This window comes from Amblyomma maculatum, chromosome 1, assembly GCF_055883805.1.
Source record: "Amblyomma maculatum isolate TAMU_Amacu chromosome 1, ASM5588380v1, whole genome shotgun sequence".
Lineage (NCBI taxonomy): Eukaryota > Metazoa > Arthropoda > Arachnida > Ixodida > Ixodidae > Amblyomma > Amblyomma maculatum.
The window spans coordinates 41291429-41435607 of NC_139344.1; the positions used below are offsets into that span (position 1 = coordinate 41291429).

The 144179-nt window shown below is 43.9% G+C and overlaps 4 protein-coding genes and 1 pseudogene across 12 annotated transcripts in view; 3 read left to right on the forward strand and 2 right to left on the reverse strand.

Moving 5' to 3' along the window:
• The first annotated feature begins 1010 nt into the window (after positions 1-1010).
• On the forward strand, positions 1011-65574 carry PH4alphaEFB (prolyl 4-hydroxylase subunit alpha-1). 5 transcript variants are annotated; one of them, XM_084587997.1, is made up of 15 exons: positions 1011-1215; positions 5186-5392; positions 5989-6140; positions 13115-13285; positions 15742-15902; positions 17457-17508; positions 27417-27616; positions 35428-35601; positions 36342-36566; positions 37143-37208; positions 42216-42323; positions 42776-42844; positions 51141-51209; positions 56279-56375; positions 57231-65574. In XM_084587997.1, exons 2-15 carry the CDS (start codon positions 5196-5198, stop codon positions 57299-57301), a joined length of 1812 nt encoding a protein of 603 aa, XP_084444123.1. In that variant the 5' UTR covers positions 1011-1215; positions 5186-5195; the 3' UTR covers positions 57302-65574. The 5 variants fall into 5 exon arrangements, with proteins under 5 accessions (XP_084444123.1, XP_084444124.1, XP_084444125.1 ...); XM_084587998.1 differs by lacking the exon at positions 42216-42323; XM_084587999.1 differs by lacking the exons at positions 42216-42323; positions 42776-42844.
• Positions 31023-32502, reverse strand: LOC146202191 (uncharacterized; annotated as a pseudogene).
• Positions 65575-69892: 4318 nt separating the features above from the next.
• LOC146202192 (uncharacterized) lies at positions 69893-74649 on the reverse strand. The gene is made up of 2 exons (XM_084588002.1): positions 73402-74649; positions 69893-71781 (listed from the first exon to the last, which is right to left on the reverse strand). Exon 1 carries the CDS (start codon positions 74326-74328, stop codon positions 73420-73422), a length of 909 nt encoding a protein of 302 aa, XP_084444128.1. The 5' UTR covers positions 74329-74649; the 3' UTR covers positions 69893-71781; positions 73402-73419.
• An 18-nt stretch (positions 74650-74667) lies between these two features.
• Positions 74668-103420, forward strand: mad2 (mitotic arrest deficient 2). 4 transcript variants are annotated; one of them, XM_084588004.1, is made up of 7 exons: positions 75047-75306; positions 75958-76059; positions 93457-93603; positions 95375-95495; positions 98036-98139; positions 99938-100106; positions 103264-103420. In XM_084588004.1, the coding sequence occupies exons 2-7, from the start codon at positions 76038-76040 to the stop codon at positions 103403-103405; spliced, it is 705 nt and encodes a 234-aa protein (XP_084444130.1). In that variant the 5' UTR covers positions 75047-75306; positions 75958-76037; the 3' UTR covers positions 103406-103420. The 4 variants fall into 4 exon arrangements, with proteins under 4 accessions (XP_084444131.1, XP_084444130.1, XP_084444129.1 ...); XM_084588005.1 differs by lacking the exons at positions 75047-75306; positions 75958-76059 and adding an exon at positions 74668-74801; XM_084588003.1 differs by lacking the exon at positions 75958-76059 and having other exon boundaries at positions 75050-75306.
• A 33630-nt stretch (positions 103421-137050) lies between these two features.
• The window catches only part of LOC146202194 (organic cation transporter protein-like), a 101524-nt gene continuing 94395 nt past the window's right edge, over positions 137051-144179 (forward strand). For both annotated transcript variants that reach the window (XM_084588009.1, XM_084588010.1), the window contains exon 1: positions 137051-137100. The gene's annotated coding sequence lies outside the window, so the exon portion shown is untranslated. The remainder of the gene's footprint in view (positions 137101-144179) is intronic.

Sequence of the window (144179 nt, forward strand, 5' to 3'; positions counted from 1 at the left end):
ATTTCGAAGGTGAGTGCATATGAGTTGCCCCGTTGAAAAAAAAAAATAAAAAAAAATAAATAAATAAATAAATAAAATACAAAATAATAATAACAAAAAAAGATGTGGTGTCGGTCACATGATTCTCAGGACCGGAAGTGACGTCACCAGACCAGAAGTGATATCATTAAGCAACACTGCAGGGGGCATCCCCCTCTCCACGCACTTTTGAGGGAGTGGATGGTGAGGTTCGAAGGTGGCAGCAAGAACCGAGAGATTGTCTACCGTGCAGGGCGGATCGAAGTTCTGTCGGGGGCGAAAGATTGGGCGACCTGACTATGATTGCCACGGGAACAACCGTGTCGGTACCTATGGTGTCAGGTAGAAGCAAAATCAGCGATAGCCAATAAGTTTCGGCTGGTTAATGCACTATGTCTACAACGATACCCCTTTGCATGAGTTATCAGGGCGGAAAGACACAAAACTGAAGAACACATAGTTCTTTTTTCTTTTGTCGTGCCTTCCAGTGCTGTTAAAACCATGAATACAAAATGGCTCAGATTGCAGACTTAGTTAACCATGGCTGTTCAAGCAAGGAGAATGCGTTATGCTAACGTAATGACATCACAAATGACAAATTAAGTTCCCCCGTAATTTTTTAGTTTCACTGAACTCCAATGCCCTGCCACAATATTATAGCGTTCTATGAGTATATCGCTGACCGTTGCTGTCGCAAAGTGATGCTTGGAGCTGCGTACTCAAGCGTTTCAGTGAAATTTGTGTTTGCTATTGTATGTTTAATTAGGCTAGGAAAAGGCTGCTTTCAATTTTATTTTTTTACGTCATGAAATAGCTCAGAAAAAGGCTGAACCTTGAGTGATTCTTGGGCGCGGGTTTTGTGGCGATGGGTGCGTTCTAAAAACGCGCGCGCTGAAGCTCATGAAATCGCTCCCAATAAGGGAACGAGCGCCATCTCTTGAATATATGTCGGACCAGTACGCGGGAGCCGCGCGCGATAGCTACGGAATCAATCGGAGCGGCACTCCAGCGGACTCACTCAACGCAACGCCAGCCGCTGAGCTCCGCGAGCGCAGCTTCCTTAGGACGTGCGGATGATGTTTTAGCGGTTTGTTCTGCCGTCGTGAAAGTTGACCTGTGGCTGGAGGTTGCGATCAAGTAGTTCCCCGCGTTCACTCGTCTGCAAGCCAGAATCTTCAGTATTTGTAAAGTCTGCTTGTAAGTACTGATTTCCTTTTGTGCATGTGTGTGTCCGCTTATACGGCCACGTCTTAAAAAAGGAGCTCCCACTCGTGGCCTTGACAAGTGACGGAAATGTGAAGCTCAAGAGACGGAGATAATCGGCGGCGCGGAGGGGTTCCTGGTTGCTTCTTTCTGTGCAGTACTGGGTGAAGTCGGATGCGCCAGTGGATAACCGTAGCTTTTTGTCTTTTTGTGCCCACTGCTATTTGCGATGTTGGTTATCGCGATGGGAAACCTTGTATCTTGCTGGTACGCATAGGCTCGTTGGCTCCGTGTTGAAAGAGAAAGCGCAGCCATAGGCTCGGAGGCGGTTGCACGTCCGCTCCCAGCGCATCGTGCACGGGCTTCGCCCATTTGTTCACGAATGTCTTGTTCCTATCGAAATTCGATATATTCGAATGAGAAAAGAGCTGCGTGTGTTGATTAGCCGTGTGCGCGTAACTTCTTGCGGAATAACCATGAATGTTGGCACGCACACGCAAAATGACTGTTTTAGCTGCTAAAAATCTGCACTTTATTAATCGATAAAATCGAAACTGGCAGAAACCTCCATTGTGTAAGCAGCCACATATTGCATCCATAAGGAGCTGAACGCAGTATCAGTTCAGGTTATAGCGTAATTTGCATGTGCGATTTCTGTATAGCATATTCATTTCCAAGCTAAGTATTTTATTCTCACCGACCATCATATATAGAACCAGCTCCAAAATTCAACACACCTGGCATCGAAATTATGTACGAAAACCTCTTATTTACAAATGTCACCTCAAGGAAGTTTCAAGCTATGTGCATAACAAAACAGACAGCACATATTTAGAAATTAAGATGCTGTCTTTTCAGCTATACGATCCTAACTATGACAAGTATGTGTGCACAGGTTAGTGCTGTTACACAGATGCGAAGAGTCATTTTCTCATCTGAATGCATTCTTTGAGGTCGATTTTCATTTTATATGTACTTAGTGATAGCATTTACGGTAACCTGCCCTAATCTGGCAAGTGCTCTAGAATAGCTTGAAGGATTTTTGTTCATGGAGCGCTGTAGTAGTATTTAATAAGTCGGGCCTGCAGAGCTGTAACTTTTTTTGTTACAGAAATGAATTATGCTACATTCAAATGAATGTTTGGAGTATCCTCATTCCCATCAGCTCATATCTCTCAATCTTATGATTCATTTCCAGTGCTGGTGTACTAGTTTTTGCATGCCATGGTGGGAGAGATAAAAAGCCCCTGTTTACCTCTTCCTCCTTAGAGTTGGAACCTCATACACAGATCTCTCCCAAGATAAAGACACATTTGAAGGAATGCACTTTGTGGCCATATGCAGACAGACGCCAGTGTAGTCGGTTATCCTCATTCTTATGTGACGGCTTGCAAAGACTAGTGCACTGGCAGCTGAAGCTTATCTGACTGCCGGGGCTACTGCTTCAAAAAGTGATAAACTCCGAGGAAAGGAGACATTCAACACTTATTTGAACATGAACTCTTTCAACTCAATCCATCACTTCATGATGAAAGTCACAGCCCAAAGGATAAAAGTTATTGAACACCTCTGATAGCTTGATCAGTACAGTGGAGCACGTAATACACTGGGTTTACAGAAGGAATTTCTGCTGATATTGTAGAAATATCAGCAGGTTTCATATTTCTCACTGTGGCTTGTTAAGGCAAAAAACTTTATTGAGTATGAGTTGGAACACACCTCAAAGCTGTCATTTATGACACTCAGCAGTGCTCAGTCTATGGCATAGATTGCGTTTTTTGTGATAAGTACTGCAAAGAAAAAAAAAAGATATAACAAAGATCATTTGAAGAACTTGTGTGAGCATCCATAATGAACTGGAGGAACAGTATTTAACTGACCGGGCTATGAGGAAGCAGTATATAAAACCAAACTTGATTAAAAGGGCAAGGGACATGCTCAATAACGAAACATTTTTGTTAATATTAGAGCCAGGTGCCCGAAAATTTCACATTGGTAAATTTTTAGGAGCTGTTAGCAAATCGTGTTAATTCCTGCCTTTTCGTTGTATTTTTGCAAGCCATGCCTTTGAAATACAAGTGCGTTTTTGTGCACCTATTCAACGTCAGTAGAAATATTACAAAGCAGCACACAATGTGTTATTTCCTTCATTGTGACGCACTGTACACAATGAGAATAAAGTGTTCTCTCTATAAATTTTTTTTGAAGGCTTGAAAAAAAATATTGCTCTACTAGTTGCTTTTCTTTTTATTGCTGGAACTACAATGATTTTGCAAATTTACACCTGATTAACAACAAGAAATTGCAATAAAAAATAGCATAGCATAGCTGTATTTTGCAAATACTAAAGGGCATTCATACAAAATTTCATAATGATACCACATTGACAGGTGAAGTAATGTCCTGCATGAGCAGTAATAAGGTTGCTTGAAAATAGTAAACAAACAAAAGAGGATTTTAAAATTTCAGCAAAACATTTAATGAGTGAATGTGACGCTTTTTTGCAAACAAACAGGAAAATGCAGTCTAAAGAGCTGCAAAGTAACGCATGTCCTTAGAACTCTTCTGCTGTGTATGAAAGTGGTTGTGTGAGAATGGCACGAGAGTGGTGGTGCAGGCTTTGGGGTGAAAAAAAAACAAACTTAATTCCTTTATGAAAACTGCTGGAAGACTAACAAAATGCAAAAAAGCTCTTTCTACCTTCCTGCTATGCCACAAAACTAGTAGACGCCATGTTCGAAATTTGTAGCCGTCATAAAAGCAGCTCAGTCCTTCCCATTGATCCGTCACCTAGCGGGCTCACATCGCAGATTTTTGTCGCTTCTCATTCGAGGCTGGGGTTGGTGGACATTAAAGAGGAAGGGTTAAAGATAATAAAACAAGCAAAAACAAAAGAACTCAATTATTAATGAAAATTGCCGTTTTGTCATGCACATCTCCTCTTAGTCTTTTATATATATACGGTCACATTAGTAATGAAGCAATCTGTGTCTTGCTCTTACTTGAGTTGATTGTACGTATACTTTGCACACAGTTAGTCACTTGGGCACAGTGAAGAAGTCTTTTTTCATTCTTGGCCTTAATTATTGCTATATGTAGTAAACTTTTCTAGTTTTTGTGTTATGGTTTAGTTTCATAGCTTAATTGCATCTTCTTGAGACAGCGTTAACGCTGACATTCTTGCAGGTATTAAACTCTTTGCATGAGTAAAACAATCGGAGCCTGTTGTAACTACTACTTTTTATCCACATAGCTTTTAATCTCTCCAAGTTCATGTACACAGCTGTGTACATTGTGATTTCACAGCTTTTCTTGGGGATGTGCAGGATTTTGTTGGATGACGTTTCATGAATTTCTAGTGTCATGTGTATATGTGTGTGTGTGTGCGTGCACGTGTGCATGCGTATGTGTGTTTGTGTTTGCTGGTCACTGTAGGCATCGTGGCTATTGCATTCAGAAAACGAGATAAAGACACTGAAGTTTTGAAAACATAATTGCAGCCAGTTAGAATTTTCATTTCCATCTAGTTGAAAATGTGTTTTTGGACTTTATAATGGTTTGTTTTTGTTCTTTTATCGTTCCTTTCCTGGGGTTGCATCAGTTCAAAACAATGAAGACTGCACTGTGTGGGGGTTTTATTGGTCTCATGTTGCTTCCATTGGTATATTGTACCATACTGAGATGAGCCCATCTCTCGGGATGGCTGTTTCTTGCATTTCTAAGTGGACCCTTGTTTTGTTTCTTACAGCAAATAATAATGGCTATTGGACATTCATGAACGCATTAGAGCAAGGATCGATTGTATGACTGTATCAGTGTTAAACTTACATTGAAGAGTTGGTTAATCCTACTTAATTTTTATGTGTGCACCTAGCATAGAATGTATGAAGCACCTTTCATTAGCTCTGCTCTTCTCTTCAGCTGTTTAACATGTCGGGGTAAAACATATTTATTTCTTTCTCAGGTCTCCAAAAATGGCAGGTGTGAAGAAATTCTTGATGCGTGTACTCCTCGTCGTATGCATTTGCAACCTCCTGGACACACAAGTTCAAGGTGAAGTGTTCACTGCCTTGGTCGACCTTGAACATCTGCTGCGCACAGAAGGTGCCGTTGTCCAGACACTTCAGCGGTACCTAGATGCTGAGGAAGATCGGCTGGAGAAGATCAAAAAGTCAGTGACTTATCAATATGTGACTGCTTTTTACTTTTATTGTACTACTGTGTTTCTTTAACGGCCAACCAAGCATTTTAGTTAAGTAAATGTGATGGCACCGCCATTTTGGAAAACTTAGCGTAACGAGATTATTGTGCAGTTTACTGGTAATATCCTGCTGAACTCAGTCAAGTGGGTTATTTCAGCTTTGTTTTTATGCGCAACAGAAAATTCAGCATGGCAGGGGGTGGGGGTTAATACTTCTCCTCCCTTGATATGCTCTGTGCATGCGTGCAACTTTACTGGTCACAGAGGTGACTATCAGGAGATTCTGCTGAGAGATATTGTTGGCTCTTAGTTTGTGTCAGTACATCTTTGGAGCTTGTGCCATGATGTGTGGCAGGAGTGGGCTAGCTCTGTCAGGCAAGGACGTTTTTTGGGGACTGGTGGACAGTTATTTTCATCACATCTTTGCCCCAGGGAAAGTCAACAAAAATTAGAGAATTTTAATTTTAAACAGACAAAAATGATAGAAATTACAGAAAAAGTTTGCATCAGTGAGCTTGCTTGTCTCATTGTGAGCAATCCTCAGATTTTGTTTTCGTTATTTTCAGGCTGAGGCAGGAATTCAACCAGCTGCACAAAGCTGCCAGTAGAGATGGCGATGAATTCATTTCCAACCCTGTGAATGCATTCCTGCTTGTGAAAAAGCTCACAGCTGATTGGAAGGCTGTCGCAAGGTTGATGTTGGACACTGAAGGGAAAGGTGAGCAGCCTTGCACTTGTTGAATGCTTTTTTTAATGGTTTCAACTTTAGAACACATTACATGTATATGCTTCACAGTGTCAAATGTAGGTACTTGTGTATTAAGCATACTGAATTATTAAAAACTTGCAAAATAATTAGGTAACCTGAAATTTAGAATCAGCTGTAGTCCTTGTATCAAGGTAGGGTAGTGTAACAGATATAGTGGTGTCCTTATTGATGTGCACTGTGTTATGGTAACTCTCATTTAAAAAATTCCCTTTTTCCAATCACAATGGCTTAGCAACCAAGCTATGTTGAGCCTGACATTGAACATTCAAGACATGGTAGCACCACAGTTGCTCCATTATGACAGGAATGCAATACAAAGCTTTTGTGGGGTGAGGTTATGACATGAACAAAAACTGAGTTGGCTGGAATTGGCCTGAAGCCTTCTAAATAGTGGATATTGTAATTTTGGGACTTGATTGTGTCAAGTAATGTATTGCCAATGCATACACGGTGCAAGAAATGCAGCAAGAAGTTTCACAGATCATCCCTTTTATTTATTTACTGCCGTGAAAAGATATGTCTCATAACAAGGATTTTCCCACTCGCCCTCGTTTTTCGGGAGGCATGCCTTAACTCGTAATTATTATTCTTTTCTTATACGCTGATGACCGCCAAAAATGACTATTGTATTTTGATGGAGGCAAAACACAAAAGCTGTCTGTGTGCTGTATGATGTCAGTGTTTGTTAAAGGCCTTCAGGTGGTCAAAATTATTCCGTAGCCCCCTAATATGGCATCTCTTTCTACTTTCATACTTTCACTCCCACCTTCTTCCCTTCCTGTACGAGGGGGTACCCAAAAGAAACCAAACTTATTTCCTTTTGAACCTATTTATTTACATCTTAAGCCCAACCTTCAATCTCCTTCAAAGTACTCCACTTGCACTAATACACTTGTCTAATATTTCATTCCAGTTTTCAAAAAATTGTTTAAAATCATCTATTGTGATGCTTGACAGCGCCTGCGTCGTTTTTTTCTTTGCCTCCGCAACATCAGCAAAACGCTTTCCTTTCATCTATATTTTTCATTCTGGAAAACAAAAAATGTCACACGGGGCAAGGTGTGGTGAGTATGGGCGGTGAGGAGCAGGGGTCATACCATTTTGGTCAAATATTGATGATTACACGAATTTTTTCAAAATTTCCTGGTTTTGGGCCGTGGAAAGATGACCAGAACGAAGTTGGTCATCGAAACGGGATAACCACTCAAACACTTGAGTTTTCTTCATAGCATCATCCTTGTACGCCTTTCTTAACATTTCAAGAGTTTCTGTTCCATTTTTTTCGAGCAGAAAGCACAATTTCACCGCCGCACGCTGTTCATGAAAATCAGCCATTGCAAAAACGACACTCACAGAAAACAGTTGTCACTCTAAACTCTGCCGAAGCTGGTACGTCTGACCTTCAGCGACGCCACTCGGCTGATTGACTCTGGATGGATGGATGGATGGATGGATGGAATATAGGAGCGTCCCTTTTGAAACGGGGTGGTAGCAGTAGCTATCATGCTCATTTTTCTCCCTATATCTTAACTATTGATATAGATTGGTTAACTAAACCATCAATCTATTTCTTAAATTTTTTGTTTCTACATTACTAACATTATGTCACTTCTCTGCTTTTAAGCCACCAATCTTCCAGTCATTTTTTGCTAGTTTCCACCGCCGATTTATTCACCCGGCCACTGTTATCTCTAAACCCCAGAGCTTCAGGAACAGTGATTGCGCCTGCATCAACTTCCAGATGGATACCATTACATTCGAGTATAATATGGTCAATTGTTTCACTGGAGTTACCACATACAGCACATGCGTCATCTCCATTGTTAAATTTCTTTTTGTAGCTGCATGTTCTAAGGCACCCTGATCTAGCTTCAAAAAGTAGGGCACTGCCTCTTGAGTTATCAAAGAAATTTTTCTTCCTGATCTGCATTTTCCACTTTCGGTATAATTCCACACTCTGTTTCTTTTCCATCGAATTTATCCAATTTTTACCTTCTGTGTTTTTCACCTGTTGCTTAATGCTCTTTATTTCTCCGTCCTTGTGACTAGCATACTTACTAGTTAGTTTCCTAGTTCTTTTCCTCCATTAGGAGTCAACGCTTTTTAAGTACAGGTATTTAAATACTTTAGCTGCCCATCTGTTACTGTCCAATTTCCTCAGGCGTTCCTCATATAATATTTTACTGTGAGCTTCCCGTACTTCGAAAGATGCCCAGCCCATATCTCCCTGTACCGCCTCATTTGTAGTTTTGCCATGGGCACCTAGTGTTAATCGTCCAACGGATCTCTGATTTATTTCTAATGTCGACTGTACCTCTGATTTTAGGCACAAAACCTCATTTCCAAAAGTAAGTCTGGGCACCATAATTCCTTTCCAAATACCCCTCAAAACCTCATACTTATTGTATCCCCACAATGCCTTATGCTTCATTATCCCGGCATTCCTTCGCCCTTTGGCTTTAAGTGATTGCTCATGCTTTCCAATGTATGCCAATCCTTCGTTTACCCATACCACCAGATATTTATATTCTGCTACTCTAGGTATTTCATGGCCTTGTATTTTAAGACCCTGATCAGTTGAGCCGTTGAAAATCATCAGACCCGACTTAACTGCGCTGAAACTGAAGCCTAGAGCGTCCCCTTCGTCTCCGCAATACTTAACTAGAGTTTGCAATTCTTCCAGACTCTCAGCTAGCAGCACAATATCGTCTGCATACATCAAACCGGGGAGGCGCTGCTCTACCGCCTTTCCACCTAATCTATATGACAGGTTAAAACCTAGGTTACTCTCTTGTATTCTCCGTTCCTGGTTTATCATATAAAGCATGAACAGCAGCGCTGATAGAGGACAGCCTTGTCTTAATCCTTTGCATACTTTGACATCTTCCGTACTTCTTATCCCTTTCCACGTAATTTCTACTTTGTTATCCCGGAATGTTCACTCTATGTGCTCCTAGTGGCAAAACACGGTACTACAAAAGCGCTGCCCACCAAAAAATTAGTTCGGTGTCTTTTGGGTATCCCCTCGTATGGTGTGGTTCAGGGGTCCACCAGGAGTTAGGCAGATACTGTGCCTTTCCATTCCTGAAAACCAATTTTCGATTTCACTGTCCTTCAGCAACACCTTGACTGCTATTGCTGTTCGCAGTCACAATCTAACTGACTTGCATGTTTAGCGCTTTGACAAGTCAGGCATCGCCAAAAAGGGATGCAAGATGAAATGCCAGCCCTAGATTAGGCATGGAGAACATTTCTCAAACATTATTTTCCTTCAAGAATGTCTTTTCTGGGTTTCAAGGTGCCATGTGCAGTTAATGCTTACTCTCATTTTGTCCGGTCGCTTTCTTCTTTAGCTTGCACATTTAGGCAGTGGGGACCAGGCTCTACCTGGAGACTACCACCTCAGTACAGTAGTGAGCAGCCTTGTCTAGAGCGTGCTGATGGTGCTCCGCAGAGCAAGTCAGCGCCATCTAACGTTAGTCCCTGGGTTTGAGTTATACATCCAGTGCGCATGCGCGGCTAAAATAAAGCAGTGTCTGCTCGTGGGTTCTCGGCCTCATTTCCGCTCGGTGCCTACACTTCATGCTGCCTTATGATATGCAGCGGCCGGAAAACCAACGCGTTTCGCTCGAGTCACGAAGCGGGCATGCAAGGAAGTGCAATTTGATATCGGGTGATCGCGCGTTTCAAACAAGGACCAGGCTAAGAGTGCAAGAATTGGGCCTAGTTGGTTGTTTGGTGCCTGTTTTCGTCCTGTCCATATAAGGTTACGAACACGCACAACACTTTGCAGGCGTATTGTTTGATGGCAAGTTTCTGGGACGGGTTATCAGCTATATGGGACACAATATTTGGCATCCGTATAGCTCTAGGAACTTGATTTCCTCTATGATAAAGCATATGCGGCTGGTGGTGCGTATGCAGAAACGCACATTAATCCGCTATCACTCGCGCTTGCTTGCCTGGCTGTCTCGTTACACTCAAGAAACACAGCGGCATCGCGACGCTCTTGCGATTGTCGCATCCTCATAAATGCAGGCAGTACGACCCTAGCGGTACGAAAGATAATCTCAAGGCGAGGGCGGCAGAAGGAAGCGATGAGCAGGCATCCGTCAGATTTGCCGCGCATGTGCATGGGACGCATAGCTCAAACCCAGAGCCTAACGTTAGATGTCGCTGACTTGCTCCGCTGAGCGCCGTCGGCACGCTCTAGACAAGGCTGCTCACCACTGTACATGCTGTATTTGTCAACTTCTGACCAAGCAAGGACAGCTCTGACCCATTCATTCAACAAAGGGGCTGTTATCGATTACCAGTATGCCTAAGTCAGTGAGAAAAGACTTGTTTGACTGAGTCCTTTAGCACTTGACTGCATTTGGAAAATTACAAGAATTATGTTTATAGATGTAAAAAATAGCGCGAAAAACACAAGGACAGAAAGGGCGACGCAGACAAGCGCTAAAGGTTTATTGCCGATTACACGCAATATATACATGGCACATGGAAAAACACAAAACAAAACAGGTTCCCTCGGGAACTAGTCATGGGTAAAAAACCAACGCAGCAAAACCTTTCACTCATCAAGAAAAAAAACCGGGAAGAAAACATTTGTCATTAATGCTGCAAGGCGGAAGCTAAAAAATTATGCTCACAATCTGCCAAGTTTACCGACGGCTGGCTGATACACAGATCGGGACTGATACGTATGTGGTAGGCCTCCACAATTTCGCGGACCAGCTGGACATTGTGTTCGAAAAGTATACATGCGCTTTCAAAGATAGGTTTGCAACTAATCGCTAGTGTTCTACCTTTACCCGGACAATCCTCGCATGCACGCAATGCTCTGGGAGATTGCCAAACCTGTCTTTAAGCGAATTTCGATGCTCGCCAAGCCTCACACTAAGGCAGCGCCCCGTCTGTCCTATGTACACCGCTCCGCATCATGAACGTTCACCAACTCGCCCAGATTTCTGCGTTACTTATGTTTATAGAATTTCTTGTGTGTGCCTGATGGCAAAGTTATCCCAGGTAACATTGTAACCCATTTTACACTGTGTAGGCAATGCGGCTGAAAACAGTTGGTAAAGTTTAAATCTAACCAGCTGAGAGAGAAGATTTTCAAAAAAATTAGCTGTAATTGGCGGGGCTCAAGCACGGCATCTAAACTAGACTCAAATGACCACATTTGTCTTCTTTTAATTGCATTAGAATCTTAATGATACGAATCCACTTCGTATGAATTTCGCGATGATACGAGTTCGCAAAATTTCTCAGCTGGAGTCCATTGTGTGCAGTTTGCGAAATTTCGGATGTTCCAAACTCTCACCCACTCCATTATGGATGATACGAATGCGCTAACCACGACCACAGCCTTAAATACTGTATACATGTTGCCCGCATATCCTTGAGTCCGCGATCGCCAGCCGTGCTGCACGCATCGGGATCAGTTCACGGAGACGCATGACTCACACTTCGCCACTGCCTCAATTGCCTGTAGAGCTCTATACGTTGCGAGAAGTTTGTGGCTGCGTGTGTCCCAGAAATCTCGACATGGCGATAGCCAATTGTACTATTCACCATGAGCAGGTGGTAGTGCACGCAGCGCTTGTGCATGGCCACGCAAATCGCTGACTTCATGATCGCTAGTCAACGTTGTACGCACAGAGAGCAATTTGTGGTGGTGTGCATCCCACACAACATCGTCATCGCGGTCTCCTGTCATGCTGTACGCGATGCAGGAAGTTTGCAGATGCGTGCGGCCCGCACATCACCAACGTTATGATCATGTATAGCACTGCACGTGCCACGGGTGGCGTGCTATGGCCGTGCTGCCTTTAACTTTAAATAGGACTGCTTGAATGTCTTTCCTATACTTCGGCATACGGATTTTTGTTTGTTTTGATTATACGAATTTTTCCCGACCCCGTGAGATTCGTATCACCGAGGTTCTACTGTAGCCTCTTCTTTTAACTTTTAAGGCATTGCAGCATGACCTTTAAAATCCTTTAAAATTTTCTTTGAGAAACTATCCCCGGTGTCTTCAGGAACCTCATGGATGTCTGTACCTGACTTAAATATGGCAGTTTGAACCATAGGGAAATTGTTTCATGCTGAAAGCTGCCTGGGAACTCATGCAAGGCACATCACATGTTTGTCATCTTGCACAAAGCTCAGGCCTGCCATTTCCCCTCGTTTTCTATATTTTTTGACAAAATTGTGCATTGGTTGAAAAGAGAGATCATTAACCTAAATGTGAACCATTTAATGAGAGAAATATGGTACCACGTAACCCTCGTTGCTTTGATGTGTGAGTGTAAATTTAACACTATAGCGCTAAAGGTTGATGATGATGATGGATTTTAATGGCGCAAGGGCGACTCAGGCCAAAGAGCGCCAAACTCAAACTTTCGGCAGCGCTAAAGGTTGCTTTTCTCCCAAAAATCTGGCGTTGTGAGTGAAAAATTACAAATATGCCTCTGAAAGGTGACATGGCTGGGTACTACTAAATGGTTGGAAGGTTGCGTGATGTTTCGAAATCGCATGGCATGGCTGAGTTGACAGGAGCCCCACTTCGTTGAGATGGAAGAGAGGGGAACTTTCCTGGACCCTTGCATCCCCAGTCTGACACGTTACTCATAGGCCGTGCAGGCATCTTTGTATGGGTTGGCCAAGGTGCATCTCCATCTCTGTGTTGGGTGGTTTTTCACAAAATGTGGTGGCTAACGGCTTTACGTCAGTCAATATGTGCAAGATAGTAGTGGCACAAATTGATGGTTTAGTGACTAAGCAAATATTAAAGTGCATGTATGCAAACAAGTGTCCGCAAGAGGAGCTGCTATTAACACTGTCGAATCATACCCAAATTAAAGGTGGTGCTTAATTGTGTCCCAGATTTTTATGTTTCTTCCTGTCCGCATCAACAGCAATGGTGGAGAACATCACGCACTCGGGCCACTTGCGTTTCCCTGATGAGGAGGACCTGACTGGGGCAGCGGTTGCACTTCTACGGCTCCAAGACACGTATCGCCTGGACACTGCGAGTCTGGCAAAGGGCCACATCCAGGGTGTCACCAAACCTTCACCAGAGCTATCAGGTTGGAAGGACCATTCGATTCTTCCTTTTGTTCATGCTTTCTAGCTTGTTTTTATTTCTGGGGGGAGAGGTGGTAAAGAATATTTTGTACTTTTGAACGTTCACGCATTCAGCTAAAGCCTACAGAGTCCCTGTTTACTAATCACAAAAGCCATCTAAAATGCAGCTGACCTGAAGCAGAATCTGAAGACTATCTGTTTTCTTGTTTTATTTTCGTTATTATTTTAAGTAATTGGGTTTTCTGTCTATTAGTAGCTTGTAGAATATAGGCACGTCCCTCTGTTTTGGGATTTGTTTATAAGTTTATTACGAAATCGCCGAGTAAACTTCTGACCTTTTCTGAACTGATGAACTGATCAAAAGAGGTATAGCCAGCCTTTGCAGAAGAGTTGCCCACATACAAATCAATGACAGCTTTTGCCAACAAGCCGTTTGTTTAAGTGAGGCAGGCTATCCGGATCACTTGCTGCGAGCAGTTGTCGAGTTGCTGCTGCAGAAAATGAAAACCAAGAACAAGAAGGGCTCGAAAGGTACTAAGCTGGAGAAAGAAAAAGTCGAAGTGGTGCCCTATCTTCACGGCATCTCCCATAACCTAAAAAAAAGTAGCACATTGGCATGGCGTGAAAGTGGTCTTTTCGGCACCCATAAGCTTTCAGGCCTGTGTTCAAGAATTTCCAAGAGCATAAAAGGAAACCAATCTACCAATGAGTGCTCTTTCAAGCATGCCAACAAGTTCGTTAATTGTGCCACTCGTTTCATATATAATATTCCCCTCTCTTGTGTTAGGGTATATACGGGTCAAACTGGCAGATGCGTGAATAACCGTGCTTGGAGCACGTAAACTCGTTGATAACGTGTCAGACCAAAATAAGCTCCCTCGCCACTGCAGAGAATGTCAAAACTGTGTTTCTGACTTTGACAGTATTTCAGTAATCGGAAAAGGAAAGAGAAGGCAGGAAAGGGAGCTTGCGGAGGCCTATCACATTAGGATGCAGTGCACAAGTGCGTTATAGTGCACCGTCAATATTACTTACCAATAAAGGGGTTAGATTGTTAAGCAACAGTGTGCGTATGTAGGTAAGCGACATAAATGAAGGTTCGCGTGCCTATGGTTGTCATCGTCCTCGCAATACTGTGTTGAATCGTGACTTACTTGTCCTCTTGTGAGCGTTTCATACACCTATGTCATTTGGTTTCTTGGCCGGCCGTTTCTTCCAGTAAACCTCAGTTGTTAGACCAGTGCTATCCCATGTACTTCTCTTGTGTTTCTGTGCCTTTCGCTGGTTCATTATGTTAGGTTTTTTTTTAAAATATAATTTCGAGGTCAGGTGCAGAAGGATTTGTTCCTTTGAGTGATTTTTACCCGTCACAATAGTTATCTATTTGCATATATGTCAGTGTGGAATCGGGAAGTCTTTATTTCAGAAATATAGAAATGATCCATAATCAACAGGCACTGCTTGGCCAATCTATTCTTTTTTAAGTTTTTGCAGTTATTCCGCCTTACGCATTACCATTCCTATGTACAGTGTTCCTATGTCTGAAATATACATGCCTGCTTTTTTTGCACATATGCTCTAAAAGCACTTTTACTACATTATAGCTGTAATTTGAAATTCACAACACTAGTAAAGCAAGGGTTTGTTAGCATGGCTAACACTTGACTCAGGGAGAGCTGTCAGTATGTTAGCAGTGATGACAGCAGGCCGGTACCTGTGTTTTGGCAGATTGCTTCTGGCTGATACATTTCAAACTAATTCTGTGATGGACTGGTGTCACATATAACTTGCATTAAAATAGGCTCAAAATCATCAGCAAAAAAAAACCAAAAAGGGCGTTGCTCCAATATGCAGTTTGAAGATACTATATGCTAGTTTCTGTATGGCGCCCTTGGTGTTTCTGTCTTAATAAATTCCATTTCCTGGAATCTGCTTCTTTGGGCAAGAATTAGGCTTAACCTCATCATTGAAAATTATGCTCAGGGTGTAAAAATTAAAGTAAAATTGGGGTTTACCCGAGAAAACAAAAACAAAAAGCGTTGCTGCGAACTATAGCCGGTGCTGCGTACCATTTAAATTACACATGCACTAATATTCTAGGCATATATCGTTCGAACTCAGTTTGTGAGATTTGTCACTTCCGTTTGACATTTTGGAAACCTTGTCTTCAGAGTGATTTTTTATTGATTATTTTGAAGACTCTTCTTCTTTATAAAATTTCATCATCAAAGAAGAATATGTTTGGGCATTGTAAAGCATGCAGTGTAAAAGGTGGGAAATCAGGAAATCAGCTTTTTACTCCTGTTTAGCCTTTTCGGTCTACTCCATTCAGTGCATTCTTCTAGGTGCTATAGTCTCATTCAGGGCATTGCTCTGAAGCCAGTTGACTCTGTGGGCATCGCAGTGCCCTAATAGAGCTTTCTCACTTTGTGCTTTCTCCTGCGGCCCTTGCTGACAGCTGGCGATTGCTTTGAGCTGGGCCGGCAGTCGTATAACAACGAGGACCATTACCACACTGTGCTCTGGATGCAAGAGGCCCTCGATCGTGTGGATGAAGAGGTGGACAAAACAGCTGACCGATCTGAGATTCTGGAGTATCTGGCGTTTTCCACATATCAGGTATGCTCCATGTATTTCCATCTGCAAGGGCTTTGGAAGGGAAAATGGCAGCAGTGTGCTTCAAAGAGATGCGATTCCTCTCTCTTCCTGCCCTTACCTCCGAAGAAAGAAAATAAAAAAAGGCCAATGCTTAAAGCAGGCATAGATCTGAAAAAGCGGCTGCTTCTTGACAGCAGTGTTGAGGTAGAGTGCATATTTTGTCAGAGTAAAAATTAAAGACAGGACTAAAAGAGAAAGACAAGGGACAAATGCTGAACTTCAACTGATAGTTTATTGGACATAACATCAATACATATATACAAAATTGTACAACGCCATCTCTTGAGCGCATGTTCCCAAACCTTCGCCTCTGCGTTATCGTACAGATTAGAGCCTCATCACCTATGGCCACGTGTCATTCTCCTCTTTAAAAACTCCAGCTCTTTGGGTGACAGCACAACCGAGCTACTGCTAACGCAATTATCACCTTGATTGTGAATTTCAAGGGCCTCAAATATCTCCCTGCTCAACTGCTGCTTGAAGCTGCGCATCACACGTGTGTCGCTCAACGCAGGGGTGCATGATGGACTGGTAGGGCTAGGGCAGCGGCTGCAGTGCAAGGCTAAATGACTACTCTTTACAAGGGATCCTACTGCTCTTCGGTGCTCTCGCAATCTGTCGTTTATGCACTTGCCCGTCTGTCCGACGTAGGTTTTCCCACATGACAGAGGAATCTTGTATACAACCCCCATTCTACAGGGGCCGAAGCAGGTGTCATGCTTCTTCGTGCATGCATCAATGCCGCTCTTTTGCCCATTCACCTTAGGGCAAAGCCGCGACAACTTTTCAGGAGCAGAGAAGACGACAGGGACGCCGCACTTCCCTGCAACCTTCTTCAGACGGTGGCAGAATGCGATTCCTAGGTTGAAGTTCAGCGTTTGTCCCTTGTCTTTCTCCTTTAGTCCTGTCTTTAATTTTTACACTGACAAAATATGCACTCTACTTATCAAGACCAACTAGCCCGTCTTTCTACGTTAACTAGTGTTGAGGTTTTTTGGATATCTTGCTGCTAAAGCTCTTTGTTCTCAAGGGGGAAGAAAAGGCACATGTACACGCAATAATTTCAGTGCCTATCTATCAATCTGTGAGTGGTGTCCTTTGTATATAGTTCATCACTGCAGTTCTGTTGAAGAACAGTGTTACCTTTGCAACTTTCCTCTCGTTTTTTTGATGGTGTGGTCCAGATTACTTTTATGTTGCAGTGCTTTTTTTTTTTTATAGGATTTTAGGGAGAGAAAAGGGGTGAGGAAATTCTTATCAAATTAACAATTCCCATGGAAGAAGCCTGCATTCGCTTCCTTTTTTCTCTTTTTTTTTGTTTTTACCAAAGCAAGTGCAAAATGCACTATGCAAACCCTTTTTTAGCCCAGCCATACTCCAAAGAGTTGCCCATTAGTCCACCGCTGGTTACTTTATAGTTGTTCTTTTTTTGCTTTGTATTTTTTAAGCAGTTTTTTTTTTTCCTGAGTCGTTACCTGTTTGCAAATTTTGGCTTTTTTTTATTTTTTTTTTCAGCAAGGCAATGTTCATCATGCCCTGAAGCTGACGAATGACTTGCTTACTGCTGGTGAGCCTACATTTTGCTCTTCGAGTTTATGTCGGTATTGGTTTAGCTGACATGCACACTTGCCTTTTACACATATACCACAGTGTAATCCATTTATAATGATACCTGATATAACGATATATCGCTTATAAATGATCAAATTCTTGGGAATTATCAGCTGGGATTTATCAAATAAACCATATATAACGATCAGTTATCAGCGGCATATCGGATACAACGATAGCTTTCCGGCCGCCCGGAATATGTTTACCACTAAAATTTGTGTTATTGTTTGATAAAACATAAAATATACTAAGAATGGAATGTCCCACAAATTTGACATAAGTGCTGAAAACACTGGTGTGAAGAAATCCGTGAGGGGCTTTGCGTGCGGTTAGAAAATGAGCTTTATCATTATTGAAATCGTTGTCTGTCACCATGCAAAGGGCGCGGACCGTATCGTCATCACTGTTGCCTGATTGAGTGTCCGCGGAAGGTGGTACCAATCAGGACGACAGCACAATAGGTCTCGAGACGAAACAGGAGATTCATTGGGATTCACGGCAGGGTTTCAAGGTTTGATGCCTCGCGAAAAAATACGGACATTTGCGCTTTACGATTTTAACAGTCATTAAGGCTGAGGATGTCCTGCAGTTCATCCAGTCAGGGATTGGTTTCGTGTACGCAAAAAGGACTGCCCTCCAGCATACGTACTATTTGAGCGATGCAAACATTGATTGTCAAGTTTCAGCTGCTGCTCAGGCGATCATGAATTACACACTTTTTTAAGCATGCTTGTGTATTTTATGGCTGTTTATGTAACCTGTAATGAAGTGTTCAGTGCTCTTTACGCTGATTCGCGTTCAGCCTGATATTCACTCATCGTTAGTAAGTAGGCAAGCCTACATGCATGGGCATATATGTGAGTGTGTTCTTTTATTTATAGATTTTTTTTTTGCCGGTCCAGATATAACGATAATCGGTTATAATGATTGGATTTTCTGGTTTTCTCAATATCGTTATAAGTGAACTACGCTATACTAGTATACAACCCGTTCGGCTCAAAAGCCGTCGCCTTCACCGTAACTCAGGTTGAGAAAAACGGTGTCGAAGAAAATACCCACGTGATTTTGTATCCAAATTGTGACAAAATCATACTTTGCGCAACACTCAAGGTAGTGTAATACCATTTCGCATACCATCTAGCGTCCATCTTCTAAAGTTGGAGGCTTCTGGTCAAGTTGGTGACAGAAGTTTGAACTGACAACATACCTCTGACAAGTGTAGGTGTCCACTGAGAAGTGAAATACTATGCCTTCATTTCTCCGAAAACTAACTTAAACAAAAAAAAAGTATTCACAGAATGAAAATCAGTGTTAAAGACTCTTCACATCTACTCTTAAAGCGAAGCTTGAGCGTCCCCCAATTTTTTCTTTTTGTACAGATGTTGTGCAACAACGAGTGACTGAAAAATCTTTGGAAAGTTTAACTTGATTTGATGGCACGACGACACAGAACAGTTGATGTATCTGTGTACAAATGAGTTGCTTGCAGGAACAATTCAGTGCTATTGAATGTAGCTTGTGGGATGTTTTAATTTGCAAATTTGGGTGGGTGGGAAGGTACCTGACTCAAAGCCATGGCACTTCATAGGATGATCTTTAATGTGATGAACTTGGCTCTGTGATGTCTGAAATTTCTTGTAACGTTAAGTGAGGACGAGCAGTATTCTTTCTTCCTACAGTGTGTCAGCGTTTATGTCAAATGAAGGGCTTGCAAGCACTTTTTCATCGGATCAACAGTATTGCTTGGTAATGTGTCTTTAGATGTTACTCCATCTACTGGGCTCTTGGCAGTGGAAGGCAAAGCTGAGTCTTTAGCTCTGGTACGTTGAATGCCAGAACAAATGAGGCTTCATGCACCCCTTGATTTCTGGTTCAGAATCTATTCTTGAATGCGAAAGCACAGGCAAAAACATTTGTCACGTGACTCACTTCAGTTAACACAGCTGGCGATATCATCTCTTTTAGTTTTTTCTTTGCTTTTGCAGAATAATATGGTTTATAGTCGTTAGCAGAAGTTAATTTTTTTATCAGCTGAAAGAAGCCTCTCTCAAATGTGTTCGAAGGCTGCTTACTGCCTTTCGTCATTGCTTTGCCAGTTTAATTGGCTACCTTGTTAATCAATAATTGGTGATCAATACTCGTAAGGCCAGAGGTATTGTAATAGGCAGGCGTTACAGGTTAGTTTTAAATTCTTTAACTGTTTGGTGTAATTATTACAGACTATTTCAATATGGCCAAGTTCAGGTTTTGCATATATAATGCTAGTTTGTGCCAAATGAAAATGCATATTAGAAGTGCATGGTGCTGTAATGAGAACAGTGTTGCAAGACATAGGGTGGCATGTAATTCTGTTCATTTCATTTCATTTCATTTTTATTTCCTTAAAGACCCCTTTTGAGGGGCATTACATAAGGGGTGGATACAAATTTTGGATGAGGTGGTACAAAGTCATGTGCTATGAGGATAAATAGTTGTAGGCTTTTTGTGCGAAGATTATTGGACAGGTTGTTGTTGCAATCTCTTCGGGAAGGCCATTCCAGTCCGCAGCGGCGCGTGAAGAAAATGAGTTTGCGAAGGTGACGGTTCGTGTACGTGGACGGCTAATCTGGAGATGGTGGAGAGTGCGGTGAGATATGCGTGCTGGTGGGACCATATAGGGTGCAGTTTGTAGATGGCTGTAAAAAAACTTAAGAAACAGTGAAAGACTGGCTATGCGGCGGCGTATCTCGAGTGGCTGTAAACCTGAAAGGCATTTCAGATATGATACACTGGTGCTGTAATGGTATGACGAATGAATAAATCTGGCGGCGCGATTCTGCAAAAGTTCTAGTGCATTGGTGAGATAAGCTTGATGTGGGTGCTGTCGTGACGCTGGGGCTATGTCGACCCGGCCTTCACTTGGTAGCGTGCAGAGACTCCGGGTTGAAGAAGGATTGAATCTTCGAAGTTGGTGAAATATGTACAAGCAGGTTTAATGGCACTTTGAGAAAACTTATTTACAAGATTATTTACAAGAAAAAGAAGGGTATATTAACAAAATGGCAAGCGTTAAGGGTTCATAGCGAGAAGCGACTGGATGAGCCGTTTACCCAGGGCTCAGAGCGACATTTCGTGCTCTGCAGCGTCCTTAAAACCCCCTATGTCCAGCCCCTCTCTGAAGATGCTGACCAACCAAATCCAGGGCACGCCCCTCAGATATCGGCGTCCAATCGAGCACATCACTGCACTGATGGTCTGAAGCACTGACTGGCCCGGCATTGTTTCGTTGGGCCTGGTCACTTGTTGGCGGGAAAAGCTTGGGAACGGCGAGGAGGTACATTTCTATTCTTCAGCCAAGAATCGATAGGCTGGTTCCGGCAAGTGGATTTACTTCTCAGAAACCCAAGTGCACGTGCGCGCCGCATACGGCTCCCAGCATTGTCCCTTTCCAACAATTGCAAATCTTTCCTGCATTCCCAGGAAATCCTCTAATGGCCGTAATCACCTTGCTCCTTTCTTGTCCTGTACGTCAGCGGACGTGTCACTCTGTCGTCTCCTTTGGACAGTAGGCATTCCTCACTGGACGATATCACTTCTCGACGGGAAGGGTGAACAATTGAACGAAAGCACTTCCGGCTATTTCCCGCAGGGGGACATTTCTTTGTGTTTTTCTAGAGGTTCTCTTGACAGGGTCAATTTGGCATTTGCAGGGTGTCCACAAAGCAAAACAGGCTTACACAAAAGGATTCCTGGAAACAGGCTCACTTAGCGCCCTTGTACCAACAGCACATATCCACAGCACTTATCCATGCCCACAGGCGAACAATAGAGCGCGCAAGTGCGGATGATGCACGGTCGTAACAGCCTCCTGCCCCGCCAGAAGAGTCACGGAGGGCAGCAGTCGCAGCTGCTGCATGAAGAGACGACTTAATGGCCTGCACATGAACGCTTGAAGCTCGCTGTTGCTTGTCGCGTTGTCTTGATTGTCGTAGGCCAAATTGCTCGAGCTGTCTGAAACTCAACCACATGTCCAAGCAAGCACTCGGCTCCCGTCTGAAGAGACCAGGTTAAAAGAAAACTGCCATTGTTGTTCGAGAAAAGCCCACTCTCAAGACGTTCAGGACCTACATATGCCTAGAAAACCAAACGTGCTGCTTTACATAGTCACACATATACAAGCGCACGAAAAAAAAAAAAAAAAGACCTGATTATCAATTTGGATACAGGGTGAGGAACACCTCGGACCGCTTAGAAACAGCGGCTAAGCGCGTCCGCATTCCCATTTAACTTCCCCTTTTTGTATCTTATTTCAAAATTGTACTGCTGTAAAATCAAGCTCCACCTCAGAAGGCGACTGTTCTTCGATGTCGCAGTTTGCAGCCAAGCCAGGGGACAATGGTCCGTCTCTACGGTGAATTTGCCCCTCCAAGATAGCACTGCAATTTTTGAATGGCCCATACAATGCAAGCGCACTCTTTCTCTGACGCGCAATAAACCCTCTCTCTAGAACTCAGTTTTCTGCTCAGGTAGAGCACGGGGTGCTCATTACCGTCGTCATCTCTCTGGCAGAGAACAGCACCTAGCCCTCGATCACTTGCATCACACTGGACCGTGAATTCTCGGTCATAGTCTGGAGCTCGCAATACCGGACGGCTAATCAGCACAGCCTTCAGGTTTACGAAGGAGGCTTCCTTTTGTTCGTCCCAGACTACATTTGTCGGTTCTGTCTTGCAGAGAGCGTCGGTCAGAGGGCTGGCCAAAGCTGAATAGTTAGGGATGTAGTGATTGTAGTACCCAGTCAGACCCAGGAATGCTCGAATTTCCGTCTTCGTGCTCGGCCGCGGGTAGTCTGCCACTGCAGAAATCTTAATCTCGCTGGGTTTCCTGAAACCTTGACCTACATTGTGACCCAAGTAGTCCACGGTCGCCCTTGCCAGGCAACATTTCTCGGCCTTTACGGTTAGTCCAGCTTGACGCAAAAGGCTCAGTACAGCTCTTAGATGTACCATATGGTCCGCCCATGAGTCGGAAAAAACCGCAATGTCGTCTAAATAAGGCACCGCGAATGTTTCACACCCCTTTAAAACCCTATCCATGAGTCGGGAAAAACAAACTGGAGCATTTTTGAGCCCGAAACTCATCATTGTTGGCTGGTAGCTGCCCGTCGGAGTGACGAAAGCCGCGTATCTGCTGGCGCGTTCAGTGGGCGGTACTTGCCAGTATCCTCGAGTAAGGTCCAGCGTAGTCACATATGCCGCTCTACTGACCTGTTCTACTCTCTCCTCAATATTCGGAATAGGATACACTTGATCCCTGGTGAGAGAATTTAGCTTTCGGTAGTCTACCACAGGCCTAGGGTCTTTACCTGGAGCTTCTACTAAGATCATAGGCGAAGCATAATCGCTTTCCGAGGGTTTTATTACTCCCAATTCCAGCATGCGAGCTACTTCCCTATCCAGAATTTCTCTTTGCCTTGGAGAAAATCGGTAGCACCTTGATCGTACTGGCACGTCTGAAGTCAGCTCAATATCGTGCTCAGTCAAATCAGTTCTGCCTGGCTTGTCCACGAAGCAGGCCTCAAACTCTGTTATTATCTCGCCCAGATCGGACAGCTGAGATTTCTTTAGTTCTCCTATCTGCTCCGTCCTTTTGAGAAGCTCCTGTGTCTTAGGATCATTGTCTTGCTCCATAGCTAAGTCCTCTCGGGTTCCACTTAAAAGTCTCGTGAGATTACTAGACACTGGCGGCAAGAGGTTACTCTCAAGAACGTCCTCATTCCGCGTCTCATCAAGCTCACTTTCAAGTTGACTTATCTGAGATGCCTCGCTCTCAAAGTTTTCTGACCCGCTATCTTCCGCATCTACCACTGTTTTAACTGCCGTTTCCTCCGCTGTGGATTTTTCTGGAATGAGCAGTGTAGCTAGTTCTCGCGCCTTTGAACGTGTTAAGGCCTGCACATCTCTGTCTCCGAAAATCAGAAGGCAAGCCTTGACCTTCTCGTAGTTGTCCGCGTCCTCCTTGCTTAGCCGCGCGACAACCTCCGCTGCCTCGCAGGGCAGAACCGTCAATAATCTCTGAGACCGCGTGTCTCGCTGGAAGGACAGTTTTTCGCAAGTTCGCTCAAAGTTAGCCAGATACAGACCGATATCCCCTGATATCACATATGGCTGCATGTACTTTGACATCTTGAAATCTGCCTCCTTGTTGAGAAGAGGTACCGCTAGCTGGGGACGATTGCCCGACCTCTTGCTCAACTCTGCTTCTAATTTCCGGAGCTCAATTTCTAGCTCCAGCCTTTTTGCTTCTCTCTCAATTTCACGCTCCCGCCTCTTTTCCTCTTTTTCTCGCTCTTTCTGCTGTATGAGCTGCTCCTCCTTTTTTTGTTCGATGAGGTTCCATGCTTCACTGAGCTCCTCATCATCGGCTCCCAAATCAGTGATTGCCTTTAAAATCAAGGGTTTTCGTGCCAAACCACTTGTATCAATTCCCAATTCCTCACACAATAGCAACAGTTCCGGTTTCTGCAGCTTTTGTAGGTCCATGATCGCTCCGAGTGTCGGCTACTTCCAAAACAACAGTGCAAACTACCAAACCTAAAGGCGTTTCAACACTTTTTAACAGTTCTAAAATCTAACCCTGTTCTAGAACCTGGTCCACATCAGAAGAAAAGTCAAGCACTCACCCACACATGCGATCGATGTTCCGAGCTGCTCTCTTGTTAGCCGATTGTTGCTCCTGCTTGTTGCTTGGGATGCCACCTCCGATCACAAGATGTTGTGGCTTGTAGCTTCAGATCCACCTCCAATCACCAGATGTTGTGGCTTGTAGATTCAGATCCCAACGCTGGTCACCAGTTGTCGTGACGCTGGGGCTATGTCGACCCGGCCTTCACTTGGTAGCGTGCAGAGACTCCGGGTTGAAGAAGGATTGAATCTTCGAAGTTGGTGAAATATGTACAAGCAGGTTTAATGGCACTTTGAGAAAACTTATTTACAAGATTATTTACAAGAAAAAGAAGGGTATATTAACAAAATGGCAAGCGTTAAGGGTTCATAGCGAGAAGCGACTGGATGAGCCGTTTACCCAGGGCTCAGAGCGACATTTCGTGCTCTGCAGCGTCCTTAAAACCCCCTATGTCCAGCCCCTCTCTGAAGATGCTGACCAACCAAATCCAGGGCACGCCCCTCAGATATCGGCGTCCAATCGAACACATCACTGCACTGATGGTCTGAAGCACTGACTGGCCCGGCATTGTTTCGTTGGGCCTGGTCACTTGTTGGCGGGAAAAGCTTGGGAACGGCGAGGAGGTACATTTCTATTCTTCAGCCAAGAATCGATAGGCTGGTTCCGGCAAGTGGATTTACTTCTCAGAAACCCAAGTGCACGTGCGCGCCGCATACGGCTCCCAGCATTGTCCCTTTCCAACAATTGCAAATCTTTCCTGCATTCCCAGGAAATCCTCTAATGGCCGTAATCACCTTGCTCCTTTCTTGTCCTGTACGTCAGCGGACGTGTCACTCTGTCGTCTCCTTTGGACAGTAGGCATTCCTCACTGGACGATATCACTTCTCGACGGGAAGGGTGAACAATTGAACGAAAGCACTTCCGGCTATTTCCCGCAGGGGGACATTTCTTTGTGTTTTTCTAGAGGTTTTCTTGACAGGGTCAATTTGGCATTTGCAGGGTGTCCACAAAGCAAAACAGGCTTACACAAAATGATTCCTGGAAACAGGCTCACTTAGCGCCCTTGTACCAACAGCACATATCCACAGCACTTATCCATGCCCACAGGCGAACAATAGAGCGCGCAAGTGCGGATGATGCACGGTCGTAACAGTGCCAAATGGGTGATGCATATTCTAGCTTTGATTTCACAAGTGATTCGTAAGCTAGTAACTTGACGTGCACGGGAGCATCGCGAAGATGACGTCTTAGAAAACCAAGGGATTTGTTAGCTGAAGAAATGATGTTAGTTATATGAGTTTTCCAGGACAAATCAGCGCACAGAGTTACGCGTAAATATTTGTATGATAGCACTGGTAGCACGGGAACGGAGGCAATTTGGTAAAGGGATATGAGTGGGTTGCGGCGGCGATGGAAAGACAGTGCACTGCATTTGTGAGGGTTTAGTTCCATTTGCCAAATTTCACACCACTCCTGAATCTTGTTAAGGTCGTTTTGGAGGTATAATTGGTCAGAGGTGTTATTAACTGTTTGATAAAGAACACAATCATCAGCAAACATGCGGATTTTACAGGACACTTGAAAGGGTAAATCATTTATGTATATTAAAAACAGAAGGGGACCTAGTACGGAACCTTGAGGGACGCCAGATGTTACAGGAAGGGAGCTGGAATTATATTCATTTACGAAGACGGATTGAGTGCGGTTAGTTAGAAATTCGGTAATCCATATAACCACATTTGGATCAACGTTAATGTGAGATAACTTGTGTAACAGGCATTTGTGAGGAACTTTATCGAAAGCTTTTTTAAAATCAAGAAAGATAGCGTCAGTTTGTAGGTTAAGATCTAGGTTGGCATGCAGGTCATGTATAAAAAGCGCTAGTTGAGTATCACAAGAAAAGCCTTTCCTGAACCCGTGCTGCGCAGAATGAAAAAAATTGTTTGAATCCAGGAAGGCAATGATATGGGAGAATATGACGTGTTCCATGATCTTACAAGGCACACTTGTTAAAGAAATGGGCCGATAATTTAATGGAGAGTTGGTGTTACCGGATTTGAAGACTGGAATGACCTTCCCAACTTTCCAGTCAAGTGGAAGTTGGCCTGTAGCAAGTGATTGCTGGAATAGCAAGCATAAATATGCGGCACTGATGGGTTTAGTACTCTTAAGGAATTTAGCGTTGATATTATCAAAGCCGGCTGAGGATGAAAGTTTCATTTTATCAATCAGCGATAGAATCCCAGAGGTGTTAAATTCAACAGGTGACATAATATTATCAAAAAAGTTGTCTAGCACAGGAAATGGCATATCAGATTCGTTAGTGAACACTGATTGAAATGCAATATTAAACATGTGAGCACAATCTGCATGACTAAGCACTTCTCCCGCTTCATTTGTGATAGATAGTGACATCGTTTTTGTGTTTAGGGTTGATGATGTTCCAGAATTTTCGAGGATTGGTATTAAGTATTTTGGGCAAGTCCTTGTTAAAAAAAGAATGTTTAGCCTTCCGAGCGGTTGACTTATATGCCTTTTCGGCAGCGTAGTATTTATCCCAGGCTTTTTGGTTAGTTTGTGCTTTGGCGGCGCGAAAAAGACGTTTCTTTTGATTTTCCAAACGTTTTAGTGTTTTAGTGAACCATGGTTTCTGCGAATTCTCTCGAAATGTGAACTTAGGAATAAACTGATTAGTTAGTTCAGTAATTTTATTCTTAAACATTGTCCAATTTTCTTCAATAGACCGCCTATGAAAATTAGTTTGGAAAGGTGGAAAGAAAGCGTCCATTTCACGATTAATCTCTGTATAGTTGCCCTTGTCGTACAAACGGATAGATTTTTTTTTTTAAGCTTTGGGTTCGAAGCGAAGTTAGGGCTATATCGGCATGAAGTACTTCGTGATCACTTATTCCGGGAAGGATCGTAACTGATTTATCACTTTCGGGATAGCTGACAAGTAATAGGTCTAAGATGTTTGCGCTCGTTTGTGTTATTCTGGTTGGGGTCGAAATAACTTGTGTAAGGCCAAAGTTCAGACAAACTTCTATGAAATTCTTTGCTTCCAATGTGCCTGATGCTGTAACAGTGTTAGTAGTCCAGTCAATGTCCGGAAAATTAAAATCGCCAAAGAGAAGTATATGTGACTTTCTATATTTAGCAGTGAGTTCACACAGCAAGTTATTAAGCTTCTCGTTAATGCAGTTCCCGACCATCCTCGTGCTCCTGGAAATAAGCGTTACTATGAGGATACGTTGGCAAAGCGAGAGCAGTACATGAAACGTGGCGATGATGGGGACATGTCTGAAAATGAAAGTGCAACACTGAAGAAAAGGTCGCCACTTCCCGAAGCTGACTCTGAACGGGGCATCTATGAAAGACTTTGCAGGGGAGAGAAATTTCCGGTAAGTTCATGCATACGTTACGCTGTAGGCGATGAAAACACAGTACCATATTATATTGGATACTGATCTCTTCTCTTTGAATAAACTGCTGCATGCTTGAGCTTTTTGGAAGAAAAGATATTTGCAGACTAAATTTTGCTCATAGACGTAGCTTAACAGCAGCTAGTACAGCTAGTTGGAGGTGAGGGTGTTGATTTATTTTGTTTCGTCATCTTTTATGCTTACCTTAATGGCTTCTACCATCATCTAGCTGAAAATTTTGATATACATATACTCCAGTAGTTGTAAGAAGTTGTCAGGCACTCCCACAACAGTTTCTGCAGCGACTCGTCAGTAGTTGTACTTGCCAATATCGAGCATTTTAGCCACCTTTCTCTTAAGCTGTGCCCTTCTCAACACCGTTTTCTCTGCAAGAAAATTTTTCTCTCAGCTTTCCTCTAAGGCATGGCACAAAGCTGTGTTGAAATCTTTTTTGCCTGCTCTGTGACAGGTGTGCAGTTTTGCCTGTCACCTAGACAAATGCATTTGCATGCTATGCGTAATGTTGCATTGAAGTGCGGTTGTCACAGCAAAGTGATTTGTCACAGTAGCACGTGAGCAGTGGACTCGGAATGTGTCTGTACTTGCACTTACTGCGAGACTTACTGTGCATGTGCAGCTGTATAGTAAAGTTATGATGCAGAAGGGAATGATTTGCAGAATAGCAGAAATCTGGGCCAGTCGGTGCATAATGAAGAGGATAACCAACCAACCAAAAAAGGAGGACAAGAAGACACTGTATTTGTTGCTGGCGATAGATGCATTGTCTTTCTTTCTCATGTTATATTCTGAATGCGATGCTGATTGTGTTGTGCATGCCCTGTTAGCCCTGCTGGGAGGTGGCTGTATTCATTAAAGCTCAGTTGCTAGGCCAGTCGTTGTTCCTTTGCCAGTAAAGTAAGGAAGATAGGCTACGTTGAGAATTCAGCCCTGGGTGCAGTTTCATGGCATGCACGGCTGTAATGCTGTAATGTCTTGCAAAAGCACTCACATTCACTCGACCTGTACACATTTGTTCGTTATAAACCTTATCACGGGTCCTTTAAAGTTGAAGTGAAGTCTTGCTACTCTAGGCTAAAAAACTGAGCTTCGTATCAAATGGCCCAGAGAGGGTTTACTGCATGTTCTAAGGTAGGCTTCCTTCAGTCGATCTCATGCCAGGTAAAATGAGTACCATTTGTAAAATTTGTTTTCAAGCTCAAATGCCCAATGCATAATGTGCCTTGTACAGTCAGCATTAAGTGAAATGCAGCTAGAGTACAGGCGGGGATCAACCTAGATCAAAGGTCTCAAACTCATATTCCTGTGCGGGCCACACTGATAAAAATTCGTCCCCTATGGGCCAGAGCTGGAAATTAACAAAATTAACTGCAGTGAGTAAATATAAGTGCTAGGAAAATAAAAGTAGTAAGTAAAATAACATAAAAAAAAAAATTAGCCATAACGTCTCGCTCGCAACCACTCTCTCCCATTCTTTGTGGAAAACAAAAGCGCTGTGTTGTCCTTTTTACCCAAATGCCAGACGGTCATCACTTCAGGATGGCTCGAAGAGAGTCACTGAAAGAGTAAAACAGTTAATACCGCAGTTACTTATCCTCAGAAAAAAAGAATATGTACTTCAAGACTAAAGCATGGACAGACAGCTTCAAGACAGCTCCGGGGACCACATGTTTGAAATCTCTGACCTTGAGTATGGAAACCAGTGACTCTAGTATTCAATCTGATTCAGCTAAATCCTTCTTATTTTTCTGTTCGCATGTCAGTTTCCTTAAAAATTTTATAGTATACATTAATAGAATTTGACATACACTCTCCCACTTTTTTAACCTGAATGCACTAGCGTCGACCGCCGAGTCGATAAACCCTGTATGATGGAGCACAGCTTCGAAATCGTAAAGAATAAGCGCATGTGTGCAGTGAACAGTCACATGCAGCTTTTCTCTGCTCGGCTGTTACAGGAACCGGACCCAACCCCACCTGCTTTCTTGTCTGTTATCGCTTTTTCCTCCGCGTTGCTAAAAAAAAAATAATATTAAGAAAGGAAACGTGGTAGTACCACCTTCTTTCTTGTAGGGGAGGAAAGTGTGAATTGATAAGCGAAGTAATTCGACCAGATGTCGTTGCCATTGCAGTTCACATAATGAACCACCTATCATCTGCTTCCATACCAGTGCGAGCTAAGAAGTCCTTATTGAGGCTTTACTTTTCATTTGTTTTTGCTCTCGAAAAAACCAATAAGTTTATTTCTGGTCTGACACCGGGAAGGTGGAAGTTTCTGGTTGACACAACATGCAGTGACAGATTGTTTTTTTGCGGCAGGGGAGTGATTTGTGAACGGTAGGAAAAAACTAAAAAAAAAAATTCTGATACGTGCATAGCATAATCGGTGGATGTATATCGCATTCCATCCAGCTGAAGAACTACCACTTCACCCTTTACTTATAACTTATAACTTGACAGTGTTCAGAGAAGAAAAAGGATGAAGATGATAATGGGGCTTAAATGAAGGGGGTAGGGTGGGATCCGCTGCTGATAGCGCGTACACACATATTTTCACACATTTCGCCGCTGTGCTCTGTTGTTTGGTGCTTGTTGACTTGGTGATCGACACTTGCGAGTTGACGTAAAAAAAGATTGAAAGTGTGTACATAGTACACAATAATCATGGCATTGTCATGCAAGTGATTAAAACAGTGTGCAACAATGTGTGTCTCCAAGTCAGTGGTGTTCTTTCTGGGCAGAGAGGTGACAGCCAAGTTATTAGTAGTTCATTATTTTTTCATTAAAGAAAGATATGCATTAGCAGTATCACTCTTCTGGTCTGGTTCATGTCTGGTTGGTTTTGGCTGCTGCAGATGGTTTTATTTCTTAGTTCTTTTTTTTAAGGACAGTAGTTTGCCTATTTGTTTATGTTGTGTTTTGTTGCCATTACGTCAGGTTTCGCGTCATCGCGTAGCCGGTGGCCGGTAGGCACAAATGGCCTTGAACAGCCATCGCCTAGCAACCGTTCCAGCCGAGCTCCGCCAGATGGCGACGCAGTCGGCGCTGCCGCTCGTTCCCGCCAGATGTTTCGCCTTATTTGTTGCGAAAGCAACACTCTGACAGCCAAAGCGAAACCTCGAGTGGCCGCAGCTACGCCGTGCACGTGAAAAGGTGTAGCTACGGTCTCCTCATAAAAAAAAAAAAAAAAAAAAAATTGGCTCAACCAGGAATCTAACCTCCATCCCTCGGATCCCCAGCCAAACGGTTTAACCAACTGAGCCACGCCTGGGACTTTTTTTTTTTTTTTTTCAGCATGGTATTTATTACATACTATTGAATTCAGCGTAGAGCTATGTACATTATTTACAGAGTAATCAGCCTGTAGGCGAAAAGTCCAATTGAAACATACAACACAGCACCACACAACTAGAATACAACTTAGCACAACTTCACTAAAACGGTGGCAAGGAAAGACAACACATCAACAATGGCAGCCAGTCCGGTTGATAGTCACTATCTTCGTAAGTGTCTCTAAGCTGGTGTACCATCTGGCCGAAATGAGTAGCGGGGGAGACTAGAGGTTCAGCATTACAATCCAACATACGCCTTTTCCACAGGCTGTGCAGTCCAAGGAGGAAAATTATGTCAAAGGGTTCGTGGTCATGTTCGGTGGTTATCAAGTAATGCACACTGTGGGTATTCAAAATAAAGTCTTCCTTCAATGTTCTTTGCAGAACGTCCCAAAATAATATTGCATCTTTGCAGGCAATAAAACAGCGTTCAATGGTTTCAGGTGTGTCACATAACCGGCAATTAACAGAAGGAACGAAAATATTTTTTTTCTGAAGCCACACTTTAACAGGCAAAACCTCGGCATGAAGTTTAAAGAAAACCGTTTTAGCAGAAGGCGAGGTCGGCATTTTGCGCACCCTTTTTAACACATCATGCCCCGTATAATTAGAATAGAGTTAACGATATGAGGGAGGCGGGAACAACATAGATACCAATTCTTGGTATAACTTTTTTCGTGAAACAGAGAATAAGTACTCATAAGAGAAGCGAACTGCCAGAAAACGCACTGAATCGTAAACTTCTTTCATAAAACCAAATAATAAGGGCCGATCGGTAAAATTGGAAGAGACCACTTAGTTCAGAAGAAGGTTCACTAGGTTAGTTTGCAAGGATGCTCTGGTAATTGGATGGGAGCTATTACGGAAAAAGTAGAAACGAGCAACTAACTGCCTGACATAGAGATGTGTCAAACCTAGTCTGCCAGCAAAAACAGGCCTGAATAAGTTATCGATCCACATAGGCTCAAAACTGGACGACCATATGAACGTCTCAAACATTCGGTGAAAACTGTGGATGTAATTCCTCGTGCAATGGAGTACCTGTAAAACATAATAAAGTTTTGTAGCCAAAAACATGTTACATGCTTGTGCTCGGCCAAAAATTGATAGGCGGTGCGGAACAAAAGTCTGAGCATAGCTTTTGAGTGCCATGACCCGCTCTTTCCAGTAACGCCCACTAAACTTGAATGCATGAAGGGGAACTCCAAGGTATTTAAGGGGAACACGAGACCATTCTATTCCAGCATAATGAGTCTGCATTGCTCCCCATGAACTGAATCACAGATCCGAACTTTTAGATTTATTCATTTGAGCGCCAGATACAATGCCAAACTGCTCAATGGTGGTTATAATTTTGTCAATGCTGGGTTTGTCTGTGCAAAAAAACGCCAAATCGTCGGCGTACGCAAGCACTTTGACTTCATTACTGAAGGCAACATAACCACGGATACTGTGGTTTTGCAGTACACTCAAACAAAGTGGCTCTAGGTAGAGGGCAAAGAGTAGCAGTGACATAGGACAGCTTGCTTCACGGATGATCGAATTAACACAGGCTCTGAGAGGTGACCATTAACAATCAAGCGAGTGGAACAGTTGTCGTAACAAAGTTGCACCTCTTTCAGTACAGTTGATCCAACATTTCCACGCTCGAGAAGAGACAATAGACACGAATTTCTTCCAACGTGAAATGTCAGTCTGGAGTAGAGCAAGCTGATCATAAGAGCCAGAGCAAGATTCGAGAATTGCACGTGCAATATGTATGTTATATTGTATGGAGCGTCCCCTCATGCCACACGTCTGACGAGGGCCAATGAGAACCGTCATAGCATACTGTAAACGATTTGATAGTACTTTCGCAAAAATTTTGTACTCCACATTTGCCAACATGATTAGCCTGTAGCCATCCACTGAGAGCAATTTTTCTTTATCCGTACTCTTTGGAATTAAGACTGTGTGATTCCTAGTAAAGGACTGAGGAAGGACCCCCAGATCAAAACTGAAAGCAAAAATCTGCAGCAAGACAGGGCTCAGCAAAGGTTTAAAAGTTTTGTAAAACTCGCATGATATGCCATCAGGGCCAGGTGTTTTAGAGAGGGGTAATTGGTCAATTGCGTGTTCTATTTCTTCCAACGTGAAAGGACCATTGATAAGAGCACAGTCGTCATCTGATAAAGGTGTTATAAGAGCTTTGAAGTTAGCTAGTAGATCCGAATTAGAAGTAGCAGAAGCGTCATTGAACAGTGTCGTGTAGTAGCTCACAACACAGAGATGATGTCACACGTTTTCGTTACTAGGGTGCCATTGGACATCATTCTCGGTGTCAATTTGGCAGTATCATTACGGGGCTCATCAAGTAGAGATTGTCGCATAGGGCTTTGAGAGTGCAAAGCACGATTTGTACAAGATCGAACTCTGGTACCCCTGTATCTTTCAGCATCCTGTTTTTGTAGGTCACACTTTACCCTAGCAATTTCGTCTGAATATACTCCAGGTGCCTCACATTCTAATTCATAGAGGTTATACAAACTCTTATGGAATATCCTCTCTTGAAATTTCCTGTAAAATGACCCTAACAGACCCAATTTCAATAGCTATCGCTCGCACCTCCTGTTTAAGCAGCTCCCATGCAGCAAATATTGGCATGGCACCTGTCAAACACACTTGTAGCTGGGAGCGTATCCAAAAGGCAAACTCCTGATCATTTACAAGTGAAGAATTTAGCTTGTGGCCTAAATTTTGAACAGTAAGTTCTCCTGAGCCGAGCAACCACCATACAATGATCTGAAAAGGAAACCGGTACAGTTTCACACAACAAATCACGGGAAATCAGCGTGGAAGAAACATAAATCCAGTCTAGGCGCGCGTGGGACCTCCCCTGGATATGCGTGAATAGTGTAGTTGCATGACATGAGGCCCCTGTATTAATGAGTCCTGAGTCATCTATAACACGCGACAACATTTCACCACTTCTGTCTCTGTGTACACTAGACCCAGCACAATCATTTAGGTAACGTACACAATAAAGTCTCCCATTAGCACAACATTCTTATCATAATCTAGGATGTTAGCCATAGCTTCAAACATATCAACATGCTCAGCTGCACTATTAATTGCATAAATATTGATAAGTCTCCATAGCTTCCTGTGGAGCAAAAAATCACAGCTAATTAGCCGCCCTTCAGATAGTAAGATAACACAGAATAAGGGATAGCCTTTCACAGAAATGAGAAGCAACCCGCCGAAAAACCAACAGCATGCGTCACAATAACATTGTAATCAGACAAAAAGGGTCCTAGTGCCCTCTCTGTATCCTGCTCACTTTCAATCTTCGTTTCCTGGACGGTGACAAACGGAAGCCACAGAAGTTTCATTTTCGCCACTTTTGGTTCTGGGTCCACGACGACACAACGCCGGCCCTTAACAATGAGATCACCGCAAGCCACCAATTTCTCTTTCAATTGTGCCGATTTGCAGGTGACCATCCATACATGGGACGTTTGAAATTGGCCAATTGAACTAATTTCCTTGAGGTCCACAACATTCCGAAGGGAGTCTCTGAAGTCTTGTGCCCGGTACGGGCATCCGGCAAGGTCCGCATGCAAGAAAACGGAGTCAGCGACCAGCTTACCAGTTGGTAGACGGGGCAAAGCAATCCGGTATTCATTACTGCTGGCATTAGCCTGAGCAGTACCTCGGCCAGAGGCGGATTGAAGCCTTTGAGTGGAGAACATCGAGAAACGCAACCGCTTGGAACAGCGTCTTCGTCTTTCTCCGAGTCACGCCTGGGACTGTGAATAGCACATCTTAATTCTCCTTCTCTATTCTGAGGATGATAGCAGTGATGATGGTGGGCTAGTCAGCGGCGTATTTCGGGCGAGCGTGTACTCATCAAGAGCACTCACTCCGGCCTCTCCTTTCATGTGAGAGGGTGACATTAGAATCAGCTTGCCGTGACATTTTAATTCACGTTACCCCTATGCCATTGACAGAAGCTGCCAACTCGGGTTGCTCCTTTCATATGGGAGGGTGATATCAGAATCAGCCTGCCAGAACCGTTTGAATTCTTGTTGCCCCTACGACACGCAGGTACGTCCATACGGCTGGGTTGTAGCGTGACTTTATATGTGGACTGGTAGCTTACGCTTTCGCGTCATACCCTTAAAGGATGAGATTAGGGTTAGGTGTCCCCAATAATCTAGCACCTTGCACTGATAGGGCATGACAGGGGAATAATGTAGCAGGCAAAAGATGCTTCCTGCTGTTGGTTTTGCAATTCAACTAGGGTTAACCAGAACTAAACCACAGCCAACTTTTTTCTTTTTGACATATGCAGGTTTTACCCCAGCAATGTTGGTGCCAGCCATGAGATACCAACTATTTTTTTAGCAGGCTTTGCTCATGCTTTGTTTGTTCTTACCCTCATTTTTTGGGCTGCTGCAGCCATTATACCACGACCGGGAGCTGACATGCCAGTACCGCACAAACAACCGGCCATACCTGTTGCTTCAGCCTGCCAAGGAAGAAGTCATGTTCCCAAAGCCTCGGATAGTTATCTACCATGATGTGCTGTCTGAGCACGAAATGAATGTCATAAAAACACTGGCACAGCCTAGGGTATGTTGCACCCTTGCCTTTTATTTTTTCTCTGCTTATCTACGTTTTGCAGGCCAGTTGACAGGTTTAACATGTTTTTTCGATAAGTTGGCTAAGAGTAGGAAAGCTAAACTAACTTACAGTAACCTGACCTTTTTAAGCTTGATCATTATGCACTGTTGTGTGTCCTTCTTTCTTTTCTTTCTTTATGTTGCGTATGGTGCCTGAAGAGTACACAACAATTATTTGGATCTGTAGCCGAAGGCTAGTACTTGGTCCAATACAAACTAGGGAGCAGTAGCAAGGGAAGGAAATAGTAGTACTTCACAGAAGAGCTTCAAATTGCATTCGTAACAAAACAACAGCAGTTTGCACAGGCTTTCAAGCGGTCAAGCAATAATGTGCAAAGTCAACTTTAATTTTTAAATAATTAGGAATTCGGTTCTATACTTGGGCACCATTAAATTTAAAATTCAATCGTACGTGCTGTGGCATGGTGGGAGGTTAAAATTGGAGTGGGTTGCAGTACTCATGGTATGACATTATGGTGGTAATTTGTATATAGTATAGGTGAATACTTATATATATTGCAAAGACCTGCAAATATGTGTGCGGCATTCTAGCACTGCTTTGATGGTAGGCCTTTTTGTCACAACTGCGCTCGGGTGCAACAAATTTTGCACACACCACCCTTGGTGCACCATGCATATTCTGTTCACATCTTTGAATCAGATGATAAATTTCCCTTTAAATCACTGCAGCTGAGGAGAGCAACAGTGCAGAACTACAAGTCTGGGGAGCTTGAAACTGCCAACTACCGTATTAGCAAGAGCGCCTGGCTGAAGAACGAGGAGCATGATGTGATCGCCCGTGTCACTCGGAGAATCGAAGATATCACGGGGCTCACTGCAGACACAGCTGAGGAGCTTCAAGTCGTCAACTATGGCATTGGTGGCCATTATGAGCCACACTTTGACTTTGCTAGGGTATGTGGCTTGCACTTTTTTTTTTTGTTTCGAGATGTGAAAGATCACGTATTGACCAAAACTATATGAATATCTTAAGCTTTGCCACGCATCTTACTTTTCGATTGCTTCTTATGCCTGTTTGCGTACTGGCCTGCAAAAGCGAAACAATATCGGCTTGCCACTTTGAATGGTACAGCGACTGAGCATAAACAACTGTTGGTATCACAAAGCGAATGTTCCAGGAGCGCTTTCATTCGGTATTGTGTGTGTCCGCAAAAAAGTACCACCATTTAAGTGTTAAGAGCAACGCTGCCTACCATTAGGCTCTCTAATGTGCCACATGGTGCATATTTTTCATGGTGGTTGATTACTGACTGAAAACATTTATAGCTTGTGATTTCAGCAAGCCGTAATTTTTTTATGTATTTTTCACATTATCACTGGATGTTGCAATGTTATGTACTTTTGTATACATTAGGTATTTTAGCATAGTTTCTTGGTTAGAGGAATATATGTGGCATGAAAAAAAAACTAAGTTGTTTATGGGAGATTTCAGTGTTATGAATGCCACATACATTTTATTTTCTGATGCAGCGAGAAGAAAAGAATGCTTTCCAAAGCCTCGGAACTGGCAACAGGATTGCCACTTGGCTGAATTACGTAAGCAAGGCTTTGAGTTTTCCTTGTACCTGCATTAACAGAAATTTTATCTCTTCTTTTTTGTTTTTCAGCTGTCTCTAAATGAGTATATATTTTACTTTCCTCATACTTTGTTTTTCTAAAACCAAGTTCTTATGCTTATGACTTTAACAGTGCATCATTTCTCTTTGTTTCAGCATTGAATGGTTACATGCAAGTTGGCTTTTTATGTTTAATCTTGCTTGTTACAAAACTTACATTTACTCAGTATGGGCATTGCGATAGAAGGCCTGTGTTTTCCCACACATGTTGGTACAAGATCCCAAGGCTCTGGTTTTAAAGAACGGCACTGCAGTCTCTTGTTAAGTTAAATTCAAGTGATATGAACAGGGCTTCAAGTCATGCTTTGTGTGTTTACATTTGTCGAGCACATCGCACATTTTTTCTCGTTTATTACGTTTAATGCAATTTTCCCATGTTAGAACCTTGTTGTGGTTTTTTCTAAATATACAATGTTTGTCCTTGGAACCTTTTACCATGTATACAAATACAGTCGACCCGGATATATCGAACTCGAAGGGGATCGCCAAATAGTTTGATATATCGATAATTTGATATACAGAAATCGGCCGGAGAAGCCACTTGCGGTCGTGAAAAATGATACAGTATTTGTCGCGTAGTCAACCCACTCGCATAATGAACCCACTCTCCATTTTTGCCCCCGAGAATTTGAAAACAAAAACAAAAAAGCGTTTGGTGGCGCGTTCCTCCGTTTCGACCGTCGCATCCACAGCTCATTTATTGGCAGCGTGCCAGATGCTGCGCAGCGATAACGCCATGACGTGTTTATCTTTTAACTACACTTTTCGTAGATCCTGTGGCGGCAGGGAGCGAACTTGGTAGATTGCCGGCGTGGTGGCTTGATTGCACAAGCCATGGTTCGATTTATCGTGCCACGCTTGGGGTGGGGCGGACGTAGTCCACTGCTACAAAATCATTGCCAAGCGTGACAGCTGCAAATGCCGTTTGGAGCGAACAATGCTAAAAGTTGGTGGCATGACCGCAGCCAACCGCTTGCTTTCGTTGCTTCATAGATGCAAGAATAAACGACTCTAGCAAAAAAAAAAAAAAAACTGCCGCTTCTTAACGTCCGCAGCCACCATAGCTTACGCTGCGCCTCACGTTCAGCCCGACAAGAACAACTCTCGCAAAAGAAAAAAAAATTTCCGCTTCTTAACCTCCGCAGCTGCCATTACGTTCAGCCCGGCGGCAAGAATAAACGACTCTCCCCCCCAAAAAAAATAGATCTACCGTTTTTTAGCGTCTGCGGCCGCCGTAGCTTACGCGCGTTCAGCCGCGCGTAGAGCGTTCACAACACACACTGGAGAAGCGTCTGCCACGGGCTGGGCTGGCTTGTCCGCGCATGCGTAGTGTGTGCTGCTGCGAACGAGACCGGGAAAGAGAGAGGAAGGGGAGAGATAAAGCTCAGCAGAAGAGTGGGCACACCCTTGCGCTTCGCTCTATCGCCTTTTTCCCCCTCTCCCGAACACTACGGCTGCATTGGTTCCCTCTCGTTCCTTCACACACGACTTGCAAACGTCATGTGCTAGCGTGGCAGCGATCATCACAGATGCGCGCGCCTTTGGGGGAACGGCGCGGCGCTGCCCTAGATCAACCGTCGCCGAACTGTGTCCTCTCATTCCCTCCGGGCGTGGCTTGAAAATGTCACGCGGCAAACGGCCGAGGTGATGCAATCGTCTTTGGGGGAGGCGCACCGTTCAATGCATGGTACGGAGTTCGATATATCGAACGACCGGTGAAATTGAGTTTGATGTACGACGCAGCTTTCCTATAGTTTTACATGGGATTTTCAAGGGGATATTCCGCGAGTTCAGTATAACCAAAATTCGAAATATCCGGGTTCGATATATCCGGGTTCGACTGTATCTTAATGGGGAGCACTGGTTTCAGACCTACTCTTATTTTAAGTCTAATCCTAACGAACCTGCACCATCTTGCTCAGTTTCTTATAAAGCTATCAGATCTGGATTTGATTTCTTAATAGCTAGTTCCAAAAATAATTAACTTTAATTATCCATTGATTAGCACACTAGCTAGAAAAAAAACTGCAATAAAAGCTAATTTTTTAATGCAAGGTTGCATAGTGTAATGAGTAAGGAATGCGATAATCAAATCAGTTATTCGTCTTTATTCTTGCTAGCAGTTCTACAGCACTTTCAATTAAATAACATGCAAAATTGGCCTATTATGCATCAATAAACTTTGCAAAATTATAAATTGGGGTGCGATTGAAAAATTGTACCCTGATTAATGCAAACAATCTGCTTCAGGTTTTTATCAAACAAAATAACTCTTCTATCTGTTCTAGATATTGAGATAGCAACACGCTGAAACAGATGGGTGTCCAAATTTTGCATATTGTTTTATCATCTGCTTCTGTATACAATAGTACACACAGATATGCAGTCACTCTAGGTTTCAGGGAAGCTTATCTGCTGGCATATTTTATGTACTAAAATATTGAGGTATCAGACTACTGTGCAGTTTCCTTCGAGTTCGATATATATCTGGGGGGTTTGACTGTGTGCATATATGGTAATACTCATTTCTAGGAGGGAAAAAATTGTACTTATGTAGCTGAGCCAGATGTGCTATTTCTTCGCGTTGACCTCACAAGTGGACAGTGCAGTCAGTTTCTATAGCTTTTGTTGTATAGTGTACGTCCTTACTGCGTCCTAAAGTACTAGATCACACAACGTGCCTTGTTTGCTGGTTCACTGTGGTGTATTAACTTGACACACTGGGCAGAGAAGGGCAGTGCCGCACGTGAGAGTGTAGAGGTGGTTGGGGGTAAAAATATTGGGAAGAGGTAATGGTAATAACAAAGGTAAGAAAAAAAAGGGGGGGAACCAAAGTTGAAACTGGATGAGATGGTCATGATGAGTGGCACACTGCACCATACTCTTTTCACTATGCAGGTTGACAGAAAAAGGAAGGAATGAAATACTAGTATGCTTGCTATAGTTCTCCTTGTGTTTGGCACTATCAAAAAAGCTTTTGGGGTTATGTTCTTTGTTATGGTTTTTTTTTTTAAGTATTTAATTAGGTCCCGAGTAAAAATTTCACACAGAGAGTGACTTTTCCACTATTTAGTTTTCTGACAGTTTTCAGCTTTTTGCATTCATGAAAAATATAAATACTATATTGTTTTTTCGTACACTGTCATAAGACCACATTGTATGTTTTCTTTGCAGTACTATACAGTAAAACCTCAATGATTCAAACTGAGTTAATTCAAAATTCCAGATAATTTTTCTGCAATCCCACACTTTCTAATGTAAATTTCGTCGGATAATTTGAAGCGACGGCCTGCGCCAGCCCAGTTAATTCAAAGATCTGGAGTGCAATGTGGGAATTTTCTACCCCAATTTTGCTGCAAACCTATGAAGTGGCGACTCTTCGTGGCTGCGAAGTGACGCTGCATAGTGATGCCGATGCTTAAAATTCCGTAGCGCCCCTGCCCCAGAACTCCTGACACAAAAAAAACACTGTAGTATGGCTTGTGGACCACTGCAGAGGAGAAAGGGTGCTTCACTGCAGTGCGGCTGTGGATACTCTCAGATCTTCATCAAGGCACGGCCAGTCTGGAGACAGCAGTGTGCGCACCCCTCGCTCCTCTCGGGCCCGGTCGCAGTCAAGGCAGCGCCGAAGTACCTCCCACCCATAGCAGCATGTGTCTCGCGGCGTGACTGTATTCGTGCCCGTGTTGCGAGTTGACTGAACGCGACACCAGCCCGCGCCATTTCTTTGAATGGTGTGCTGTTGCTAGAAGGTTAGGATAGCGGCTTACTACTTAATTTCAGTACTGCCTCACAAAATCAACCTTGCTTTACGAAAACGACCATCCAAAATTTGGCCTACCTATACATGCAGGGTGTAAAGTAACTTTGGGTGAAGCGGTGGGCAGTATGTGCCCAGTGATAGTGCCTGTTTCCAGCAGGATGCATTGGGCTCCATGCATGAAAAAAATTTCGAGAGCACCATGGAATCTACATTGCAGAAATGTGAAAGCCTAAGCGTTGCTGGTGCACACGATGCATAAAATTTGCTCTCATTATCATTATCAACTAAATGCACTGCCATTATCACTGCTAATGTCATCATTGCCATTATCACTAATTGCTGCAGGATTGCAATGCTATCATCTTCACAGTAGACAAGGAGAATTATGAAGTGCGTTTTACGTTCCAGGCGTGGCGCAGGTGGTTAAAGTGCTCGGCTGGGGATCCAAGGGATGGAGGTTTGATTCCCTGTGGAGGAAGGATTTATTTATTTTTTTAACTACCTTCCTCACGGTAGACAAAGAGAATTATGATTAGTATAGTTAGTTTCGCTTTTGGGTGACGACGTAATGTGATTGACAGTTATAGTGTGACTGGGCAGATGTCGACACTATGAGCCATTAAAGCCTTTCGCCTTAAAATTTATTCATACACAGCTCTGCTGCATTGCAGAAAATTTGAATTGTGGGCTGTTTGGTTGGCTTCGTAGCGCTGACAGTCGCTGCCTCGGACGAGCGGTAAGCAGTGTGAGAGGAATCCGGCACTACATGGTCATGCAGATTCGCCTCAAGTTATTCGGGCCGCACCAGAGTATGGAAGGCAGGGGGGAGCAATGCCTCGCTTTTGATCTCTGCTGGTATTGCAGTGTGTTTATAATTTATTGCTTTAGACTAGACTGCTGATGCGCCACGACACCATTCCATGGGGAACTACAAAAAGTGTGGTGACGGAATATGAAGAGGGGTCATGCGCAGCGCGTTTCTGCAGTTAAATTTTTTTTTGCCTGGGCTCGATGTATGGATGCGTTTGGTTAATTTGAAAAAGCTCTTAATTCAATCATTTTTACCAGTCCTAGTGACTTCGAATTAATGAGGTTTTACTGTATTTGCCTTTTCCTTTGGAAATAATGATGAGCTTACCTCATCTGCTCATTCTATTGTTTCAGATCAACAGCTGCACAAAGACAGTGCTCACATCATTTAAAAGCTGTAAACGGCGGAAGGTTAGGTTGTTACCTGTGACCAAAAAGCATGGTATTCCTTCTGAACTTCGGGTTAGTCAATGATTTGAAGTGAATAACTTTTATTAAAATGTTCGAATCATTAAAAAGGCATTAACAACTTTTATTTGGGGGTGCTACACCAGTTTTCTGCACTGTATGCTCAGAACTTGATGACACAAAGATTGCAAACATTCATAATTTCTTACAAAAACAAAGCTGAATAGTGATGTTGTTTATAACACAAAACCTCCCTTATGCCTGTCACTGCAGCTATCATAGCATAAGTTCTGCCTTTTGTTTGCACTAGTTTTGTTTTGCATGTAGTATGCGCTATGCATTTTTCTTGTGCTATACTTGCTGTATGCGCATTGCTAGTTACCACTAATCCATATGCTGTTGCAACTGGTACTCTAACCCCCTAGAAGTAACGTGTGGTGTTATTAAGCATTGCTGTGCTCTTGTTGTCCTTTTCGCTTATTCTTTTTTTTATTCTTGTTTTGAAGAAAGAAGGCAAGCAAAAACTACCACTGCACTTGTCGAATGGCAACCGGGTTTCCACGTGGCTTAATTATGTAAGCAGATGTGAAGTCTCCCTCTCTCTGTTCATTCTCCTTGCCTTGATTGGTGGCTGTGTTGTATGCTGTACCTTGCATGTTTGTGGAATGCCTTGTTTTGCTGTGCACTACTCTCGTACGTACATCTAACACATTGTTAACATAACAAGACCACTTCAAGCTGTGACAGGTTTGTTTCTTGGTCTATTGCATTCGCTAATATGCTATTTGACTTTCACGCTTTATTTGAGGCTTGGTGATGGGCTGCAGCATCAGGCTATTTGTTTAAAGCTTCTAATAAAAATATGGCTGTGCCTCAATTTTTAAAGCTTATTAAATTCGGGCTCTAATTTGTTTCTAACCAGCCTTTGCATTCTTTAATATATATATATATATATATATATATATATATATATATATATATGAAGGAAAGAAGCCAACAGTCGGCGAGGCCAACTGTTGGCTGTTGTATATATATATATCATAAATAGCACTGTCAGCAAACGTGAGGGGAAAATGAAGGGCTTTGTTATGAGATACATAGTACAGCTGTTTCAGATGGCATTCTTAACGCTAAAAATACACACGCACACGAAAGAAAAGGAAGGACACGGGACAGGTCCTTCTTTTTCTTTCGTGTGTGTGTGTATTTTTAGTGCTAAGAATGCCGTCTGAAGCTGAAAACCATTTAGTTCGTCTACAAGTTCTTAATACAGAGCAGCACTGGCACTGGTAACTCGAATGTCCTGTGGTGTGCACCAGTTAGTAAAGTAAAAGCTCGTTAATTCGAACTTCACGGGACCGGGAAGAAAGTTCGAATTATCCGATGTTCGAATTATCGAATGGCCTCCAAAAAAACTTACCAGAATCATTTTATTACGGTAAATGTACCGTATTTAATCGCGTAACGAACTCGCTCGCATAATGAACCCACCCAGCCCCGATTTGTGCCTACCAATCCGAAAAAAAAAAATAATAATAAAGGCGTCAGTCGTTAGCGCGTCCCTCCGTTTCGTGCCAGCGCGGTCACGGTCCACAACACATTTCTTGGCAGTGCGCCAAGATGCTGCACAGCGATAACGGCGTATCTTTTGACTTTAGCTCCGGCAGGGGGGAGGGAAGCGAACTTGGAAAAGTGCCAGCACTTGTCCGGTTCGTTCGCTTTATCATGCTATGAGCGACTGGGGCGGGCGGCGCCGTCTACCGCCACTCCAATCGTCAATCGTCGGAACCAACGGTGCTAAAAGCCGGCGTCATGATCGCGGCTGACTCGCGTGCTTCCGTTGACGACTGATAAGTGGAAGGATGGATGGCTATCGCAAAAAAAAAAAAAAAAAAAAAAAAAGTTTAACCCATAGTGCCCGTCCGAGATCATAGCCTTTTATGGGCGTTGGCTGGGACCGTGCTGACAGTACTTATCCCTATTTCCAAATTAACAGGGTTGGAATTAACGAGTATTTAGTTGCGAGCTACGGAGGTTGCGCAGGAGAGAGCAGGCAGCCGCCGCCGCGCGGCCATGCACTGACCTTGCCGCGGCCGCCGTCCCCTCCCTCCAACGCCGTCGGCCGCCACGCCGCCGCCGGTCATGGCGCCGTTTAAGTTTTACCCACTCTTCCATGGTTTTACCTGGTTCCATCTTCTGTTCCCGTTTTGGACGTACGCAGCCTCTAATTACGCCTACCAATCGTGGAGGTTTTTCTTTACCTTTTTTTTTTTTTCCCAAGCCGCCCAGACGCGGCGGCGCGCAGTACGAATTATCCGTAGCGGAACCCACTCGCATTCGAATTAACGGGCTTTTTTATACACAGATCTCTATGGAGCTTGGCCGGACCAAGCAGTGCAGTTCGAATTATCCGAAAATTCGAATTATCGACGTTCGAATTAACGAGCTTTCACTGTACCAACTGCGACACTGTTGTCAGAATTGGCTTAAGGTCTCAACACAGTTCATCGGTGAAAAGAAAAGGCCACGAAATCTACCTGCCACTTTCATCTAATGGTGTTCAAGGAACAATTTATTTACTTATGTCAAAATACTTTCTCCTCACATGAGGCTATGGCAGGCACTAGGTGGTCCAAATTTCTATAATATATGCAGAATTTAATTATCTCAATGTGAGGATTAAAAGGCTATTATTATTATTTTTTTTTACCTTATTGTTTAGGGGCTCGCATAGAAAACTGTTTACTAACACTCAGCGGCTTGTACTCTCTGTACTTTTGCATGATAATCTGCAGGTACAGTGATCCAAGCTTGTCGTATATTTCCCTGCCAGTACAGTGCTTCTGTGTGGTACACCACATTTCATCGTTAGTGGTAGCGTCATTTTTATTTTCATGCTGAGGTCACAGCCGAAGGGTGCTTCAGAAAAAAAAAAGAAAAAAGATGTCTTGTGAAGCAATGTCGTGTCTTCATTTTATTATGCTAGTGAGTGTAGTGAGTGTCACTGTAGTAAATATGCCAAGCCTTTTTTTTTTTTCGGTGAGATGAAACTTGAAAAGTAACAAAAGCTCGTGGGATGCATGTGTTCAAAATGAAATTTATCAATTGCAAGACTGTCTTGCAACTTAGTCACCTGGCATCGACACCAGCAAATGGAGTACATGCTCACCCTTTATACTACTTGCAGTTAATTTAGGTGCTTGGCACTTGCAGGACTTCACCAGAGTAAATATGCTGCTGTAAAGTTTTGCTGTCAGCTGTGGGCACTCAGTAAACTGGATAACATTTCAAAAGGGGGTTGATTTAGGTCTGTTGGTATACACTGCACTGAAATACAAAATATAGCACAGGAACAATTGAATGAAAAAAGACCGGTGCTTTCTTGCAAATTTTCAGTTTTTGAATTTTTTATGGTAGCTGTAGACACGTCTTAACTGGAAGCAAAATTTTATACAAGAATTTTATTTAAAACTAGTAATGTCTTGATCTTCAGTGTAGTTCTATAAACAAAGCAGTCGTGAAGCATTGAGTTGCAGAAAATGAGTAACAAGCGCGAACTATGATATGGGGAAAAAAAAGAGAGTTGACCATCACATTTACTTCTCTAGAAAGCACCAGTACTTGATGAGTTTTTTGAATACAGTGTTTCTTGGCTTTTTCTCTTTGCATATGGCATCAATTTATTAAAGAACTGGACTGTGCATCTGAGCTTAATTAATTATAGCGAGGTACATTTAAGTAAATGTTGTTAAGCTTACACTTGCTATATTACACTGTTCGGCCTGGTGCACTTCACAGCTGTGAGGTTATTACGTGCGTTGGGTTGGATATGCTTACTTTTTATAGGGCGCGGGCTAGGATTCAGCGAGGGCCAGGCTTTTCTGCCCTTCTGGCTTTTAGTTTACATTCTTACGGTCTGTCTTAATTCAAAGCTACCATTCTCTTATTCAAAGTGATCCATCAATTGGCATATGCGCTATGTGCACTCAAGCGCATAACACAATTCTATGCAAGCCCAATAATGCTGTTTCACTTGACCACAGCTGCTTTTACACCTGGCAGAGGTTAATGCTGAAAACTTTGGCTGTGTTGTAGCAGCCACTAGAAGAAGCTTGTGACGTGGCAAAGCAGGAAATTTATTTGGAACACATCGAAAAAAATTCTCCAAGTATTGCACTCCAGCGTTCGCAGAAATGTTGCCATCAAATATGAGAAATGTTGTGGACTGTACACACTTCCTTTCATTCATTCCCATTCTCTTCATTGATTCATGTCAGAAATCTTGTTTACACAAACTTACCAGCTCAAAGGTTACAGTGCCATATTTGGGAAAAATATTTGCGTGCAATTCCTTCCCAGTATGTTCTTTGCTTTGAATGGCGTAGAACTTGGTTGGATAGAAAGTTGTAATCACCCCTGTTGAAAATCGTAACTGGTCAGAATGGTTTATGGAACAATTCCCATTGGTTCCCATTGAGTTCCAACTGAGTTCCCATTGGTTTCAATGGGAACTCAGTAGGAACTCAATGGGAACCAACTGGTAATTGTTCTTTGAACCAGTAAGACCAGTTACGATTTGGACTCGAGAGTTGTGATTAGTATATTAATTATACTTACCGAACGAAAACTTAATTATTGGTGCGCCAAAGATGGTAGGTATACATGACCTGCTTTGTACTGTCCGCTCATATGCAGTCGTGCCTCATTAATATATAGGCGCTTTGGTTACTAATCAAAACTGTCCATAAAACGAGTGCCATAATAACGAATTGCAAATAAAAATATTTAAGAACAGGCTACAATTATGGTCCACTTTTGTTGACAATGGTGAGCACTGAAGTTGAAACTATTCATAACTTGGGAAACTACAAACTCATTATCTCGGTCACCTTTATGCTTGAAATAGAGTAGCTTCACTTGATGCATCTAGTAGCAGAGTAGATATGCCTTATGACGTCCCATAATTGACAATTTCTGCTACAACTGTTGACATTCCACAAATTGTTGCCACATGATTCAGCAGTGTTTGGCTGAAAGCTGCTTAATTTGGCTTTCTAACCTGCACAAGCTGCCCATAGAATTTTCTTCATAGTCCTTCATGCAAATCGGAAAATGGTAAGGTGCACTGGCTAGCTGGGCATATTCATTCTCTAAACATGAAACCAGGAAAGAAAAGGGACATTACTTAGTGATTTGCACTTCCTAATTGCGTTCAAGTGGCATGCACTCAAATTGCAAAAATCAAACAGAGCATTGGTTCTCATTTCTGTCCATATTAACACGACAAAACTACATGGGCACCAATAGGCACTCTGCATTTTTCCCTTGTCCATTGTCCGGACAGCGAGTTTCCATATTAATGCAGCGCAAATACATTGCAGAAGTTTGGTTCCCAGAAATATTGTTCATAATAAGAGTCGTCCATAATAATGGGGTCATATTAACGAGGTGCGACTGTATACTGGTAGGTATAAGAACAAAAAATCATCAATTTTTGTTTTTCATGTGCTTGCATTTATTTGTGGTCAGCAGATGTTTTTGGTGCATCTTCTTAACTTGTGGTTGTTAGTGGATAGTGTTGTACCGTCATCACATACAGGCTTGGGGCAGACTGAATAGCCACTGATGTTGGTGGGTTGAAGAATGGGACAGGTGGCTATGATTTTCTTTAACTTCGCCTGGGCTTTGAAGAGCTAAAAAATGCGGCTGATGGGTACTCTTGGTCAGTCAAATGAAAACACGACCAGCAGAGTGCCACTTACTGTGGAGATTCTCTGGCACATCCACCTATCAGCGTACTACAGATATGTCATCTCTATATAATGTGTATCAAGTGGCTCCTTATGATATATACTAGTTAATTGACTCTTGACATAGCATTATTTATGTTGTGCAAAAAGTGTTAAATTTGATTTTGTTGTGTCAGGATTATTTCCTGCTTTGTCTTTGCAGTGAAATTAATTCCCCAGGTTCAAGATCACTCCTGGATACATCATGAAAATAGCATTAAAAATGTTCTGGCATAAATTTCTTTGGCACATTTATGACTGAAGTGTGCTCGATGCAATTTTATGTGGTTATAATAGTGAGCCCCAATACCACATGGTTTGCGTACCGACAAGCCAGCAGATTGAAACAGTGCATTTACATTGTGAGTGTATGGCCTCCAAGATGTAAACTAGGGCACAATTGCAAGCTCTGTCGTTGGCAGTAGTTCCTGTCATTAGTCCAGTGTTTTAAGGTTACCCCCTACCCCCCCAAGATAGAGTAGATTTGTAATAAGGAAGTAATTACTATTAGCATCCACTCAAATGCAACTATATGGTTACAAAGGAAAGATATTCAGCTCTAACAGAAACTTGGTAGTGAAAGAAGGTCAAGGGTTCGAACCTGAGACCACCACCTGTCTGGAGCAGTCACTCTATACCAGGTGCTGCCATGTACTAATATCATGCAAAAGGAAATGGTCAACACCATAGTCTGGCAACCGCTGCCAGCCAGCTATAGGCAGTGGGCCAACACAACAAACTCTAGCGAGGGCATCTCTTGTAGCAAGCTGCAGTGGTTACACTTGATCGCGCTGAAATTTGCCGCTGCATTCTCACTTTGTCAAGTATTCTGATTTTAAACCTAAATTGTTGCATTATTGACTGCACAGCCATGCACATGCAATGTTTGTTGACGAAGTTGGCTCGAAAGTTTCAATCGAGTGTCCCGTGGCAAGCGTTGCGTTACATGCACTGGCGTTTTTTGGCTACTGGAGAGTGAATGCTATAAATGCAGCTTACCTGCAACAACAGTGGAGATTGACTCCCTACATATCACTTGAGAATATGGAGCGAGCATTTTGTTGATGATGCGAAAGCAGATAAGGCCCACCTACTTTGCTATTGCTCGACTGTCGTAAAAGTGACAGCGTCGAAAAGTGAAGTCTTGCTGGGAAATTACTATTCCGCTTTTCCACTTTGCTGGCACTACAGGCACAGGATACTGGGAATAATTTGCTGTTTTGAGAAGAAAGCTTTAGCGCTCTTGTAATGTAAGTACACTAAGCCACATTAAAAATGCGGATAGGCATGATGCAACAGTAGCAATGGCCATGCATTACCATATTGGCCATACTATAGCCATGTGGCTATGCTATAACATGCTTTAAAAGCAACCACTGTAAGGCCACAAAATACAACCTTTTATTACGAGGAGCCCCGCCGGGGTGGCGCAGTGGTTAAGGCACTTGACTACTGTTCCCAAGGATGCGGGATCGAATCCCAGCCTCAGCAGCCGCTTTTCAATGGAGGTGAAAATCAAGGCGCCCGTGTGTTGTGCAATGTCAGTGCACATTAAAGAACCCCAGGTGTTCGAAATTTCTGGAGTTCTCCACTACGGCGCGTCTCATAGCCTGAGTTGCTTTGGAACGTTTAGCTCCACAAACCAAACCAAACCTTTTATTATGAGGAATTGCTTTGGGACGTTTAGCTCCACAAACCAAACCAAACCTTTTATTATGAGGAAGTATGGTAGCGCATTGATCGTTAGAACTGTGCATCTCACTGTGATCTCGGACATGCCTGACAACACCAGCTCTTTCATATCGCGTGCAGCCTTTGTCAAAAATATACAGTCCAAGTAATTACAGCACAACCCAAGCATTTGCAATCTTCTTGCAGGTCACGAGAAATCCTGCCCTCACCTTTCTCAAGGTTAGGTATTCTGGGAGTGCTTCCAGCAGCCTTGTTACAGTGCTTAGAAGCAAACTCCTTGGTTTGTATATTTTTGACGGAGACTGTTGATGTCCTGCTTCAAGAGAGTATAAGCTCGTTTAAAATTTCATCTGTGAACAACAACAGCAGCAACAAAAAAAACCCCCTCAGAATTCAACCGTCTAGGCAGTGCGATGCTGTCGAAACAATTATCCGCACGCTCTCTCTTGTAAGTTCCTTCAGTTTTACACTACCCTTATCCGCTATGCCATCTACACTGGAGCCGTTCAACAATATTCTCACTGATGTTTACGAGGTGTGGCAGCTAAACAATCATAGCAGCCCCCTCTAAATGCCTTTTGCTTATAGTTTGCTGTGCCATCACTGGACTGTCTTAGCTACTACCGAAGCTACAAAAGTGAATCAAAACTGCACAACCGGACATGACTTGAACTGATATGTTCCTAAGTGCTCCTTCTAGATGCAGTTTGTTCTTTGTTCATGCATGTCTCTGTCATTTGTGCATCAAATTTTGCGATCAAATAATTGCACTTGTTTTCAAAAACAAAGCTTTTCAGGGCTTTTCAGAAAGCTCTGGTCTACCGGTGTCTTATTCTGTCAAGTTACAGTATTGTTGTTTTTCTTAGGATAGTTGGTGCGTGGACGTTGCACGTTTATTGAGATGTATGGGCGTGGCCCGAGAGGTACACTGTTTTCGAGGTACTATTCAAATAAAAGGACACAGCACAGTTTTCTGCCTGTTCTAACTATGCACTGGGACTATGTGAAGAAAGTGGGTAGATGTTGAAGCAATACTGCAGCACAACATTTCTTTACTAAATTTGGCAAAAAAAACATTTGGCGTTCAGCGAGAATTAAACGAGTTCAAAATTTTTAACGTAAACAATGTTGCTATTTATTTGTTCAAGGCTGATCCACATATTCACTTGGGTGTGATAAGTCATCGTATGTGAGCCTTCTATTAGAACTTTGGCAATGATTGCACAAACATTAGCTTAATGAATAGCATATATGTTTACACCATTGACAACGTTAGAATGCAGTAAGGTTTAGTTTGGGTCCAATTTCCTCTTTGATTGCATGAGCAGCCATAGTTCATTGTCATGCTTCTTTACTATCCTTTGCATTTCTGCATTTTGTGTTACTACAGATGAGTGACGTGCCTGCCGGTGGAGCAACAGTTTTTCCACAGCTGAGACTGACCCTCTGGCCCAAAAAAGTAGGTTTCCTTGTATTTTGCCCTTTGATATTCTTTGTCACATCACTGTGCATCATAGCTGCAAGAAAAATTTTAGTCTGCAAAGGATTCCTCTCGGAGTAAAGAAACTCGGCAAGATATTGCTAACAGTCATGAATTCAAAATGGGCTTAAAAGAAACAGGGAGATGATTTCGTTGTGTGCAAACCATGAGCTTTGTGGCTGCAACTATTGGACTGATACCCAGCCGGTGCTTGGTAGGAGTCGGTCAGTATAGCATAGACAACATTAACTAGTATGGGAAAAAAAAAAGAATTGTGTTCTATTTAGGATGGCAGTATAATACTTGAAGGTTAAGCTCATCTCCAAATACTGGAGCAAATTAAGAATGTTTAAGGGGTGCCATGAATCTAGATTAGTTTTGTTATTTTGATTGCTTGAGCAACTTTGGTCATTCTGCTTTCACATATAAAGAAAAAAAAAAAATGAGCCAGAAATCGTCTGCAGTTTATAAAAAATCTCGGTTAAAGCACTCGTGGTGGCTGTGGGAGGTGCTGATCCGACCCGTTTTCAAACGCACTGTGCGTCAAACCACAGCGTCGCCCTCAAGCAGACTTGTCCAGTGGGCCTGTGCTTTTCTTCCTCAAGGCAGGGTTCTAATTCCGATTCACATTCTCGGGAAGTAGCAATAAAAAAATTTTCACTGCCAAAACTGAGTGTTTTCATCGGACCTTGTCATAAATTTCAGTCGTATTTTCCTTGACTTCTCATTTTAGGCCAAATGCGGCTTTTGCGCATAACGTTTTGTGTGCTTACTTATGTGTACTTATTGTAGTCACATCAAGACCAAATTTGGCTTGAATAATCGTTGAAGTAAGCATGCACAGCGAAACTATGGTATTTTCACGATTCTAAGCACCTCCCCGCCCCTACTTCCCAAAAATCTTTTTGGAAAGAAAAGTTTGCATATGAATCTAGCACTCCTTTCTTGCGAGGAAAAAAGTGTAGACAAGGCTGCCAGAGCACCTTCTCGCTCAGTAAAGTTGAGCCGTTGGAGCCCCGAGGTGGTGCAGTGCCCGCGACGCAATCTCCACTTCTCGTCTTGCTGCGTTCCGACACTACTCGACAGCTGGTGGCACAGGACGGCAAAAACTGGCCGAAAGCGACCCTGACTACTTTATCAGCATGCTGTCATGTGGACTTGTCGGCGGCCATACAGCGGATCTTGGCAGGTTTCACAGGCGTCGAGGGGCTTGCGTTGCTTTGTTTGGTGTCAGCTATTGTCTTCAATATACTGAAGTAGATTACGGTATCTATTTTCATGTAATCAGAAATGTTCTTAAAACTGAAAAATATTTAAATATTCAGACGCCAGCTACTGAAAGCAATGCACGCAATAAAATGTTACAAGACGAGAAAAAGCATTTTGCACTGCTCTGTCTCGTGCTTACTGTCATATCCAGCAGCTGATTAAGCTTCCACCACTCTTCATTTTCGCATAGCAGTTACAACAGGAAAGCTTCATGCTATCTTAGAACTAAAAACATATTTAGAAAGAGGAGAAGCTCTAATAAGTGTTGCATTTTTCATTCACCTAGCTAGCGATATTATGTATTAATAAAACAAAGTTTTCAGGGAGTATCTTCCTTTCTTGTTTAGTTAGCTACAAGCATGTACACACAGATTATGACTAGCAGCTTACCGGTATCGCTCAAGAGGAAAGTATACAACAGTTGCATCTTACCTGTACTCACTTATGGGGCTAAAACGTGGAGGCTAACCAAGAGAGTTCTACTTAAGTTGAGGACAACCCAGAGGGCTATGCAACGAAAAATGGTAGGGGTAACATTAAGAGATAGGAAGCGTGCAGAGTGGGTCAGAGAAATAACTCAAGTTACCGACATTCTAGTGGAAATTAAGAAGAAGAAATGGGCATGGGCAGGACATGTAGTGCGAAGAGAGGATAACCGATGGTCGCTGAGGGTAACAAACTGGATTCCAAGGGAAGGAAAGCGTAGCAGGGGCGGCAGAAAGTTAGGTGGGCGGATGAGATTAAGAAGTTCGCAGGGGTCAAGTGGATGCAGCTAGCACAGAACCGGGTTAAGTGGAGAAATATGGGAGAGGCCTTCGCCCTGCAGTGGGTGTAATCAGGCTGATGATGATGATGATGATGTACACACCTGCTTGACTCTAGAGGATTGCAGCCAATGTAGCTTGGGCATTGTCTTTTGAGCATATGATGTTCAGTGTAGTATTTCTGACTTATGTCTGAATATTTAATGTGTTAGAATGGGAACCTTGATGTTGGAAAAAACTACCCATCTGTTCATCTGAAGCCTCAGTTGGCTAATGACAATGTGCTGAAACGGGCAGTTCCACTCTTCACTTTCAGGGAAGGCAGCAACAGGTGGCAGAGGGTGGAGAGGAGGTTTGTTTGGTGGATTGGATAGGGAGAGGAGCCAGTCTGTGACTGTTCCATCCGGGGAGAGCACTTGCACTAACTGCATTGATTGTCTATGCTTTTTTGTTATCGTGCTCTTGCAAATCAGAAGCATGTAAGGCTTGTGATTTGCAAAAGCACCTTCTATTTCTCATTTTCACTAAAATATTACAAACTGTGTGGTTAAATTGATGTTCCATGGCTGTTTACAGCTTTGTAGGGGAGGTTAGAATACTTTAATTAATAAATTATTGATTAAAAGCCATAATCAGGGGCTAGTACATTGCTGGTTATGTACAGACAAGTATTGTGGAGAGATTATACTTAAAAAAATGTTCGTGATAAACAAGCTCTACAAAGGGAGTATGTGTGGGTAACTGCAAAAAGCAACCAATTGGTCAGGTTGGGAAACTGGAGTACTTGTGCTGGTACTGATGGTTTGGTTTGGTTTGTGGTGTTTTACGTCTCAAAGCATCTAAGGCTATGAAAGATTAGAATTGAACTAGATATTATAGTTTGGTTTTCTCTGATGGTCTGTACTTGCTATCTGCTTGTTAATGCTTAGTTGAAGTCCGAGGTTTGTTTAGAACCAGCTTGCCAGTGTTTGGAGGGTACTTGTAGTGAAATTGATCTCATTCCAATTTTATTCTGGGCAAAATAGGCCTGTTCCCACTTCATGCTGCGGCATCAGGCACTGTTCTACTTTTATTGTAATCCAGACATCCAAAAGACGGGCTTAATTACAGAACATTTTCTGGCTTGGAATGGCAGTCTGCATAGCCATTATTGATGGTGGAAACCGCATATTTGGACCTAAGAAGAACGCATTCAGTGCCAACCAGCTGAAACTGAGCATGCCTGCATTGACATGAACCACAATGAGACAAGAAAAACTTTTATTAACTTGTGCTGCACTATTTAAGCACTCTTCACAGCATCAGGATATCATTTTCTAGAGGATTCGAATAAAGAGTTGCACAGCTTATGACTATTGCAGCACATGTAACAGTACACAACAATGTAACCAGCCTGTATTCTTGCTTTCAAGTCATGCTGAGTAACTGAAATTTGATTTCTTTAAACCAGCTACAAAAAAACAAATCCAAAATAGAGCTGGCTTCAAGTTTTTTTTACTGCTTGGAGTTGTAATGTTATGTTTCTTCTTATAGATTATTTTTTCATTCCACAATGCAGCAAAAAACAGAAGGGCCCTATTGCGATTTCAAGAAAGTTTTAAATATTTACTGAAACATAATTTAAACTTTTCTTGTTAAAAGTATTTTTAATAGTTTCAGCCATTTAATAATTAATTAATTATTAACATTCACATAGCTCACTTTTAGTGGTTTCATGTAAATTGAGGAGGCTATCTGTTCAGTTGTAATGGGGGCATTTTTGTTGTGTGTACGTATCAGAATTTTAGGTGTACTTTAAATAATGTTTACCTTAAAAAAGAAAAACTGAATACTGTTGGTACTTTCACAGAAAGCATAGTGCAGTAAAACGGCATAGGACGAGGAGGACAGGACCAGCACTTTTGATGATGGATCAACACCGCCAACCATTTTTTCTTCTGTTAGTGCTTTCTACAGCATTTTTTTTCCCTCACTCATTTGGATTTCTAAGTTATCAGCAATAGGTTCACTTAGTTAAAACAGGAAGGCTATTGTAAGAGTTGTTTTGCCCCAAGTTGTAAGTATATTAAAATGGAAGTGAAATGGTCCTTGTTAACGCAGTTAATTGTGCTGTTTTTAGTTAGATCGATTCCACTTGAGCTGGTCTTGGTCGAAGCCACCCCCAGGTGGTTCCAACCATGCAGTCAAACCTCATCGGAGCAGGAATTGGGTCTAAAAATTGTTTTCATTTGCAGGTGATGCTTTCAGGCTTGTGTGAGCTTTGCATGACGCTTCTTCTACTTAATATCCTAACATATAGTCAGTACGCTCGTTTTTATTTTTTAACTCTTGAACTTCCTACATAGTCTCTCTCACAATACTTGTCTCAAAATGGTAGCAGTGCTGAAATTGGTGCCTGCAAACTGCACTGTTGTAGGATGAGCATCGGTGAATGTGAAAATGTAAAGTAGCATCAAGTGAACTTGTGCATGACAGCAGTGCATATGTTGCACTGCTCGTTCACGTTGTAGCTTTGCATTCAGTAGTATCTGCTTAGCCATGGGGCGTAATTCCGGAACTGTAAATAAAAGTGAATTGCGTTCAATCCTTACATGGTCGGTTTTCGTATAGTAGCCAGTCCTGCATTCTATTACAGTGAATGGTCGGCTGGTATCCACTAATACCAGTTATACAGTAATTTGAGTAGGCACTTTGGTTCCCACCCCCTTTCCTTTTTTTTTCCTTTCCTTTTTTTGTAACTGGCTTATCCTCTTAATGGCCTTAAGTAACAGTGTGCAGTAATGCTGTCTAGATTCTTCTTTAGTCATCATTCATTTGTTGCAGAATGCATTGGATTATGCTCGTCATACTTTTTTTTTTTATTCAATCATGAGTCACTTGGGACAAAACAGCTAGAACCTATAGGTGGGGTGGTTAAAGCAAAGAATATATACGTTTACTTTCTTTTACTTGTGTTGGCATCTTTCTTTTATGACGGCACGGGCGGGCTTTTCTCATGTTTTTCTCTCTTCGCAGGGTTCTGCTGCCTTTTGGTTCAACTTGCATCGTAGTGGCGAAGGTGACATGCTCACCCGGCATGCAGCTTGCCCAGTCCTTGCTGGTTCTAAGTGGGGTCAGTATTTAAGCCATTCAGCGCACTCTGCCAGTTCATTCATTACACAGCAGAATGTTCTGTAAATGCTTCTGTCATATTTCGGTGCGCATACCATCATTCACAGTGCGGATGATAATGCCTACTTAACACAAAATGGTCAGTCGCTCACGTGCTGTACAAGAGCAGTTCATACTGCTTCTGCTGAAAGACTTTTATAGTATTTTTTTTTTTGGTCTCATGCATGGCAGAATCTAACATAGCATATTACCAGTCATTTTGAACTGCCCTACGGCAACATTGTCAGTTCTGCATTTCTTTGAGAATGGATAACTACCTGAGCCCATTTTTATTTATCTATCCATCTAGCTATTCATTTCATTCTCTCTCAATGCGGAGGAGGGGGACTGCATTTCTTTTTTTTTTCTCTTTTTTTCAGTTTCAAAAGCTGTGGATATAACAGACAGATGTAACAGACAGAAATTCCTGCTGCATGCTACTCAGGCCTTTTCTCTACCTTTGTGAAGATGCTGCCTTGTTTGTTTTAATGCCAACTTGACATGCTTACTGGGTATATGATGGCATTTGTCTCATTAGCATAGCTGTTGTAAAGTCTCTCTGGTTTTATCCAGAGGCTGCCTAAAGTAAGGCTTTTTTTTTTCTTGCGCTCTTGATGTCACGAGCCTAACACAGAATCTGTCAGTGCACTGCACATTGTTTGCCGTCACTTTTTTGTATGCGAGCTTGTGAGTCTCCTCACTGATGACACACTGCACAGGTAGATGGCAGGTGTCACTGGCTGCGCATAGCGTGTTCAGCTGATTTGCTGTAACTTTTGGTTAATGCCCGTCTTCTTTTCACTGGCTTTGTTTTCAGTCTCGAACAAATGGTTCCACGAAAGAGGCCAAGAATTCCTCAGGCCGTGCGGTACCCGCATCAACCAGTGACCTGTGACAGTGACCTAAGTCACTCAAGTCTAGTAATGGCTGCGTTACTTCCTTAACCGGCTACAACTAGTCCAGCTGGGCTACATTAATCTAAGCCATGACGAGCTAAGTAAGCAGTCATACTCTGCACAAGAAACACTCCACCACTGTGTGCCTTGACTTCGTGCAGCAGCCTTTCCTGCTTTCAGAGCCCACGTATCGTCTGCATATCGCATAAATCCAGTGCATATACTGCTTCTCCTATTGAATAGAATAGTGCATGTAGTCTTAGTCTTTCCATTATTATTCCAAGACCTTCATCACTGCCTTTCATTGTGCAGGTCACAATGTTATGAACAAACACGTCACAGCTGTGCAAGCTTTTATGTTCATTTGTCTTGCTTACTCATGGAGAGCCAATGTATTGCATACACTTATATTTGTTCCATGATTTTCACTATGATGATCTACAGCCTGGATTTAAATCCATAAGGGCAATAATTCCATGTCCTGTTAGCAGGTAGGCCCTAATAATTTCTTATGTGATCCCCCCTAATAAGCCTTTACATTTGGCCAGTTATGAGCTAAATGCAGTAGGATCTTTGTGGTTTAGGGTTGGTTATTTATAGCTTTTGCATGATTGCAAACCAACGCTTTAGTGCTGCTCAAAACAGTACATTTCCTTAACACAAAACTTCTATAAGTTTAAATGCCAAAAAAAAAAATGTTTGACTTTTTTTTTTTTACATTTTTTTAACAAGCAGTACTAAAGTTAAACTTGAAAAGGTAGTGGCTATAACCCTAAGGAGGTAGGTTAAAATGGGGTTTGTGATGTAGTTGGTGAGGGCAGTAGGTTGACCTTGGACTCACTGCTCAAATCGCACATAGCATCGTCATGTTCTATTGTCAATCTGACCACCCAGCTTAATTTTCACTGGTTTGTAGTGGACACGTGTACGAATTGCAGCATAGAGGTTGTGTTTCTGTGCTGCTTTTTGGAAGGTGGCACTTATTTTTCGCACCAAATCTCACTGTATGCTCGAACCTCTCTCAATGTGTCCCAGTGTGTACAAGTGCAGAGGAGGTCTTGTGTGCAAGCAAAGCAAAATGTAGCTGTGTAATATTCTGCTCAGTTTTTTAGCAATCGATTGTATATCCTGCGTCATACTTTGTCTCAAAGTGGTCCTTTGCCTGAAGCACTTCACTGTACTCGTCAGTTGAAATTTCGTTTTATTTTTTGCCAGTTTTCATCTGCTGACGTTAAGTTACTGAGGTGAAGTTTAAATCACTGGCATTCTGCTGTGTTTACCTGCCTGACGACAAAGCACGCATTGTAGACTGTTTTGTTGCATGAAACGTTCCCAAAGGCAGTTGAGTACTGAACGGTTTGTCCTCTGCTTGTTTTTTTGGCAGCTACTCCGTTCATGTCATGAGCAGTGTATTTTGTTTGTGAACTTCTTGGCTTTTCCTTATAGCTATACTGTTTTGAGCCTTATGTGTAGCAAAGGAGCAGGCTGCTATGGAAGGTCACTGGGGGTGCGTTACCACTGGCAGAGCGCGATAGTGGTTTTCATAGATACTCACCTTATGATCTGCTGTTTTTGCAAACCTTACAAAATGTCTAGTCAGTCTTATTTTCCTTTCCGTTTCTCGCCAATGCTAAATGCTAACATGCAAGCAGCATTTCTGGAGCAGCTATTGTAAAAAAAAGCTGGGAGAGTCGTGCAGCCTTGTTTTTTGTGCATCCAAGTTTCATGTAGGTCAGCAGTATCTCAGAGGCGCATGCCAGACAGTGCTTTAGAGATTAGAAGTCATTTTAACATGTCGGTGGCACTGTGCAAGACTGACAGTGTCTGTGTAGCACTGTTTAGCTGAAAGTCTCAAATCTCACTATCTCTGAACATTTTTGCTTTTCCTGTTCATGCATTTTCTGGGTATATGTCACACATCTTGCACCGCTTCACACTTGCGTCTCTGTTAACATTTATTGGGCCTGTAGTGCAAACAGTGCTCTTCAAGCCAGGGCTGCATGGCTCAGCAAGAGAGTCCGGTAAATTTGCCAAAATGCCTCGTGGAGGATTCAGGTGCAGCCTCGTGCACTGCAACATGTCACTAACCTGGCCTTTCAAGTTCTGTGAAAACAAGCTATGTATTATTAATTACTTGTGAGTGAAATGACGTGCTAAAGCCGTGAAGTACATATGCCTTTGCTGACTAGTTATTAGCTCTTGTATGGCAGCTAGGGCATAGCGTGGCACTGTTCAACGGCATGAACACGTTTCTGGTTAGGTTTATTGAAACACTTATTTATGTTAAAATAAGTTCCCATATCAAGTTTGGCTGTTACAAATAGCATTGCGTGTGCCAGTGACATACTTTGCACTCACACCTGGCATCTCTTTTTTAGATTGTTTGTTGATTGCATTTATATGAACTGAAGCAGTCAAGATGAGTTTGTTAACTGTGCCCTTTGGCCATGTGACACATGCCATTCAAACGATTACGCATAATTTGAGCACTGTGCATGAATTAGGGGCATTATGTAAGGTCTCGGGACTGAAATCTGTCACAACAGTGGTGGGAAAGGACACTATTCAGTGAGCCTGTGATGTACTTTGGTTTTTATACTAGTATCATAATTTGGCGGCTTAGGACAGCTGCTCTTAAGTTAAACCCCTTTATGTGATAGAAAGGGGTTTTAGTGTTAATTATGAACATAAGCATGGAGAAACAATATAAGTCATTCAAATAACTTTGTAATTTCTTCACGTATACTCATTTCTTGGTATTTGTGTTCACTCTATTCTTGTTAAATTTACTGCTGCTGTATGAACTTTTGTGCACGCTTCAGCCGTAGCAACCTTTTTTTACGCAAGCTATTTTTGGTTTGGTTTGGGTTGTGGGGTTTAGCGTCCCAAAGCGACTCAGGCTATGAGAGACGCCGTAGTGGAGAACTCCGGATATTTCGACCACCCGGGGTTCTTTAACGTGCACTGACATCGCACCGCACACGGACGCCTGGCTTTTTTCCTCCATCGAAAAGCTGTCGCTGAGGTTGGGATTCGATCCCGCATCCTTAGGAACAATACTCGAGCGCCCTAACCACTGCGTCATCCCGGTGTGGCCAAGTTATTTTTTGGAATTTTGGTTTCATATGAGTGAGTTCTTCTTTGATATGGTAGTTAGAGTTAGCTAATGAGAGTCGTTCAACTCTTATTAGCTAAAGGCCAAAACTGAATTGTCATTGTCAGCGAAGTTTAGTCCACTGATGTTTCTTGTGTGGTTTTGTTTTCATAGCTTTTGTTTTAAATTTTATGAGAGAAGTAGTAGTTTCCAGGTTTATTATTATTAAAGTGGTAGAATCAATGAAATGGCCACAAAGTTTGGTGTCATTTAATGCACTTAAAGTAGCATTCTCAGAGCAGTCGGCTAAGTTTGTTGTATTTAACCGGCTGCAGTGCTCATCGGCTGACAGATCGGCCAGTGCTTAGTGACGCTACGAGCTTTTGTGCTGGAGTTTAGCGGCTCAATGATTGCCTCTGCTCTGAAGTAATAATCACAAGTTCTTGACATCATAAGATGCAGAGAAAATATGCTGACCCCAAGTAATGGTTATATTTCATTCATTGTGTCTGTCATGATTAATTGGAATGCATTTGATAGTCAGTCCGTATTTTCTTAAATGCCAGGGTGTGAGTTGGAAAGTTGTCAAATGCAGGTTCTTAAAGCACTTAACAAGGTTTTCTCTCCTGCCATTAAAAAAGATAAAAAAGAAAGGAAAGCCTACAAAGTAGCAAAAGTACTGTGTGACAGTGCCTTATCACCATGGTTAGCATCTTCATTATATTCGTCTGGCAAAAGAGGCCTGTTCCAAGATAAGTTTTTGAAGAGGGATAGAAATGTGAACTATTGTCTATTGATGATTTTCTTAGCCATCACTGACACGTAGCTCTGCCCTGTGTAGTATGCAGTAGTGAACATATAAAGCGAGCCTCAGTAGTTAAGAGCGTAATTGCATAAAAAACTTGCACACGTCACGTGCATTGGTAATAGATTGCATTGTGGGATCAAATCTAGATTGTTCGGCTGTTTTTCGATGGAGGCGAAAAGCAAGGCGCTTGTGCACCGAGCAATGTCAGTGCACAGTAAAGAACCCCTGGTGGTTTAAATTTTTCGAGTCCTCCACTACGGTGTCTCTCATAGCTTTGAAGCATTATACCCTACAGAACAAACAAAAACGGTATGCAGGCTTTCAAAACGTACCTATTTGAAAAACCTCAAATTGGGCATTTCTCGTGATTCCTAGTGGCTTTTGAATTGATGTCTTGGTGACAGCTGAATTTTTTTAATGCAAACTAACCAAGCAGGCCCAATAAAATACTACACCCTACTACATGCAGTAGGTATTGGCGCTTGCAAAATTCTGTTCCTTTTGAGCTACTTGTTACTTATCCAAAACATGGCGCTTATTCTATTATTTGCAATTCCATCTCATGTTGCTAGCAATCTCCAGTTCGTTTCTAATATGCAATTTTAATTAATAATGTCAAACTTAGCATGTCCTGATCATCATACAGATAACTTGGAGGTGAAACATGACTCAGATTTCAGTTCTCAAGCTTCAGTTAACTGTCTCCACTTTTTCTAATATTGTATTCATTGTGCACGCGTATCAAGCTAAAGTACTTTCTTAGGTGGTAGTAACAGTATGAGCATTTGGGAGAGACTGCAGATTCAACTCTAGCATCTGAGACATTTTTGTTCCATCTTAATTGTGCATAGATTTCAGTAAGTAACAAGATGAAAAAGAAGGCTATATGCATGAGTAAATGAAATGACAATTTAAAAAGAAAATTGTAGGTAATGTCTCCAAACTTTTGGTCAAGGAGCAAACCCCATACCCACTGCGGTGGTGCAGTGGTCGGGGCGCTCGACTTTGTGCCCAAGGATGCAGGATCGAATTCCGGCCGTGGCGGCCACTTTTTGGTAGATGCAAAAAGCAAGGTGCCCGTGTGCTGTGTGATATCAGTGCATGGTAAAGAACCCCAGACGGTCAAAATTTCTATAGTCCTTCTCTACGGCATCTCTCATAGCCTGAGTTGCTTTGGGACATTAAACGCCGCTAACCAAACCAAACCTTTTGAAAAGACATTCTTGGAAAGGACAACAAGAAGCAGCAAAATTTGTGCTGTTTTATCAAAGTCCGCTTGATTGATAGCTGATGATAAAAAGACCATGCTTTGGATTGTACACATCTCAATATCGAATATGTGATATGCCTTGTGTCGTTAAATATCTGTCCATTCATTGCAAAGTTTGCTAATAAGCCAAGTGAAAAAAAAAAAAAACAACCCTAGTCTTATTGCTCCTAGTCAACGATTACGTTCAAATCTTGAGATTGCTAACGCAATGCACTCTATACAATATTTTTTGTTCTGTAAGCTCTGTTATTAGCTGCCCTTTTAAAAAAAAAAATATCTGGATGAGTTGCATGTCCGTAACAGCAGTCATCATGAATCTGAACTTATGAGTAAACGCTTGTATTGTCAGAAGCATCTGAGCAAAAGTGAGTTTTTGTTGCTTCTTTTTTTTCTTCAGAGAATTGGAAAAGCACAATGTTATCTTTAGGGTTATCTCATAGCATTTTCACATTCAGTAAAGACCACACATATGTCACATCATTTTATAAGGCACACAAGCAAAAACATCATGAGGATAAAGCGAAACCTGTGTTTTAAAGACATAGTGCATTGTTATCGCCTGTGCACTTCCTTACTGCATTCAATAAGGCAAACAAAAGGTACAATTGGTTGAACGTGTTTAAGATGTATACGTTACTCAAGATACACAATACAGTACATAAAGGGACAGAATGATGTGCACAAGCACAGTTTAAAGCAAATTTGAAAGCTCAAGCTTTCTGCATTTTTTTTTTTTTTTTTCACGCACAATATCAATGTGTCAAAGCTGGTGTCAGGTTTGGAACTGGTGGGTGCAGTCATGAGGCCACCACTAAAAAGGAAGCTTGGAGCCGCAGTAATACATCCGCATGCTATCGGAAAGATTGAAAGTACACGAGCTTCAAACTTAATCGTGGTTCTTTGTATTAGGCTTGTACATCTTGGTTTTGTTGTCTGCTTGGACTGTGATGTGCAGTGTACAGAGTTGATCACACTTGTCTACAGTGCTCGAGCGGTGTGCTGTGAAGCAAATTAAGTGAAACCTTGGAACAGATTTTTTGTTTGGGGCGACGTACTTGTGTCTGTGCATATCGTACGACTTCGTGATGGTGCTACAGTGCAAATATTATCGGTGCAAGTCTGTACCTACCTTAAAACTTCGCTTCATTACTGCGCACAGCTCCGCTCGAGCGCTCTAGATAAATGTGGTCGACTCTGTACCTAGTGGAACAGGGTGCAGCAGTAACGTGCTATTCTCACAAAACAAAACAGTGCCTTTACTGCATCATTCTTATGTGCAGTGAAGGGATTCCTTTCAATTGAGAAAACTTTAACGAAGGCTTTGTGCAGTCTGCATTGCTGCTAACATGCCATTTAGTTTTTTGTACGATGCAATTTGGCCTGGGCGTTTTCAATCAGAATTGAAAGCGCCAATGCAGATGCACAGAAATCATCTTTGAAAATTGAGTGTTAAGCAGAAAGTAGTGTTTCAGGAATGTATGAATAGTGTGTGTATTTTGAAATTTGAATGCATAAATGGGGAAAAAAACTGAAAAAAGATTATGCCTATTATCTTCGTAGATTAGTTCCAATTATATTAACAACCGTCTATAGAGAGTCTGTAAGTCAACATCACATTTACATATTGTACATTTGTATCATTATTTTTCTAATTTTTGTGGTTGTTTAGCTTAATTGTTGTTTTGTAAAGCGTGTCACATTTTTTACACACTTGGGTTTTAATACAGCAACAGCTCTGTCTTAAGGGCAGTACTATTTGTGTAATGGTTAAAGTAACTGCTATTTCCTGCTACTAAAAATGAAAACAATGCAAAGGCTGTGACATGTTGCACTCCCTATAGAAAGTGCACGAGGAGCGAGCTATTCAGCCTTTATCTGTTGAAATGGGTTGCGCAAAATAATATATTTTTTTTCTCTTGGCAGACAGAGAATTAATGAACTTTGAATGTGCTGTGAGCACATTTAACAAATGTTTGCTTCTCTTTTCTCTTGCTGAGCTTTGCAGACAACTTTGTGTCTAAAAATTTGTTCTCTTGTTCTTGCCAGTTCATGCAAGCGAGATAATATACGCCCAGCCAATTTTTTTACAGCATCAATTGACTTTTTAGCAAACTGCTGTAAGAGTAGCCCGTCACAAAGCAAGGCAGTGAAACCAGTGGGAATGTGCTTGTGCGTGCTAACTGCACACCAGCCTAAGTCAGTTTATCAGTTTTTCTTTTCTTCCACTCCCGGTGATACTGTTGAAGAATTGGTTGGATGTATACCTACATGCAGTTTTTGTTGCTCTGGCTGTGCATTCTTTCTGTACATCAACTGTTCTGCAAATGATGCTCTCTTCTGCTCCAAACTCCTGATCTTAAATGATTTTTCTGTTGTTTACATATATGGCCATATAGATTGCATTTACACATGTTTGGCATCATTTTATGGTTGTACTTGGCAACAAGTATAATCTTTCTGGATCACTGCGAAGCACAAACTCTCTGTTTAAATCCTTATTAAAAAAAAAACAAAAAAAAAAGACATTATTATTGCCTGTTCTAGCTGGTAACGTACACAGCACCGAGAAATGTGAAAGTATTTCCCCTCATTTTTATTTTTGTTGATGCTTTCTGGAGTTTTTTGCATCTTGTAATGCTCACTTGTTTATGGCTGCTTTATTCTTGGTGAAGTTGTAATCCTTCGAGGGTAGTCAGCATGGTACTGTAGCTGGTGCCCGAGTGACAGGCTCTGCTTTTTCTGTTTTAGTGAGTTTTTTACCTTGTAAACCAAATCGCTCGTTGCTGCCAAAGTCGCATTTTAATGCCCTTACACTTCTGTAGTCATTTACCCACAGTATGATGAAGTGAATAGTGCCATGTTTTATTCTCTTTCCAGTGCATATGACTTGTGTGTAATATAGTGGAGCGTACCAGTGATCGTCTGCCCTTTTTCGTGTAACCTAGTGAACTGCTAGACTAAATATTGTAATAAGAGTTCCTGTCTTGCCAGAGCTTCAAGCAGCTGCTTTTGTTGCATGCAAATAAAGTGGTGCATTTTTTTTTGTATGTGTGTGGAAGGTCTTGCTTTCTGCAATAAATTTTGTTTACATTACACATTGTGTATCCATTTCTTTGCTTAGTGCTAGATTTTGAAGTTTTTGTGATTAAAAGTGCCCAAAGGACTGCAGTGCCTGCAGTTAACTTGTCTAATATTTTTCTAGCTTCCTTGCTTAAAGCACGAAACTTTATTTTATTTCATTTGTGTACTTCAAGAATATCAAGTGGCACAGGTGAAAAAGTTACTGTTGGTAGTTCACATGGACCTGCAGACTAAGTATGTGATGGTGCTTCCACAATGCGAATTGTCTGCTTTCAGCCACGATTCGGATGTCTTTCAAAAGCGATGCCTTTTACACCAGTGGCCTGAATAAGGCAAACTGGTAATAAATAAATGTTGATTCTGGGCTCCTATTAAAGCAAATATTGTACTCTGCAAAACAATATGTGCGATCACGCTGCCCTTTGAGAGCTCCATGAATTACTCTCAATTTCCACAGCACTGCTGTAGTTTATTTAGACAAGGAACGTGACAGCAATGGAGTAACACTACTGTCACACTGGTAAAGCTTGGTAAAAATCAAATTCAAAACTTCAATTAGCCCATATGTAATGCACAGACATGTATTTGAGCCATGGCATTATGAACACTTAGTTTATGTCTGTTTCTGCCGGTTTAAAGTTTGCCCTGGCCAGAGGCCTCCTGCGCTTGTATACTAGTGGATCCCTTAATAATTCGTACACTCTGCTAAAATAATAAATGGGTGCTGAAACATAAAATAATGCCATGCAGCTTCGAGTTGAGTCGCTACTGACCATTCTGAAGCCATCAAGTGCTTTATACTAAGAGTAGTGCAACTCCACTTTGTGCCAAGGACTGAATGTCCCTGGCACAAACTTAAGAGCAATGACCTTTGCAGGCGACTGGGTCTTCAGGCATATTAAAAAGATGCATCTTAGACTATAACAGGCATTAAATGACCAAAAAGAAAAATGTGCCTATAAATTCACTTTCGTAAATGTGCGCTTGCTACACATGCAATGGCAAGAAGAGTGAGGGCTTGGTGCGAATAACCGATAGCTCTACTGTTTGTGTAATATGAGTGACACACAGTTAAGCTGGCATTACACATTGAGTAGTGTCACCCGAGGACTTGGAGGATAATATAAAGAAAACGTTAAGACTAACTTTAAGAGAATGTGCCACATCTGATCATGGCAAATAGAAGCATAGAGCACGTAACAAAATTCAAAACATTCACTAAACCTTCAATGCCACTGACCAAAGGTGCAAGGCGTCACTATAGAAAAACCCCTCTATAGTAAAGCCCCTCAGACCAGCAAACATTATTACTACGTCAGTTGCTGGTGATGGCATGGCTAAGGTTGCTGTTGCTAAACATATAGTGTTGATTTATGCAAGAAGCACTCAAAAATACCTTCCATCTACAGCTTATTAAGGCGAAAGCCTTCAATGGCTCATACTGTTGGCAAATCCAGTCTCCACTAGGAATCGAACCTCCATTCCTCGGATGCCCAGCCGAGCACTTTAACCAACTACACCAACGCCCGGGATCATGAAACGCACATCATAGTTCTCCTTGTTTACCATGAGGACGATAGTTAAAAATCAATCCTGCCTCCACCAGGAATCTGACCTCCATCCCTCTTATCCCCAGCCAAGTGCCTGGCATCGCGAAACATAATTCTCCTTGTCTACCGCGAGGATGATAGTAGCGATGACAATGACGCTGCAATGAGTGATAATGACAATGACAGCAGCAATGATAATGACAGAGCAAATGTGATGCGCGTGTGTACCAGCAACACTCAGGCTTTTGCATTTCTGCAGTGTAGATTCCACGCCGCTCTTGGAATTTTTGTCTCCTTATGCAAGAATTATATCCAGTCATCACATTTTCATTGTCATATCCCATTCCGACCCTGTGACCATACAGTACAACAGACACGAATAAAGCAGTGCGAAAAAACACCAACATATTATCGGGACCACAATTATTTTTAGAGAAAATGTGTAACTTTATTTCATCATTGCGAAGTTTCACTATACCACACAGTAGGTGCAAGCACTCAATATTGTAACTTATACAAGAAATAATGTAAAATGCAATCTAGAGACCATATGCTTCTTATACATAGTACACAGCACTCTCATACTCGTAAAGGGTATTTTTCCATCCAAAACTGTCTATAAAAGGCAAACAAAGAGTCCTTTAGCGCCGCCTAAACCATTGTAGTCTTAAAAAAAGTCCATAAGAAAGCTATAAGGTGGCATCTTACAATTCAACACACTTGTAAAATGAATGCAAGACCTCACAGGGCTGTCGCAGTACACTGAGCCCATTGTATACAGTACTAGATCTAAAAACTACAGTAAAAGTTACAAAAGTAACAAAATAATAAAAGTACATAATCTTGAAGAATTAAAAAAGCAGTATTTTCTGCTAAAAATAGTAGTAAAAGCACTTTCTTTTATTAGAGCTAAAAATAACGAGCTTGTATGCTGACAGCAAGAACTCAACAAAGGTAGACCTCCGAGTGCATTCAGGGGGAATGTGGAGTTAAAACATATCTTGGAATGAAATTTTCACGATTTATTTACATTAGCATTGCTTTGCAACGGTTTGATTCTTTGTGTAGTTTTAAAAGGAGCTAAAGCCGAAATCCACGGAGCATGCTTCGGTGTTTGAAATTTCCTCGCGTGTTCCGCATGGAAGATATGATGGTTTCTTGGATTCGTATGTGAACGCATCAGTAGCATGCGGTAATGTTTGCATTGCTTTAAAGGAACCAAGATGCGCTATAAAAAGACAGCCACAGGAAAAAGCCAAGGAGACAGACAGAGCGCAAACTATCAACTGAGTTTATTTGTGTGAAAGTGCCTTATATAGTCAGAATCACAGCAAAAGAACAAGGGGAATGAGAGAGGGGGGTACAGCCAATCAACTCCTGGTCAACAACAGGTGCGCAGAAAATGGTTTTCCTTGTTATACAGTTTGACGGAAGTGTCGCTTACACATTTATCACCGTTTTCTTTTATGTGATAGGCCTCCAAAAGCTCCCGCGCTGTTTTATTTTTACTTCTTCCTAGAATCTTTATCTTTTTAAGCAAAGGCTCGCATCCACTGCAAGCAAGGCAATGAGCAGGCAAGTTTGCTCCTTCTTCATTCCGAATGGATCGGGCATGTTCCCCTGCGCGTTCATTCACGCATCGGCCTGTCTGGCCCACGTAGGCGCCTCCACACTTGAGTGGGATTTCATATACCACTCCAGTGGCACATTTTACATACTTTTCGGCATGTTTTATGTCTCATCCACTGCCTCTAGCTCCTTGGTTCCCGGTTCTCGGGCACAAGGCTGCGAGTTTCTGTGGGGCAGAAAAAACAACAGGGACGCCATGCCTTTTTTTTTCTGCCCCACGGAAACTCGCAGCCTTGTGCCCGAGAACCGGGAACCAAGGAGCTAGAGGCAGTGGATGAGACATAAAACATGCCGAAAAAAATGTAAAATGTGCCACTGGAGTGGTATATGAAATCCCACTCAAGTGTGGAGGCGCCTACGTGGGCCAGACAGGCCGATGCGTGAATGAACGCGCAGGGGAACATGCCCGATCCATTCGGAATGAAGAAGGAGCAAACTTGCCTGCTCATTGCCTTGCTTGCAGTGGATGCGAGCCTTTGCTTAAAAAGATTAAGATTCTAGGAAGAAGTAAAAATAAAACAGCGCGGGAGCTTTTGGAGGCCTATCACATAAAAGAAAACGGTGATAAATGTGTAAGCGACACTTCTGTCAAACTGTATAACAAGGAAAACCATTTTCTGCGCACCTGTTGTTGACCAGGAGTTGATTGGCTGTACCCCCCTCTCTCATTCCCCTTGTTCTTTTGCTGTGATTCTGACTATATAAGGCACTTTCACACAAATAAACTCAGTTGATAGTTTGCGCTCTGTCTGTCTCCTTGGCTTTTTCCTGTGGCTGTCTTTTTATAGCGCATCTTGGTTCTTTTAAAGCATTGCATAAGGTACTTCCAAATTTTAGTTACGCAAGTCGTGACAACAGTTTGGCAAAGTGTGCACCTAATATAACTCAAACTGTACACAGCTAGGAAAACTATCAGTGTCAAGATACCTAAGTTTATTTCTACACAATAAGCCTAGAAAAGAACCTGGTATTCAACTGTGAAAACAGGTGCCAATTTATGCCAGTGAAATAAAAAAATCCTCATGAAAGACTTACTTTGCTTCTTTGCTCTTGCATGCTGAAAGTAGTTTTAACAAGAATCCACAAAGTTCCAAAAACAAGCTCGCAGATTAATTTCTCACATGGTTTAGTTCAGAAAGTGCTCCGACACAATGCATTTGTTACCCTGTATTGGAACAACAGTTTTCTTAAGTGGGTTACATGAGGAAAACAGTCCAAAACACTTGAATAAAGAAAAACAGACTAATAGCTTCAAGCATGTGCAGTTTCACTTTAGAAGCTTAAAAACTAGCTTCAAAGTTTTGCAGCTTCCATGACAGGTTCTGAAGACAAGGAATTCATCTCATGAGCAATATAAGGGTTTTACCTTAATAATCAAAAACAGTACCATTCGTCAAATTTTGAAACTTCTGCTCCACATTCCCTCCTAAACCCCCTCGTACATACAGTCTGTGATCACTAAGTGACCACCAACAACAACCAACAAAATTTTTCCACGAGTGCCTATTCTTGCTTCTAACTAAATGTCCATGTTTGTTGGTAGCTCAGTCAATTAAACAATACAGAAAAGACACGGACAAAGAAAAGAACATGGAGATGCAAGCATTGCACATGTACCGTCTTGTTCTTGTCATGATCCATGTATTTTTTGCACTGTTTGACCACAGACTAACTGCCATCCAACTAGCCAAAATAAAGGAGTCTAGAAAGCCGCTGCTGCTACTACTGCCCCTTGCTAGCTACACACTATGTCACATATACAACCCACACACAGCGAGCGCAACATACAGCTACTGTTGCTGAACAGTTAGTGCAATATGACGCACTCAGTTTTCACAAGTAGGCCTTTGACGCAAAAATAAAACTGCATATTACAAAATGGTCTACATTAAAGAAAAATGACTAACAGAAGTGAACAGCAAGTAGAGCTGCCAGTGTCATATAGGAGCCTGCATTGCCATTTAAACATCTATCACATCCACATAAAACGTAGGAATTGTGTTTGTCTTGCTATCTGTTCATGTTTCTAGCGCTGTTTTAACGTAACAGCACACCTGTTTCAAAAGCAACTCTTCAGACCTGGCACATTTGGAAAGGAAGGAGGTACACAAATCACTTGTACATCTTTAAAGATGGCTTTGTGCTTTCTGACAAACACTGCCACAAACAGCTGTTTTAACAAGAGTGGCACTCTGCCAGATAACATCCACAAAGTGTCACAACACAAAATCCTATGTGGTATCAGAAACGCAACATCTCCATTTAACAAGGCAAGAACTTTAGAAGTCAGTGCGATCATTACCCTTAGATGATGCATGCGTCATCCTTCACAGAGACCACTTCAAGGCAACATGAGTCTGGGGCCAGAGCGCAAGCCGAACAGATAGAGTTTACATCCCCTCCACCATGGCATCTGACTTGCTATAGTGCGAGGTATTGCCTTTCCCATCAGGCCTTAAACTAAGGCTGATCAACTCAATGTAACGCACACACTACCAGTCCCACAATGACAGTGTTCATTGCATGTTGATGTTTAGCTCCTCAAATTAATGTTCTTTCAATATGTGTGTTGAGACCGCCAGAACTGCCTTCACATTGCAATGTTTCACAATGTTTCCTCTATCAGAGTGTCACCACCACTCTGTCAGAGTGCAGAGTGTCACCACAACAGCACAAACTACAAAGTGTATCCGACAGCCCTGGGCAAAGAGAAGAGGGTTAGCTCGGCTACTTTTCAAGTTCCTTGAGGACAACTGGTGACATTCAGCAATACTGGGTGCTCGGTTGGGCTGGCAGGTGGGCAGTGTAGGCAAGCAGGCTGATTAGCAGGCTGAATAGAACACAAGCTTAATTATTAACCCAAGTTGCCTCCACTGCGGTTCACTCCTGTCAATATCATCAAGCGTGCTTAAGTAATGGTACAATTCAAATGTGATCTGTGATGTCCACAATGAATGCCTGTTTGAACCAGGCAATGCCAGGAGAGAAAGGCCAGCTACTAGCAACCACCTCCTCCTCATCCTCCTGGTGTTGGCAATATCTGAAAGAAAGAAAAAACTTGCATAAAATACCTTATTAGACACTTTAAGCACAGCTTAGCCAAAACACTCAATGACTTATGTCTACAGCAAACACAAGACATGATGACTTGCATACCAGCGCAAGCTTGAGATGCAACAATAAGGCCCAGAGTGTTTTGTCCAAGGCACCCTTCAAAACCTACACGATATGGCTACCGCAAAGCATGCACAGGTTAGCAGGTTAGACCAAGATTTCATTCATAACATTCACAGCATGAAGCAAGAATGCCAAGGCTCACTGTTGCTTATTAGGGACAAGATTTGCACTGCATGCTGTGCAGTGACATTGCACAGAACTAGCCAGCCTTAGCCCACAATTTTCACAGGTCACAAAGAAATATACAACACACTGGTCACAGCTGCCACTCAACATTTTTCGCTTTCTTCTATGTCCCACTAGACCTTCTGAGCCCTTGCCCATCCCCTTAGGAGTCTGTAAGGGCTCTCACGACAGGTTTAAAAGCATAACATCTGGCCTGAAGACTTTTTTACTAATTTAGTATGTGTCCTGACAATAGGAAGTAAAGTCAAGAGCCTGATCTTAAAGACCAACTGCAATGAAATTTTTTGCAGTGTAAAAGGAGCATTTTTTAATAGTACCTCAGCTGAGAGTACTACAAACAAAATATGGCATTCATAACTGAAGAGAGTGCTTCGGGAATCGCTCGCGAAAATAATTGCTTTCGGAACTGAAACGGGAAAAAGGGCCGCCATTACTAAGAGCCAGAAATGATGTAGGAATTAAGGGGTGCAACTGGACTGTCCGACGCTGTTGAGGCATTTTTGGCTGCTTTCTGTTGCTCGTAAAAACCTCAGAAAGTGGGCAAATGTTATATTTGGTTATTGCGTGCAACGTGAACTCTGATCTAATGAATTAAAGCTCTGCGAACTAACGCCAACATGGACTACCATTTGTTTTGCCCTATGTTTTCTGTACTTCTTATCTGCATGCAACGCGTGCATTCCAGTCTGCCGTGCACATTCATTCCACCAATGGTAAAAGCATTTCGCCAAGGTAATGGTGGAAGAAATTATAACAGCTTTGCCATTCTAAAAAATAAAAGCTTTGCCATTCTAACAAACGCAAGACCTCCAAGCCGCGTTTAAGCCTGTAACTTTTTAATGCATGCCGCCCAAAGCCTGTTCCTCCAAAATAGACCAGCTTGATAACCGTTCTCGAACGCCCGTTTACACATCACATTCGGTAAACTGCCCAACTTTGCTACACAAGCTGTTATACGCTTGTAACAATCAAAATGATAACAGGCAGTGTAGCTGAAGTAAAATTTCATTGCAGTTGGCCATTATCTACTACAATACACCACCAACACTTCTGGCTAGAAAAATGTTCTAGAAATCTGTGTTGCACCTAGGGTGAACAGCAATTCTGGCAAGGCTATTTAAAAAGTTTCAATCCATACAACTCAAATCTCCTAGACTGAACTTTTACAAGCTGCATGAGGTGTCCAGGCAAGAATGGACTGGAATTAAAAATTTGTACAGAATGTACTGAAGCTTAATTCGGATAAAAAAAAAAAAAAAAAAAAAAACGAGCACTGCGTTATGTGCTCTTGCAGTACCAGCGTAAGATGCAAGGATTAATCCGGAATTCCCGTGATGAGTTCGTCTTCGTCAGCTTCGGCGTCAGCAGAGGCCATGACTGATGAGGCGACTGCAAGCAAGGGCGGCCCACTGTCCAGTAGGTCTGCCGGTGGTTCATTGCTGAAGAGCTCGGCAGGCACCGTAAGCGGCGCCTTCTCGGGGAGTAGGTCGCGCAGCGCCTGCCTTGCTTCCAAGTGCCTTTCCACCTCCTCCGACGTCATGTGGCCGTCTAGGCGGCTCACAGACAATGCGTCGACCACTTCCACCACCCTCTTCGTGACGCTGGCGGCCAACAGCGGCTTTGAGGTTTGTTGCGGCGGAGCAGATACAGTCGCTAGCGGAGGTTTCGATGTCCTGGCTACTTTCTTTTTCTTTTCGGTCGTAGGGTTCAGCGACGCACTGGAGGGCATCAGAACGGTTGACTTGGCTGCCAAAGTAGGCAGGACACTCAAGGCAGCGGAAACGTTGCTGCCCGCCAGCGGTGCAATCTCAGTCTTTATGGGTATGGAACACGACGAAGCAGCACTGGGCACAGCTGCAGCTGATACGCTGGCCACGGGAAGATGGTGCACGTTCACACTTTCAACTGGAGTTACAGTTGGCTTTTTCTTCTTCATGACAGTGAACGGAGGTGGCGGCGGTTCAACACGAAGCTCCGAGTCGCTGTCACTCGAGACGGTAGCGTCTGAGTCACTCGACGACGAGTCGATCGATTCGTACTGAAGGATTTGGTCCAGGAGAAAGCTTTTGTCGCGCGTCACTTTGAGCAGCTTTCGTTGAGCCTTGCGTAGTTCTTCCTGGAAGCATTCATTTTCGTATAGGAGGAACTTCAGCTTGCGTTTCAGGTTGCGATATTTCTGCCGGTATGACACGACAGGAACAGATGCTTCGTCGGAGATAGGCATTTTTATGGAATACAGGCAATACAGGCTGTCAGCACTGTTTTCAAAGCATGTCTACCTGCTTGCCTAACAAACGTCGGCGGCACCGCCCACATAAAATGTCCTTTCACTCTTGGCAGAGTTGGCTGCTGGTAGGCCTTTCTTCTCCTGGTCTTTCACATATTTGGCTCAGGAAACACTTTCCCGCCCTCAGGCGCTGGCGTGCTTCGAGAGCTTGCACACGTACTTCACATCTCGAACTTTTGACGCTACCAACCTACGATTATCGCCCTTGAGAGGGGTACGGACTGCCCGCTGAAGCGTACAGGTTCGCGCTGATTGGTTGAAACAATCTTCCTCCTTTCTCTTATCCGCGAGCCCAAGCGAGCCCTGCGAGCGAGCACACTGAGCAGTGTACTGAGCAGTAAGCTGTATCTGTGAGGCATTTTTTTCCATGTTGGTTAATATGCTGCTGAACGACATTATGGTTTGATAGGGTAAGTTAGTAAGTTATTGCTGTAGTACGTTATGGCACTGGTATTGTTAACGTTATCATGATGGGTTACTGGGGTTACGGTGAAGACCAACGTACCACAGACTATCAAAACACTATAAATTTGTGTATATTTGAAATTTTTTAATGTAACTTAACAAAATTTGTTTTCATAAAATCTATCTCAAAATTTACGCGCATATCGGCATCGGCATTGCCAGCATTATCAGCAGCTTTTTTAATCAGCGCTTCATTGGATGAATAGAGCCGCGTATTTTCCAGTGTAGCCCTACTATTGGTGGAGGCAGCGGTGGCCAGGGCCAAGCCAAAGAGTATTTGGCGGCTGCAGCGGTTGATGTTGATCGTTGTCGCTCGAAGCTTTTATTCTCTGTAAAACGCCAGGAGGAAGGCTGTGACACGGCTTTAATTTATGATGCAGGGGTCAGCAACTGTAACTCAGAATGCAATTACCCTGAAAGGTTCCGCCCAGATAGTCGCCGAATTTTTCAGTAAGTCCTAAATTCTTTTCTGCGCGATTTGTATTGTGCCTGTGTGAAGGCGACGCTGCGGTGTTTTGAAAGTTTGTTGTCCAGTGTGGCTTTTGCGTTTTCTTCCCGTGTTGCTCTACAGTTCTGGTCAGAATTCTAAAACCTGTGGTGCCATTAAAAGCGCTTCTGTCAGGAGTGTGTCGGATAGTCCCGTTCGCTGTAGCCTGTTATGTTTCCCGTTGGTGGCGGCCGGAGTTGACAGGGGAAATGTGACGTTGCTGAGCCAGCTGATCGTGCCACTCACTTGCATTCCTTCAATTTTTTTGCACATGAAGAGGACGCTGGCTAGAAGGGCCAATACTGCAGTAGCATATCCACTGACCAGCGCTCTTGACGCACGTTTGAACCCCCGAGCGCACAAGCGATGTGGGGATCGGGCTCTCCAACTTTTTTTGAGCCGGAGTACTCAGATGCGGTCACGGCCGGTGAAACGCAAGATTCATGTCTACTGTGCGATGTCAGTAAACCCTCCACTCGGTATCCCTCATAGCCCGAGTTATTGAGAACGTTAAACCGCAAAACTTTCAAGCTGTCGCAAAGGTTGCTTTGCTGTAATATGAAACGACGAGCATTTAATTTCTAGGCACCATTCTGTTTCTTGCATTTGTGAAGAGGGATTCAAAAGGAGGGCGAACTCGTGACACAGCAGCTTCTTGACACTTATATGCTCCCGGACTGCAGGTTGGGAGAGCATGCTCAGATTAACGTTCGAAGGTATGTGTTTTTTTGTTTTTTTTTTATGCTATTGGCGGAACAATTGCGGTATTTTATTTTGACAGCTGGTCACTAGTTCTTTATTTGCGCTGAAAGTTGTGCTATCAACAAGGATGGACTGCATTTAAACATGCCAGGGCAGCATCACTATCTAGCTGTCAATTAACATGCTCTGATAAAACATGCCATTAAATCCACTGAGGCTTGGTAACTATAACCTTGCAAAAGAGGGAAAACTGCGTTGAAATATTCAAGTTCTTGTCAGAAGTTCACCTGCTCATCGTGTGTGTACGAATTCAGTGTGGACAAGGCTGTCTCATCTTCATTACAAACAGCTGTTGAAGAGCTGCTTACTCTTATTGCACTGTGCTCAGTCACTTCAGTGTGTGCAGGAAAGAGCATCTAAAGTAGCAAGGACAGTTACCTTGTTAATTCAAGAACAAAATTAATGGCAGGCCACATCTTTGAACATTAATGAATGGGTAATACTTTTGGAGCCAGAAGACAAATTCTGTAGAATTTGCAAGAGACTGTGTGTTGCATATCGATATTTAGTCCCTTGTACATGGTGATACTGACCATAGTTCCTTGCGCATGGTATTGAGTGTGTCCCGTGTCTTCCTTTTTCTCTCTGCCTGTTGCATTTGCACCCACTTTTTATTAACTATGCTTTTTGGAGCAAGTAGTTTTGTTTGGTCATTTTAAGGGGTTCATGTGTTCATGAATGTAACAGGCAAAAAAAAAGTATGTTAACGGTATGCAGGATAGTATTGTTTTTAAGGTCCTGCAGAGGCAAATGTCCAAGCAGACGTTGGTGAGGAGCCCAGTGGCAGCCATCTTTCTGTAGATGGCTCCTTACCCAACCGGACCCCACAGGGGGCATCTGTTAAAGCAGATGTTTGTGTGTACTGTGCGACACCACGGAACCCAAGCACCCACGCTCAGCCGTGCATGGCACTGCCGTGTCTGGGGAAAAGGGGATCCTGGTGGTTGAACCGATGCCGAGTGTTAGGACCTTTAAGGCCCCTCAGCAGAGGCAACATGCCACATTGTCCTCAGCTTTCCGTAGACAGCACCTCCGAGCTGACCCGACTGGAGGGGAAATTGTTTCCTCTCCATCCACACACTATCACTCTGTCTCCTCCTCATTTCTTGGTTTTTTCTTTTTTCTTGGCAGCGAGGGTTAAACTTACGTGGAGTAACTACCACAAGTTGCCCTGTATTTGGTTGTAGCTAGGTTGTACAGCTGGTGTGGTGTGGGCTTTCTTCCAAGTTCCTGTCACATTCTTATGTTGGGATCTGTGGTGGGTGGCTGGCATCATAACCGAAGATGCACTACATTTCATGGCTTCTTCCTTCCTCACAACTGATTGCCATCTGACAAAAAGAGGGTGCACCAAGGTAACACTGCAATTCTTTGCAAAAAATGCAAACAACTTTCCTCACTTCTGTGTGATTCACTCTGAAGACAGAAAAAACTGCTCGACTGTCTCACCGTTCATAGTTTCAAAGCTCCGACAGACGCCATAGGTCAAGGTTACAAAATAAAAAAGCTGGCAAATGGCCACCTCCTCCTAGAAGTACTCTTCAAACATCAGAGTGAAAAGCTGTCAACAATTGCATCTCTTGCAGACATCTCGGTTTCTATCGGCCTACACCGATCTTTGAACACTGTTCGCGGAGTAACATCAGATGATGACCTGAGATACCTGACCAAAGAATTCCTAGCAGGACTAGAAGACAAAAATGTCACCAGTGTATACTGCATAAAAATAAGCAGAGAAAACAAGGAAATAGCAACGAAGCACACGCATTTCAGGAAAGCATTCTACTCAATTCCATGGAGGTAGTAGGGTACTAAAACTGAAACTTGAGCAATACATTCTCAGCCCACATCACTGCTGCAACTGTCAGAGGTATGGCCACAGCTCTCAGAGTTGTCGAGGTAGACAAAGTTGTGCCAGATGTGTTTACTTGAACATGCCGCCGAAACTGTGCGCACCTGTGAGGGCGATCATGCAGCCTACTCACGGTCTTGCCTAGCATGGAAGAATGAGAAGAAAATTTTAACATTGCAAGTAGCTGAAAACATAACATACAGGCAAGCACGAAAGCAGCTATTTGTGACACAAAATCTAACTTAGTTCTCCGCTGTGGTGCAAAAGGGTGCGGCACCATGAACAGTGAGCCTGGTGCAAGGACCAGGTGAAAGTAGCTAGCGCTACACCACCGGCTGCTAGGACCCTCAGGTCAGCCGACCCCAAGGCCTCTCCCCACACTGGGAAGCCGAACTAAAATGCACCCTTTCGCTCTGCACGGATGTTCAGCCTATCTGAGGATGTGATGAGCACATCTCCGCCACAACAATAGTTTCAATAGACTAAGAAAATGGCATTCCTCATACAGTGGAACTGTCATAGCCTTATTAAAAACTACTGATGTAATAGTATAAAAAAGAACTGAACAAGGGTTCAAGGGGGGCCTCACTTCACAAGCCAAGCCAACATATCGAGGGAACTTGTCTTCGTCTTGGCAGCACAATCATCACTTGCAGGGTTTATATGCACTTTTGTTTTCGAAAAAAAAAAAAAGCAAGGGAGAGGGGAGAGAGAGAGGGGAGCAGGGCAAAGGATGAAAATGTTTCCTTGGGTGGGAATTTCTTTGAACCTGGAATTCGAGGTCTAGTCTTCTGAAAAATAAGATAATATGCAGCAGCAGGGGCAACTACAATAAGAGCTAGATGAGTCAGCATCTGAAGCAGGTTTGATGCTGGTGCTTTTTGGAAGGGGATGACCTTTCCCTCCTGAGGGACCTGATAAGCTGTACAGCTGCAGGAGAATACTTGTCAAGAGCTTTCTGGAAGGGGTTAAAGACCGGCACAGACAAAAAATGTTAGACAAAAATATGAAATAAGGAGGAGGGAAGGGCAATTTAAATTCTTCTAGAATGCTCCTTATAAGCATAAGCAATACATCGGAGAGGCAGGGCAATCAATGAGCATAAGGTTAAATGGCCATCGGGCAAACACAGACAGAAACCTCCCAAAAGCAGTTTTCCTGCACTTTAATGAGAATGGCCATAATTTTAATGAAATTAAATTATTCCAGTCAGGCTTTAAATTTTCAAGGGACAGAAACGGCAGGAAAGAGTTTCTACTCAAGAAATTTAGAGCATTGCAACCAACAGGAATTATCTCGAAAGGAAAATTTGGAATCCGTGAAGTATATTCCTTCTGTGCCGTAATTAGTTGGGGAGACAGTCACATGCAGCATGAATTGTACAATTTATTCACAGCATATGTACCTCTAATAGTACAAGCTCCATGTGTTTTTCTAAACGTTTCCTTTTTTCTTAGTTTTTTTCCCCCCTGAATTCTTCTCTTCTGATAATGCCCGGCTTGGCAGGTATGGCTTACTCTGATTTGTTACTGTCCTTTTTTTTTTTTTTTCAGTTTGCCTTCCTTTCTTATTTTAATTTTTGTCTGAAATTCTTAACCTATGCTGGTATTTAACTACTTCTGGAAGGCTCTTGACAAGTATTCCCCTGCAGCCGTATTTCTTATCAGGTCCTTTTGGAATGCCTGTCCTCTTCTAAGAAACACCTTCCAGCACTGAACCTGCTTCAGATGCTGACTCACCATCTGCCTGACATTCTAGTTTTCCCTGCTCTTGCCACCTTTTTTTTTGTTTTTCAGGTGATGGGACCGCTGGTTCCAGGTTCATAGAAATTCATACCCGAGGAAACATTCTTTCATTCCTTGCCGTGCTCCTACCTCTTCTTCTTCAGAAGCAAAAGCGTATATAACCCCTGCCAGTGATGATCATGCTGTCCAGACGAAGACAAGTCCCCTTGTCAAAACGTTGATTTGGCTTGCTAACTTAGGCTCCCCCTCAGCCCTCATTTAGTCTTCTTTTATACTGTGTAGTCGCCTTCTTCCTCTCATTCTACACTAATGTAATAGACCTATTAAACTTCTTTTCCCCAGTTGCTTGCTGCTCTGGACTACAGCAACAGAAAATTTTAAGGAAATGGGTTTTTCACTGTGACCAACAGCATGCAAACAGACTCCTGTGGGGTTGCTGTTGTTGGGCAGAATGGTCTTGCAACTTGTGAAGACAGATTAAAAAGAAAATATGAAGCTATTGCAGTCAGTGTACTCCACTTTAACACTATAACAATATGTTCTTTTTACCTTAAACCCCGTTTAACAATAACATATAACGATTTAGAAAAACATTTAGTACAATTACCAGAGCCGCAACTGTGCACTCCTTTTTTTTAGTGGAGTGAACACACGGACTCTAGAGGTCGTATTTAAGCAGATATCATCCTATGCAACAATATCTTCCTACTGAATGCAGGCAAGAAAATTTACTGCTCTCCGAGCGCCTGAAAAATGAGCTTTTGAGACCTGTCTTTTAGTTTGCCATTTTTATGGATTTCAACTAGGATTTTTTGAGTCCATATGGAAGCATCATCTACCTGTTATTAATAACATATTATCACCATCAGTAACTCCGACAGAACCATGCCACTGGAAGCTCCATTTAGCCAGTTGGGAACTGTTCTGGGCTAAAGCAAGTCTTGATAAAATCTATCGACGAACTAACCAAAGTATTTATCTCCTATATTATTGCTGCTGCGCAGTTAGCCATTCCTCAAAACTTGGGAGTGTTACAACAGGGCCGCATACTTTGACACAGATAGGAATGTAGAGAGGCAAAAAATTAACAAAATAAAACCTGGAGGATTTTCAGGCAGTACCCAACCTATATAAACCTCAAAGTTAAAAAAGTGAAAGCTAATGCCAAGTAAATACACCGCACAGCTGGAAAAAAAAGTCGTGACAGAAGATTGTATCATCTGTAAACAGTTCAATCCTGTTCAAAAAATTTTGTGAGCAGATATGTAGGCTAAATGGTCACTTATCTCCTTTCACAAGTCTTTTTCTCCCAGCCCCTGGTAGACAGATTAGTAGCAGCGAACAAGTATATACATACTAGGAAAGCATTTCTCTCGGGCTTCTAGTTCCCTACACTATACAGATGTGTTTCTGAAGCGCCAATGAATGATACTTGCAATGGTTTAATTACCCTACAAAAAATCCATAGAGTACTGTCTGCTGGTAAGCAAACTGCACCTGGCCCTGATGAAATTTATTATGAGATGGCTAGCACATCTTTCAGAACCTGCAGTAGAGGCACTTTTAAAGTTTTTCAACAAAATATGGGTATCAGGAAAGCTACCCGAGGCTTGAAAGAAAGCAGTTATTATTCGCCGCGAGATCGACCTACAGGTGGCTCCACCATCACTCCGGTAGTGTGGATCGGCAGCCGGCGGCGCTCGCAGAAACGCACGCTGCGTAGGTCTGCTTCCGAGTTTACGGCGGGTTTATTGGCGACGAAAACGTGTCTTCTGCAGTATTTCTGCTATATTGCAGAACAAAATCCAAGGATTTCGCCAATGCAGCAGAAGAAGAGCGGATTTTAGGAAAACAAAGCACGCAACCACCAGTCTTCTAGATTTACTTTGCATGTTTCTTGCACTGTACCTCGCTCAGCACCTAATGCTTGGGCCTGCCTAATGACAGCTTTGTTTTTCTTATCGAGTTTTAAACAGTTTGCGCGTGTCTCATGAGAGTGAGACCGGCGAATCTAGTGTCAAGCCCACACAGATACAAGGTTCGTGCTCTGACCTGCAGTACTTTAGATTGAATCGAGAAAGCCTGGTTCATTATATCGTAATTGACTCGAGGATTAAGCAGGTTAAATGTAGCATTGGCAGCGCACTGCATGGCGAGTTGCTTTAGACTGAGAGCACACCAACTCTGGCCTAGACAACCACGCACAAGTATTCCCCAAAAATGAGATCACGCCGACACTATATACAGGAAACCTCGCCGCACAGGAAAGCTGATTGTTCACGTGTACAGCGCTGAGTGGATTGAATTTGCCGAGATGCTTTTTGCGGCCACTGTCATAGAACGTGATAGTGTATTACTGCATGCGCCACTAACTAAATGATTTCCTGAAACCGAGGAAAGTATAAGGGATTTCTGATATGTGTGATGTTAATATATAACTAAATTAGTAGTGTAATTATTTTGTTTTGCAATGCGAATAAATTTCACCGTGTGAGAGAACTTTTACACACTTGACAGAATTTACAGTAATCAGCGATTAATTTTCAGTAACGTTAAATTGCTATGAATTACTTGCTGCAAAGACATCGTTATAAACTGCGCATGGGCACTGTCATGTTCTGGGAAGCAATTTTACAGGCTGAAAATTTCTTTACCACTAATTATTTAGCAGTGACTAAATCTTATACGAAGTAAAATATTAGGGTTGCTTCCAAAACAGATGCCGGATATAAAACTATTCCGAAAGAAATGGAGGTCATCTTATCATGCGACTATAAAAATGAAGCCCGCATGAAGCTGTTTTACTCCCCTTGTCAGAAATGACTAGTTTTGTCGGAAGATAGCACTTGGACGAAAAGGGATTATAATGATTATAATAGGCCACCAGTAAAGTACATTAATCTAGGTGTATTATGTAATATTTAGGGTAACAATTAGGTTCAGGGAATATGTTTCCCAAACATTCGAGCATTTCTCTAAAGCAAAATGTGCTCACTAAAACTTTTACGGATGCACAGAAGCCTTCAACAACAAAAAGAAAAGAAATGCATATTGGCCCGTGTTTAATGCATGAAAGCAGCATCGGCTATGATGGATGATTGCAGGTGCTGGTTTTGGTGTCGTTTTTTTTTTTTCATTATTGACACCACATTTACCAAGTGGGATTGTTTATTGTGCAGTCAAATCCCACAGCAGAGGAACGCCTTTCGAAACAATTGTGATTGAATCCCCCGTTCTCGAAATCAGCAGTCGAGCGCCCTTACCATTGAGCCACCGCGACAGAAGTTTAAAAGCAAAAAAAAAAGTACTGACACAACTTTATCGTGCATAGAGATGGCATAGTAGGCATAGAGTGGTCTGTTCAAACTGCATTCTACTATATGAAGCAGTCTGCAGTGGCATATGTTTTAGTAGCTGCGGTATTCTAAACAGAAACGGGAATATGCGATTTCTGAGCGTTTGCATTAACTTTTGTTGACGGCAACGACCTGTTTTGCTTTGAAACGGCGGCAACGACAGTACCACTTCGTTTGAGACATTGCATGTCAAAGGATCTCAAGCGCCGAAGACCGTGATGGATGATGTCCTTATCCAAGCATGACATGCTCGACACGGACAAATATATATTTTTTTTATTAAAGCGTGGGGTTATAGACTGTTCATATTTATGTTGCAAGAGGCATATAGGTAAGCAAACGCTCACAGGAACCGTGAAACAAACAAAAACGCTCTTGTACACGCCGCATGTGCGCGCGTAAATCACTGCGGGCTGGCACACGACGCGAAAACGCATCCACACTGAGTAGGTTTCGCCACTGAGCCGCAAGGTTGTGACTCTGCTCGATCTCGAGGCCAATACCATTCCTGAAACTGGTAGTTATATGTCCATAGCACTCACTTGTCTTGCCAGGTCTTTCTAAAGTGGTCTGAATATTAGGTTAATGTTTGTTCTTGAACCTCATACACTTTTAATGTCTACCAGTGCATATTTAGGGAAGCATGCTGCACAGCTGACCATCTTGTTCATCTTGAAATTACAGTGCGGGAAGCTTTCGTTCCTAAAACTGCCTGGCAGTTTTCTTTGACATGGAAAAAGGTTATGACATCACATGGAGGTTGGGGATTCTTCGTGACCTAGCAGACCTAGGCATCTGCAGCATGACGCTAAACCTGTTTGAAATAATTCCTTTCAGGGTGCTCATTTCATGTCTGGTTGGGCTCAACACTCTTGAGGCACTTCATGTAAGAGAATGGGGCACCTCAGTGATGTATTCTAAATCAGACACGGTCTGTTATAAAAATTAATTTCATTGGCTAAATAATCCCAAAATCTATCATGTATTCAGTACACTTGACGATCCACAAATCGCATGTACATCCTCGAGCTTATCAGGATGCAAGAAGCAGATACAGCTGACACTAAACAAACTAGCGATTTGAGCGGACAGAAATTGATTTAGGTTTTTTCCACAGAAAGCAGCAGCTGTGCTTTTCTCACTTAGAAGATACCTGCAGATTGGCCCCACTCTATACCTAAACAGAACTCTATTATCTATATAAAAAAAAAAGCATAAAGTTTTGGGCGCAACGTTTGACAAAAAGCTCACTTTCCTTCCACACATAACCTAAAAAAAAAAAAAAAAAAAAGCCTCGCAATCTCTGAGCATATTGAAAGTGCTCTCAAGAAAACACTGGGGATCTGACAGGATATGCCTACCACACATCTACCGCTGTCTAATACGCTCTTCCTTAGACTATGGATGCATAGCGTATCGTTCAGCGAGACTGTCCATACCTGAAAAAATTAGATCCACTGCATAACTCAGGACTACATTTTTCATGCAGAGCGTACAGGGCATCCCCCATGCCAATCTTACTCGTGGAAACATTAATCCTCTCTTGAAGGTAGAAGAATCGCATTTACTTGCACGTATATCCTCAAAATCGGATCACTACCAAAACACATCTGCAATTCACTCGTAACAAAGTGTTCTTCCAGAACAATATTTACTAGCAAAGCTCGAGCCACCAAGCCGCTGCTCCTGCGGTTCGGACAGATGTGTCAAGGCCCCGCCATACTGGATCCTTTACTTGGCATTGCCCAAAGGCATAGCTTACTACCACCATTGTAGAATATCCCTTCAGTCTGTGACCTCATTCTCACACAGTTTCATAAAGCATAAACTCGGTCAAAACAAGCGTTGAGGTGCCGGCTAGTTGGTAATACATTTCAAAATCTGTCAAAACGTTTTTAATAATTCCTAGAACTCCAGGAAAGATACAACTTATTAACTTTTATACCGACAGTTCAAAAACAGCTGATCATGTTTGGAGTGCAGTGGTACGAGAAAGATTACCATAGTGCACAATCATTTTCACTGCTGAATGTTATGCCATCTCTGTCACTGTAGAAAAAAATACTAAATGAGGACATTACAAACAGTATTGTATACCAAGATTCTCTTAGCGTACCTCCAGCTCTTCATTCCAGGAATGCACTTACCCCACTACTTGGAGACATCATACGCGTTACTAGTGCCACTGCCCAGGGACTAAGCATCAAATTCTTCTGGGTCTTAAGCCGGGTCAGGATCAAAGGCAATGAGTATGTGGTGCTCAAGCCCGAGACAAGCAGACCAAGAAAGCAAATACAGTCGAAATGGATGACTCTCTTTATGGACACTTTGGTTTCCGACCAAAACTGTCCATAAAGAGAGTCATCCATAATAACGAGTCATGAATAAAAACGAAAAGGATTTTATCGAGAAAAAAGAATTGTAAATAATGACTGCTTTTGTAGATAACGGTGTGAACTGGACTCAGAATTTGACAGAACACCGGCAATTTTGAGTGCATTATTCTTATCATTGCTGTCTTCGAAAAATTGTGCAGTCTGAAGAGACTCGCGTACCATGACACGCGTGATGGTGGTCTTTGTGTTGGTCGAAGTTTCGAGCATGAACTCCTCACTGGCTGATGAATCAGCATCCGATTCTCTACTCACCGCCACTTCCGAAATGGCCTCGTCACTGAGCAAAGTAGCCGCTAAGTAGCTGCTTGAGATTCTTCTGAGGCGAGGAAACAGCCGAGCTGTCGATACTAGTCCCTCAGGGCTTGGATTGACTAAGATGGCTTTTGCCGCTTGTATTCACAGATTGCTTGCTTCACGCCTACGTTCAGCTCTATTCTTTTGCATTTAACTCCCGCCATGCGAAATTCCAGACTCAAGTCGAGGGTTACAGGCTCCTGATGCTTTGCACTTTCTTGCCTAGTTAACCTTTCGGCCTTTCCGTTCTTCTGATTCTCTCTTTTTTGCCTTGTACTGTTTCCGTAAGGAAGCGAGAGTTGGCAAGTTGGCAAGCTGCTATGCAGAGGGCTATCGAACATCCTGTCTTCTTGGCGCCGTTTCTATGTGTTTCTATAAAACAAACACTGCAAGCTAAAATACAGTTTAGAATGACGGCTAGCCGACTACAAAGCGCTCAGACATTGTCAAGGCCGCATCGCTGACTTAAAGCAAAGCCGACATGCGGACCGTCTGAGGTGCAAAACGTGGCAGTTCGGCAGCGCAACAGGGACGAAAACCAGGAGCATAAGAGGGAAGCGCATCCAGGACGGGACGCCCGGTCTCGGTTGCGTGCTCGTACATCGCCTTTCTTTTGTCACCCTACTTTGTGAGTGTCTTACTTCTCGCCGAAAAGCGTTAACGACTTCATGGAACGCATACTGTGCTTTGGGAAAGAAAACTTCAGTTCCCGCCGCCACTGTAGGCACTTGTCTTTCTTCCTGTCATTTCTTACGCTCTTATCGGCCTCTCTGTTCACGTTCAGCAGAATTTATTGCAACCACATGTTTCTGTTTTCCCGACTGCGACGGCACTGCCACTGCACCCAGAAACCTCCTGGTTGCCTCCTTTCGGGGTCTTTCTTACGCCGACCCTCGGTTTGCTGTGTACGTTCCTTTCCGCTTCAAGAAGTTTTGCGCTATGATACACACAAGAAAGCAGGAACAATGTACACAGGACAAGCACGCTTGTCCTGTGTACGTTGTTCCTGCTTTCTTGTGTATCTGTGTGTATCGTAGCGCAAAAATTCTTGAAATGGTAAACCAACTAGCCCCCATTGCTGCTTTGCTTCCTCTCCGCTGTTGCGCTCCCCCCTCCCCCCCAAAACGGCGACCCGCACGCTTTGGTTCTTTCCAACCCCACCGGACTTGTTCAGGCACCCGGCCGTATCGGCTGTCACGTACGTTCTTGGGCGGCGTGCCCTTCTTTAACTTGCATTCGAAGTCATCTGCTTTTTTTCAAGCACTGTCCATAATACCGAGACAAAATTACATGGGCCCAAGTGGGCCGTGTGCATCCTTTCCCTGTCCATTGTCCAGACAGCGAGTTTCTATATTAGCAAGGCATAAATACATTGAAAACGTTTCGTCGCTAGAAAAGCTGTCCATAATTCGGGTCTTCCATATTAACGGGGATCATATTAACGGGGTACGACTGTATACCCTTTAAAGATTACATGACTAAGTTGGCACGTTCTAAGCTGAGGGGTAAATGGCAGTCTACTTGGAATAGCGCAGTAAATAATAAATTTCACTTAGCGAAGCCTGTGTTTGGAGAAGGGAAATCAAGCACTCACCAGGGGCGGCTTACGGAAGTAATTTTACGCCTTCTTCGCATAGAAAACACACACCTTACGTGTAACTTCATGCTAACAAAAGACAACCCCTTATTTGATGCAATGACCTCGCTGTAAACCGTATTTTATACTCTTGTCGAAAATTCAAAATACAAAGAAGAAAAGAATACTTTCCGCAGTTTTGCTATGAACGCATCCCTCTTCATCGAATATATTTGATATTTGATTCGTATTCAAAATTTATATTTGCAATTTTTCAATATTCGAAAATTTCCGAATTCAGCTCAGTTTCACTGCAATGCCTGAGCGTATGGATTAGCGAAACGTGACGGGGCCATTTTGTGAAGGACATTCTCTTTTGTGAAGAGGGTCTTCCCGGCAGTGCGTGCTTAGTGAAGAACTTGATGGAGCTGGGAAAAAAGCATCGTTCTAGTTTAATTCTAGTTTAATTTTATTTGTAAATACCTTTTATTTTTTCAAATAAACAAAAGGAAAAATGTTTACTATTTTCTAATTTTCCATCATTCTTTCATTGATCAGATATTTGATTCAATATTCGAAATAATTTTTTTTTCCTTATTCATATTTGACTCGTATTAGCAAATTTTGATATTCGCACACCCTTAATTTTTGTTTTTAAAAGAAGCAAATGTCATAAACAAACTGTAGATCAAAGCAATTAAAGTCTATAAATACACTAAACAGGTACCCCGCCGGGATGGCGCAGTGGTTACGGCGTTAGACTACTGTTCCCAAGGATGCAGGATCAAATCCTAGCCTCGACGGCCGAAAGCAAGGCGCCCGTATGCTGTGCGATGTCAGTGCATGTAAAAGAACCCCAGGTTGAAATTTTCGGAGTCCTCCATTACGGCGTCTCTCATAGCCTGAGCCGCTTGGGGACGTGAAACCCACCAAACCAACCAACCAACTAAACAGGTATTAAATCTCTTGTTTGGTGCATGATAGCCTCAGTTACTTAGGCGTATTAAACACTGGAGGAAATTGGCAATTGCCTTTTCCTCTTTCTCATAACTTTGCTGTCTTCTCCTTTCTTCTTTGTTTTTTCCTTCTTCCAGGCAGTGAGGGTTAGCCTTGTGTAGCTAACCGCCCTAAGTTATGTGAGAGAGAAACAGAAAGGCAGGGATGATAACTGGGTCACGCTTTGCTTACTACCTTACAGCAGGGAGGAGGAGCATATTGGGTTATAGTTGGGTTCCTGTCTCATCTCCATGGTGCATGGCTGGCACCGTGGCCAAAGAAAATATTTATTGCATGGCTTCTTCACAACAAAGTGATTGCCTCTATAAAAAATTCCAGATAGAAAGTACTGCCCAGTTCGTGGAGAAAACGAAAGAGACATTCCCAAAGCATGATGTTCTGCGCAGTTACTTAGATGAAAAGCCAATTCGCCTCTTGTCCCCATTTCTGGTCTGCAAATCCACGACAGGTGGCCTGTGCTTAAATTACAGAGTAACTAACTGGTGAGAACGTCATTTCACTGTGTGCAGAAACTCGATATTGGAAACATTATTTTCATTGGGGATACACTAGTCTTCATCACAGCCCGCAGATTCTTTAACAAAAGCTGTGATGTAACATCCGCAAGCAATTTCCCATATCTGGCCTAGCAAGAAATTCAAGAATGGCTCACCCATCGCATAGTAAATGTTCACCGAATCAATCAATAGGAGGCTAGGTGTCAGGTCGCCCACTCTTGGGGTGAACATGCGAGCAGGCATTTGCTTTCTTTGAGGTGCCATTGCAACCCCCCGCAGCCCTGTATTGATCCAAAAGGCCACATGCTCAAAGCTGGGTCTAAAGCAATGGCGCTCCAATTAGAGTTCCTACATACGTGTGTCTTCTCCCTAACAGTGGACGACCCAGTACATAAAGATTCAATTGAGTTCGTGCATACTGATTCCCGTAGACGTTTCAAGTCAGAAATATAGTCGGGGTTCACTGTGGCTACAAAATCTGTGCTAAATATGCTTTAAAGGATCATCTTTCAGACAGCTGTGAGACTGCACCATTGTGTGCAAACTACGACTGGTACCACCTGCCATACTCCTGGGCATGTCCAGCATGGAAAAAAAAGAGGCAGACTTTATAACTGTAAATATCAAATAAAATATATTGTTTAAAGAAGTGCAAAGATGATTTGCCCTAACATAGAGCACCTTTACATTCACAGCAAAAACAAACTTCGTCGATTCGATGGGTTCGGGTGACACACTACACTGGGGTCTGGTTTCTGCCCAGTCAGGGCTGTCCACACCCCAAGTAGGGACAGTGAAAATCGCCTTATTTCCAAAGCAGGGCCTGGCGATAGACACAGCTCCTCCTTCACACCCCGCAGCATAATTCTTAAAGGTCCTTACCTGGCCACTGTCCAGGTAAGGACCTTTTAAGCAAAGGAGCCCAGTGTTTCGATCAGGTACCCGAGATAGTCTGTGCAAAATGCTGCAGTGATATGCGCGCCGCAAAGCAGCAAAAATACAAATCAAAGCTCTCTCATCCTCCCCGTCGGGAAACCAGCTTCTTCCTTTCTCTACGAGCCGCAAGGATGACGCCGTAATCGAAAATGACATCCATTGGTCCGTCTCGCTGTCTGAGGGTGAGGGATGGGTGTCTACCGCTCGCTGCGCGTTTTTCCCTCGCCACAGCCGGACTGAATCCAGCGGCGCGCGCTCCCTCATTCGTTTTTTTTTCCCGTGCACGTGGAGTGCCACGCCCCACCTCCCGCCAAACGCGGAGGAGGAAGGGGAATTTGTCTTGCGGAGGCTAGACGACCGGGCAGGAGAGTGAAAAACCTTTGCGAGGGAATAGGAGGAGAGAAACACGACAGAACCGGGTGATTGCGGTGGCTCTAACTATGTTATTAGTTACTCTTTTCAAAAACATCTTGCGGCCTTGCATTCTGGGGGCGAACTTACAGTCACCAGGGAAGAAAATATTTTCGACCGGAGGGTGGACAGTGGGCCTTTAAAGGCTCACTGTCCACCCTCCGGTCGAAAATATTTTCTTCCCCGGTGACTGTGAGACTTCGCCCCTAGAACGCAAGGCCGCAAAATGTTTTTGAAAAGAGTAACTAATAACGCAGTTACAGCCACCGCAATCACCCGATTCTGTCATGCTTCTCTCCTTCCGTTCCCTCTCAAAGGTTTTTCACTCTCCTGCCCGAGGTCGTCTAGCCTCCGCAATACAAATTCCCCTTCCTCCTCCGCGTTTGGCGGGAGGTGGGGCGTGGCTCTCCGCGAGCGCGAAAAAAAAAAAACGGTCGAGGGAGCGCGCGCCGCTGGATTCAGTCTGGCCGTGGCGAGGGAAAAGCGCGCTGCGAGCGGTAGACACCCATCCTTCTCCCGTCAGTCAGCGAGACGGACCAATGGACATCGTTCGCGGTACGTACGTCATTGCTGTGGCCCGTCGGGCCAATGCAGGAAACGGGGAAGCTGGCTTCCCGGAGGAGAGCATGAGAGAGCTTTGAATTGTATTTTCAATGCTTTGCGGCGCGCGTGTCACTGTAGCATTTTGCACAGACTATATCCGGTACGTGATCGAAACACTGGGCTCCTTTGCTTAAAAGAGCCTTCCCTGGACAGTGGCCCTTTAAGAAAGAAAGAAGAAAGTGCGAATAATGGGACTCTGCACACCAGGAACCCAAATATTTAATCACATCCTCAAAACTCTTTTAGTATGTCTTTCCTAATACATTGGAACTGTAGGGGTTTCCTTAGGTACAACACCGACATGAAAGATCCTTTAAACTTTATTTCGCGGTCACTTTATGTTTTCAGGTGACCAACATAGGATCTTAAGATCTGAATAAAGAAATATTCGAACTATGTTTTTCATTTTGACTGAGACCAAACAGGTAGGCTGTCTGGAGGCATTGCTATTGTAGCACAAAGCAGTGTTGCAACTCGCAGAATCAAGCTTAAAACCACATATGAAGCGTTTCCAATCGCTGTTTATTTTGAAATAATCACAATATTTATTGTATACCTTCAGTTGTGTCTAGCAGTAACCCTTAATGATTAATAACTTTTTGAACAGCTGCCAGAACCATATTAGTTGGAAATTTTAATGTCCATACCTTTTTTTGGGTAATAAACAGACACTGCTACGTGCCATATTTTAGATTTTATTTTCTGTAATAATGTCTCATTGCTGAATGCAGGAAAGTGCGCATACTGCTCTCCGAACACTGAATGAATGAGCTGTTAGATTTAAATTTTAGTCCAGTCTGTTTTTAACGATTTTAAATGGAATGTTTTAGGCTTGTAGTTTTCGGCCGTGGATGTGTCTGGGACCCCTGTGGACAGCTGAAGTGGTGGGGGACTCCTTGAGACGGGAGGTCCAGCGCGCCATGGCCTGCAGAGGACTTGAGGAAGAGGCAATGCGTCGATGCATGTCCCTGGAAGGAATTTGACTCTCTCAACACTGTGCCTTGCTTTTACTCCTGAAGTGCTCAAATGAAGTGTATTGGTTGCAACGCTGAAAAACAATCATGGCAGTGGTGTGTGTCATTCACCGAGAGCTCAGACACATCTAAAGAAATGTGGGAGCAGCTTCGCAAACTAAATGGCAGCTTTTCCCCTTTCGCAGTTCGCTTTCTCACAGCTCCTGATACATAAACAAGTCTTAAAGAACAGGCAAACATACTAAGGAAGCTTTTCTCTAGATTTCTAGTTTCTTACGCTACACGGACTAGTTTTTAAGGTACACAAACACAGCCGAAAAGGAGATTTCTGGCAAGTGCCAACTGTTGCGTGTTACTTGAATGCTTACTAATGAAGAGAATGTGTAATTTGTTGGTAATGAATGCATTGCTTTTAATATTGACCTCAGCTATGGTATGGGAATATTATAACTGGTAGTTCTCTAAGGTAGTAGAGTGGACTCCAAGAGAAATGTGGCTGCTTTAAGGGAGGGAATAAAGTGGTGGTGGATGGAAATCAGTGGGAAAGGCATCCTGCGGTGACCATGTGTGACTGTTATAGTTATTTGGTTTGGTTTGTGGAGTTTAACGTCCCAAAGTGACTCAGGCTATGAGAGACGCCGTAGTGGAGGACTCCGGAAATTTAAACCACCTGGGGTTCTTTAATGTGCACTGATATCGCACAGCACACAGGCACCTTGCTTTTCGCCTCCATCGCGAAGCGGCTGCCGAGGCCGGGATTCGATCCCGCACCCTTGGCAACAGTAGTCGAGTGCCTTAACCTCTGCACCGCCCTGGCGGGGCCGGTTATATAGCTGTAAAAACAACTTTGCATGGGTCACATGAAAGGGAAGTGACTGTGACCATATTTACTGCATGTATATTTCAGTGCATCTGCATTTAATAGAAAAACAAACAAAAATTGCTCTTGAGTGCATTGAACTGATGACTCTAGTATGCTTTTTCTTTCTACTCTCATTCTTTTTTTACATAGCATTTTCTCGTTTTCTGCCGAACGTTCTGTGATTTCTTTGTATTCCATCGTTACTATAGTAGGATATAAATTAAATTTTAAAAAATAGCAGTTAATTATGGACTGCGACATGCAGTGCATGTATTACTCTGCTGAACATAATATGAGGTCAGTTATTAATATTCAACCACACCAAATGAGCCAGATGCGCTGAAATTCTTGAGCTTGTAATTTGGTCTCATGGTTAGCTTTTTATTTAGGGAACAAGAAATGCTTCATCAGTGGACTACTTTCTGTCATGTCATGGAGGAATTGTGAATGGCAGTTACTGCAGACTTGGTTTGTATCCCACTATAGCTCTCGTAAACTATGACACTGTGGCGCTGTTTTTGACATTGATTCCGATCAAGGAGAGCGGCATTGACAGTGTGCATGCTGAGGGTAGTTGGAGTGGCAGCCTGTAAAAATATACTGGCTATATAATCATGCTTGCGTGTTCTTCACTTTTCGGGTTCATTAGAAGTATCAAAATTGCGTTGGGACTCATCAGTGCAGTTGGGGAAGTAAAATATAGTTTGAACAGAAAATAATAAAGTGTAAAGGGCAGTGGACAGTATATATGCTGCACAGCTGAGTGTGAAATGTATGTGTAGGACAACACTTTGCACTGTATGTATTCACTTGTTCATTTATTTCTTTGCAGATTATGGGATCAACAGTATTCTCTATCAACGGGGCGTTTACCCACCTGAAATGTTCACAACTGTGCAGAAATATGGCTTGGCCATCCTTGTCACTACTGAAAAATCTCTGCAGGACTACTTGGAGAAAGTTTTAATGCAGCTTAAAGGTTAGTACACTACTTTTGTGCTCGTTTTGATGTGCCTCTGTGCTGAAGGCATAGAACGAGAGTAAACTAGGTTAATTACAGCACACAACAGCCAGCGGATGCGGTTATAGCAACCTGTAGCAAGTGCAATGATTGTGAACACGGCAGTAATTTTCTCAGTGATCTCGGAACGTACACATTGGCTGGTTTATACCTTGCTGGAAGGGGCCATGTAGAGTAACTGTTACAGTGCAGCAAAACAATAGGTGTTCAGTAGGAAGCTAGAAAATGCTGTATAGCAAATTACTTGTGTAAGCAATGTGTGTGCCAGGGATGTGGTTGTGTGTATCCAAGGCTATCAACTGACGCAAATTTATGCCATGGGCTGTCATTGGGAGAGTACTATAGCTAAGGCCACTAGTTTCCACAAAATTCCATGCAGAATGCTAAAATTCATGTCTTCTGTGGAGAACAGCAGTGTTCTTCTGAAACTCAGATTTCGATTGAAAATCTGTTATGTCCAGTATTCATGTTAAAAGTATACACACCAATTCCTGCAAAACAAGTCTGCTAATAAACCTAAGCAAATGGCACTCGAAAATGGACTATACACAATCGAAGGTGCAAAAATGCATCATTTTTGCATTCAAAATTTGGTATAAAGATGTGAAACCTCATCATTCGTTTAGTGTCGGAAAGTAAAAATAAACACACAGATAGGGACGCTGGCCGGTGCGCAAATATGTTTAAGAACGATGCAATTTCTGTTTTGTGGCATTCAACAGTATCTGAGAGGACCAAAATTGTCATCAACATCGATGAAGACCTGAAATGTAACACTTAGAATTAGTGCCAGTTGATGTAGTGATAAGGCCTAGCATGCTTCATCATTCTTCATGGTGCCTTCAATTGTCTGCCTTGCATTCAAGATTGTCAACGGCAGGCAGGGTGCAATACAGAAGTACACACCAACATAATCTTTCTATGCCCGCTGTCGGCCCTCCTAATTTCTCACAAGGGTCAGGCATGCAAACATGCGGGTGATTCAAACACACTTCGGCTGTGGACGATTCCAACAATCGAAATATTTCGTTTCTTGAAGTTTTTTTTTTTTTTTTTTCAACTCCTTTGTGCATTTTGAGCCATGCGTATACAAAAAACTTCTTCATTATAGCCGACTGAGCGCCGATTGAGTACCACTATGATGCAGGCAATGAAAAAACTTTTCTGGCATACTGTTGGCGGAGAAATGGGTTTCGCTTCTGAAATCTAGCAAATGGAAAAAACACTGGGTGATTGCATGTGCATAGATATGTTTGAAAAATGTTGACTTTGTACTGGAATCACCAAATGGATGACATTAGTGCTCTACATTAACCTATTGAAGCACTATGGCCGTTTGAACCTACTCCAGTTTTTTCAGGGGTTATTTAATCCAGCTTTCCACCAAGTGGGGATGGGAGTCTGACATTGGGAATGTGCATTCTCTGGGGCAGGGTTAGGCCACATATGGTCATGGCAACAACGTCTACTAATATTGAAGTGTGATTTGAGCATGTTCTAAGTCCTCTTTACTTGCTCTCCTCAGAGCGTTGGTCTTCCGTTGAACGTACCTTGAACAAGGGCAGTAAACATGTTGTGTATGAACTTTTCAGAATTACTTTTCTTGTCTGTATTCTTTTTTTCATGCTATTCGGCATTGTAACTAAGCAGTGTTAAGAAAGTGTATGACTGAGTAATTAAGTTTCCTGGAGTCTTTTCTTGATCATCTCACTTTGAACTCCTTTTACAGAGTGGCTAGAGGCCAAAATTGTTCACCGGGTGGTGCTTGTAATCTCTGCTACCAATACCAAGGAAACCTTAGAAAGATGGGAGTTTCGAATTCTCTCTGAGGACGAAATTACAGATAGCAGGTAACCTTGTTTTTTTTATATTTAGGAACGATCATTTGCCAACGTGAAATAAGAAAAAAGTAATATGACATCATGGTTTTTTATGGCCTTGTTCAGTGATGTGGTTTTTCATAAATCATTGTTTTACAAAAGGGAAAGTGGATGAAATCTTTAGCAGATCATCCCGCATCTGCGTGATGCAGTTTACTGCATGAGTACTCGCTTGTGTGTGCAGCATCTCGACAAAATGGCACCACAGTTGTGGAAAATTTTATAGAAAACGCATGGGCAGCCTGCTCTGTGGGATTCTTTGTGTGTGCAAAGGACGATTTCAACTTGCTAGAAGGGGTGTGGGTCACTTGAATGTTGCTGTTGTGTAATAGTCTTGAGTTTTGTTGGCACCATGGATGTAATGGGCGGTTTTTCTTTTTGGTCATTGCTTCCGGTGGGGGAGGGGGTGCAGTGTGCCACTCACATCTATTGCTGCATCTGCCGGGTTTTGGTAACACAACGTTCTTAATTGCAATCTCAACTTCAGTACAGGCGCTGTTCCAGATGTTGCCTGTGCTGTTGAACTTGCTATTTGTAAGGCTGGCAGGACAGAGCCTACTGCTGGATCATTCATTGGAGTGCGTTTGGCACTGTAATAAGCATGGCGCTCTTACTCAGACTGTGAAAAAGAACACTGAAAGTGCTGCCAAGGATTGAGGATAAAAGATACTTCGTGGCAGCTTTTGACTGCACCCACTGAGTGGAAAGTGTGTACACGTTTCTACTGGGTGGAACGGCATGTTGCAAAGCTGGTCCACGTCCTCGCAACAAAAATGGAGGCACAACAGCAAAAACTGCTCAAAGGTGTCGGTAGATTTGCCCTCCAGACAAATACCTTTGCCGTTGGCCCCTTTGTTGTAGCAACTTGGCATCTGTAATTTAGTATGTGTCTGTTCATCCAGTTATGGGCTTTACCTGTTCCCCATTGTGCAAATCATCTGGGTGCCTTGATCGTGTACTTGCTCTCTCAGCTGGATGTCAGCTGACATACATGAAGGTGCTTTTTTTTTTAAGTATTTATACTCTGCAGTCACAGCCTTGTCATGTCAAGCTCAATGTTCACCTCTGCAGTAGCTAAGTTTGTAGTTTACTGCTGTAGAGAAGCTTTAAATGGCGGCGCCTCTCTGCTGGAGTGAAAACCCATTAAGAAGTGCATCCTCTGTTGGTCAGTAACAGTTTTGCAACATTTTATAGACAAGTTTCCCGGACTGTCGTGAGTGCTGCAGTGTTCATTATATCTGTAGACCTTTCATCTTCCAGAATCCTGCGTACCTTTTTCATAGGTGAAGTCGGAAATTTTAAAAGGTGTTTGAAAGCCCACAGCCGCATCAGTACAACGGGATTGATAACACAGCTTCTAATGCACTGTTGGTGACTAGGATCGTTCTTGTGTAATTGCAAAAAAGAAATCTATGCATCGGTTTATGGAGCTGCTGTGCATATAAGTGGCCTCGTGTTACAGATTTAATGTGAGGTAATCTACCTAAAACTACACAGGTGCTCAGTGTGTCGCAGTATGTCCTTACTTTCAACAGCTTCTGAAAACGCCATTGTTGTGAACAAGAGATTTGCACAGGTATCAAAGCGCCATTTTGCCATTTGCTTTTCTTTTTTTTTTTCACCTTTAAAGTAAATTTCTTTTGCAATATGAGAGTACATCTAGCTATGAACTAAAAGATAGGTAATTGTGTGGCCTGTGCATGCCCAAAAATTTGGTGTTGCTTAAATGTGGGAAGAAAAAAATGTGCTATAATACTTGTATACAGTGTAAGTCTGCAACCACACATGCTCACATTCAGGACCAAAAAGAAAGTTCTCTGTTGAATTTTTTTTTTTTTTTTTTTTAGTTTGAAGAAGGCAATGACGAGTTGAAATGTTAAGGTGTGATATTATTGCAATGATATTTATGCGTTCAGATCGTAAGCTATAAGAAGCAAGTCAGAAATGATCTTCACAACGAGAACTGTCTCCTCGCTCAGTTTGAAGCCACTGAGGAATGCTTGGTGCACGTGCACTGCTTATGCGCTGCTGTCTTTACGCTGGCTTCGTAGGCACGGCAGTTGCGCTGGCGGAGGACCTTTAGTAAGGGGCATCCAAAACTCCTTGCGTGCTCTGGTCTGGTTTAAGCTGAGAACCTTGACGCCCGTGGCTTGATTAGTAAAAAACTGATTTTGTTTAGTGCTGTGATTGACCAGTGGAGTAATGTGGGGCGCCGTGGACCATTACCCATTGTTACCAACAGCTGTTTATTCTTTATATTTGTAGCACATGTTGACAGGCTAGTTCGTTCACGACCAGGGAAGTAAAAGCTGTGCAAGTGTAAGACAGGCTAAAGAGCACATAAATATGACATGACTGTTGCCTGTTGTGCTTGTGGTATAGTTTTCGCGTCTTGTTTGCACATCTTCGAAAAAAAAATAAAATAAGTAGTACTTTTCCTCTGTTTTGTTGTGATGTCCTGTAACCTTTCAGCGTTTAATAATTATGAATATACATGTGATTTCATGCAGTAAGCCAAAGCAGAAGGAGTTGAGTGAAATCCAAAGTGAAATCAAGAATGTTATTCGGCAGATTGTGGCTAGTGTCACATACTTGCCAATTCTGGAAACAGCATGTAAGGACTTTTCTTGTTTTATTCTGCAAATGTCCTCCAAATGCACAAGTTTGTGTTTTTGTAATATTTTTTTTTTCGCCTCGGTATGATTTGAAGTTTTTTAAAAATAGTAATCAGTCTTTTCGTACTATAAGCCAGGCCGCATTATTTCAGTTGTTTATAATGGTGGCCCCGTAGGGTAGCTGGAATGATTGAATGTAAACATTGCATAAAGTAGTAACAGCAGTATTAAAGCTCTGGGATGCACTTGAAAATGACCATGACTATGCTGTCAGAAATAATGTTAGGGATTTTTGTGGGTCTCAAATGACTTCGAAGCTTGGGGAAGGGTGAGGCAGAAAAAATTGTTCTTTACATATGCGGATTGGCCACATATTTCATTGGGTGGCTAGGATTCAGCAGTGTTGGCTAATGGTTGTTTGCGATTTAATATAAAGCCTATGCCGGCTTAGGGCAGATTAGGTTTTGGTACTGCAATAGTCTGCTGAGGCGAAAGGGCATTACTGTAAAAGCTTGCATTTAATATGGACTAGTATATATGTAGGTATGATTTCAGGATAGCGAAAAGTGAACTAAATTCATTTGAGTGTAATGTAAGAAAAGCTAGCTTAAGGTAAATTTGTTCTTCATTTAGCTTTTGACTGAATGTCCCAACAGATACTGAAAGCGGACACGCTGCGTGCCAGCGAGTCCTGCGCCACACCGTGCCAGGTGTCAATGAGTCTCCATGTGCCTGGTGCTGGCTGGCATTGACATGCTTGATCAGACAATTTTGCACTGTGCAGAGAACAGCTCACACTCACCCCAGCACTCATGGGGGCCATGCAGTTCTGTAATTAGTATTGTGATCCTGTTTGTGGCATACAGCTTGCATACAGTACGGCAGTGCAGGTGCTGATACTAAGGATGCACAAATTTGGTTTGGGTTATAGGATTTAACAACCTAGGATGGCTTGGGCTATGAGGGGTGTTATATAGTGGAAGGCTCTGAATAATTTCAACTTCCTAATAATTTGCATTGACAATGCATAGTATGTGGCCACGTCCCTGTGTTCCCCTCCTTTGAAATACAGTTGCCACAGCTGCGGTCTAAATCGGGTCTCCCAGCCACGCAGTGAGATTTTCGCCGATGCGATGACATCATCGTGCTAATATTTTTTACTAAGAGCTCGGGGGCCAACACACCATCCTTCGCATCCTAAGCAAGTTTTCTAAGAGAAACTACATTGCCCCCCCCCCCACTTTCCCTGCACTTAGGGATGCCTTTGAATGTTCCTCATAAATTTGCTCCTGGTTTACTTGCATCACTTGAATACCAAGCACGTGCTGTAGGAGGCAACCTGCGTTCTCAATGAGTTGTGCCATGTTAGACATTTTCTATTTGTTTACCGAGTTGTGCACTGCTCATAAACCATGCAAGGAATGTCCACATAAATTTTGTACCGTGACAGAAGTGTCATGGTGCACGCATCAGCATGCATAATCATTAGTAGGAGCTAAAGAAGTTTCACAATGCCAGGTTCTTTGTATTGCCTAAGCCACAATGCCTGTTTCACTCAAAGCCAAAACTGGTTGCACATTGTGGGGCTAACTAATATGGGGCATCTATTACTTATGGAAATTGCTATCAATGGCATATTTGGTGCCATTTTTAGTGTTGTTTTCATGAACGTTCAAGCAACTTACTGTGCCTTTTGAGTAGCACACATCCCCTATGACGTTGCTTTTCAATGAGAACCACTGCTACGGTTTTGGAAGAACTTTCATTTAGAGCAACTTTTTAATTATTTGATTTCAGGTGCATTTGACTTGCTGATCTACACTGACAAAAATGCCAAGATGCCAAAGAAATGGGAGGATAGTGCTCCGTTGCTCATTCCAGATTCTGAAACAGTTCGTCTGAAGAGTTTCTCAACTACTATTCATACTGTGGACACTGCGGTTTGCTACAAAAATACTCTTAAGATGTAAACATTTTTTTTTGTTCTTTTTTTTTTTACTATATGTTTGCATGCATTTTGTAGCATACTTTGTATCACTAAATCTACACTCCTTTTGTAATTGCCTGCCTCATTCATTTCTACTTCATTCTGAATCATTTCTACTTTGGCAAGAATTTTCAAGGCCGAAGTCACTATCCTCTTTTGCGTTGTGCAAGTTAATGTTGTGCAGTTACATAATTTTTACTGAGCAATTTTGTGTCCTTATAGAGCTTATGTGGAGTACATTAGCCGTGACAGTGGTTGACCGAACAAGTCAATTTATTAAAGAAAACTACAGTATGATACAAATTAAAGAAGCGGTATTTTCTTACTAACTATGGGCAATGATATAACACATGCGTGTTACTCTGCTGAACACTAAACAAAATCAGTTTTTGATATTTGATTACAGCGGACAAAATAAGCTAGTCGTCGAAATGTTGTGTTCATAACTTGGTCTGATAGCATAACTTGGCACTCCATCAGGATGTGTGTTAGTGTAGCGGTGGGATGAAAGCACAAGGAAGAAGATGGGGTGAAGGCACCTGGGTGCATGCGGGATAGTAGGTAGGCCGTGGGGAGGGTTCGGGTCTGCAGGCGGCGCCATAGATTTGGTGGTGGATAGTAAGGGATAGGTGGGGGGGGGGTGGGGTAGAGCTGACGCTTGGCTCGATAGGCCTGCATCAGCTCGCTGAAGGGATGCATGCGTTCTCTTGAGTCGTCCAGCCCCGAGTCCGCCGCCACCCAGTTTATAAATCCTCGGGTGTGGACATTGATGGCATCGTTGCCAGGGTTTCTCTAGTGCGCAGGCATTCAGAGTAGCTCCACTTGGTGGGATGGTTAAGCAGAAACCGATGCTAGCATGTGGAATGCGGTTTCATGGATCCTGCCTCTGGCGAAATTTATCAACGCAGTTTTGGAATCGGAAAGAATGTACTGAGCTTCAGTGTAGGCAATGGCAGCAGCTATTGCAGCCTCTTCTGCCGATTCCGGATTGGAGGTGGGTGAAAGGGAGACAGAGATTAGTGGGCACCCTGTGTTGTCCACAACCGCCACTGCAGAGCACGTGCCCGTGCATGCCGCGTCCATCCATATGGCGTCCTCCTCAGAACCGTAGTATTTGTGAAGGGCGCTTGCACGGTCCACTCTGCGTGTGGTGCGGTAATCGGAGTCTGTGTTGCGTGGGAGGGGTTTGACTAGAAAACTTCACGTGCGAAGGTGGTCGTGGGCAAAATTAACACTGTGCAAAAATCTTGCGCGGCGAAAGATGGGGCAGGATCGCGCGCAGCAATCGGAGAACACGCGTGGTCACTGCCACGGAGGAAGGAGGGGAGGGGGGGGGGGGGGGGAGGGAGGGGAAACTGAGGGTGGTTGGTGGGTATTCGGATACGCAGTCTATCAAGTATATGTCTATTTGTAGCGGTTTTAGTGAGGTGTAGGTATTGAGCTTGTATGTGAGCTTCAACGAGCTCGTGTATAGTGTTATGTAGTCCTAGTTCTAGAAGTTTTGAGGTTTGCGTATGACGGGGGAAGTGGAGAGCGGTTTCGTAGGCTTTCCTGAGGAAGGTTTCTCAGGTGTCTATTTCCCTACGGTATAGCTTTAAATATAGAACTGTATACAAAAAGTGGCTCAATAAAAATGCATGGATGAGGTGGCAGATGTTATATTCTTTAAGCCCGTAGTTTTTAGTGGAGACCGGACGGATGAGATGTGCCAGTGCAGCTGTTGTGCTTTTAAGCTTTTTGATAGTGAAACTATTGTGTCCAGTGTTTTGCAAGTGGAGCAGTTTACCTCTGTTATAGGCTGGCCCTCAAGAGTTATGTTGATGGATGCTGTAGGGTAGGGAGGGTGCGGGGTTTTAGGCGCATTTAAGAGTTCTGATTTGGTTGGAGAGCAGATGAGGCCATTAGTGCAAGCATATTTTTTATGTGGGCGGCTGCCTGCCAGGACCTCTGACAATATGGCATCAAATTTGCGAGTGCATGCCGAGCAGTAAGCTGAGGGGGGAGGATGAGCTTGGTTGCATGGACCACTGCGTATGCTCCTTGAGAGCCGCAGTATTGAATAAGCCTTTGTCCAGGCCGAAATTGAGCATACATTGGAACCTATCACGAGCGTAGCCAATGCCTCTGCAATTCCAGATCATTCCTTGCTTCCTAGTGGCCTCTGTGTTAAACCTCCAAAACTGTCGGCGCAGTAGTGTGTGATAGATACATTTTACTGATGCTTTGTGAAATGGCATCTCCAATTTTCACTTGTCCTAATGCTGCCACGTTAAGGTGAGGAAAGGAAAAAGGGCAGTAAAAAAAGTTCTGCTGCATTCCATTTTATGTGCCTTACTAAAATCTGCTCAGTGTGTTTTGTTGTTTTCACAGGTAAACTGGCATGCCCTGATATACGTTATGGATAGGAAAACAGCACTCGAAAAAAGTGTGACTGTGGCGATTTGTTCAAACCATTTCGCTCTGGACGACTTTTTCCTTCATGGCATTCATCACCTTGTAATGAATAATTCAATGTTGCATGATCATTTCGTGACTAAACGGTTTCATTTTGTAAAATATGGCCTCCCAGGACCTCTGAAATTTTGACTTCGTCCAAATTTCACTGTTTGAAACAGCAGCTAAGCAACTTTACTGAGCAATGAAGTACAGAACTCTTAATGGAACTAGGCACGGAACTCTCAATGCTTTCGCATTTTTGTGTGTAAGCAGACTAGTGCACCCCTGTAATTTTGGTAAAAGTATATGGCCTAGCGGCGCAGTTAACCTAGAGGTTACTTATTAGTCAAGTGCAATATCCTTTCTGGAAAGCATGTCACATCATCGCACTGAACACGGATCATGGTATGCAGTGGCGAAGAGGAAGACACTAGCACTCATATGCGCCAACATCAGGAAATGTTGGGGCATGTTAAGGCAAATGGTTTCACCAAGGCTGCTCTCAGGCAGTCATATGTTTGTGGTCGTTTCTTCGCTCCGGCTTGCTTAGTGCCAAGTTTACCACCGTGAGGCCTCTTTAGATCTAAATCGACCTGCAATATTTTTTCCTGCTGCTCAATACGTACACATCCTTGTTTTTATTTATTTTTTTAGGTTTGTGCACATCATGTACATTTGTAATCAGTAGTTTTCTGTGCAGCATGCAAAACGACAGCCATGCCGCTGGTGGCAAGTTTGATAAGTATACCCAGGAGTGGAGACAGCTGGGCTGCCGTGTGTTCCTACACAGTCATCGTGATATGAATGTCTTATTCCATGACATTTCAATCGTTACAATATAAACAGCATCTGCTGCCAATGAACTGTGGCACAAACTTCGGGGATCTCCGGCAATAGTTAATTGTTGCATTTCATGCATTTGGTGGTGAAAATCTACCCTAGGGCTTGGAGAGAATATCGTGCCTCTAGAAGGAAGTGTACTAGAGGACATCTTACTCCCTTGTAGGGTACTCTGTGTTTGGAGTGTACAGCCGGATAGAACTCGAGAACGAAGCAGCACATACCCCTCAAAGGAGGCCCTGTTGCCAATGGCGTCGACTGATTTTCATACCGTTGTTGGTTCCATGCCATACATGTCATCCTGGCACGCTCGAGGGGTTTTACTATGCCATCATCAAAATCAGTCAGTGCTACTCGCTGGAGGCCCTCCTTTGAGGGGCATTTGCCGCTTTGGTCTTGAGTTGTATCCAACTGTATACAGTCCATTGAAAATCTTGACCATCACTTAGCATAGCATACTACTCTTCGCAGTACTTTGCTGTTCGTGCACTTGTTTTCAAACTTTCAAAACGGATCAGTTGTAACATGTACTGTATATAATATTGATTATCAGTATTTTTAACTTGTCGAGCCCTACCATTTCTGAGGCAGTTTTGTTCCTTTTTAATTACTTCATAAAATTTTTTCTTTAAGTGAATAACAGCTTCAAAAATCCTTGTAATCTTGTGTAAGCTTTAATTATGCTCACCTGCAGACAAGGGGCTTTTTTTCCGTATATTTTCCGCAAATTCCACAGCTGTGATCATTGGTTTTCTTTTGAAAACCCTTTTGTGCTTCAGGAATGGAGTGGCATCAAAGGAGACACCGTCGGTCAGTCATTGCTACATACACCGTATTTACTCGCATAATGCTCGCACATTTTTCGTCGGAAAATTGATGCTAAGTTGGGGGGTGTGATAATTATGCGGGGAAAATTTTCGAGCAAATGTTTTGGAGCACTAAAAGCAAATTTATGTAGGTGCGAATTGGGATTATTAGCTCAGCTATTGTAAATTTAACCAAAACATTACTTTCAAGCAGAACTTACCCTTGTTATAAAAGTACAGGGTCGCCAAAAGCACAAATTGCTAAAGCACTTTATTTACCGCACGCAGCCTCATCATCACTTCTCGCGTTCCGTGATATAATGCTCACAGCAGACCATACAGTTGTACTCTTGATCAGAGACTTGATCTGAGTCCGTATCGGCACTGCAATCACAATCTCTAGTAGCGCACTACGCAGAACTTGTTGACGCCGAAGTGCCTGCTGGCAGCGCGGTTGCTATGCTGTAGCCCATACTCGAAAGCTTTCAGTTTAAAAGCAGCTGTATAACTTGCGTACTGTCCCACTGCGATGCGACACCAAGAACACTGTAGACAGTGGAACAAAGCAAGTAACACGGACGGAACGAAGGAACAATGACAACAAGACTCGAAGACACCTTGCAAAATGGTGACGACTACGAGCATCATGGAGATAAAAAGAAAAAAAAAATAGAGCATAACCGATAATGATCTACCTGGATCACCATGACCTGGATCTACCTGAGCACGCTATCTCCGCCTGGTAGTGCGTGCACACGAGGTCAGCTAGGTTCAGTAGCGTTCCAAAGATGGCGCTTGTTACTACTAGCAGACGATTCTCGCGGTGGTAATATTGGTGGTGCGATGATTATGCGAGGAAAAAAAATTCCGATTTTTGACGCCCAATGTTGGGGGTGCGAGCATTATGCGAGTAAATACGGTATTGTAAAGCTCATTTTGCACACCTCAAGCTTTTCTGCCTATCAGGTAAACTATGCAATCTAAAATATTAACACAGATTCACTTTATGCATGTGGTTTAGTCAGAGCACTGTTCGGTTTCAGTTAAATGAGACATCCATATCGAATGTCCTGCCCTGGAGTAAGCAAAAAAAAATTGGCTGTGGTTTAGATTCGGTTAAACCTAGTGAGAAGCAGCAGCTTCACATGGCTGTGCCTGGCAAAGCTTTATTTCTCGGCTTGTTTAAATATTGTGGTTTCTTTGGGCTTTGCCAAACGTAGCCACGTGAAGCTACCGCTTCTCACCAGGTTTAAAGCGCTAACCGCATGAGGTGACAATTCGCGGCGACATGCCGCGCGATGCCGTCGCGCGACAGGCTGAGGGCCGCCAAAGCATTGCCGCTCGTCGCTGTCGCTCGGTTTCTGGGTTTTTAGAAAATTTCGCGTGTCGCCCGGAAGCAGCTCGCAAGGCAGCCAATCGCAGAGGGCTTTAGGGTGCTCAACTTCCGTTCTGTCTTTTTTTTCTTTTTATTGCGTGTGAAGTTTGTTTTCCTAGTCCGGCTTGGGCGAAGAACCTGGTGCCTTCACGCGCTCACTTCGTCTGATCCGTGTATATATGAGTGCATCGAGATAATTCAGTAAAAGCTTGGAAGGGTAATCAAAAGGTTAGCGTGGCTAGATATTGTTAATTTCCGAAAGGAGCAGGAGAAAGTCGCTGCTTGCAATGCAAGTCGGCATCGCAGTGTAGTAGCGCACCGCTGCGCTGTGACCTTTTAAAATACGATGCGTTACAATTTCATCAGTGTTTTATCGTACTTCATGCTGTTTAGTGTTAGAAATGGGATATAGCGTGATTGCATTGCCCTTGACCGAATGACGAGGCGGCGGTAACAGAGCAACGCTGAAAACGTGCCTCTCTGTCGCTGAGCTCCGTGTGGTGTGCACCAGCGACGACAGGCGTTGGCGGCGGCGGCGCGCGACGGATCGCTAGGGGTTGTCGCCTCATGCGGTTACCGCTTAATCGAAGCTCCCGTTTCACATAAGGCTGGTGGCATGACGTCACGGCTACAGCACCTCCACGGCAAGTTGCGCTCAGTGGCTGTGCACGTGACCTTTCACCTTTTCCTGGTCCCCATGTAGTGCAACTTAAGGTTTGGCCTTGGCTAAACCTTGATGGTCATTGTGACACGCATGACGATCTCCTGGCTTGCTACCCTTCAAAACCGGGAAGGGGGGTGGGATTAGCATAACTTTTAGAGCCCTCATTGTTGCTTTCTGCGAGGAATTCGTATTATGTAGACCTGACTGCTATATTTTTTGGTTCAACGATTTTGAAAGCGGCATACGTGCACAAAGTTCCAATAATTTTCTGGTATTTTACACAGCTCTTTGTTGATAAACCGTTGCTCAGAACGACCTCTTCTGCGAGAAGTTAGCAGCGCATAGTGGGCCGTGGTTGTTTGCTTTATGTATTTTAATCAAGGCTCTCAGACGGAGGAGCCTTCACTCAGCCGAAACTATTTTAATGCGTTCGCATTACAGTGCTTATGTGAACGAAAAGCCGATCGATACATGTCTAATAGAGCGTGCGACAGGAAAAATGCCACATTTATGGCCACCAGCAAGATTCGAATCCGTCGCGGCGCAAACGTTGTCGCTGCTAGACCATTCAACCATTGCCGCAGCCTTTCTCCCCACTGCCAGCTACGCGCACTGACGCGGCGGCTGTGTGCATCGTTCATTCGTGCTCGATACAGTCCAAACGCCTCTTGCACTGTGTGCTTGAGAAATCGTCTTGAACTTTCATTCGTGGGTGATGCAGTTCAGGAGCAAAAACAGGCCATTTGCACTTGTTAGCAACCCAAGTTGGAACACCTGTCTCATTTTAAAGCTACACTTGAGGGCACTTAAGACTCCTGATCCAACTTGACTTCAGGCATGGTGCTAGTGCACAAGGAGGACAAGGTGTCCTCCTTGTGCGCTAGCACCAAGCCTGAATTCGTTCACCAACTAGCCCAGTTAAAAGTACTGACAGCCAACTTGTCTTCTCATTTCAAGAAATTGGCCAATACCCCAATTTAATTCTAAAAACTGGAAAATATAACAAGCAGCTTTCCTCCACGCACGCGTGACTGCCAGCCTCTCGCGCTGTTAGAGATAGGTCGCCCAGGAGCGAGCCGGATCTTCTGAGCCGGCTCTTTCAAAAGAAAGAGTAAGCCGTGGCCCACAAAAAGTGAGTGGTGGTTCGTTTGGAATGCCGGCTCTTTTTCATTCTGTTGCGTTGGAGCCCAGGGCGCCCTGGGTCATCTTCTCGGTACAACTTCAGCGTCATCTATTAGCGATGTGAGAAAGTAACTGCCTTGTTGTCATTTCTCGCAAGAGTCTCAGCCATACCCTCGCCTTCGGCTGTTTTTTGAGACTCTCTTTCATAAGAAAGGGGTGTTTTTTCTTCCATGCTGAGCGGCAGTTCTTTTTGGAGAGCCGTCGTTCAATGAGTCGCGAGAAGCCGTGAGCAGCGGTTCATTTAGGGAGCCGTCGTTCAGTGAATTGAGAGGAGCCGTCCTGTCAGAGGCGAATCTTCTGCTAGATGTGACTTGCGTGCCATCCATTAGTAGTGCGAGAGAGAAACTGCAGTGGGGGATTGAGCCGGCATAAAGAAAAAACTATCGAGACACGGCGGCGGCGCCGACGCCACTCTGCTGCTATGTTCGTCGGAAAAAGTTGCCGTCTCCACGCTTCGCTCTCGTATGCTGCAAGCAGTCTGAGCGCGGTGGGCTGCCTCGCTGCTGTCGTGTGGCTCCGCGCCGGTGACCCAGCAAAGCTGCGGGTATGCTTTGGGTTGTTGTCGCCAGTTTCGTGTGTCTTGTTTGTTTGTCGTGACTGGAACGCTTTCCATGCTGTGTGTAGTTATCTCAAGCTGCGTTAGAATAAGGTGAACGTCGAATGCACAGCCCCTTTTGCAGCCTTGCCAGCAGAAAAAACAAACACCGACTGCAGCGCGTCCTCTACTCTAAACGAGGAACAGGTGCTTTGGAAAATTAAAACCACACTTTACAACATGAACGGCGAGCGATGCGATTTGACGGGGACACAAAATGAATGAGTGAGTGAAAAACGGTCAGCTCGTGCATTTGGTGGCAAAAACAAAGGTTGGACAAATGGGATCTTGGGGAAGGAACCTGTCGCCAGTTAGAAAAGAAACAAGGGGAGAAGCCGGGGGGCTCAGCCATGGGCCTTGAGGAAAACTACTTCAAACTTGAACAAAAGGCCAGTTATAAGAATATTTGAAAAACGAAAAAGAAAGCAAGAAGGGGGGGGGGGGGGGGGGGCAAAGAACAAAGAAGCAGAATTCAGAAAAGAGAAAAGGACTAACACAGATTGTAGCTACAAAGCGCATACAATTAAATTATACACCAGGTTCACCTCTGAGCGATCCTGTCACCCAGTCAGATTTAAGTGAACCGTTCAAATGAGCCGGCTCATTTCAGTGAGCTGAGCCGTTCTGAGCCACTCGCGCTCTAAAGTGAGTGAGACAGAGGATTCTGCTGGCATGGGGAATGGCAGCCTTCTTTAGAGCGTGAGCTGTACTCTTTGCACTGCAACTCCCAAGTTTGTTTACTTGGGAGTTGACCTTTAGCCGAGAGACGCCGTAGTGAAGGCCTCCGGAAATTTCGACTACCTAGGTTAAAGGTCGTTCACTTGCGCGGTTCACCTTTAACCTATAGAGACGCCGTTGTGGAGGGCTCAGGAAATTTCTACCACCTGGGGTTGTTTAACCTGCACTGAACATGTGACTTGGTGGAGGGTTGGTTACTAAATCTCGCCTTGGTTGATGTGCGTGGCGGTCTGAGTGCGTCGCTGCTTCGGCGCAAGCTGATAAGTATACGACCAACACCTAATTTTTGGGTCCGTGTTTTATCCTTTGTAATGATGCCTACGGTATTACTGTACACGGATCACTACGTTGTATCCGCCTATGACCGCTGAATAATTTATAATCAAATTTCTTTTCCTACCTGTTTCGGTTTCAACAGTCGAGCGATGGCTATGACGTCAGTCAAGTCTAGGCCACGTGACTGGCAAAAAAAACCCTGCGATATAATCGTTCCTGTGTCGTTTCAATCCACTACAACGCTAAAGCCAGCCTGCCTAAAGAACAGGAATCGCAGCAAGGGAAGAGTCAGCGACTGTATCGCCATTTTTTCATACCGTGCGTGGCAATAGTAGGCCAAGCACCAAAACACGAGGCTCACATGTGAAACTTTGCAGATTCCTTTGGAAGCGTGTCCGCAAGACCTGTTTTCCAACCGCATGACAGCGTTCTGAGAAGTCTCGCGTTCTTTGTGGAAACGAGAGCCAATTTCCCCTTTCTTCATAAACTCAGAAATGTTGACAAAGACTGCTTGGAGAGGTATCAAAAAAAGTACAGTGGTTTAACACCATGCATAAAAAGTGAAGAGGATGGAAGATTATCCTGCTTTTCGCTCCCCGCGTGTCAAGTTTTGCCGATTTTCTGTGCTCTCCCTGCGTTGTGAGTGCTCTGAAAGCAACCAAATCAACAGATGCGACGTCTGCGATCGAGACTGATGTGTGAATGTGCCCCAAGTGTCCGCATCTGCCTTTTCATTTTTAGATTGACCAAAAAGATATCTAGGAATGAGGCCTTTTTTTTATCAGGGTGGGGGCGGCGTTGGAAAACATGCCTTGCTAAGATGCTTTTACAGATTTTTGCAAATTGACCAATAAGTGAACCAATTATTATTATTATTAATAACGAAGATATGTCGGATGTGCAGTACAAAAGTGATCCTAGCTCTCGCACGGAGCACCCCATTCGCGTCACAGGGTTTGTGAGTGCAAACCAAATATTATCATAAATGAAGCACAACCATTTAATAAGAACCGAAATAAAACACTATGTAGTACAAGCTTGGATTTCACCTGCCTTCCGAGCCGGCGAGCCAGTTATGTCGTGTGCAGCGCACGCAGCACGCATGTGCTTATGAGATTGCTAACGTTCTTGTCTTTGAAGAAACACCTCCTTCGGACTATATACTTATTCTTCTACTGCAAGATTTGCTTTGGTAACGTCGTAATAATAAAACAAATTCGTATATAGATATCATGCTACAGGCCAAAACGATGGTCAACGAGCGCACCACTTTATTTCACAGTACTGATGATACTTCAGCAGTTTTTAAACATATTACATACGACAATACAATTACATAGCGGACTTACCTCGAGATGCACTTCCTACGTTTTTGCTAACGTGGGATGCGTTCACAATAAATATTTACTCATCCCCATCTGTTGTCTGCTCTACAGTGCAGGCGTGAATAAAACGTTTCCCGCCTATAATTAAGTATCCTTCATGGAAATAAGCGTCAGGTTGCCCAGTCAAGACGGAATGCAGGTGGCATGTCGCGGTGCGCCTGTGGGGGCGCGTCAAGACGCGTGCTCGTGCTAGAGAAAGCGCGCGGCGCACGCCGTGAAGGCAGCGAGCTGAGCTGGCGGTGTCCAGTGTGTGCCCGGGCGACAAAGCAGCGTGAGACGTCTGCATGTGTGCGGAAGCGAGCGAGCGAAAGGAGAAAACTTGCACGGGATGCCTAGGTGATGCCCTCGCGTGTATCCCCAGTTTCTATTTTTCTGTCAGAGATGGCGCTCCCTGTCAGGAGCAGCAGCACCTCTCGACGGTGCTTTGGAAGCACGGAAACAAGGTATACGCGTGCATGCGACCGCTCGTTTGCAATCCTAATCGGCTTTACAAGTGTCACTTGCATCATGTAAAGCATTACTGCACGTCCCTCTGACTGGGAACTAGCTCACAGAACGTGCTATCACCTAAAACAGCAAGGTTGTTTTGCTTGCTGTGGAGCCTTGGGAACTTGAAGGATAAGCTTATGCTGTGATGGAGGACATGGGAGAAGGAGCAATGCATGTATATAACGAATGCTATAGTGCAAATACGTTCTTTGAAACCTTTTGTACGTAGGTTGCATTTACCATTGTGTTTGATGATAGAAGTATAAAATAAATAAAGGAGCTAATAATATCAAACGTGAAAAGATTTGAAAACATTGTGCGTGTGTGAGAGAGACCCTATGATTACCGAAACTACTTTTCAGTCGTACGAAATGGCAGTGCTTGGTGCAGAGCAATACGGTTGTCTAGTGCGCCCGAGGTGCGTGGTTCACGCTGCGAAAGCGGCTGCCAAACCCGCGGTGTCTAGTAAAGCAAGAAAAGATGACATCCCACTAGTGTGTTGTAATATGCTCACGTCCAGCCCGTTTCGACCGGTCCGCGTCCAGAGTGCGCAGTGCAGGTTTGTATTGTGCGGCTAATAAAATAACGAAGCGTGCGCTTCACTTTTGTGTGTTTTGTCGAGTCACCCGATGGTTTGCTAATTGACAGCTACCTGAAATTCAGTTGATTTTGTAAATATGCCGATTTCTTGTTTTGGGAGCCGTGACCTCATATGAAAGCGCTGACATGGGAAGCTTCGAGGAACTCTGAGGAAAAGGAACTCGGCTGAAACGAAAAGAAACTTCAAAAATCCACTCGCATTACTGTGAAGTGTTCGTGCTTGGCGCAACTGGCTGTGTTCATAAAGTAAGATTTATATTATATCGTATCATTATAAAAATTAGGACACTTAAGCTCCGCCGTTAAAGGTATGACGCGATAGGGTCTCACACACACACGCACGATGTCTTCTTTCTTCACATTTGATATTTTTAGCTCCTTTTTTTATAATTCTATCATTTCTTTTGAAATGTGGATTTAATAGTTTGGTTGAACGTCTAGTGCTGCCAGTAGTTCGGGCACAGCAGGATCGAATTGCCAGCCTGCAGGGCACAGCTTCAGTGCGAGAGAGGGGCGCCCGAGACAAGCGATGGTGATGGCGATGCTGCAGCGTTGTCTGTTCTTTGTCTTCGTTACACTTTCTTTATTTTTATTTTATTTGATGTCTTATATATTTATACACCAATACTCGTGCGTCAGCAACAATCGGCTTTCAATTCTGAGCAATTTGAGGCCTTTGAACACATTCTTCAATTATTTCAGTTATTCAATCACACATTCTGAGCATTTTGACACCTTTAAACCTTCAATTTGCAATTTTTCCTTTTTTTTTCGTTTCTTTGTTTTATCAGTTGATCAATTATAAAAATTTAATTCATCATCGCCTATCGCACACCAATAAATCTTCAATCACTGGAAGCACAAATTACCATGACACTTTTTTTTTATGCAGCCCCCGATTATTTCCGAGACTCGTGACAAACTACGGCGTCGACGGCATGGACAGGAAAGTGCTAAGTGCCATTCCAACTTACGTCAAATTATGCACGATTCTTTCATCATAAAATAAAATGCATCCTAGCTCATTTCACCAACCCAGTATCTACCCATGGGATAAGAGACTGTGATGGGCAAACCAAGCAAAAAAAAAAAAAAAAAAAAAAAAAAAAAAAAAACTCGTGATCTTCTCTCATAGGCGTTCAAGTAAAAGCAAAGGCACACAGACAAAAAAAAATTCACATTACAAAACTCTGGATACTCTATCTGGATAGGGATGATGCTACACGGACTGATGAAGGGCCCATGCATGGCTTGTAGAGCAATTTGTAACTGCGCTCGGCAGCGCAGCCGGTGGGCCCCGCCACGCCTCGGTTGTCGAAATAAGCTTCTAGACGTCGCTAACAGAAACTGCCAGGGACAGAAGAGAAGTCCAAGCACAGCACATTGTTAGAACGGGAAAAGTGCGGACAGAACTGTGGGCGCTGACGGATGGACACGAAGCGAACGGATGGAGCAATCAAAATGTGGCTGCCAGCGCAAGATCAGCGTGCCGCTCATGGTTGCCAGACTTACTTTTGTAAACCCTTTATTGTGCGGCGATATGGTCGGAAGACTGGGGCCTAGGACTTTGCCGCAAGGCATTGAGGAAGGCAGACAACGGCAAGAGTTGTTCAGGGGAAAAGTAAACTGGAGATTTACATATTTACAACATCATGCAAACGTGCAAGCACTAAGAGCACAGGCGAGTCACACTAAAGCAGTCCTCGTAGGCTGCTTAAATCTCATTTTCAGTCCTACAGCTGTGGAGTCCACAGCTTCCCAATCGTCCAGTGGGCGCTGAGCCGCTTCATTTGGCTCCGCCAAACTGTCCTATCAGCACATCACGCACAAATGCGCGCGCACACACACAACATGCACACACCCCTCGCACTTGACCTGGGAAGACTGCAGTTCACTGCAAAAGAGCTAGGTCGCCCCTGTTGTTCTCTTCGAAGCAGCGATGTCCTCGCTGGTTCTAACCAAAAGTCGTAAATCTTTCTTCATTGCCGCCGGCCATGCGATGTGGCACACATCCGAAGCAGCACAAACCCTGTTTCAAGCCAATGCTCTTTAATGACCAATGAGAGACTCGTAGCTGTGTCTACAGCTACGAGTCTACAGTCTACAGCTGTGTTTCACTACCGAAAATCGCAGAGGGAAAGAAGCACATATCTGTTCTGCCATCCGCAACGAACACAGTGGTGCAGATTTCAATGTGCATTTCAGAGTCTCATACAGATTTTATGGCGTTTTATGCTCTTTGCAGGGCTGCAACAGCTGTGCCAATTGCGCCATTTTGGTACAACTGCATTTCGTTTCAAATTCACAGCTGTATTTTGTTTCAAATTTCAAGTTTATGGCGCCAAGATGTGCCATAATTGTGAAATTTGTTAAATTTGCGCCACGGTGTGCCAAAATGCCCTGACTAGCCTCAAAAGTTTGCCATAATCAGGGACAACTTTCTACAGCCGTGATATGGCCAGTCACGACTTTTCAGACACTGGCGCGTTACTGGCCTTTTAGTTTTATTTTGAGATGACGTTACGCCACTCTGCACCCAAATGCCCCGAATAGCCTCAAAAGTTTGCCATACTCAGGGACAACTTTCTGCGGCGACGTCACGCCGCTCTAACGTTACTCATATTTTTCCCTCTTGCATCCACTTGCTAATTCTTTCGCTTTTTGAGTACCGTAACGTTTTGAGGATGCTTCACCGCACGAGTGACTGTGCGGCGAAGCATCCCAACAACGCAAAGGGGCTGATCACTAATACTGCGTCACATTTCAAAAAGGGCAGTGGTGGTATTTGTGATTCTGATTGTAGATATGTACTTCATATGCCTTCTCTCCTTCCCCTTTCCCAGTGCAGAGTAGCAGGCCAGATTTGAATTATTCCGACTAACCTCTCTGCCTTTCAATAAATCCATCTATCTTGTCGCAGTGGTAAGACGCCCGACTACTGCGCCGGAGTTCCCGGGTTCGAACCCTACCACGGGGGCTGCGTTTCGATGAAGGCGAAACGAAGTGGCGTCAGTGTGCTGTGCGGTGTCAGCGCACATTAAAGATCCCCAGATGGTCGAAACTACTCCGTAGCCCTCCACTCGGCTCCCCTTTCTCTCTTTCCACTTTCACTCCCACCTTCCTCCCTTCCCTTACGGTGCGGTTCAGGTGTCCACAGAGCAAGTGTGACAAATACTGCGTTTTTCCCTGTGAACCAATTACTAATTCTATCTTGTGATTCTGAAGCAATACTCCATCACTATGTTTTAAGTGCTGCATGGTTTTAATGGATGTACTTCTGGTTTTTTATGCTGCTCTTGAAAGTGTTCGGTATTTTGTCGGGCCATATATTCACGTACAGTAAGATGTACTTCTGGTTTTTTATGCTGCTCTTGGAAGTGTTCGGTATTTTGTCAGGCCATATATTCACGTACAGTAATATTGTTTTATGCTGCCTCGTCGATAGACTCGCTTTCCTGTCGTCAGATAGTGTAGGAGGTGCGTCAATTATGGCGTTTGTGTTTGTGCTAATATAATTTGAGGTGGTACATGTGAAATTTATTTTGGGAAGTAGCAGGTCGGGAAACGCGCAGCAGCCTTAGATTTTGAATTCCATTACGCCACACTGGAGCCCAAGACTGCCAAAATTAACATTTACGCATGCTGGAACATCGAAATACTATAAGGCCTGCTCTGTGCACGAAATATATATCTAATTGCCGAGTCATCGCCCACCTTCCCCTGATCAAAATATCGAGTCACAAACACGACCACCAGCCCCTAGAAAGTAAATCACGGGCCGAAGAAGTGCTCATTCATCAGTTTTCTTAAGTTACGACTTTATTATCTGCTTTCGGCATTTGCCCTTTCAATTTTTGGTCCCAGTTTTTTTTTCTTTGTTTGCTTTTAGGCACAGACTGATTGCAGTCACTGCTTCGAATTGGGCTCTTCTGGAGATACCCTCACAAGACATATGCTAGGAATTTTACGCACAGTAAAACATTGCTGTATGAGTCTTGCGAGCAAGATAAGATCCCGTGATTAAGATTGTCAAACCACGTTAGGTGCAGAAAAAAAATATTATATTCCCTAGCTTTTTTTTCCCATTTTTATTTGGCCCCCGAAGCTGGAAAAATTAACCTCCTCAATTTTATAGCGCATGTTCTCTCTCTCTCTTTCTTTTATTTAGTGTGATAGCATGCTTTGCAGTATAAAACGCTTATTTAAAAAAGTAGGTACATGCCGGAATCATAAAGGAACTGTAGTAAGTGCAGATGATAGGCTGCCCTTCCAATTTGCTTTGGATTGCATTCATATGGTGCGATATTCACATCTTTTCATTTTTTTTGCGTGCCAAAAGTAAGGTTTGTTCTCTGTTTAACAGCTTCTTAATTTGCATTCGCACTACAAAGTGCAGTTTTTTTTTTTTTTTTTTCGTGTGAGCTGATGGATTTTACTGCACCAAAACTAAGATTTTTCTTCTCCAAAAATTGCCACAAATCCTATTTCAGCGGTAGCACCCCTGTCTTTGTTGTAATAGAAGATAAATATCCAGTTAACGCAACACGAACATGACATATGTACTAGAATTCCAGGAAATTAGATGTCTGGTTGGGGCAGGAGAAATATTGTTTCAATTTCTGTCCGTATTAATGCGACAAAAATTCATGGGTCCCAATGGGATTTGTGCATTTTTCTACTGTCCAGTGTCCAGACAGCGAGTTTCCGTATTAACGAGACATAAATACATTGAAAAAGTTTGGTCTCCAGAAACGCTGTCCATAATTCAAATCGTCCATATTAACGGGGGTCATGCTATCGGGGCGCAACTGTATGTTTAAATAAATGTTCAGTTTTTTAAAAGGAGAATACGATTTTTTCCGTTCCTAAATTACCTTAAAAAAGGTTCATTTTGGAAGGATTATGATTTTCGCTTGTTTGCAGCTCTCCTTCCTTCTACAGAATCATTCGTGCTTGACGTCTAGATCATAAGTTTTTGCTAATCAGTATGTACGTTAAACCGACAGTTCATCTTAAAGCAGCGTGATACACGAGACGAAGTGGAAGAAGCAATTAAGAGACGACACGAGCGCTGTCTGAATTTTTTTTTTGTAAGGTTTTGTTGTATAGGCACCAAACACAATAACAAAAAAATGCACCATAAAACCTCGATAGCACTTAAAAACCGTACGCGCGCGCAGAGCATCTTAACAAAGCAAACCAGCTGCAATCCTACCACCCTGTCGCCACCCATTCGCCGAGAGCGCGAATCTCTTTTTTCCGCGAGATTGTTAGAAGGTGAAGCGACACGTCTGAATTTCGTCTTATCAGAAAAGCCTCAACCCTGCTGGTATACGCTCTATAGGTGACTGAACAAGATATTGGTCCTGTCGAACTGGGAGAAACAATCTTTACACTTCAGGAAATGCACAGCAAAGGTTGGACGAAACTACACCTTTTACTGATCTGCGGTTTTCAAACAGCCGCTCGTTTATATTACAGCAGTCTATCTTACCTATGTACGTCTTACCGCAGGAAAGCGGGATGGAATAAACAACTCTGATGTCGCCGTTGTCGAGCGGTTCTTTGTGTCATACCGCGCACCTATTCCTCGCTTGGGCGTCGCGGCCCTCGAACTTCTTCCGTACTACACTGCAAACTTTGCTCAGCTTGTTTCTAGCTGTGAAAACTACTTTCACCCCGTATCTCGTCCCAACCTATTTCAACCGCTGTGAAATTCCGTATACGTGTACAGTGTTCTTGTTTGCGCGCTGTCTTTCTCCTTTGCAAGATTTGTGCCCCGCGTCAGTATCCTCATTCCTCACTGATATTTGAGCCACATCCAGAAACCCAGCGTGCCTTATAGAACTTTCCCCTAGAAGCTGCTGTCAACCCTATGGGAACACTGTTTCCATAATGAAGCCGTTAGACGAAGTCGCTATGCCCGCCTTACTAACTTTGGGTGCTCTGAATTGTAACTGAGGAGTGGGCTAGCTGCTCTTGGGTTATACTCCCAACACACTCCTGTCTCATGGTAAGCAGCTGTTCGAATGCATATCAGTAAAAGGTGTAGTCTTCAGGACTAATCATCAGGTTGGACCTCCATGTAGATGAGGCGTTTCTGACAAGACAGGAGTCATGCAGGCACATGTGTCGCTTCGCCTTCTATCAATCTCGTGGAAAACGATTCGCGCTCTCGGCGAATGGGTTGCGACTGGCGGATAGCAGCTGCTTATGTATTAGGATTGCTGTTTTTTATAATGCAATGTGATTAACCCCCCTCTGCACGCGCCTACCATATTTAAGGGCTATCGAGGTGTTATGGTAAGTTTCGGTTTGGTTTATGAAGTTTAACGTCCGAAAGTGACTTAGGCTATGAGAGACGCCGTAGTGGAGGGCTGCAGAAATTTGGACTACCTGGGGCAAAATATTAGAGCTCTAGCCACTGCACCACCCTGGCGGGGTCATAGTGAGATTTTTGTTGTTTTTGGGCTGTTTGGTGCCTATATTCTAGAAATAAAAATTCAGTTAGACAGTGCTCGTGTTGTCTCTTGTTTCTTCCACTTCGTCTCGTGTATCGCGTTGCTTTTAGATGAATCCTTTCCAACTCGCTCAGTTTTCTGTCCTCGTTAAACCGACTGCACCTGTCATCGCCGTGCGTCAGACGCGATCCTAAATACTTTTTTCAGAGGTCTGATATATTATAGTTAGTTATATCTTATATTATATATTATATATATATATTATAATATATTATATATTAGTTCTGAACGTAACGCATATAAAAGTTAGAGAAAAGCTCACTGCATTGCACAGCCACAATTTCAACTGTGAGCGCATATTTCTTCCTTACTCTGAGTCTGCGGAGCGCCAGGAATTGTTGCTAATGCCGCTTTTTAGCGAAGTGAAAACAGCAGCGATTGAGATTTCAGGATACTATACTTATACTTAAGAATCCAAATTCCTCATGCTTGCCAAGCAAACGCTTCAGGTCGAGTATAACTTTACACCCTGCCTAATACCTTTCAAGGACATTTAAATTTTGTGTCCACTCAAAATTTAGTGGCAGGAAGCTTTGATGCCAGTATATGGGAGCCTCATGCAACCACGAAGTCGCACTGAGGCGAGCGCCCGTGCCTGGAATTTCATCATCATCAGCAGCCTGACTATACCCACTGCAGAGCGAAAGCCTCTCCCATATTTCTCCACTTAACACAATTCTGTGCTAGCTGCATTCACTTGACCCCTGCGAACTTCTTAATCTCATCCGCCCACCTAACTTTCTGCTGCCCCCTGCTACGCTTTCCTTCCCTTGGAATCCAGTTTGTTACCCTAAGCGACCATCGGTTATCCTCTTTTCGCACTACATGTCCTGCCCATGTCTATTTCTTCTCAATTTTCTCTAGAATGTTGGTAACTTAGTTATTTCTCTGACCCACTCTGCACGCTTCCTATCTCTTAATGTTACCCCTACCATTTTTCGTTCCATAGCCCTCTGGGTTGTCCTCAACTTAAGTAGAACCCTCTTGGTTAGCCTCCACGTTTCAGTCCCATAGGTGAGTACAGGTAAGATGCAACTGTTGTATACTTTCCTCTTGAGCGATACCGGTAAGCTGCTAGTCAATCTGCGAGTGGTTGCCAAATGCGCTCCATCCCAATCTTATTCTTCTTGTTATTTCCTTCCTGGAATTTATCTGCATTTTTGTGCCTCATAGATAGCAAATAAAAGACGCCGATTGCACAGTCTGCATAAACCACGAGGATTGAAACGTAAGGACTTGCATGCGGGGGGGGGGGGGGGGGGGGAACGAGCGCGTGAACGGCGGTAGCAGAAGCGGAGCGGTTCCCTCGACGCGCGCCGCGCGGCCGTGCGCATGGTGATGACCCTACCGAGGTGCGGCGAGAGGTGGAATCAGGTCCCATAGGGAAGGCCGTAAAGGCTGTTTCGCATGGAAGCGAGAACGCTGGCGATTTCTGCTGCGTTTTCAGCTGTCGCGGCGGTTCGAGCGACGTAGTTCTAACAAGTTGGAAGTTTTTCGCTCTTTCGCTGCCGCTCATAGCTGAGTTCGTTCAATCGTTTGCATGTGCACTGACTTTTAAGAAGCGCGCTTCCCCTGTAGACTGGCCGTGCGCGAGGATCACGTAGGGCAGGATGGCGCACAAGCCCTTGTGTTCGGCGTCGACGTACATCGTTTTCTTGAGACGCTCCGTAAGTCCATTAGTCCCAGGATGGTAAACGCTGTTGTTCACGGAGGAAGGAAAGAACTTAGGAGAGGCCCTGACGTCATTTTTTTTTTTTAAGCCGGCGCGGCTGCGCCGCGACCGGACGCTGCAAGGTCTCTCCTCCTTTACCCTTCATCCGCGACGCTCACACTGGCTCACATACCTAAGGCCCTTAGCAACGCTGTTGCTAATGGCCCGACTTGGCTAACCCTAAATTTTGACGTCACTTCCGCCACACTTTTCCCAATGCATTGGGAATGGCAAGGGCCTCTCCTAAGTTATTTCCTTCCTCCATGCTGTTCGTCGGAGGATCGCTTGGGTGAGCTCGGCCGTAAAACCTGTGCCTCTGTCCGTGGTAAGAATTTTCGGTGCACCGTGACGTAGTTTTTTCGGCGAAGAAATTTGCGACTTCCTCAGCAGTACCAGTTCGGAGGGCTTTTGCTTCAGCTTAGCGGATGAGGTAGTTGGTGGCTATCTCTGATCCACTTGTTGCCTGTTGAGGAAGTTGGGAAAGGTCCGAGGAGATCTATCTCAATATTCTGAAAGGGCTTCGTCGGAGGAGGTACGGGGTTTAGTAGGTCAGCTAGTGTGATCGGAGACGTCTTACGTCGCTGCCACTCTCGGTAAGTTAAGTATGTGCTACGACAGCGGCTAATGCGCAGCCAGTAATATTTATGTTGGATTCGACGCAACGTGCGTGCAAACTCGAGGTGTGTCTGTCAACTCATCGAGGGAAGCCTGCAGAATTTCCACTCGGAGATTTGTGGAAGGTGTGTGGTCCGGTTTGGTGCCGGATTCTTACGGCGAAAGCTAAGAGATGCGCTATCGGCTGTCAAACTAAAACTTTATAAATCAAGAGTACGGCCAATTGTCTGGAATACACGAGCATAATTTGGGATCCAAACCAGAAATATCTCATAGACAAACTTGTACGGGTTCAGAGATTAGCAGTGAGGTTCGTATTTTCCCGCCATCGAAGAACACAGTCCGCAACAAAACTTATTTCACTTGCTGATCTACCAACCTTGGCTATTTGCAGAAAAATTGCTAGGCTCAAGTTCTTTTACCAGCTTTATATCAATAAATTCAATTTGGATTCCGGCTTGTACTTGCGGCCACCCGGGAGACTGTCATCTCGTACTAATCATCCCTTTGCAGTGATGTCCTATTTGCCAAGAGCTGACGTGTCTCTTCCTAAAATAGTCATTGAATGGAATAACCTTGACCGACGCGTATTTGAAAAATCCTGTTCCTTGGAAAAGTTTGAGAAAGAGTTGGAAATTTGTTGCACTGTTTAAATGTACCTTGCCCACCAGCCCGGAAGGGCTAACCGTATTTGTAAATAAAGAAATCAATAATAAAGTTCTCAAGGGCGTCGTTGTGCAAGGCGAAAGATTAGCTGACGCTTGAATACTACAGAAGGTAAAGGGTTCTTGCCTTCCAGATAATCAGCTAGCTGTTACAGTTCCTGGTCCGAGAGCTGCTGTTGAGTGAAACCGCTAGCGCTTACTAGTACCAACAAGGAGTCATTGTCTTCCGGCGCTTCGGCGGGGGCTTGTGTAAGCAATCCGCGTCTGAAGACTTGTGGCCTGACTTGCAGACCACAGTGATGTCGAATTCTTAAAGATGTAAGCCAACGAGCTAGCTAGACGGGCGGAAAGATCTTTCAAGTTGGCAAGCCATCACAGAGTGTGCTCGGTTGTCGCCCACGACCTTGAATGCTCGACAGTATAGGTACGGACAGAACTTCGAAGTGGCCCAGATGATCGCGAAGCACTCGTGCTCGATCGTCGAGTAATTGCTTTCGGCTTTTGAAAGGGACCTACTAGCGTAGGCGGTCACTTGCTCGACCACGCGTCGTTCTGTGCGAGGACTGCGCCTAGACCGAGGCTGCTGGCGCCCGTGTGAATTTCCATGTCGACGTTTTCGTCAAAAAGTCCTAGGTTATGGGGAAGGAGACTACAAGCGACGCTGAAGTTCCTTGAAGGCTTCCACTTGCGCCTCTTCCCATGTAAATGGCGCGTCTGCCTTTGTAAGCATGGTCAGTGGTTCGACGAAGCATGCGAAAATTTTAACACTCCGCCTGTAATAGGTACATAGTCCGAGGAACTTTCGAACGACTTCCTTGTCGATGGGTTGCAGGAACTGGGCGAAAGCGTCTTCTACAGGTAGGGACATACACCGTCTTTCCTAATGACGTGGCCGAGGAACAGCAGTTCTTGTTAGGCAAAGCGTTCAGGCTTAAGGGCAAGTCGAAAGACGACTGCGTCCAGTACTGCCCTCAGTCCATGCAGGTGTTCTTCGTAAGTCGCTGCGAAGACAGCGCCGTCGTCGGGATATACTAAGCAGCTCTGCCAGTTTAGGCTCACCAACACTGTGTCCATTACTCCTTGAAATGTCCCTGGTGTCGAGCAAAGACCAAATGGCATGACTGAACTCGTAAAGGCCATCCGGCGCTGTAAATGCGGTCTTCTCGCGATCTCTTTAATCGACCTCTATTGGCCAATAACCACCCTTTAGCCCAATCATGGTAAAGTGATTCGCGTTACAGAGTATGTCCAGCATGTCGATGTGGACATCTTCGTTATGCTGTTCAAGCGGCGGTAATCCACGCAGAACCGAAGTGTGCCTTTTTTCTCATCAGAACAACGGGAGACGCCCAGGTACTCTTTGTTGACGAGGTGACGTCATCACGAAGCATTTCTCCCACTTGGTCCCGAATTTATTTCTTATCTTTCGGAGAAACGCGGCAGGGGCTTTGGCGTAATAGTCGGATGCTTTCGCCGGTTACAATTCGACACTTGGCGGCGGGTGTTTGTTAAACTTTTGATGGCGGTGCAGAGCACTCGCTGTGACTACGTAGGAGACTACCGATTTCTTCTAGTCGGCACCGGGACAACGCTGGGTTGATGTCGAATTTCGGCTCTGTGTTTCCGTTCACTGGAGTGTTCGACGGCGGGCTTGAGTAGACGAATGCATTGTTCACGTCAGAAATTTCTTCAAAGAATGCGATGGTAGTGCCCTTCTTCAGGTGTCGATACTCGTTCGTAAGGAAAAAAAAAAACAGCGCGAACAAGACAGAGATGATAAGGAAACACTGCAAGCACTGACTCTCAACTGAAGTTTTAATGAGGAAAATGAACAAATATAAAGTGCCAACCGCACACGCCACACCTACAAGCAGAATGTCACACATGACTAAAATTACTAATCAGAAGCGGAATTCCCTATCTAACAGGGCCACAGAAGGTGTTCTAATGCACCGATAGGCGTATTTTCTAATAAAAAAAGCTTCCATGGTATCTCGGGTGATCTGGTCGTGATCGCGGATAAGAACATCAGTTCTTGAAAACAGGGGCGAGCATATGGAAACCCGGCACTGTGCAGGCAGGTTGTCCCGCGAGTCACTGCCGATTGAATCGCAATGCTCGGAGAGCCTCACATTTAAACCTCGCCCTGTTTGGCCGATATACACTCGACCGCATGATAGCGGCAGTCGGTACACAACACCCTTCTTGCACTTGGTGAAGGGCGGCCTATGCTTTATTGTGCAAACCCTCCAGCTTTTGTGGCGTCTGCCCGCCAGCTTGCGGTCCACTTGTAGGAAAATTGCGGCCATTTTTCTTGGTGTCGAAAAGACGACCCTGATGTCGTATCGCTTTGCGAGGCTCTTCAAACCGTGGGAAAGCCTATGCGCGTAAGTACTAACAGCCGGCCAACAGCGCTCACTATCACCCCGGCCTCCTCTGTTAACCCGTGCCTTGACCCACCGAAGGACTTTATCTCCTGCCCTTGAGATAACGTGATCGGAAAACCCCCTACTTCTTAACCGGTTCACCTGCTCCGAGACACTTTCCGCCCCACAGTGGTGACAAGACCTGGAAGTTGCGGCCTTGAGGCACGAAATAGGAATGCCATCCTTAATTTCGAGTGGCCAGACTCGTAAATAAAATAAGGAGCGGTTTGACAGTGCGCGGTCGATACATCCTGCAGAGATTGTCTGGCGTGGCCTTCACCGGCGTGTCAAGAAATCGTAGTTGGTTTGTCACAGGAACCTTGTGGTGAATTTAGGACCACAACCATATTGACTGAACAAGCTCAGGACGTCTTTCATTTTAGTGAGAACGTCTGACCCTTCCACGAGTATCACAAAATCATCAATGTATCTGAACACCTTCAAAATCAATCCTTCAAAGGCGCCTGCCACCTTCCTACCCAGAACACCTACCAAAATGTTGCTAAGCACAGGTGAAAACCCTCGACCCAATGCAGTCAGCCTTCTGTACAAAGAAAGATCCGTTCCATTCGATAACCGTGGATTTTAGGTAAAAACACAAGATTTCACAAAACGGACACGCCACACTCGCTCATAAAGCCGACCGGGTTTTAGTCGTCTGTGATGCAACGAGTAGAATAAGTCCTCAGTGTCAATGCTGAACATGCTGCACGTTCCAGGGTTGTCATGCATCAGCATGACCAATGCCTCAGAGTTCGCCACTAGAAAGGGGTGAGGCGCTCTTGAGGACGACAAGTAAGACTGCAAATACCCAGCGACAACGTGTTGCCAGGTGTCCTCGGTGACGATGTAACTGAGCGGAATATCTTGCTTGCGCGTTTTGGCAGTGAAAAAAGCTTCCAATGGAACTCATTTTGCTTTTTTGACCGAGGATGCCAAACGCTCCAGGTTTGAGCTCGAAAGAAGGGCCACCGCCGTATCTCTAACTTTAGAGCCATGAAACTTCACCTGCTTGAAGTTTTTGTTAATTGCGGCGCGCGCCTTATCCTCAAACAAGGCATTCGGAAGCAACACAAAACAGCCTTCTTTGTCCGACAACACACGCGCCTTGCCCGACAGCAGGAAGTTCAAGTGGACGAGTATCGCGGCACATACGCGGCCTACCTTCTGTCCTTTCCAGAACTAAAACACACTCCTTGGCGCACCTTGACCGGCTTTCTGCAGATGCCAGCCGCCAGATGGAGTTCGAAAGAGCAAGCTTCTTTGCAGGGTGGAGGGTAGGTTCAAACCCGAACTTTGGTCCCAGACGAAGTACCTCTGTGCTCCTTGGGTATGTCCAGGTCGCCCAGAGTCACGATCCTGCCATCCGCCTCATGTGGGGCCTTCTTTGAAGGGAGCCTTGGCCTCTTCGTGTTCCACGGGAATTCGGTCACACCATTTGTTGTTGCGCACCAGTCACGGTACATCCTCTCGTTTCCACTTGGATTGCAGACCTGTCATAAGGGATCCTTGAAGAAGCGAGCGTGACTCCATCATTCAGCGCGAAGGATCCGAGACACTCTTCTCGTGTGGCCCCTGGATGGTACTAGGAAACCGCAGACCATCTAGATGTCTGCCGGGTACAGTCCATGCTACGTGCCATACCAGTCTTGCCTTGCACATGCACACGACTAATAGCGACGCGATTACAGCTGGATTAGTAACGTTAAATCTATAACAAAAATAAAAGGCCATCGTGCTAGAAATTAACTCTAGCAAAGTAAAAGTTTGGGCTAGTTGGTGAAGGTTCATAACGAAAAAAAAATCTGCGCAAACTTAAACACAAGACAAAGACGAGAAGGAAACACCGCAAGCTCTGAAGGATGGCATTTTAAGTAGCCTGATATTGTTATCATTTAGCGCCACCATCCTTGGGCACAGTCACAGGTCTGTTTTCACCGCCATGCAAAATGTTTTACTCGAATCAAATCGTTTGCCTTGCTAAATATTTAAGCATAACTTGTTCTACAATTGCAGTGTCAATCTCCCGTGCGTGTTACCACTTTTCATTTTATATTTCAGTTATTTCCCGTTTTGTTTCCTTTCCTCTACCCCTCAAATCAATTTTTTTTTATGCAAGTATACTTCAAAAATTTTCTTTGCTACCCAATTCTTGGCCGATCCCCCTCTGTGGGTACGTGCCATAAGTTATTTGGTCAACAACAACATTGCTGTTCTTTGCCTCAAGGCCGCCACTTCCAGGTCTTGTCACACTGTGTGGCGGAAAGTATCTCGGAGCAGGTGACCGGTTAAGAAGTAGGGGTTTTCCCGATCTCGTTATCATATGGGCAGGAGATCAAGTCCTCCGGTGGGCCAAGGCAGGGGCTAACAAGGAGGCCGAGGTGACAGTGAGCACCATTGGCCGGCTGTTATTCCTTACGCGCATAGGCTTTCCCATGGTTTGAAGAGCCTAGCAAAGCGGTAGGATATTAGGGTCGTCTTTTCGGCACCGAAAAAGATGGCTGCAGTTTGCCTACAAGTGGACCGCAAGCTCGGGGGCGGACGCCACAAAACATAGGCCGCCCTTCATCACGTGCAAGAAGGGTGTTGTGTACCGACTGCCGCTGTCATGCTGTAGAGTGCATATCGGTCAAACAGGACGCTGTTTAAATGTGAGGCTCTCCGAGCATTGCAATTCAATCGGCAGTGACTCACGGGACAACCTACCTGCCCACATCCGGGTTTCCAAATGCTCGTCCCTGTTTTCAAGAACTGATGTTCTTTTCCGCGACTACGACCAGGCCACCCGAGATATTATGGAAGCCTTTTTTTATTAGGAAATACGCCGATCGATGCGTTAGCGCACTTTCTGTGGCCCTGTTAGAGTGAATTCCGCTTCTGATTAGTAATCCTTGCCATGTGTGACATTCCGCTCATGTGGGTGTGACGTGTGCAGGTGGCACTTTATATTTGTTCATTTTCCTCATTAAAACTTTAGATGAGAGTCAGCGCTTGTGTTGTTTCCTTCTGGTCTCTGTATTGTGTTTAAGTTTGCGTTCTTTTTATTTTTTTCTCTCAATATGAACCTCCACCAACAAGCCCAAACTTCTGCTTTGCTGTCGATACTCGTCGCTGAAATTGGTAATCAATCAGCGCTTTGTCTTTTCCATTCCGGACGCGGATGATACCTCTTGCGATGCCGATCCTTTGTTTCAACGTACTGCAATGCGTGGTTACCTCAGGGATGTCTTCGTTATTTTCGTTGTCTTCGCTACACATGGATGCTTACGCTTGATCGAGGTGCTAGGGTCACTTGTTCATCAAGAACGCTCAGTTCAGTTCAGGCGTTCAGTCGTGTCCGACTCTTCGTGACCCTATGGACCATGTCACGCCACGCTTTCCGGTCTCTCACTATCTTCTTAACATCACATAGCTTCATCTGCAATGCCTCGAGAATGCCATCTAACCATCGCGTTCGCTGCCTACCCCTTCTACGGCGACCCTCAACCTTTCCCAACATCAAATCTTTCTCCAGCGACTCCTCTCTTCTCATCAGATGACCAAAGTAGCTGAGCTTTAACTTTAGAATTTGACCCTCCAATGAGCAGTCAGGGTTTATGGTCGACAATATCGACTGATTTGATCTTCTGGCAGTCCAAGGAACTCTTAAGAGTCTTCGCCAGCACCACAATTCAAACGCGTCAATTCTTCGGCGGTCAGCCTTTTTCACAGTCCAACTCTCGCATCCATACATCACAACTGGAAAAACCATAGCACGGGTTATACGGATCTTGGTTGGCAGACTAATGTCTCTGCTCTTTACTAGGCGGTCAAGGCTAACCATTGCTCTCTTTCCCAGAAGCAGGCGTCTCCTAATTTCATGGCTGCAGTCTCCTTCCGAGGTAATCTTGGCGCCCAAGAACAGAAAATCTGTCACAGCTTCCACTTCTTGTCCATTCATGCTCCAGGACTTGATAGGGCAAGACGCCATGATCTTCGTCTTTTTAATGTTCAGTTTAAGCCCAAACTTCTCACTCTCTTCTTGTACGCGCATCAGAAGTCTCTTGAGTTCCACCTCACTTTCTGCCATTAAAGTGGTATCATCCGCATATCTAAGATTGTTGATACGTTTTCCAGCAATCTTCACTCCAGCTGAAGACTCGTCCAGACCGGCCTTCCTCATGATGCACTCTGCATATAGGTTAAATAGGCAGGGCGACAGTATGCAGCCTTGTCTCACCCCTTTCTCAATCGGAAACCAATCAGTAAGACCATGCCCAGTTCTGACAGTGGCCTCTTGCCCTTCATAAAGGTTCCTGAGGAGACAGATGAGGTGAATTGGAACTCCCATCTCTTGGAGAGCTTGCCACAATCTGCTGTGATCTACGCAGTCAAACTCGCTCAGGGCCACGTTATACTGTTCGGCTGTCTTCGAGTAAAGGATTTCATTCGGCTCAAATGTGATGCGCCTAAATCGAAGGCCGATGATCACTTGGTGTTCGGTCAGAAAGTATATGGCCAAGTCACGGGAGCACTGCTAAAGGACAACAAAGGCGGCAGGAAAGGTATAACCATTGATCATTATTCGGGCAGTGCATCTTCCTGACGGCGCAGTCAGGTTTCCTCTATAGCAGTGCGAATTTACAGGCCGTCCCAACAGGTAACCAATTTATTAGCTTAGCGGCGAACGGTCCACTAATCACGGGGTAGTCTGCGCTGTATATTATTTTTTATTACTTTTGGACAGCCTCATCATCGCATATGTATGTATCAAGGCATTAGCCTTGCGGCCGTCGATATTTACCTCAAGGTTGGCGGCAGGCTTTCTTGCATTGCACGTCTGTCTGGGAGTCGGGCCACGGCTTAGTCGGTTGCTGTTGCTGTGGATGGGGATCGTCGTTGTAACGTCGTCACTGGGTGTAGCCGTCCTAAAATTGCGCCGTGTCATCGTCACTGTCGTCAGCGTCGTAGGAGGGTCTTTGTAAATTTTTCGTGAAGCAACCTCACCTCTAAAGCGTGTTTCCCTGCCGGGGGCTCGAGGACTTTCCTTGCACGTAGTTGCGGCCCGGCGACGTAGAGCGGGCGCTGTACAGTGATGGGGAGAGGTACCAATGGCTTGACGACTCTCCTCTGCGCAGAAAGTCTGTGTCTTGTGGTCGTTTTCCAGGACGGGGTCGAGGGCGTAGCGAAACCGCGAAAGCCGATTGATGAAGAATGTGGCCGGCCTCACCGCAATTGAAGCAGAGCGAGTGGTTGTTGCAGGTTCCACCTGCAAGTTCTACAGACTATCAACTGAACAGCGTTCGCTAGTTGCATTTACACGCAAGAACATGTCACCTTACACCGTACACATTGATGGTAAAGCAATACCCTACGAAAGCAGCCATCGCTTTCTGGGAGTGATCATCAACCGAAATCTTTCGTGGACTCCCCATATTTCATTCATGAAAAAGAGACTGACAGGAAGTGCTCACGTTCAGTTCAGTTCAGTCGTGTCCGACTCTTCGTGACCCTATGGACCATATCACGCCACGCTTTCCGGTCTCTCACTATCTTCCTAACATCACATAACTTCATCTGCAGCGCCTCGAGGATGCCATCTAACCATCGCGTTCGCTGCCTACCCCTTCTCCGGTGACCCTCAACCTTTCCCAACATCAAATCTTTCTCCAGCGACTCCTCTCTTCTCATCAGATGACCAAAGTAGCTGAGCTTTAACTTTAGAATTTGACCCTCCAATGAGCAGTCAGGGTTTTTGGTCGACAATATCGACTGATTTGATCTTCTGGCCGTTCAGGGAACTCTCAAGAGTCTCCGCCAGCACCAAATTCAAACGCGTTAATTCTTCGGCGATCAGCCTTCTTCACAGTCCAACTCTTGCATCCATACATCACAACTGGAAAGACCATAGCATAACAAACTAAAAGTGCTCACGTACTTGCCTTTATTGGGGGAAAGTCATGGGGAGCGTCCGTGCGGTCGATGCTCCAGCTGGACCGTGCATTATTTGTGAGATTTCTTCGGTACAGCTTACCTGCACTTCGATATATCAGGAAAACCAACTTAGGAATTCTACAGAGCGTTCAAGCTCAAGCTCTGCGAACCTGCCTGGGATTGCCGCAATGCATCCCATATCTACCTACCTAATAGTTGACGTCCTGAGGGCACATTTCCGACAAATTTCCCGGGTTCCTTGGCATCATTTGGCCAGTCTTCCTATTACCAGGCCGCGTACATCGTTTACAGAGACCGTTGATGCGCATCGCGCTATTCTGCCGTCCCAGTTTACACCCGCATCTAGACCGTCCTCTCCACTATGGAGCCTGCATAAACCATGTGCTTCTTTCAATACCCGGCATCAGGAAGAAGGTCGAGGTATCGCCGACAGAACTAAAACAAGTCACTCTTGAATACTTCCATGAGCACCATGCAAATCGTTTGCATGTCTACACCGATGGTTCAGTGAATGCCGTGAGTTCTTCAGGCTCCATGGTCATACCCTCAATTATTACAGAAATAAAAGTTAGGACCAGAATTCTTCAACAGGTGCAGAGCTAACCGCTCTTCGTGTCGCAATTAGGCATATCAGCAGAGCCCTCAGCAGTGGTCTACTTTCACAGATTCAAAAGCAGCCCTGCAAGCCTTAAAAGCGGCTCTTCGCCGTGGAGCCCATGAACAACTCGTTGCGGAAATACGAAAAATTCATCACTGTACAATTAATGGAGGACATGACATCTCTTCCAATGGCTTCCATGACACAGCGGCATAGCGGGCAATTTTCGGGTGGACGAGGTCGCACGAACAGCCTACCAAGACGGCGATTGTGTGTTGATTCCCTTTTCCAGGGCAGACGTAGCGGGCAGGCTCCGCGCACTTGCGCGGGAACACACGCTCTCCTTGTGCAATTCTGGCCAGTTTGCGAACTGCCGCTTAAAATCCCTGGACCCTGACCTGAAGCTCCGGCTTCCACCTTGCCTACCCAAACGTGAAGAAACTTTACTGTGCCGCCTGTGGGTTGGTGTAATTCACAAACTATTATTCTTTTATGATAGGTATGGCAAACAGCCCTGCATGTACAAACTGTGGGTGCGACGAGACTATAGGCCACCTTCTTTGTGAGTGCCCCATATACAGTGAGGAAAGACAGTGTCTATGCCGTGCGCTGGAGCGTATAGATGGACGTCCATCGACTGAAATTAAGATTTTAGGTCCCTGGCCACGGCGATCGTCTGCGGTGAAGGTCTCCCAGGCTCCCAGGTACTGCTCCGCTTCATGAAAAGCACAGGCCTAATCGAAAGGCTATGATTTTGTTGTTACGTTACGTGATATGACTGTGACGTAATGTGGCATGTCTGTGATGTAACTGTACTAACTTCACCCATCCTTCTCTTACAACTTTTATATCCACTCACCCCTTTCCCCCAGTGCAGGGAAGCAAACCAGTTTCATTTGCGGGTTAACCTCCCTGCCTTTCCTCCGTATCTTACTCCTCATCCTTCAGGCGTCGAATTTCTTAGAAGTTGATGTTGATCGTAGACTGGTAGGGCGGGAACCAAGAGGCAGTGGTCAGGGAATAGTTGTTCGCGTCGGAAAGAGCTTGGAAGGTCTCGTGGAAACGCAGGACAGCTTAATGCGGGGGTATAGGTCATTGCTGGACCTCCTTGCTTCGGAGTCGTTGCCCGAGAAAGTCATTCATGCCTGTTGAACTTCGCGGACGACATCCGTGAGAGGCGCCATTTGAGGTTGCGTTGTTGATAGCAGGGATCGGTGCAGTTCTTCGCGAACGACTTCGCGAATAATCTCCCTCCGGTTCTCGGATTTCGGAAACTTCGCATCTTTGGTTATTTGAGGTGGGCGTTCATATTGACGGGTTCGTGCGTTGAGGATCTTTTCAGTGGGAGATGCTTCTTTAATGCACTCATACTGACACCACGTATCAACAGCTTGATTTTCTTGTCCTCCGTCATTTCAAATGTCAGCGCGTCTGAAAAGATGTTTCATTTCTTCTGTGAAATTCGTGATAGGCTCGTCGGTTTGTTGGACGCATGAGTTCAGTACCTCTGCCCTTTCCTTCCGTACGACACTTGTGAATGTTTTCAGAAACTCTCTCTTGAACGTCTGGGAAGGGGCAAGGCTGAATTCCTGGTTCTCGTACCACACTGGCCGAGTCGTCCAAGGCATCGCAAAGAAGACACCGCATTTTTACTGGGTCATCCCAGTTGCTGAATGCAGCGACGCAGTCGAAGTGCTCTAACCATTCTTCAGGGCCCTCGCCATGTGAACCGCTAACATGCATGAGCGGCGAGCGGAGCTGCTGCAGAATAGCGGCTGGTGTAGCAGTCATGGTGGACATTTCCGCTGCGGTGGTCTTTTGCACTAGAGTGCGGTCCGGTAGCAGTCTGTTCTGGTGGTATCCCCGTATCCCCTGGAGATGGCGGCTGCTTCGCAGGTCATTTTCGGTAGAGGCGGATTCGGTGGTGCTCCCAGGTGGAGAGGTATAGTAAGAACATTCGTTACAGCTCCTGCACGGCCAGATGTCACGTTGTCGTCACAATACCGAAGGTAACAAGCGAAGAGTCTTAAGTAGGACTGAAATGAACCTTCTGTTTGGTGACTTGCGTCCGCTATAGAATTAAGGGCCAAATTATAGAAGGTTCGTTATCTCAGTGAGGATGCCTTAAGAGCGGCGCGCCTCCCTCGGTAATTGTTGTTAATAAAACGGCCTAAACAACGAGCTCATAGGGAGTCGTCTTTAAATGTTCACCCAAGGAGGGCGCACCGCTCTTAATGCATTGTCACTGGGGTAAGGAGCATTCACAAATTTGGCTCATGAAACAGGGCAGCCAGCAAGCGTACTCGTCGGTCGTCCAACCATACTACGAATGCCCGTTGCACTCGTCAGCGGTCAATTTTAACACGGTGAAGAAACATCTAGATAAAGCCGCGAAAGGTGTCTAGCACGAGGTACATACATCTTGGCGCATCTTGCGGGACAACGGGAGTGATAAAGCCGCGTCCCTGCGATCGTTAACGTAAAACAAACAAAAAAACACCCTGCATTGTTTCTTCCGGCACACGAACAGTGATAAGGCCGCCCGCCAGCTGCTGCTAGCAACAACAAAGATTACGTGGGTTGATTCAGACTCTGTGCGCATTCTGAGTACTTTTCGCGTTTCTGCAGGCCATCCTATAGGAGAAGACGATATCGTGTGTAAACCGTAATAAATAAATAAATAATGGGAAGTCCTATGCAATTGTGTAGAATAAAAACATGCGCTACGTTCTTTATTTAATTTATAATTTAAGCTATGTAATGCAATACATTTCAATGCCTGATATTATTGAGATACTAAACATTGCTTTTCAGCAATTTTAATAAAAATCGAAGATGCCCTTAATTTTCACATTCGAATCAAATTTGTCCTTTTTTATGTTGTTGAATATCGGCCGATTTTGATCGATGTGGGTAAATAGCTTACTAATTTGGAACTACATAGATAGGTTACCTTAAATCGAGGGTCCCGGTGCAGTCTTCTGACTATGGGACCCTCGTCTGTATTTTTATGCACTGTGTAAATATGTTCAAGCTAATAAACTTTCACATTCACTTAAAAAATATGTAAGGATTAAATACGATCTGCGTAATAAACGAAATGTTTCAGTGGCAACGCCTCATTGCATTGTTCGAAAATGCAGGGCTGAAAATTTACCTTTTTTTAGGACATGCGCTCAGATTTCTATTTATTTGTATAAAACAATATAATGCAACACTTTTTAGCCACTGATAACAATGAGGAATTGAGGGTTGCTGAGGGAGATTTAATTAAAATCCGAGATGCTGTTTTTTCTTTAAATATCAAATTTGTTCACTTTTTGTGTTCTTTAAGTTTGGCCGAATTATTAGGCCTGTGTAGGGAAAGACGGCCAGCCTAGAGACGCAAATATTGCTGAAATGAAGACTATAACCTGCATAATACAGAAAAAAAAAGCTTTCAGTGGCAGCATTTTATTGCATTGTGCCGGAATGTAGGGCTGAAAATTGACTTTTCTGCAGCGCGTCATCCTGGAACAATGCGGTTTTTTCGTTAAAACCTGTGGCAACAAATGCTACTTTTTTAGGCTTTTTAAAGGTAAGAAGTTTATATTCTTGATGAATAAAAAAATTATGCACCACACAATTTAGTGCGAAAGCAGCGGAGCTCCAAACTTGCGAGTTTTTGAAATGTCAAAAACGGCGTTTTCCACCTATTGTTGCATACGATTTTCTTTTTTTTTTTTTTTGGCCGAGAAATCTACAGCGTATATCGCGAAACTAAGGTTCAGTCCTTTGTATTGTCATATTTGCCCATCACACATATAAAAGCTTTATTGGAAAAAAAAAAAAAAAGATCGTTGGGGCCTCGATTGCCGTTCTATCTGAACACACCCATTTACTCCATTTCGTTATTCTTTAACGTAGATTTTGTTCATTTATAGTTGTGATATATATATATATATATATATATATATATATATATATATATATATATATATATATATATATATATATATATATATATATATATATATATATATATACATATTGTTTCTTTTCTGAAAATATTTTGCGCGTTTTGGAGCACCGAAATTTTAAACACGGATCTCAATAGATTGACGTGAAAATCCACTTTTAGATGATATCGTTTCACACTGAGGCACAAGCCGGATCGGGGTCAGGTAGAGCGAAACGAAGTTGCTTTCTGGAGCTTCTTTACACATGACATTGCTTGGCAGCACTCATCGGCCCACTAGTCCCCTTCTCTCAAATGGTGCTTCAGGATCGAAATGATCCAGCATTGCTAAGTCACTCGACGAAATGCGTCGTGAACTGAGATAACAATTTCAGTTCAAAAATCTTAGACAATTATGCGTTTGGGAATTCGCGAACGTCTCCTAATATAGAGCTCGCCGAGGCGCATCACTGCGATTTCGTAAACGGCCGGCTTGCGAAACATATAGGTGAACCGTTCATGTATATGTTCTCTCAGCGAATGGCCCCGGACGAGGCCGTATGGTAGTCCAGAACTGCTTCCACTCCGAAACGATGGTGTAGTATAGGCCACATGGCAAAAAATTGTCCACAGTGGATTTAACACTATTAGACGCGCGCAGCATGTATGGTTGTCACGCGCACTGTATTTAGTTTTTTTTTTTTTTTTTTCACTCTCCCACCCTCTCCTCAAGGTCAGTGAGTGAGTGTGTGGGAGTATTTTTTTTTTTTTATTTGATACATACTGCTAACCTCCTTGCGGAGGTTGTTGCAGGTTTGGGGTATAAAATGAAAGCACAAAATGACAAATGTTGACAGTCCACACTTGCTAACTTTTTACACAATTCTATATGGCAGTGTGAAACAAGAAATAGAAAAGAGGAGAAGGATATGATACAATACATTACAATACAATAAAATACAATACAATACAATATGATGCAATGCAATACAATACAATATGGTACAATACAATCACGCTTAAGGCACATGTTTCACAATATTTGTACAGAGATCGGGCTAGACATATATAGGGTTCTCGAAACAGTTGCCAGCCGTGAACTGAAACTTTCTATTGATGAGCAATTAACCACTTCATCGGCTAAATCATTCCATTCGTGGACCGCCAGGGGAAAGAAGGAGAACATGAACGTATCTCTGTGTGCGCGATACTGGACTAGATGCTTGGAATGTCGTGTTATTTCGTTTCTATGTGGTGAGAGTGAAATGTATCTATTGCGGTCATTTTTAAGGGCTCCAGTTAGAAGAAAGGAAATAAACTTCAGTCGTGTATTTTTTGCTCGGGTGCTAATAGTGCTAAGACCAGCCTGTCTAAGAAGTTCGGAGGGAGAGTCAAGTCGGCGATACCTATTGTAGACAAACCTTATGGCCTTGCGTTGGATGCTTTCAAGTTTGGTAATTGAATTCTTTGTGTGAGGGAACCAGTGTACTATGTTGTACTCTATGACATATCGCACGAGGGATGTATATGCAAGCAGCTTAGTTTCGGGTGAGGCGAACTGTAAGGAACGTCTTAGCGAGCACAGAGCAGAAAACGCTTTGAACGTCACATATGAAATGCTTGTCCCATTTTAAATCAGATGATATGATTATTCCTAAACACTTATATTGACTGACAACGTTTAATTTATATGGCCTGCAATATTGTAGGGAAAAACCAGCGGTTTCTTCTTCCTTGAAATAGACATCACCACTGTTTTTTCTAGGTTAAGTGCCATCTGCCATTCTTCGTACCAGTTCGATACCTTTTCTAGGGCATTGTTTGCATTAACTTGATCGTGTTGACTGTTAATTTGTTTATATATTATGCAATGCTGTTATCGTTTAGCTTTCTTCTGAGTACGCCTACAAAGACGCAGGCTGTTCCTGTGGCCTCATTTATAGGCGAGAGCAAGTTAGGTAGTGCCGTGATTTGCACTTTCGCAATGCCCTGTCACTGAAAACACCGGCTGTGTAGCTTGACATTGCAAATATTTTGCTGTACTACTTCGAACAGAAAAGTTTGCATGTAAGTGCTCGAAGGAGGTTCAGGTTTGACAAAAATTTTCGCGTTTTGTTCTACACGCATGGAAACTTGAAAAGGCCAACCACGCTGGCAATATGTTTGGGCGCTCGAACCCAAATATGAGGGAACAAACTCCGGTCTCTGGCGGCCGCTTTTCGACGGAGGCGAAAATCAAGGCCGCCCGTGTACTTTGTCATGCCATTTCTGTGCACGTTAAAGAATACCAGATGGTCGAAATTTCCGCAGCTCTCCACTACGGCGTCTCTCAAGCCTGAGTCGCTTTGGTATGTGTTAAGCCCTACAACCCCCCCCCCCCCCTCCCCCAAACCGAACCAAAACAAACCATATCAAAACTCGAAATTTTCCTAAATCGTGAAACTGTCGTTTTCCATCCGTTGTTATTAATGTTATATATAAAAAAATTTCCTCGTTTCTGTCAAACCATCGTAAGACCAGCGGCCTTAGGTCCTCAGTTGGAGCTTAGAGAATTTAAGAAAGCTGGAAGAATACGCGGGCAGACCGAATTAGCCAGAGGCCGCGAGCCAACTACGGGCGGAAAGCGTGCCGATTTGCCCGCGAAGAATCAAGGACGCGGGGATCTCCAACTGGGGACCGGAAACATGAAATAAACCGGGAGAATGCGCGGAATCAGATATTTTCAGTGAGAACGCATCGCGTAGATCTCGCACTTTGTTCGACTCGCTCCTTCGCCCTTCTCTCGAACGTCGCCCGGCTGCTCCTAACGCGGGGGTCACGGTGTATAGCGTACACACTCGATAAGGCGACACTACGATTAGCGCGCGATAGCCTTGCTCAGCGCCTCGACAGGAACACACTAAGGAAGACTGGTTAAAAGGGTGACGGATGCGTCTTGAGGAAATCGACTTGACCCAGGTGTACGGCGCTTCTCTGCGAAAGTCTCGAGGAAGTTCGGAGGTGATCTGGCGCTGCTTCTCGGGCGGCCGTCTCTGCAGAGAGTTGGAAAAGCGCCAGGGCTCGTATGACGATCCCAGCACCTTGTGTGCTGCTCTCCAAGGGCTTCTGCTGACGACGCTCATTTGTACGCCCGTCGTTGTCGCCGGAGCCCGCGAGTATACACCGTTCGTCGAGGCAGAGGTGAGAGGCGCTAGCCGGCGTGGAGCGCGCTGCAGCACGCACGAGTGCAGCACGCGGCGCGCGACTTTTGCCGTGTGCGTGGCTCATCCTCGAAGGATTGCCAGCGCGAAGTTGTTGCAGATAAATAAGCATCCGCATAAGCTTTGCATTTTTTTACGGCTAGAGATATCCGTGTACTTTGTCGTTCTTTATCGAAGAGTTTTTTTTTTTTTTTTCTCTCGTACAGTTGTACGGAATTCTCGTGACGGGTAGCTGAAAATATTGCGAACACCGCTTGTTGATAGTACCTTGCCCAGCCCCCTTTGGTACTGCATCGCTGCGGAAAATTAATGGGCTGCCGCACCGAGAGATGGGGTTATTCGCTGGATAACTTTGCGAAATAAGCTTCTCTGCCAGGCATCGGTGCATGAACCGAACTATGTCTGTAGTCATTGTGTGAGAGGATTATGACTGTCGATCGCCTCAGAGAAAATCGTTTCCTCAATGTACGCCCTGTGCTGGCCTTGTCCAGCGCGACTTTCTGTTTTTTCTCCTGCTCATTTGGGCGAAAGAGGAGAGTCACATACTGCCCAGGGTCAACATGTCGTCAGACCGCTCACAGATGATCCTGCCGCAGTTTGGTCCCTGTTGTTCAAATGACGTTAGGAAAACCTCATAGGCTCAGCGCTAGCATCATGCGTAACGGCATGCAGCATGTGATAGCAGGTGCTATAAACAGTGGCTTGTCTTGTGAAATTACAGCAAACTGGCTGAAACTGCGCTATTCGGCGATTGTGTTATTTTGGGCCGCCGCATGTCCTATACGTTTTCATGCAGTCCCGCTTGCACGGGCGATGCTGCACATTGTACGTTTTCGCCCTTTCCGGTGACCAAGATTTAAATTGTCTTCAACTTGAAGTGCCAATTTTGTAGGCTTTGAACACATACAAAGGCTTTGAACGTTACTTGAGCATGAAGTATTATTCAAAGCCTGCTGATGTGGTTGCCCGGAAACGCAAGAAATGACAGAAAATTTAATCATTTCTTACGGCTCCCGTACTTGTTACTTGTTGTGGGATTTTTTTTTTTTTTCTTAAATAACCGCGCACTTGTCGCAAAACCTAGGTGCCGATGTGGCAGATCCAGATATCGTCCCTTCCGCGTACAGACTTATTCTTCGTGAAATAGGATTGAGAATTGTTGGTGTGGCTATTGCAGTTGAAAATAATATCAAATTTCTGCCCTTAATAGTATCTATAATCTAGAAAATGTATTGTGCAAGTTGTTATTTTTAGATTGTAATGCACGTTATTAGGCGGCACATATCGACCTCCCCGCTCCTACTGAGTATATCTAAGTAATTAATGATTGCCTTTTAATTTTAATTCAAATATAGTTATAACAGGGGGTGTTAATTCTCCTGAAATTGACCGGTCCTATCTACCTCGCGACGAAAAAGAAACGCGAAACGCTGACGAACCCCTAAAGGCTGCTCTACAGAACAAAGCTGTGAACCAATCAGTTTCGTCAATATCAGAGCTGTAGGCTCTTCATCTTCATTCTTCTACTAAGTGCTTATTGGTAATTTTGTACTAGGGTACTACATCATGTGTTTAAAATGGCATCCAAGACCGCAAGATGCTGATTTTGTCACTTTTATGTCTGGGTGGCGTTCATATTCCAAGCCTCTGACTTCTCTGCTAAGGACCGAAATCGCACTTACGATTGAGTTGCATTGTTTCATTGGGAAGCCTGTTATTTCAAAATTTGGCAAATTAGGCTTTAATAAAACTATCCTTTTCAGAGGATCGCTGTGGTCGCTCGAAGAAGAAGAAAAAAGAAACGAATTATTTGAGACTATTTATGGATGATGCCGCGTGACATATGACCCATTTATTAAACTCATCGCTTACCGCGAGAAAACGGGTCATTTCGGGGCGGTGGTTTAAAATATTTTTTTTTTAACCCATTAAATGAAAAATCCTTTACTGTCGCACGTCATAGTGTTGCTAAATATAACTCTCTATTCGTTGGTGTAAAAAAAAAAAAAGACCTAATATGTATTGTTTATGATGGGAAAAGCCTCATCCGAAGAACTTTAGGCGCACATAAGTTCACGAAAATATTAAGTATGCCGAGTCATCAGATACGAGAAGAAAAAAATCTGAAATTTACGTCTTGTGTGTTACTGGGTCCGAAATGAGTATGCGGGCTTAGCGAGGGAAGAGGTAGAACATAGCGTTGGCCTAGTGCGCGGTTTTCATGGTGATATGCGCGCGCGCGCCGAAGCGTCGGTGGTGCTTTCCTCACGGAGGCAGGGGAGGCTGAGAGGGTAGCCAGCTGGTTAAACGAATCACGGGTTTAACGCCGCGTAGTCACGTGTTTGTCACGACGTCGCCCAATTCCCCAGCAGCAATTTGAAGCCGGTGCTGTGTCTAGCCTACAACGTTGCAGTCGGTTACTTTAGACTTCATAATAGATATTTGGGCGTTACGCTAACCAGTGAAAAGAGTTGGGTGCCTCATATGGATGTTTATCAGCGCTTACTTTAACTGCAATTTGTTTGATTGGTTTACGGGGTTTAACGTCCCAAAGCGACTGAGGCTATGAAAGACGCCGTAATGGAGGGCTCCGGAAAGTTCGACCTCCTGAGGTACTTTACAACGTGCGCCTTGCTTTTCGCCTCCATCGAAAAGCGGCCGCCGCGACTGTGATTTTACCCGCGTCCTTGAATCCAGCATTCGAGCGCCTTAACCACTGAGCCATCGCGGCGCGGGGCGCTAACTAGAATTGGTGTTTAATTGGGTTCGTCTTTTACTTTGTGGAATAATGCCGTAGGCATTGATATGCTTGGATCGCTGCGTGATGTCCGCCTACGATGGCTAAATGATGTATATTCTAATTCCTCTCTTATTATGCTTCGATTTCGGTTTCAGCAGCCGAACTATGCCTGTGACGTCAACCTACGATGGCTAAATGATGCATCATCTAATTCCTCTCTTATGATGTTTCCGTTTCGGTTTCAGCAGCCGAACTATATCTGTGACGTCAAAGTCGCATGGGCGACTTGCGAGGCACGAAAGAAATGCGACGTAATAACTGCTTTGTCGTTTTAATTCGGTACAGAACGCTTTAGGGTGATTGCTTTTAGTGCCGGCATGACAAGGAATATAGAAGGGGCGACCATATCGCAGTTTTTCATGCATCGAAACCGAAACAGTATAAGAGAAAATTTTGTTAATAAATTATTTGCGCAGTCGGCGGCAAATGTCACACGGTGACCCATATATAGTGCAACGTCTTAGGTATCACTGAAAGAAGAAAAAATGCCATCAAAATTAGATGTCTGTTGTCATTTAAGAATTATTGTCCGCAGGGCCCATCTCGAAGTAAACCTTTGTGCATATATATAGCACTTGGAGAGCCCAAATGAGAATACATTGATCTTGACCCTGTGCCAAAAGAACTTACAATTTAATTTAAAAATATTTGGCACTACTCATCGTATACCCAGACTATATCCATTGCTCCCACGTGCAGACAGGGCATATTCACCTCCAGGTTAAAATTTACTTATCTCCTATGCCACGGTCGCATTAAATTATGCGCAAAGCGTTATCTAAGGAACCTTGCTAATACTCGTTACTAATAAATCATTATTCCTTTCGCGACTTCCCATTGAAACAAACTGTCTAATGACTCGTGAGTACTCGTATAAAAATGTTTCTCAATAAAATTAAGCATTCTGACTATTCATAGTTGTTTTGTGGATATGGGTCTTTTTCTTTTTCTTTTTTTTTTTGCACATGTGCCTCGGTAATATGCTGTTCAGGCTGCGAATGCATCTTTGAGACGTGCATTTGTGTCCAAGAATTACTGCGCTTTTTTTTTGCACAACCCCCCCCCCCCCCCCCCCCCTTTCACAGGCCATGGGTGTGCAGTATATTTAAAACATGTTTACGATCTGACCGGTGACAAGGCGGATGTCAAATTATTGGAGGTGGAGGGTAAGAGGCGGCTGGAGGGATCCTTAGTGATGATAACCGACACGCGTAATGGTCTGCGACGCGTGATTGCGTTGTCTGCGACGGCGTCGAACGGTTAACCGCAAAAGTAGGGACGAAATTTGCAAACTGCCCATACGACGGTCAAACACACTTTTTCTCTGACCACAGTATAGGGGCGGTGTAGTTAGTCCCCGCTGTTGTGAGACTTACTTCGGCTGCCGTACGCGACTACGTATTCATCAACCTGAGCTTTTGCACTGAGCGAGGGCTGCGCCGAGACCGTCAGTACTGGCATCTACGCGTACCTCAGTGGGATCGTTGGAGCTAAAATGGCGCAGTATAGGCAGAGAGATAAGAAGAGCTCACAGGGTGATGACGGCTTTGTCTCACTCCGAAGATCGGTCAGAAATGCTGGCATCAGTGTTGAAAAGTGGGATGAAGAGCTTAGTGATGAGTGCGATATTCCTGGCGAAACAGGCTAATATAACTGCAAAGTACAGATTCGCAGTCATCGGCTCCGGGAAATACGCGACAACACGCAATGTGGATGGATCGGGAAGCATATTTGGCTACAGAATGGCCCAAAATAGTCAAGTGACGCGCAGGAAAGCGACCATTCCTCAAATTAAATTCTAAGCTGCAGCGATGGAGAGACATTTTGGAGCAGTTTTGAGGCTGGTCAGATGCGTTGCAGAGTCAGAGGAGAAGAGACTTTAATGTCTGGAGAAACAGAAACAGGTTTTTCAGTTAATCCCCGCGAAACAGTGTCCATCATGCGCTCAAATGTCACTGTTGCGTTACATAGTCTTAAAAGACATGGCGTTGAATCCGATATTGTCGACCATAAATCCTGACTGCTCATTGGAGGGTCAAATTCTAAAGTTAAAGCTCAGCTACTTTGGTCATCTGATGAGAAAAGAGGAGTCGCTGGAAAAAGATTTGATGTTGGGAAAGGTTGAGGGTCGCGGGAGAAGGGGTAGGCAGCGAACGCGATGGTTAGATGGCATCCTCGAGGCACTGCAGATGAAGTTATGTGATGTTAAGAAGATAGTGAGAGACCGGAAAGCGTGGCGTGACATGGTCCATAGGGTCACGAAGAGTCGGACACGACTGAACGACTGAACTGAACTGATGATGTCATAAAGGCTGTCTTCGCACGGTCAGAGTCGGCCATGGAAACATGTCAGTATCCGGAGCGCAAAACGGCAACAAAAAATGTTCCGCGCTGTGAAGACAGTCAATGGCATCGTCAGTCTTAGGAAGCGGATAAACGTCTTTTGTTTTGCCGGCGACAACACAGAAGCAAATGGCTCCGTCCTTTTTCTCGACCAGGGTGGCCGGAGAACCGGCCGCCCTGGTTCAAGGGTTTGTGGGCGGCTGAATGATACAGCATCGTAGTATGCCGTCGGCCTTTTCCTCGATGACCCGGTGCTCAAAGGGGAGACACGGGAAGAGCGTTGCCGCAAGTTAGCGTGGGTAAAGTCGGATACTATACCAAAGAAAAAAGCGTTTGCCTCTCAAAGGATTGGATCGCTCTACAGCCAATGGCGTCGATCAATTCTCGTGAATAATAATCTTTGGACTCTGGTACCTCCTAGCGGGACAACGCAGGTATATGGCATGTGCAAGGAGGTTCACCGCATCTTAATCGGATTAATCGCAACATCATGAGGGTCAGCCGACGCCATTGGCTGAAAGGCCTCCTTTGTGAGGCATCTGCCGCTTCTTGAGTTGTATCCGACTATACCAGTGGACAGGTACATAGCAGTCGAAGGAGAGATGAAAGTGATTCGGCAGCATGAGAAGCCAGGTCTGTGGAGCAGGATCAAGGCTAGCATCGATAGTTTTAACGAAGAGGGATGAAGAGAAGGAATCGGAAGCAGGGCGAGGAGGGCGGAGGGCATTCAGCGTTAGTTTCTTGAATGCGTAAAGGGAATATAAGCTATGAGACCAGTGTCGAACTGTTCATCGTGTCCGAGGCAGGCACCAGCAAGCAGGTTAAAGATGCGAGAAAAATGTATTAGAAACAGTCATTCTGGTGACACAATGGTCAATAATGAGCACTGCAAACGGATAGGGGAAGGGTACTGCATTAGAAAAGCAGACATCTTACGAGGTGAGGAGGATGGCAGAGTCGGGTAGAGAGTCCCGAGACAGGGTGACGACAGAGTGTATAGGCACGCCAGTATATATCTTCGGTGACACGTAGTTTCCCACAGAAAGCACCGCGGCGTCCAGGAACCATTAGGTCAAAGTAGAAAACTACCTCGGCGCGGGCATAGTCGATAACGGCGAGCAGCTAAGGCAAAAAAATCTCAACTTAAAATCGTGTCATAGGTGCAAGAGGAGAGCGCAACAAATTCAACAATATACAAGACGTCCAGAATATAGACGCGAGTTGGGCACACGACTAACGACTCGACTGAGTGCGCTGTTGCAGTGCAAAAGGAAACACACTGAACAATGGAGTGGTTACTTCACGCAGCGATGGCTAGCAGCGATGACGGAAACAGCGGCGCCAAGCAGTTGATTCGCGACAGTTTCGACACACATATCAATCATATTGGCAGGCGACGAAAGAGTGCTTGCAAACATAGACAGAAACGCAGTTCTTGCCTCAGGAACTGTGGCTAATGGATTTCCATCGGTGCAGTCTTGGACCAGCAACAAATCGGAGAAACCGAGTGAAGACAGGCGGAAGGGGCCAACAGTCAAAGTCTGGTACGAATATACAGCACCGTGTCCGGGAGCATTGACTGCTCGCCGTGGATCGTCGGGCGGGAACGTGCGGCGTTCGGAGGCCGGTTCATATTGAAACATATTCGGCATACGGGAGGGGCGCAGCCACTTGTCTTGGCTGGCAAACGCGAAGAACAGCTTCGGTGACTTGATCCCGGATGATATGGCGTATTGCGGGAGAAAGAGAGCAGGGGAGCAGATGATCAACCGAAGCTGCCGTACGACCTCCTCTCACAAAAACTCTTGTATACCTGATCGTGTCTCGAGAAATCAGTGCCGTATAGCCAAACTCGGCAAGGTCTATCGAGCAAAAATGCGTTGCCGTAGGGGCTTGTCGAAACTTTGGCTCAGAGA

Coding starts and splice junctions, on each gene's coding strand:
- PH4alphaEFB (XM_084587997.1), top strand. CDS start 5,196: ATGGCAGGTGTGAAGAAATTCTTGATGCGTGTACTCCTCGTCGTATGC. Junction 42,324..42,775: donor GTATTCCTTCTGAACTTCGG/GTTAGTCAATGA, acceptor CTTGTTTTGAAG/AAAGAAGGCAAGCAAAAACT. Junction 51,210..56,278: donor TGACCCTCTGGCCCAAAAAA/GTAGGTTTCCTT, acceptor CTCTCTTCGCAG/GGTTCTGCTGCCTTTTGGTT.
- LOC146202192 (XM_084588002.1), bottom strand. CDS start 74,328: ATGCCTATCTCCGACGAAGCATCTGTTCCTGTCGTGTCATACCGGCAG.
- mad2 (XM_084588003.1), top strand. CDS start 75,228: ATGATGCAGGGGTCAGCAACTGTAACTCAGAATGCAATTACCCTGAAA. Junction 93,604..95,374: donor AGTTTTAATGCAGCTTAAAG/GTTAGTACACTA, acceptor CTCCTTTTACAG/AGTGGCTAGAGGCCAAAATT. Junction 95,496..98,035: donor GACGAAATTACAGATAGCAG/GTAACCTTGTTT, acceptor GATTTCATGCAG/TAAGCCAAAGCAGAAGGAGT.